The sequence below is a fragment of the Hyla sarda genome, chromosome 1, assembly GCF_029499605.1.
Source record: "Hyla sarda isolate aHylSar1 chromosome 1, aHylSar1.hap1, whole genome shotgun sequence".
In the NCBI taxonomy this organism is placed as follows: Eukaryota; Metazoa; Chordata; class Amphibia; order Anura; family Hylidae; genus Hyla; species Hyla sarda.
This window is the reverse complement of record NC_079189.1, coordinates 84,192,597-84,315,781: the sequence shown is the minus strand read 5'-3', so window position 1 is coordinate 84,315,781 and position 123,185 is coordinate 84,192,597. Positions and strand designations below refer to the sequence as shown.

General features: G+C 43.9%; 2 protein-coding genes across 5 annotated transcripts in view; one reads left to right on the top strand and one right to left on the bottom strand.

The window, feature by feature from the left end:
- Nucleotides 1–3,982: 3,982 nt before the first annotated feature.
- On the bottom strand, nt 3,983–72,051 carry N4BP2 (NEDD4 binding protein 2). 2 transcript variants are annotated; one of them, XM_056557060.1, is made up of 17 exons: nt 71,920–72,051; nt 54,791–55,052; nt 53,538–54,540; nt 51,856–51,980; nt 44,588–44,676; nt 37,934–38,010; nt 37,056–37,205; nt 27,524–29,520; nt 26,853–26,938; nt 24,687–24,732; nt 20,672–20,850; nt 19,607–19,719; nt 17,393–17,516; nt 13,874–14,056; nt 13,604–13,772; nt 10,354–10,477; nt 3,983–9,295 (listed from the first exon to the last, which is right to left on the bottom strand). In XM_056557060.1, the coding sequence occupies exons 2-17, from the start codon at nt 54,996–54,998 to the stop codon at nt 9,232–9,234; spliced, it is 4,737 nt and encodes a 1,578-aa protein (XP_056413035.1). In that variant the 5' UTR covers nt 54,999–55,052; nt 71,920–72,051; the 3' UTR covers nt 3,983–9,231. The 2 variants fall into 2 exon arrangements, with proteins under 2 accessions (XP_056413035.1, XP_056413044.1); XM_056557069.1 differs by lacking the exon at nt 71,920–72,051 and adding an exon at nt 57,426–57,835.
- A 26,550-nt stretch (nt 72,052–98,601) lies between these two features.
- PDS5A (PDS5 cohesin associated factor A) overlaps nt 98,602–123,185 on the top strand; it is a 146,364-nt gene continuing 121,780 nt past the window's right edge. For 2 of the 3 annotated variants that reach the window (XM_056557048.1, XM_056557032.1), the window contains exons 1-2: nt 98,764–98,987; nt 99,471–99,630. In XM_056557048.1, coding sequence (XP_056413023.1) covers nt 99,517–99,630 — 114 coding nt within the window. In that variant the 5' untranslated portion in view covers nt 98,764–98,987; nt 99,471–99,516. The other variant, XM_056557039.1, reaches the window with a different exon arrangement.

Sequence of the window (123,185 nt, the reverse complement as noted above, 5' to 3'; positions counted from 1 at the left end):
AGTAATATCTGTACCCTTGTTCATGATATTTAGAGATTCTCTGGTGTCTGGTATTGTGCCAAGGGACTGGCGCAAGGCTAATGTGGTACCAATCTTCAAGAAGGGCTCTAGGTCTTCGCCAGGCAATTATAGACCGGTAAGTCTAACGTGCATTGTGGGTAAATTGTTTGAAGGACTTATAAGGGATTACATACAGGAATACATAGGGGATAATAGTATTATAAGTGATAGCCAGCATGGGTTTACTAAGGATAGAAGTTGTCAAACCAATCTAATTTGCTTTTATGAAGAGGTGAGTAGAAGCCTTGACAGAGGAATGGCTGTGGATATAGTGTTTCTGGATTTTGCCAAAGCGTTTGATACTGTCCCTCATAGACGTCTGACAGGTAAGTTAAGGTCCTTGGGCTTGGAAACTTTAGTTTGTAACTGGATTGAACACTGGCTCATGGATCGTACCCAGAGAGTGGTGGTAAATGATTCGTACTCTGATTGGTCCCCGGTTATTAGTGGTGTACCCCAAGGTTCAGTACTGGGCCCGCTGCTGTTTAATTTATTTATCAATGATATAGAGAATGGTATTAACAGCTCTGTTTCTATCTTTGCAGATGACACCAAGCTTTGTAGCACGGTACAGTCTATAGAGGATGTGTATAGGTTACAAGATGACTTGGATAGACTAAGTGTCTGGGCATCCACTTGGCAAATGAGGTTCAATGTGGATAAATGTAAAGTTATGCATCTGGGTACTAATAACCTGCATGCGTCGTATGTCTTAGGGGGGATTAAACTGGCAGAGTCACTGGTAGAGAAGGATCTGGGTGTACTTGTAGATCACAGACTACAAAATAGCATGCAATGTCAGGCTGCTGCTTCCAAAGCCGGCAGGATATTGTCATGTATAAAAAGAGGCATGGACTCGAGGGACAGGGACATAATACTCCCCCTTTATAAAGCATTGGTACGGCCTCACCTGGAATATGCTGTTCAGTTTTGGTCGCCTGTTCATAAAAGGGACACTGCGGAGTTGGAAAGGGTGCAGAGACGCGTGACTAAACTAATATGGGGCATGGAACATCTTAGCTATGAGGAGCGATTAAAGGAGTTACAATTGTTTAGTCTTGAGAAGAGACGTTTAAGGGGGGATATGATAAACGTATATAAGTATATAAATGGCCCATACAAAAAATATGGAGAAAAACTGTTCCAGGTTAAACCCCCCCCAAAGGACGAGGGGGCACTCCCTCCGTCTGGAGAAGAAAAGGTTTAGTCTAAAGGGGCGGCACGCCTTCTTTACCGTGAGGACTGTGAATTTATGGAACGGTCTACCTCAGGAACTGGTCACAGCAGGAACAATTAACAGCTTTAAAGCAGGGTTAGATACATTCCTGGAACAAAATAACATTAATGCTTATGCAGAATTATAAAACTACATCCCTTTCCCTTATCCCCTTACATCCTTCCCTTCAATCCCCTGGTTGGACTTGATGGACGTATGTCTTTTTTCAACCATACTAACTATGTAACTATGTAACTATGAAAGTTAACCCCCCGCCTCCTATCTGCTATTAGTCATTGCTTCTTGACGACCATTAGCAGGGATAGGAGGGGTGGCACCCCTGCCACCTCGCTCCTATTCCTTAAGGGGGATCGTGGGTGTCTTGGACAACCCCCATCCCCCTTATTTTCCGGGTCACCATAGACCCGTATGACCCGGAATCGCGCAAATCGCAAGTGTGAATTCACTTGCGATTTGTGGCGATCGTCGACATGGGGAGGTCTGATGAACCCTCCGGGCATTTGCACGGGATGCCTGCTGAATGATTTCAGCAGGCATTCCAGTCCGATCCCCGCCCGGCAGGGACCGGAATTCTCCATGACGTTCGCGTACGTCATGGGTCCTTAAGTACCAGGGTGTCATGATGTACGCGTACGTCAAGGGTCCTTAAGGCGTTAATGTAAACTGGACAGAACTTGAAATCCTGCGCATCAAATCTGTGCAGAATACTGTTGGTGTGAATAGACCCTAAAACTTCATTGTCCTAAAACTAAATACATAAACTAAATGCTTTACCTTGATAGAATAATTTTATTTATTAAAGTCCCTTTAAAGTCTGTATTTGTTTTGTATTTTTTGAATGGAAGAAAGAAGTAGGCAATGCATTCAACAAGTTTTGTAAGACATAAGCCTTTTAATGGAGGCCTGCATTGCAACATACAGGACCTATCAGATCTGCAGCTAACATGTTGATGCCAGATACCACAAGACACCTTGCTTAACCTGTTCAAAAAAATTTATAAAAACCATCAAAAAGTCCCATCAAAACAAAAATGTTACTGATAAAAACTACAGACCACGGGGCAAAAAAAATTAGCCCACATATAGCCCGATATGCAGAAAAATAAAAAGTTATAGGGGTCAGAAGATGACAATTTTAAACATACTAATTTTGGTGCATAAAGTTATATTTTTTGTTCAGTAGTAAAATAAAATGAAGCCAACATAAATTGCGTATACTTGTAACCCTATGGACGTACAGTATAATAAAAATAAGGCGTAATTTTTATGGAACAGTGCACTGCACGAAAACAGAAGCCCCCAAAAGTTTCAAAATGGCTTTTTTTTTTATTTCATCCCAAAAATAATTATTTTTTTGTTTCATCGCCGATTTTGTTATAAAATAAGTGATGTCATTACAAAGTACAATTGGTGACGCAAAAAACAAGCCCTCTCATGGGTTTGTAGGTGCAAAATTGAAAGCGTTATGATTTTTAGAGGGGGAGGAGGAAGAAACTAAAATGCGTAAAACGAAAACTGGCTGGGTCCTTAAAGGAGTACTCCGACGCAACCTGTTTATGGGGGAAATGAAGCATTAATAAAGGTTATATCACATTGTAATATACTCACATTGTCCATGTCTGTTTCTTCCCGGACTTCTCCTCGCTTTTCCATCTGGCCGGAAGCTGGGTCCTTTGATGACGCTCGACCGCGTCTTCTTCACGATCCGGCGCCATCTTCGCCCGGTGACTCATCGCTCCCATGAGTCACTGCGGGCTGTGCCGGCCTCCCAGCCCGGAGTCGGCTACTCCCCCAAAGTTAATTTATTCTGCGCATGCGCAGTACTACGCAAATAGCGTAGGGCTAACGCTAGGCTCCTATCGCTGCCTACGTTAGCCCTACGCTATTTGCGTAGTGCTGCGGCATTCTTGTGACACCGCTAGTGCAGTGTTTCCCAACCAGGGTGCCTCCAGCTGTTGGGAAACTACAACTCCCAGACATGCCCGGACAGCCTTCAGCCATTTTTAAATAGAAGTAATTTCCAATTCTGTTTAACTTTCTGGCACCAGTTGATTAAAAAGAAATGTCTGCCAGGAAAGTTCCCTTTTAAGACCAAAATGGGCTGAGTCCTTAAAGGGGTAGTCCAGTGGTGAAAAACTTATCCCCTATCCTAAGGATAGGGGATAAGTTTGAGATTGCGGGGGGTCCGACCGCTGGGGCCCCCTGCGATCTCTCTGTACGGGGCCCCGGCTCTCCGCCGAGATAGCGGGTGTCGACCCCCGCACGAGGCGGCGGCCGACACGCCCCCTCAATACATTTCTATGGCAGAGCCGGAGATTGCCGAAGGCAGCGCTTCGGCTCTGCCATAGAGTTGTATTGAGGGGGCGTGTCGGCCGCCGCCTCGTGCGGAGGTCGACACGCCCCCTTCCAGCGGGCTGTCGGGGCTCCGTACAGGAGATCGCGGGGGGCCCCAGGGGTCGGACCCCCCGCGATCTGCATCTTATCCCCTATCCTTAGGATAGGGGATAAGTTGCTCACCACTGAATCACCACTGGACTACTCCTTTAAGGGGTTAAGAGAAAATACATTGATGGGTCAAAGCTGCTGCTACATATTATTAAGCTTGTGATTTTAATGTTCACATACATATAGGTTCATGCAGGAAAAAAAAAAAACGCAAATAACTTATTATTTATTATTCTTTATTTTTTCTTGTTCTAAAATGTCCATAAAACAGTGTACATTCCAAAAAAAACAAAAAAAAAAAACACAACATCATACATGCCATAAAAGTTCATTTAAACAAATTATAAAAATAGAATACAGAATTTACCTCTAAGCAGTGGTCCACACATCCAGCATATGGCAGATAAAGTATTAGGTACATTTTTTTTTTTTTTTTTTTTGAGCATGGAACCAATGACAGGAATAATGCCCCCTTGTATAAAGTGTTAGAAGACAATAAAAAATATGTACATTCCAGATAAAAAAATATTTAGTATGTACACAACATATAATACTCTGTACATTTGTTCACATCTCAGAAAAAAATAAAAAATTTACTCCAAAGAGCAGCACGTTTCTGGTCTTAAGGCTTTGTTCACATGCCAAGATTACCAGAAGACTGACAGAACCTATTAAGGTCTGCATGGATGAAAGGGAAACCAATCAATTCTCCATTATAACCAATAGCCTTGACACTCTGCGTGAACAGAGTCTAAAACTGGCCATACACAGATTTAGGTTGGCCAAACGCAACTAATTCAGCAGGATCGGACAACTATCTTCTGTTTATGAAGGTTTTCTACATTGCTCTCCCCATTCAGAATACATGCACATCTGGCCAAGCCATACTAGCGCATGTATTGGGGGATCAGAAGAGGCAGCCGACAGCTATCTGAATTGTATGGCCAGCTTAAGACTTCCTTTTGTCAGTACATTATAGTCATCTTGCTTGATTCTCTTTTCCTTATATAAATTAGCAGTAAACACCTGAGCTGAAATTACCATTTTTTTTTTTTTTTTTTACAACCTGTAAGGTAAAAATTTATTTACACAGCTTCTAAGTGGTGCGATAAAAATAAATTTGTGTTGCTTGTAGCGTACAATAAAAATTAGTCATTGAAAAGTGTTAAGAAGAAAGGAAAGTCAAAGAAATATGAGAGATATATAACAAAATAATTTGAAGAGTTGACGATCAGGGGAAAAAAAATTAAAACCCTCATGCCAAATAAAGGAACTGCATCAGATATAAAAGCTTTTACAAGTAATCTTGAGATTCAGTAAAATCAGTGTTCTGCTTTTGACTGAAAATAAAACCTAACAGTGACTTAAAAATGAAAACTTGTGATATGACAAATTGTGTTAGAAGAAAAAAAAAATAAAAATGAACCAAAATGACTGAGGTGTTAAGACAAAGACATAGACCATCAACTACTGTGCTGGACACAGCCCTATAGAGAACAGGCTTATTTATCACGGCTATGCATGTGCCCGCTGCTTTTTCATAGTAGAGGTTGGCATTTACTGATCTATAAAGGTTTATGAACCTAAGACATCAGAAACATCTATTTTTCATCACAATTCCCTATATATCTGACAGGCTGGATATGTTGAACAATAGCTACATCCACTGTGTGGGAAATTGGAAAATTCAATATGGTGCTTTAGTCTCTTGACTAAATTACACAAGTTTTACCATCCCGTTCCACATCTCTCCACAGCTGGCATGAGGCATAGCAGCTCAGCACCATTCACTTCAATGAACTGCAATGTGAGGTAAAGTTCATATACAGGTGTTGTCCTGTTCATAGAAGAAAGTAGCAATGGGTTTCTATTGGACAAGGTCTTTAATTATTTTACAATGAACAGCTCTGCAAATTTCCAATTCTCTTGCATTTTCTTTTTATTGTCAGTGAAAAGGAACAGTGACACCTAGAAGCAAAAATTAAAATTGTACGGAATCAGTCCTACTCACAGAGTTCACAACAATTGTATTCCGTCTAAGCAATGCTTATATTTTTAATAAACTTTGCATAAATCAATAGAAGAGACTTTATAATGCATCTTATTAGAGAAAAATGCCTCTTTCTCCACTTATCGGGCTACTTTTCTCCTCCCTCCCTACCTTCTAAACTCATCATTCACTTCTGGAATCAGATCAGCTTACTGAAATATCAAATTACAGCTGCCCAAAAAAGTCTATGGAAAGGGGAGAAGGAGTTTCCAGAGAGACAGAAAGAAATCTAGTTCTTTTTCAACCCTGTTATGGACTAACAGCTTGTACTCCTTAGTATGGCTCTATAATGTCCTCCATGCTGCTTCTTGTGTGCTATAGAGATATAGGACCAGGGCCCAGTCGTGTGTGTGTCTACAGTGTGTAGGACCTTTAACTGCTGCAAGTTTCTACCCACTAGCTTAAAGGACAACTAAAATTAGAGAGGGAGCCAGCAATGGGGAAAACTGGTGAAAATGCCCTATAATGGCCAAAAATAGAGCTCTTATCCTAAAGACTTTGTTGATTAGTAAGTGACCATTCAGAAGCATGGACTCCTTATCACATTTACGAAGACTAACACATTTTAGGATTTTAAGGCCTGAGTAGGGATAATCTACTAATGTATTTAGCTGACAGAGGACTAAAAAGGTAATTGTTGAAAACCCCTAGATAGGAGACATGGTCCCGAAATTTTCCTAGCCTTTGGATGTAAAAGAAGAATGTTCCCATTCACTGACAACAAATATCGATCTGGCAATTGGCAATAGACTGAAACATCAATACTAGAAATATCCATTATTCCGATAATAAAGATTTATTCCCATCTTATTACGTAATTGTATATTGATAGGTTAAACTATTATTATTATTCTTCTTGAAGAATAAAGGGGCTGCAGTCCCTTTATAGTTTATGCCAGCACAGCAGGGCCTGGCCACCTGCTGCACCGTGAACTCTGACAAAGTTCCATTGAAGTGAATGGGGCAAGGTACAGTTCTCAGCAAAGCTGGGAAGTTGAAAGCACCACTGTAAATGAAAAAAACTGTGAAAGGCCTACAGAGCTGAATCAAAAGAGGTCATCATGCCATCAATTTATTAGATGGAAAAAATGCAAGCATTATATAAAATAAGGAACCACTTATGGTGTATTTAAAACATGACCTGGATAGTTGATCTCAGGAAAAAATCCTGCATAAAGCATGATCCTTACATAATTACATTCCAATAATAGAGAGGCAAGTCTGAGGCAAACATACAACTCACAATGCATTTTGTGCACTGAATCTATTATAGTCAATAGGACTACTGCACAAAACTCACTGGGCGTCAGAAGGATGCATTGGCAGTCCTTCCACCTAGAGTAGGTTGCATCTCTCTACATCCGGTCTCAAGATCAAGTGGGAGAGCTCATACATCAAAATGATCTTCAAGAAAGTGACCTTGCTGTCCTTAGCAATCACAGTCCATGTTTTAACATCTTGACATCTGCTAAACCGTGAATCTAGATTTATTAAGATTGTACAATCAATTATTTTTAAACTGTCTGTATGTAGGAAATCAGCAAAACAAGGTATGCCGGGTCCCACCTCCATTGCGCAAAGCCGGCTATTTACATATTAGCAATGGAGGCTATTACAACGGTATCTCAAGAACCGAACTGCGGATTCAGGTAAGTAATCACCCTGCTTAATGGGATTAGTGCAGGTAAACCCGCTTTCAGTTTCCCTTTAATTTACTTTTACAGGCTTATCTAAAGAAAAGTATATACTTGGACAAAAGAAAAGTAGGGCAACCAACCATATTCCCTCTTTAATTTTATTTGAGACCAGATAACCTGTCATCAAACTAAACTATTTATGTACTGTTCCTTATGTAATTATAAGACACTTTGCTATCTACTTGCTGTTAAAATTCTCAACCTTTATATGTTTTTAATGTGTTTAATTCTGGAGGCACAGCTCTCGCAGGCTTCAGTGATGTTGTGCCTGCTGGGGAACACCCACTTTCTCCTGCCGGGAGCTTACACAATGTGAGCAAGGGAAAAGGTATGATATAGAGCTTTGTAAAGCTCGTATTTATTTTTATTTTTTTTAAAGGGCAGGAGGGGGGTGTTAGGAGTAGATAGAGAATATTATGAGTCAGTTTAAAAAATATGGTTTGATGTCAGGTACTCTCGGCACACCATATTAAAATCAAGTCAACAAAAATCAGAGCGTTTTCCTAACAATACTGCAACACAATCTTAGCTAAACCCTCTAATAATGACAGCTCAGCACGATGTTCAGAGTAAATAGATATTTTTTTTACATAAAGGGAATCTGCTAAGTGAACAACGCTGAGATCCGCTGTGATCAGCAATTAAAAGACAGCACTGCGCTCCACTTCCTGGCCGGACTATCCACATTTACAGTAATCCTTAATTTGCATTATAGGAACCTCTTTAATAGGCACCTATGATGCAACTTGATCCCTAAAAAAAAAAAGGGTTACACAAAGATTAAAAGTTAACCCCAATGAACAGAATAGAGGATTAATTAGCTGACAGCTGGGACCCCACCATTAACAGGAATGGAGATCAACTGTCCACATGCTTGGCCACTGCTTCATTCACTGCCTATGGGACTTTCAAACAGAGTTCACTGATCAGAAATATTAGGAAATCATATAGAAAATGAACAGAGTAGTGCCTGAGCACGTATGCGACCCAATCAATTGACTCTGTTCTCATTTTCCATGGGGTCCCAGTAGTCAGTCCCCACCTTTTAGCTAGTTATCGCTCTTTAATAACCAAGAACTAATTTTGTGATAGCAGAGCAAGAAATGCTGTTTTCTAAGGAGAATATGGTCATCATTTACTGCAGTCTATATTCTGTTACGGGAAGAGCAGAGAAGCTGTTACAATGTGCACATCCACCTCAAGAATATAGACTGCAGTAAATACCATTTGTGTTCTGCCCAGCCATTACCAAAATTGTTACTGTCGATATGGTGGGTCAAGCAGTGTAAAAATGACTTATGCACACATAAAAATGCTTCCAAATGGTAAATAACTTGGCTCAGTGTCGATCATATACTATTGGGAACAATATCAGAACTACCTAAAATCAAAAAGAATAGTAAGCTCAGCCTGTATGCATAATATAGATACTGTACATGTAGCGGAATACTTGCTTTGGAAACATAAAAGATCACAATAAAATTTGTATTGAGCAAGTCAGACAGAAAGGTCCAACCATAAGCACCATTTTTTTCTTAAAAACAAGTGCCCAAAGAGATACACTTCCCATGGTTACAAACAAGGTAAAACCTCCTTTAAAATAAACAAGTACTTCTATATTATTAGCAGTCATCTCGCAACATAGTACTGTCAGGTAAAAAGAAGAAAAAAAAAACACCATTATTTCCCTTGGTTGTATGATGCTGGTGTACTAGTCTGAGGACATGAATGCTGTTCCCTTTTCAAATCCTAGCAACTGCGTTATTCAATGCTACACGGAGAACGCCAGGGGTCTTTTCTTGAAATCTAATTGAAGAGAAAAAGTGTTTAAAATACTTCTGTATTCAATTCTAGAACAAGAAAAAAAAATTAAAAAAAACAAAAAAAAAATTTCTTTCCAAAAACAATCAACTTTCTCTCATCTCCCCATTCAGAACACATGCACATTCAGGTGAGCAGTACAGGCAAGTGTATGGAGAATCGGGAGAGATAGCTGTTTGTTGAATACTCAGCCTGCTTTACATGTAAAATAAAAACCAATTTAAAGCATAACTCCAGTCACGCTCCAGCAGCAGGATATTTGTTAAAAATTTTCTACAGCGATCAGGGCACTGATTAGATGGAGGTCCCCTAGACTTGCATGGGACTTCTGCCAAATCCGTATCCTGATCGCCGTAGTCTCTGGCTTTGAAGATGCCGTGAAATTTTAAGGGTACGTTTACACATTCAGGATCCTGCGCAGATTTGATGTGAAGGATTTGAAGCTGTGCTCAGTCACACTGAAATCTCTAAAAAATTCAGTTTTATTGTTATCTAAGTATCATAAGAATAAGGTTTTTTTCTATAAATGTAAGGCAGTGGTCTACAACCTACGGACCTCCAGATGTTGCAAAACTACAACTCCCAGCATGCCCGGACAGCCAACGGCTGTCCGGGCATGCTGGGAGTTGTAGTTTTGCAACATCTGGAGGTCCGCAGGTTGGAGATCACTGATGTAAGGAACAGAAAAGTTGCTATACAGTGCTTGTGGTGCTACTGATTTAAAAATCACCATTATAATCTGTATCTCTTTAGAATAAGGCTGGAGTTAAAATGCTATACATGTTTACTGTTACAAACAAGACTGAAGATACAATCACGTTGATCTAAGTGACACCTTTAACAAGTGATTATTCAGTAATTTCAGAAAGTTTAAATAAAACATTTAGGATGACAAAACAGCGTATTTTAGGGAATGGTTATGATCATCTGATAAATTACTTCTATCTTGCAATATATTAATTGTTTTATTTTAGAGATACTTCAAGTAGGCAACAATGATCTAATATTTACACATCATATGGAATTTGTATGGTTAGGATTACCTGTAGTCGTGATTTGTGAGGAAATCTATAACAGCAGGTTTAATGCGGGGAACTCCTCCTTGGCTATGGTTTCCCCTTCCCGTGATCACAAGGATATAGGACTTGCCACCATTACGCTTGAAATCTTGTACAAGTAAGAATTATTGTTACCATACAAATAAGGAAAATGGCATTGCCTTGTGTTTTGCTTTAGGCTCGAGTATAAGCCGACCCGAATATAAGCCGAGGCCCCAAATTTTACCCAAAAACCCAGGAAAAGTTATTTACTCGACTAGGGTGGGAAATTCATCATCCCCCTATGTAATCATCCAGACCTCCGTCGCCTCCGTCACCATCCCCCCCCCCCCTTCATCATCACCGCCTGTCAATCCCTTCATCAGTGGTCCTCAACCTGCGGACCTCCAAATGTTGCAAAACTACAACTCCCAGGGCGTTCTGGGTGTTGTAGTTTTGAAACCTCTGGAGGTCCGCAGGTTGAAGACCACTGCGGCCTTCGTCATCATCCAGCCCCCCCCCCCCTTTTGTTTTGTACTCCCCTCGGCGGGAAATTAGGGTGAGCTGGTTCGGGCCATCTATGCTGCAGGGACCGTCCGGTGGGGATGGTTAGTCGTTCCGGGCTGCCCATTTTCACAAGGGGGACCTCTTCTCCACGCTTCGGGGCCGGCCCCGGACTAGTGATGTTGCCTTGACAATGACGCACAGGGACGTTCATGCGCAAAGTCCCTGTGCGTCGTTGTCAAGGCAACGTCACTATTCCGGGCCTGAAGCGTGAAGATGGCCCCCCGGTGAAGATGGACAGCCCAGAACGGGGGGGCTGGATGATGACGATGGCCGCAGTGGTCTTCAACCTGCGGACCTCCAGAGGTTTCAAAACTACAACACCCCGCATGCTTGGAGTTGTAGTTTTGCAACATCTGGAGGTCCGCAGGTTGAAGACCACTGATGAAGCGATTGACAGACGGAGAGTTCAAAAATCATGCTGAAAAACTCAGCTTATACTCGAGTATATATACGGTAAGTTAAACAAGGGTTCCTATGGCATAACAAAAACACATACAATACGGTCATCATTGAACACTGCAAATACAGAATATCTCAGTGGAGCATGTAAAGCAGTTATCATCATACTCTGAGCCCTTAAAAGGGATACACCGCTGGAAAACATTTTATTTATTTTTTTAAATCAACTTGTACCAAAAAGTTTAACTGATTTGTAAATTTAGCTTAAAGCGTGTATCCCGACAATAGTATTACTGCCAGATGAGTACTAATGTGAAAAAGGTTGTGTATCCTATACAACCTGCGGACAATGTATAAAGTGGGGGTACACTTTCCTCAAGTCTGGGCTTGACTGTCACCAATAAATGGGTGTATATAAAATATATGTAAAAAATGATGTAGATCCAGTGAATTAATTTAAAACAATTTATTATTACAATGATCGTGCTTGTGGGGTCCTTTGTAGGGCCCTTACATCGGAGTCACCACGATAAGCAAGGTAGTGAATGTATAAAATATTCATACAATGAAATAAAATAAGACATATAATATACAGGGTAAATAGACATATAATATACAGGATAAAAAAGTGCTGGTATCCCAGTGTGGCAAATAGTCTGTATCGCTTATAGGTGTATGCACGGAGATCATGCCTTGTATGGATGATTACAAATAGTCTGAGTAGTAATGTCTGTGTATAGCTCGTATCTGGTCAGGATACTGCATGCGGCAGCGTGTTGGTAAGGGGTTAAAATCAATGCGCTCTGCGGCGCTGGGGTTTCCTTGTGTGTATCCCACTCTACCCTGGCGGCACTCTATCCTGTGGGTGCATGAGGCTGCTCTCTGCAGCGCTGGAGGCCCCTCAAATGTGGACCACTCTTCCGGCACAGGGAAAGTTTTGAGTGGATTTGGGGATTTGGCACACTGCCTCTTACCAGCAATGTCCTGGAGCCTGGTTGCCGCAAAAAGGTTTTCGCCGAGGAGACGTCTGCTGGCAGACGGGATGCGTACAACCACAGAAGCGTGCTCCGTTAAATTTCTTGCGATCCGGTGAATGATGGTAAAATCGTCGGATTTGCCAATACTGGAGTACTGATGATAGAGGCTAGACGCGTTTCGAGGAACTCCTCTACCTCTTTTTCAATTGCTATTGAAAAAGAGGTAGATGAGTACCTCGAAACGCGTCTACTGTACCCCACTATTGGCAAACCCGACGATCTTTACCATCATTCACCAGGTCGCAAGAAATTTACCGGAGCAGGCTTCCGGGGTTGTACGCAGAGACAATTTGTAATCATCCATACAAGGCACGATCTCCGTGCATACATCTATAGGCGCTACAGACTATTTGCCACACTGGGATACCCATTATATTATATGTCTATTGGCAACTTTATCAGCCAACTTAGGTGGGGCTTGTAGTCTGTCTCCCTCCTCCCATTGTATGTGTGCTCAGCCACACTGGAGGGTATCTGGGAGGAGGCTGTAAGTCGGGCTTAATGCTGCCGTAATTGCCCACTGGCCCCTGGTTTTGATTATCAAGCACAGGAAGGTTTAGTATTAGGTCCCGTGCCACTTGAGAAACCTTGGTGTTGGTGTGCGGGCTCAGGTATGTCCTTCATACAAGGATATACTGGCTAAAGTCTCAATTTTAACATCAGTGTTGAGGGTTAGCCAATGTCATTGTTTACATCTACCACAGTAGTGCACCTAAATTCTTGTATTTTGCCACATTGGGATACCAGCACTTTTTTACCCTGTATATTATATGTCTTTTATTTTATTTCATTGTATGAATATTTTATACATTAACTACCTTGCTTATCGTGGTGAATCCGATGTAAGGGCCCTACAAAGGACACCACAAGCACCATCATTGTAATAATACATTTTTTTAAATTAATTCACTGGATCTACATGATTTTTTACATATATTTTATATACATCCTTCCTACTTTATACTGTAGCTCTGCTTACTCACATTGACTGCTGTGTAGAGGCGTTTTACAGCAATTAGAGCAAAAAATTTGATAAAACTGTAATGTTTGAACCCACTAACAATCAATACCTGCTCAACTGTAAGTTACAGGCCTGGCAGCAATTTTTAATATTAGTTTTACCAGAAAACAGATATGAATATTCTTGATTTTACAATACGGTTGTATTGCTGTAATTATGCACATATTTCTTTCTAAGAATTATCTTTGATAATTACATGAAAGAAGACTTAGAGGAGTGCTAATATACCTACCATCTGTCTTATCCTGCAGCACCTTGCGGAAGTGTTTCATTGCTTCATCCACATGGAGTCCATGTAAATCTAATATATTCTCTGGCAATAGATACTCATTAGCCCTCTCAAAGATCTGTACAGCTGCTCTATGATTCTCCTCTTTCATCTTCTGTCCATACAGATAGCCCTATTGTAAAGCAATGACCATAACAAAGCAGTCAATTACCTGTATAATGCACAGTGGATAAAGTTAATTGTAATTTATGTCCTGCAATTGCTAGAACAAACCTGCTGAGCATAATAAGCCGCCACTTGCTTCATGCCCCTGTTATGAGCTTCTGCTGCTTTCCTGTAGCTCTCCTGCTGTTTCTGATGATAGAGAAAGGCCTCAGCTCTGAAGTCATCATAATTTGGGTACTCCATGTCCTGGAAATATCGCTCATTGAGGACTTCTTTATCTGGCTTCAATTTCTTCTCCGATAAATCATAAAACAGGATAAACACATTCTGTTAGTGAGCATGGGTAGATTGAAGAAGAATACAAAGAATGACAAAAATATATTTTATGTGCTTCGTTTTATAATGGCAAGGTCAAAATATTTGCAAATGTTATAAATCCAGATGACAACTGGTGACTAGGTCTACAGATGCGTCTTATAAAAAAAATTAAAAAAAAATTAAAATAAAAAAAGGAGAACCACTAACAAAACATGTAGTCAGATCCTATGGTCACAATCCTTTTCAATTTACCCCATACTTCTTGCTAAGCTACTAAATGTAGATTAGGAGCTGTAGACACAAAACAGTGCTTATCAAAGCGGTTGTTTTGCCAGAGCAAGCACACAACTTTACAAGTATAATCACAAATGAGGTCTTTAAAGGGGTTCTCCGGTGCTTAGACATCTTATCCAAAGGATAGGGGATAAGATGCCTGATCGCGGGAGTCCCGCCGCTGGGGACCCCCGGGATCTTGCACGCGGCACCCCGTTTGTAATCAGTCCCCGGAGCGTGTTCGCTCCGGGTCTGATTACCAACAACCACAAGGTCGGCGGCGTGTGACGTCACGCCTCCGCCGCCATGTGACCTCATGCTCCGCCCCTCAATGCAAGTCTACGGGAGGGGGCGTGACAGCTATCATGCCCCCTCCCGTAGGCTTGCATTGAGGGGCAGAGAAGATTTTTTTCTAAGGACAAGGCCAATTTTATTTTTGCATTTACATTTTTTCCTCCTCGCCTCCAAAAATCATAATATTTTCATCCACAGACTAGTATGAGGGCTTGTTTGGGGAAATTAAAAAGAAAACTGCAATTTTGCTAATTTTGGAAGGTTTTGTTTTTACGCTGTACAATTTATGGTAAAAATGACGTGTGTTCTTTATTCTGAGGGTAAACACGATTAAAATGATACCCATGATTACATACTTTTCTATTATTGTTGTGATAAATAAAATTTGAAAACTTTTTAAGCAAATTAGTACTTTCAAAATCCCTCTATTTTGACGAGCTATAACTTTTTCATTTTTCTGTATATAACGGCCGTATGAGGGCTCATTTTTTGCACTGTGATCTGTACTTTTTATTGATACCACATTTGTGTATATAAAACTTTTATTAAAATATTTTTACATAAAATGTGACGAAAAAGTCCAGCAATTTTGGACTTTCTTTTTCAGGTTCATGCCGTTCACCGTATGGGATCATTGACATATTTTAATAGTTCGGACATTTACACACGCAGCGATACCAAATATGTTTATTAAATTTTTTTTTTATTAATTTTTTTTTTTACACTTTTTGGGGGTAAAATGGGAAAAAGGGAAATGTTACATTTTTATTGGGGGAAGGGATTTTTCTAATTTTGTAAAACTTTTTTTACTTTTTTATTTTTTTTACACTTTATGTCCTCATAGGGGACTATTTATAGCAATAACTTAATTGCTAAAACTGTTCAGTGCTATGCATAGGGCATAGCACTGATCAGTATTATCGGCAAACTGCTCTGGTCTGCTGAAAGGCAGATCAGAGCAGAAGAAGCTGGGAAGGCGGCAGAGGCAGGTGAGGGGACCTCCGTCCGCCATGTTAGCTGATCTGATCCTTGCAGCCGTGCCGTGGGCAATCAGATCAGCATAAAATGTAGCCACACTGCCGCAGATGCCGTGATCTGTATTGATCACGGAATCTGAGGGGTTAATGTCAGACATCCGCGCGATGGCGGATGTCGGCCATTACCAGCGGGTCCCTGGCTGCTATCAGCAGCCGGACCTGCCACGCATGACCTGAGCATCGCTCGGTCATGTAAAGGACGTAAATGTATGTCCTGGTTCACGAAGTACCGCCACATCAGGACGTACATTTACGTCCTTGGTCGTTAAGGGGTTAATTAAATGTCCACATAAAGCATGTTAGTCATTAAGTGGTTAAAAAAAATGTCAGACATGGTTTCTTTCCACACTGAGAAATGTCAGACCACTCTTAAGTATTTGACCCACTTACAAAAAACTAAATAGAGAACCTGCACACCGAGCAATATTTGCTACAACATCAAAATGTTGCACAATGCTGCATGCAGTAAAAATACAAAACACAACCCTTACATTTTTAGATACTTAAGTAGCTTTGATGTTGTATTCAGAATAGACAATATTTGATCTATTGGCATCAGACTCCCTTCACTTGTACCTTCCTTCATTGTTTATGTACAGCCCCAAATATACAACTGTGGTTGTGCCTTGGGACTGAGCTGTACCTCCAGGCACTGCCACAATCGTATCTATTGCGTATCTACCGCATGTAGGACCTAAAAATGTATTCACCTGACTGGCGGTGGTCCCACATCCATACTTCAACTGTTTAAATATTGATCTATTTGACCCATGGAAAGTTATTTCACTTATAGGTTACTAGTGTATGTATATGAGATGGAAAACTGGATTATAAGCCTTAGTGGTATTAGGGACCAATGTCATTCTAAACGCCCATCACACTGGTATATCTATACCGTTATGTGCAGGACTAAAAAGTATGGTCTGCTGTGCTTTGGAGTTCTGCACAGCTCCAGATCTGGACTAAATTCCAGAGCCTGTTCTGATGGAATCTTTTGTGACTTAGAAAGGCTTTCTGCTGCCTTATCTTATGGGGTCATAAATCTAATGATAAGTAATATCAGCTTCACATCACTGGTCTCATCCCAAGCAGGCAGGAGGGGAGCAGGGATGGGAGCTCAGCATTCAGAGAGAGTGATGACCCAGCTACAAGCTAGACAGCTCAGCTTATATGGAAGATCTGTGCACTATGGCTGACAATATCACCTTAGTAAATTGCTTTATTATACTTTTTGAAACCATACACAGGTTGTTTTTTTGCTGGAGAACCCCTTTAAAATGGTCCACCCAGGTATATGCCCCGGTATACCTTTTTGCCAAAATATCACCAAAACATGAAGTAAAAGGGCTCTGATATGTGTACGGTGCTGGAGAGTATGTTGGGAATCTAACATTTTATGTAAATCTTAATAACAGTACAACATTTCACCTTAGCCAGTTATAACCAGGTGAATAGCATGACTGCCAAATCCAACTGTTGTGCTCCGTAGACTATAAGGAACACAACAATCGGATGTGGAAGGTGGCCAAGAAGTGAACTATGCTACCGAGTGCTTCACATGGTTATAAACCACGATAACAGTGGGTCTCAGGACTGAGATCCAATGCATTCTAAACGTATGACATGTCAAAAGTTTATATAAATTATATATACATTATTTATATAAAAATTAAACTAACGCGTTAGACGATAAATAAACAAATACCTTGTCCTTGTTTTTTTCAGATGCTGTGGACACTGCTTGCTTGAAGCCTTGTGCTATCACATTCTGCACAGGGTCAGCCTCCAGAACAGAGCTCATGAACTGCTCAGTCTGCTCTAATGAATAGCTGTGGACAAAAGGAAACCAGATAATCTTAATACATCTAGCCCATCAAATTTCATAAGTAATCTTAAAGGAGATCTCCAGTATTAAAAAAAAAATGTATCCTCTATCCTAAGGATAGGGGATAAATTTCTGATCGCTGGGGATCCTACCTCTGGGACCCCCCCCCCACAAATCTCCTGTACGGGGCCCCAGCAGTTCACGGTAAGGGGGCGTGTCAAACATCGCATGAAGCAGCGGCCAACACACCCCCTCAATACAAGTCTATGGGAGAGCTGGAGGGCTGCCTTCAGAAATCTCCGGCTCTGCTATAGCCCTGTATTGAGGGGGCTTTATCGGCCGCCGCTTCCTGCGGTGGTTGACACATGCTAGCTGGCCGGAGAGCAGGGGCCCTGTATGGGAGATCACGGGGGTCCCAGCGGTCAGACCCCCTGTGACCGGAAATGATCCCCTATCTTCAGGATAGGTGATAAGTTTTACAATACTGAACTACTTATTCAACAGCAAACCAACATTACATATCAATAAGTAGTTTAACTCTTAAGGGGTTTTCTAATTTCATAATAAATTATATGTATCTCTCTCTCCCAAAAGAAGTAAATACCCTATTACACTGTCCGATTTTCGGACCATTACTTTCCTGCTTAAAAGTCCCAACAATCAGCCGACAAATAAGCAATAGCTCATTCTGCAAATTTTGACCTTTTTTACGCAGTCTGAAAGTTGTTACACATTGCCCTGTGTAAATAGGGAATGTACAGCAAACAGCAGAAAATTATGGAAGTAAAGTGCTGCACAAACGATCCAGTGAACTCCTGATTGCTGCAGGCAAAAACCACTAAGGGAACAGCTGCAGCAGGTTACATGTCAAGAAATTGGACAATCCCTTTAAAAGATTAAAACTTTTTGGTCTCAAGAACAAGGTGCAACTTTTCCTGTTCCAGTTGTGACAAGCAGAAAAAAACGGGCACAGCGTTCAGCTGAGCACTTCTGCTTATTTGTTTTAGTCAGTGGTGAGGGTCTCAGCACCTGGAGAATCGTAGCACGATACGGTCAGATGCAAAAAGTATCTCCTGGGAGTTTGCTCCCCCTTGAAGATGTACCCACAAATGGAATAAAGACATTCCCTGGCTCAAGACATACTGGTTAGTGCTCCGTTCTTTGTTACTTCTGTGTAGTTAATGTTTTAGGTTGACTTTGATACAAGCTACTCACTTTTTATTGTTGTTTTAAATACATAAGATTAAATTGACTGTTACTGCCCATATGGACTTGTCCATGTCAAACTGTTTCTGTCTGTTTCTTGTCTGCCTTGCTACAAGTGCATTTTTGTATGCTTATTGACATTACCTATTGTGCATACAAATGGAAATTGTTTAATAAAACTGTTAAAAATGATGCTATGACCCGTCAGAAGTCTTTTAAAGCTTTAGGTTTCCTTAATAAGAATCATCTGTTTTAGACAAACCCCTTTTTATGCCTTACTACATAATATCGAGTGTGGAACTTTCTATCTTTATTATCTATAATGGAAAGCCACTGAAAAAACTCTTTTAAAAGGTGTATAGGGGATAAGATTTATGCTCGCGGGGTTCCAGCCGCTGGGGACCCCCGCAATCTGTCATTGCACACCCACCTTTGTGCTCTCCGCAGTGCTGGAGGCTTCCTCAATGCAAGTCTATGGGAGGAAGCGTGACGGCCATCACACTCCCTCCCATAGACTTGCATTGAGGGGACGGGGCATGTCGTCACACAGGAGAGGAGCCATGACTTCACGATACTCCAGCCCGTGGTCGTCAAACTACACACTTGGAGCCTCCAGCACTCACAAAGGTGGGTGCGCAATGATAGATTGCGGGGGTCCCCAGCGATCATACATGTTACCCCAATCCTTTGGATAGGGGATAAGATGTTTTAGGGCTGGAGTACCCCTTTAAGATATAAAAACCTAACAGCCACTTTTCGGTGATAACAGCTGAAGAGACAGCAAGAGGAAAACGCCTTTAACTGCGGAGTTGTGAAAAATTTGGAAACAAACTATGAGCATACAAACATACCATTATCAATTACTAAAAGAATACAGTGATTCCTTACTTGTTTTCCTTAAAGATATCCAGTAGTAATTGTTGCTCAACTTGAGGAAACAGTTCCAAGAGTTGCTTTTCCTTCATTTTTACAGCACAGTTTTTACTTGATAAAGACTTTTTCTACAAAAGGACAACATCCATTTTATTAGAAAGGCTTAAATTGGCACTGTTAGATGCCAAAACTTGAAAATCCCACCTCTAGGTGTCCCCATATCTACTGGGACATTAACCAGTCCTGCAGCAGCATCAGGCTTGTCCATGAGTCATGGACAAGAGATGACTTACGGACATCACACAACAAACCAATCACCTCCTACCACCACAAGGGAGGGACACGCTCACTTCCCCTGAGAGGATTTCAAACACTGTGAGCTAATGAAAAGAGGTATTTTTATAATAAATATATGCGATAGAGGCATACAAATTAGATGTACATGGTTTAGGTACTTAAACTGAAACAGCCGTCTTCTTCACTGAATATATTACTATACAGCCAAAAGTATGTGGACACCTGACCATCACACCTATATGAAATATTAGATAAGCCATTCCTAAACCATGAATATAAATGGAGCCAGGCTTTTTTACTCAAGATTTTGTAGATGTCTGTGGGGATTTGGGCCCATTTAGCTAAAGGAATACTTATCATTGATGAAAAGATCTGACTTGCTTTTAGTTCATTACAAATGTTTTTAATAATTGTGTTGTGGAGGAATTTGGGTGTCCTGTACATAACCTTGACCTAATTCTAACCAAGCTATGGCTTTATGGACATTGCTTTGTGCACTGGGGCACAGTGAGCACCAGAAAAGGATCAAACTCAAACTGTTCCTACAAAGTTGGAAACACACAATAATCTAAAACGTCTTTGTATGATGTAGTTCTTGTTTGTAATCGATCTAGCTAAAACCCGACCTATATAAAAGGAGGCGTGTCTACATACTTTTGGCCATTTAGTATTTCTGATATCCTGGGAATAGTTCACTTTTCTATGCTGTCTAATTTATGTTTCCATAAACCTGTAAAAGCTGCTTTTTGTGCAATATATACTTAAACACAAGATAGTCCATACCGAGTCTTCATGGGCCTGTAATGCCATTTCCTCTGCAATGATCTCACGCAATGACACCTTCTTTGTTCTTGTATTCCACTGATCCATGAATGGTAATAGGTCTGTATCTCTTGGTGACACACCAGACTCGGATGTTTGTGGAACTGTAACCAGGTCAACAGGGTCATCTGGTAAGCTGTCTGCAGAAAAATAAAAGTAGTATAAGGGTATATTCATAATGCATAAGTATGTATTGCTGCTGATTCTTCCAACTCATAGAAGCAACAATGGCCCTTATTTACTAAGGCAAACCCTACAGTTTTTATCGTTTTTTGTGGACTAAATTTAGGCACACGCCTGTGCGACACTTTCTGTGACATGTTTGGACAAAAAATTGTCTACATTCTCACACATCACTCGGAGAGTTTCAGAAAACCCTACAAAGGGGCGTGGCTTAAAAATGGGCGTAACCCGACAGTTTAAAAAAAATCACTCAGTTTTTGAAAAAAAAAAAAACAGTGATTACTGAACAGACTGCCAGAGGCTGGTGCAAAAACTGCTAAAATGGTCTGTTTTTCACAAAGCATGGTAATTTTGGGCAATATGCCTAAACTATGTAAACCAAAATTAAAAAGACTGGTTCACTTAACTCGCCGTTCATCGGGACTTCTATTCCTGACTTCATATTATATATGGCCTTTTTTATTACCTTCCATGTGTTGAGATTTAAAATAAATGTATTTTTATAATACAGTTTACTTTGATGTTTGCATTGTTTCATCCTATTACTTTTTTAATGTTATCTTTGATTTATTCAATATCTATTGCCCAACTTTATTAGTTGCATTGCCAACATAATCGACGTTCATCCTTTTCTTTCATCTGATACCTAGAATATTGTTGCTATGGATAGCAGCCTCAGTGTCCAAAAATATTTATTGATTAAATGTGTTAATTCATTCATTAAATGAATATGTTTTGTCGACAAAAAATTTCTGCAAAATTTTAAAGTTGTACTCCGGTTGAGCACAATTTTTTTTAAGATAAACTGGCTCCATATATTTAAATAGATTTAAAAATTACTTCTATTTACAAATCTTTAGACATCCAGGACTTATCAGCTGTTAAATCCTACAGAGCAAGATTAGTTCTTATTTTTGTCTGACCACAGTGCTCTCTGCTGACAACTCTGTCTGTGTTCGGAAATGTCAAGATCACGATTAAATCCCCAAAGCAAAGCTCTCCTGCTCCAGACAGTTCCTGACATGGACAGTGGTGTCAGCACAGAGCACTGTGGTCAGACAGAAAAGAAAAACTCAACTCACTTGGAGCATACAGCAGCTGATAAGGAAGGATTTAGATTTTTTTTTTATAAAAGTAATTTATCAATCTCTAACTTTTTTCAACAGGTGATTAGCTCAAAAATTGTTTCCGACCGGAGTACAACTTTAATTATTTTTTTTATCTGAAAAGTATTATCATTTGCCAAAATTGGAGCTATGCCTTAAGTGTACCCAAATTAGTTTTACAATTATTTACCAAAACTACGGATTTGTACTATAAAATATAATGCTTGCCTGTTCCTTACGCATGGCTGGTTTGGGTGGTGTGGTCTCTTTCCTCTGTTGTTCACAGATCGGAAGAGCCACTGCTTTTTATTCACTTGGTTTTTTGTCCCTTCTAGTGTGAAAAAAAAAACAAGAAACTTGTGCGCCAAAATAAATCCACCGCGTGCAACAAATAGTAAATAAGCATAGGAACACAGCAGAGGACAAAAAAAATTATTTAAAAAAAACAAACTAATAATCTACAATCTTAGTAAATGAGGGCCAATGTGTGAGCACGCTACGAAAGAAACTCAGTTATTCAATGATACATTACAATAACCTCAAAGTGATTTATTTATACAGGAGCTGTCAATTTTCCATACCTGTGCATTTTAACAAATGCTTACATTGCCCATAAATTAATCTCCACATTGTGCTTATCCTCTGTAACACCAACTGGAAATCTAAGAATACACTGACAAATGGGTGTTACTATTGCTCTAGTTAATATGGATGGTTTCTACACAATCTAGACATGATCCATACTGTGCTGGGTGTATAAAGGGACACACTACTTACTCGGAGAATGGTAATTCCAAGTAAAGATGTCCAGAACTTTTATTTTGTGGAAAATGTACATATTTACTTAAAGGGGTACTCCACCCCTAGACATCTTATCCCCTATCCAAGGATAGGGGATAAGATGTCTGATCGTGGGGATCCCTAGCAGCCCCCCCTCATCAGCTATCCGGAGCTGATGGCTCACTATACCGGGACCGGCGGTTTGTGACATCATGGCTCCGCCCCCTCATGATGTCACACCACGCCCCCTTAATGCAAGTCTATGGGAGCGGGTGTGACTGTTGAAGGGGGCGGGACGTGACATCATGAGGGGCAGAGCCATGACGTCACGAACCGCCGGCCCAGTCATCAGCCACGGACCAAACTTAGCACCCCGAGAGCTGATGACTTGGGTGCTGCAGTAGAGGTCAAGGGGGTCCCCAGGAGCGGGACCCCTGAGATCAGACATCTTATGCCCTATCCTTGGATAGGGGATAAGATTTCTAAGGGCGGAGTACCCCTTTAAACAGGTCAGGAGAGATGACATATCCTCTATAAAAAGTGTATTTCATGAGGTTTAGACAAATATTGCAGCAGGAGTTGTGAAGAATTAGGAAAACATGGTGGCCACTCATGTCAAGGGGCCGTGTCTGGTATCATGGCTTTACTTTATTTAAGTGAACGGAAAAGAGTGAAAAAATCTCATAGATCCTGTGTACAGATGTGGTGATGTTTCTGGAATAAAGCAGAAAAGCTGAAAGTTATATTGATTTATACTGAAACCAATAAGCAGAACAAGCTACAGAGGTTACTTCCTCATAACACTCAATCACACTTCTCAGCATTAAGACTTAAGATTTCTAGCACGTAGAGGCATCAAATCTCATGCTTGCTATATGCATGTCTAGAACTTCTTTAGATGATGGAATAAAAGGCGGAATGGAAGAAAGGTGATGTGGAGGTGGATTTCATAGCAGTGAGGTCGTTCTATTCTGGCCCAGGAATTAGTAACAGTAAAAGCTGTCAGATAGCAGTCTTCTATCCTAGAGGAATCTGGAGCAAAGACTCTGCAGCTAATGTATGTTCAACAAAATCATTGTCGAGGTGAATCACAAGATTTAATCTAGTAGTGCGAAGTAGAGACTCTCTGGCAACGCAAGTCTCTTATTGAGCACATATTAACTCCAATGTGTCTGGCATAAATGGAAATTACATTTACATAATTTCACAAATAGACAGACTGTACAATCGTTGCAAAAGTTAAGATAATAGAGCATTCACCACAGAAAGTCTTCGATTTATTGTCTTTTATTCACGGCATGTTAAGACAAACTTATTAGGAAAGATTTGTGCAGGGGAACATGATGTGAGTGAGGTGGTGGGGGGGGGTTCATGTTCACAATTGTTTCACGCCAAATGGGGCTTCCTTAGGCCTATGAAAGCACCAGTTGGCGTGAAACAATTGTAGCCCAAGTAAATACTCATCCACCCCTACCTCACTCACATAATGCTTCCCTGCACGAATGTTCCTTATTGTGTTTGTCTAAAAAAAAAAAAAAAACGAACACTTTTTGTGGCGAAATCTCCATTTTATTTTTTATTTAGCAACGAGCATATTAAGAAATTCTTCATGAACTTAAACAGAATGCCATAGTGGTCGGACCCCCCCCCCCCCCCCCCCCCTGCGATCTGACATTTACTCCTTATCCGGTGGATAGGGGAAAAGTTACTTTTCGCTGCACAACCCCTTTAATTCTGTCAGGCTCCACTTCATAGATCAAAACATCCTCTAAGAGCAATGAAGAGAAATTTCATCCAGTACATATATATACTTAATTTTGCATGTTCGATACACTGGAACAACGCAATGTGCATAATGTTTAAAAGTTGTACATTGTAAGAAAAGTTGTGTTAATTCACTACAATACCTTGGAAAATGAGCTGATACGATAACGCTTCTTGTCTCTGTCTTTCCTAAGGAATTAAAAAGTTATAATAAAATGAAAAACAGTTTTTTAGATCTATACTTCAGACTAGGGATCGACCGATATCGGTTTTTTAGGGCCGATACCGATAATCGGTGCAGGTTAGGGCCGATAGCCGATAACTTATACCGATATTCCGGTATAAGTTATCGGCTATTTAACCCCCTGCGACACCGCTGCAGATCATTGATTTAAAGCGGGCGCTTTAAATCAATGATCTGCAGTGGCTTTTGCGGGGCCATAGACCACCACCGCCGGCACCACCAGCTTCTCTCCCCTACCTGCCAGGGTGCTCCAGGCCATCCATCCATCGTTCATGTAGTGTCCGGGGGCGTTCCGGGTGGAGGGTGGTCCGGTCCGGGCTGTCCTTCTTCTCCGGCGGTCATCTTCTCCACTCCGGGCAGGCTCCGGCCTAGTACGCTGCATAGACGTCGCTGCGCAGTGACGCCCGTGCGCAGCGACACACCTGACGTCACGGCGTCTATGCAGCGGCGGGTCGAGGGGGTGGCGGTCGCGGTGCGGTGGGGGGCTGGGCATTATCGGCAAGATAATTGCCGATACCGATAATGCCCAAAATCGTGATTATCGGCCGATAATATCGGCCATACCGATAATCGGTCGATCCCTACTTCAGACATTGCACTATTCGTAATGCACAGCAAGCTGGATTTCCAGGACAGTGGCAGGAAGGATCAGAAGATGTGGCACCACCAAGGAAAGTTCAGTTCACAATGCTCTTATGCTGTTATTAAGCCTAACCTGCCACCCCCCAATGTTATTAGGGGCCATGAAGCATGTGACTTTTACCAGTACAGTACGGCCCAGCATGTTCAAATTTCTTAAAGGGGTATTCCAGGAAAAAAATTATTTTTTTATATACGGTATATATCAACTAGTTCCAGAATGCTAAACAGATTTGTAAATTACTTTACTATTAAAAAATCTTAATCCTTCCAGTAGTTATCAGCTGCAGAAGATGAGTTGTTCTTTTCTGTCTGACAACAGTGCTTTCTGTTGACACCTCTGTCTGTCTCAGGAACTGTCCAAAGTAGGAGCAAATCCCCATAGGAAACCACTTCTGCTCTAGACAGTTCCCGAGACAGACAGAGGTGTCAGTAGAGAGCACTGTTGTCAGACAGAAAAGAACAACTCAACTTCAGCAGCTGATAACTACTGGAATGATTAATATTTTTTTAATATTAGTAATTTACAAATTTGTTTAACTTTCTGGAGCCAGTTGATATAAAAAAAAACATTTTTTTTCCCTGGAATATCCCTTTAAATATATTTATTGAGGTAGCTCTTCAGAGACATCCATATTATTCTAGCCAAATCAAAAAGCCTTGTTCACAGATTTGTCTGCTGTTAGCTAAAGGGATTATTCAGGATTAAATTTTTTGGGGTCAGTAAGTGCCATATTCAATAGAAAATGAAAATTATATTTATTAAACATTATCCCTTAGGCACATCCACCCTGATTGTCCTAAAAGTCAGAGAAAGATCTTTATTTATACAGTATGGTCATAAGAGGGACTGTTAAAATAAAGTATGACATTCATGATTTACGTATAATTTACAGGTTTCTTTGTCGCCAAAATGACCAGTAAAGATATACAGAGGCATTGCCTAACAGCTGTAGATGCAGAACATACAATATAGTGACAGGTAAGGCCAGGCATACACCACAGTTATGCCTTTCATGGGACTTACTGTATATGTTGGCAACTCATCAATATGGGATATGGGGAGAGAAGCAGCGCTCGTGGGTGACATATGATTAGTTCCCCGATGTGGGGGACAGCACAGAGGTGAGATGATAATTCATTGGGGGGGGGGGGGGAAAGAGAAGCAGAACAGCGCCCGTGGGTCACATATGATTAGTTCCTCGATGTGGGTACAGCTGATAATTCATTCGAGGGGGGGGGGGCAAAGGGGCCCAACCAGTATTGCGGTATGGGAAAAATTAATATCGTGCAGGAAAAAAATTTCGGTATTCGCTATGAACCGGTATACCGCCGAGCACTAAAGGGTACATATACAGATTGCTGTTTATTTGAGAACAAATCACACAGTTTGCATTTCCACACCAAGGACGTCCCTTATACTAACCATAATGGATTCTTTCCACTTCTTATGGATAGATTCAGCCAATTTCAGGTCTATTGGCACTACACAATCTTCAATAGTTAATGAACCTAAGCAGAAAACAGATTAAATACACAGAAAATAAAGCATCACTACCATTTCTAACATATTTTGACAAGATGCCCAGACGTGAAAAGTTTGGAACACAGAGAAACTCAGCCCTGAGGCACACTGCAATTGTGAGTTACAGCCAGTGAATTTAATGGAGTCATATTTTTGGGCCAGCGAATCATTGAAGCATGCTGTCACACAATGCACCAGCTTTTAACTCGTGATTGCAGCAGGTCTCAGTACCTAGACTTTTGGCATTTCTGGTCAAAAGTAGTTTCAATGCTTTTATAATCAATTAAACATTACTTCGAGCCATTCTTATAAAGGTAGCACTCTATTTACAGCAAAACGTCTTCGCTGGAACCTCCACTAAATACAAGGATGAAGAGACCCTAATAAATCAGCTTTTTTTTTATATTAGTATAGCTGGTTGATATATATTATATATACCTAGATAATATAGATTTATCAATAACTGTGCAAAGGAAAAGTTGACCAGTTGCCCATAGCAACCAGATTGCTTCTTTCATTTATAGGGCTTGATAAATCTCACCAACTATGTTTAACACCTCTGTAATAATTACCTGGATCAACCCCAACTGGGCCAAACAACTCGGTGAGCTGAAAGGCAAATTCTGGAGGCAAAGTCAACTCCAAATAATCAAACTTCATGGATTCCTTAGATTGTGACTTGGAGTTGTTTTTATTTTGTATTTTCTTTTCCTCTTCAGCAACCGCTGTGTTTTCTATGAAGCCTTGCTCTTCATTATTCTCAATCACTAATATTTCAGGACAAGGATTATCTAATTTTTCAAACAAATCTACATGACTAAAATTCAAGTCTCCTTTACTTCCTTTATCAATGGTTTTGAATGGGTTACTGCTTTGTAAGTTATTGAAGGATAAATCCTGTGTATTAGTAAGTTCTGTCTCTACATCCGAAGACCATATGAAATCAGAAGCAATGGCATCGGTTATGGCTTCATGGCTTGGAAAAATTTCTTTCACTTCTGAAGAAATTCTAGACCGATGACTGAGATTTATTTCATTAGAAGACAAGACATTGCCCTTTTTTAACTCTTCTGCAACAACAAGAGGCAAATTGTTTACAAATGGAGAATATTCTGAAGCATTTAAGCTGAGGTTGGCAAAATCAGATTCCACGTTTTCAGATTTTTCTTCTTCCATTGCATCAGCATTTTCCTCAATTATTACAGGACTGTTATCCTGAAGACTATCAATATCCGAATGGGAACATGATACTAAGTCTTCACATTCCTCATCCTTATACATTTTTTCTCCAGAATCAAGAAGCAAGTTTGTTGTCCATATTAGATCTTTATTGCACCTTTCAAACAAATCTTCTAGTATGTCAAATGAAAGGGATCTAAAGAGTTTGCAAAGAATATCCAAACTATCCTGATCTTCTAAGCTGATGATATCATCCTCCTCCACAAAGGTACTTTTATGTTGCATCACTCTGTATGGAATATTCTCCTGAGAATCTAAAGACTTCGATGTAAACCTGCTACTTTTTCCGATCATAATTTTTGCAGAATCTAAAACGTCTGCATTTCTTCTCTCTACTCTCCATGCCAATGCAAAATCTTGAGGCTCAGTTTGTGAAAATTTACCCAGGTCAACACTAGATTCCTCATCATTGGATGAGATGGTGCAATTGTTTGGGAAGTTTAGTGCCAATTTACATTGTCTACAGTTACGTCTGGGATGCCTTGGCTTTACTTTAACATCTTTACTAACACTAGTTACACACTGAACAACCCCACCGTCCGTACTTTCAGCTACCTGCTCTTTAAGATCAGAAATGTTATCAACAAATATGTCCTCAGATCTGCCTTCTTCTCTGGCACAATCTTCCTTATCATTTAGTATTAATGAGGTGCAGACATTTTCCAATAAATGTTCTTCATTATCACAGTCCACAGTCGAGGAGTCAATATGATGTTCCATGATCCCAGAAGTAGATTTTTTCAGCTGATCTTGTTCTCTAGATTTATTATCTATTTGTTCATGTTCAGTGGCCTGATCTATTTGTTCATGTTCAGTAGCCTGATCTATTTGTTCTTTAACCGGGTCTGTGGCTTTTTCATTTTCATCCTTTTTTGGAACAGAAGTATTGCTTTTCTCATGTTTCTTTCTGGGTTTTCTACTTCGCGGGGACCTCTGACTCATGGTTTTCTCCACTGGCCAGTCTCCTACAAAGCTTAGGAATTCTGGCCTTTCGTTCCGCAGGGATGACCCACTCTCTATATCTAGACCCTGCTTATCTCCAGAAGAATCATCAGAGGAACAGTCTTCATTACTTTGCACCTTATTATCAGTATTAATATTTTGTATAGGCTGAATTACATCCACAGAGCCGTCACCCTCAGTAGCCATTAGATTTTCTAGCTCCGATTTTGCAACATCAGGAAAGAATTCTTCATCTACTTTAGATACTTCTAAGCTCTTCTGTATGGCTGGAGCTGCACTTCCTATATCTACCATGCTTTCGGATTCAAGTGTAACAGAAAGAACAGCTTCTTCTTCCTTCAAAGACTGTGGCAAGGTATTAATGTCCCTACAAAACCAACAACAAAGAAAATTAAACATTTGTAAAAATTTCAATAAAATAAAAAGACAAATAACACAAGATCACTGTCTGTAGGAATTAATAAAGGATGGTTGCACTTTGAAAATACCCACCAATTACCCAGGAAGGAAATCACCTACAAAAGAGTCTGTCTATAGAGAAGTCCTCAAACCCAGTGCTCAAGGCCCACCAACATTTTGCATTATCTTTTTCAGTTACTTCATGGGATACAACAGAGAAAACTTAAAATCCTGGACTGTTGATGGGCCTTGATGACTGGGTTGGGGATTAGCATTTTTTGAGTTAGTCAGCATTTGTTTTGCTAGAAAAAAAGGCCACTTTCATCCAGAAATTATTTTTTATTTTTCATTAGAAAAAAACAAGGAATTAAATGTGAACAGAGAATATATAATGGAAAGATATGCATCTCACCCATGTTTTGGACCCACCCCGGGTTTTGGCTTACAATTACTGATACACTTATATGTATATTGGTCTGTATTTTGTAAAAGATGCCTTAAAGGAGTACTCTGCCCCTAGACATCTTATCCCCTATCCAAAGGATAGGGGATAAGATGTCTGATCGCAGGGGGTCCTGGCCCTCACGCCCCCTCTCACAGACTTGCATTGAGGGGGTGACGTCACAAGCCTAAGGCGCTGCACCTGATGCTCTAAACGAACGCCGGGTGCTGCAGGGAGATTGCTGGGGGACCCCCGCAATCAGACATCAGACATCTTAGAGTACCCCTTTAATGCTATACTTTATTTGGTTTTGTATAACTTTTACAATAATCATGATAGACTTCAATTTATCAAAATAAATAATCTTTATTAACCCATTCAGGACGCAGGGCGTATAGGTACGTCCTTGCATCCTGGTACTTAAGAATGCAGGGCGTACCTGTATACCCTGCGGTTTTCCAGTCACCGCTGCTGGCCAGGCTTTGATCAGAACGGGATGCCTGCTAAAATTGTTCAGCAGGCATTCTGTGTCATCGCCAAGGGAGATCCTGAGACCTGTCCCCCATGTCGGCGATTGCAGCATTTCCGGGTCATTCTTGTCTCCAGTGATCCAATGACCCGGAAACGGAGGGTGATCAGTGGTGTATGACACACCACCAATCACCCTACATACAAAGCTGGGAGGTGGCAGTGATGCCACCCCCAGGACAGCCATGATTGGCTGTCGCAACGACCGGACCAATCACGGCAGTCAGGAGCAGAGAGGGGAGGGTTAACTGCACGTTGCCCTGCTCTGCCCACCCCACACTACGTGTGCTGGCGAGCAGAATGGATGCCCCGTGCAGCCATCTCCAATCCTGTGTGTTAAAGAATCCAGTGTCATCCTCAGCAGTCCTGTGGCATCCGGCACTTTAGCTGATTTTAGGTTAGGTAGGGATTTTTTTTTTTTTTTTGCAGCGTTTCCCCCACAGTAGGTGTCTGAGGGTCCAGGCCACAAAGTTTGCGGAAAAAAAATCTGCACCCCAAAAAGACTGAGGACAGATCGCGGCACCCATGTGGGGCCCGGGTCACACAGTGGAAGGTGCTGCAGTCTGCCCTCAGTCTTTTTTGGGGCGCAGATTTTTTACTTTCACTAACTTTGTGGCCTGGGCCCTCTTCTCGCCGACCCTACTGCTTATCAGTGCAGTAACACTGATCAGCTTTTTTTGGGGGGTGCAATCGCTTTTTTGGGGATAAGAGGTTTTTGTTTTTTTAGCACCTTTTTTGGGGCTTAGCGGTCCATGCCACCAACAGCAGTCCAGTGCTGTGTGGACAGACTGTTACCCTGTAAGCGGCCTGCCCTGAACGCAATACTTTTTAGACACATGCTTTTTTTCCCCCAAGGTTTATATTTTGTGGGGCTGTGTTCATGCCACACGCCACTGTTATGGGCTGAGTGGCCGGACCCCCACTGACTTCTGTGCCCCCTGCCGCCACCGAGCGCTAATCAGTAACTTTTTTGGCGCAGGGCTTTTTGCAGTAGAAGTCACACAAAAAATTTTCTTCAAAACGTTTTTTACATTTTTATTTAGTGTGTATATATATATATATATATATATATATATATATATATATATTTATAGTAGTCCGACCCCCCCCCCCCCCCCCCTCAGTCAAGTACACCTGTCCCAGAGCCCATGATTCCAGAGTTTGTTGGAGATTGACATTGTCGGATTCACTGAAATTAACTTTTCTAGTTATTTTTTCAGTGACTACTTTGTAAATCTGATGGTTGAGCAGACAAACCTGTACACCCAGGCTCCTTCTTGGCTAGGCCCAATGGATGTACCCCCATCAGTGAAGCCAAAATGAGGATGCATTGGGGTCTTGCGCTGCACATGGGCCTAGTCAAAAAAACCAGCGTCAGGCAATACTGGAATAGGGACATCCACTACCAGACCTCACTCTACCAAAGACCCCCCCCCCCCCCCCCCCCAAAAAAAAAAGAGAGCCTGCTTATGACCACCAGTACAAAAATGGGCCGGTCATCAATCACTTTGGGGCCAAATTTTGGGATGCCTATGTCCCTGGAAGGGAGGTCTCTGTTGATGAGTATCTCGTAAGCTTTAAGGGGAGACTCCTCTTCCGCCAATATATTCCCACTAAGCGGGCGAGGTATGACGTGTAACTCTATAAACTTTGTGAGAGTACCTCAGAGTACACTTGCAGGTATAAAGTGTACGAGGGACAGGATTCCCGAATTGAACCCCCAAGAATGCCCCCCCCCCACTCTGGGTGTTAGTGGGAAACTTGGGTGGGACCGTGTGCACACTCTGCTGGATAAAGGTTACCACCTTTACATGGTTACCTTTTATACCAGTATCCCTCTTTTCACATCCCTCGCCGTCAGATCCCCAGTTGCCTGTGGGACGGTAGGCAAGAATCAAAAAGGCCACCTGACCTATCCCCTCCAGACACCTATACCCAGGGGTGAGAGCAGGGCCCTTCCCAGTGAAAAGCTGTGGCTGGTCAGGTATAAGGACAAGAGGGATGTCATTATGCTGACCACAATTCATGGTAACGGCAGCACCCCTGTCCTTGTGCAAGTTACCATGACACTGGTCCTCAAGCCTGATTGTATCATGGACTACAATCAGTATATGGGGAGTTGATCTCTCTGATCAAGCCATGCGGAAAACCTGGGTATGGTACACAAAAAGTTGCGGTCTACATGGTCCAGGTTGTAAAGTACAACTCTTTTGTACTGTCCCAGTACGTTGGCAACACAGGGAAATTCCTTCAGTTCCAGGACGAAGTCCCCAAGGCCCTGATCTTTGGCGACCGGGAAAGAGCGGGCCAGAGTACCCCTGGTACCCTGTAGGTGTCTGGAAGTCCCAGGCCAACACTTTCCATGTGAGGTCCCTGCACTTTTATGGAGTACTAAATTTATACTCCTATTCCCCCCATTTTAAATTTTCCATTATTTTAACTCAATGTACCTGTCTACAGTACAGACTTCCAAATGTTAAACCCAACACTCCCCCCCTAAAAACCCTTCACATAATACCCCTGATAACACCTCATGATTTTTTTTTCCAAAAATGGGTCATCGGTTACAGAGTCACTGGCATCGGGGGTTTGCCTGTTGCCTCAAACGCGCAGTGTTCTCTCCCCATCTGAGCAATGTGTGCATTTGCAGGCAACAGTTTATGGAATGCTGAAGCAGAGCATAGGGTTTGGGGTGGCCACCATTTTTACTTTGGGCTATGCTCTGGGTCATCATTCTGGTAACATAATTGGCCTAACAGCAGGAAAATTGCAATTTTCCTTTTTCAAAAACTATACTTCATAAATTTAGGGAACACCTGTCTGTTCCAAATGTCCACTTCACTCATATACACCTTCCTTAGGGGGTGTACTTTCTGTAAAGGTGTCACATGTGGGTGTTCCTTTCTTTTATATTCCTCTGTACGTAACTGTCAGCTACTGATGTCATAGGCCTCAAAATCAAACAGACCCCTATGACTCCTGAGCCTTGTTGTGTGCCTGTACAGCATGTGACCCCATATGTGGATGTATTTCCATATAATAATAATTAAGTAACCAGCATTTTAGGCTAAAAAATCTAATTTTTCATTTTTACGGCCCACTGTTAAAAAAAAAAAAACAGTGTCACCCCACAGCCCCCACATCAGGGAATGAATTGTCAGTAGAGGAACGGATCTTATGTGATCCGCGGGCGCTGCTCTCCCCCCTCGCCAACCCCCCACCCCAATGAATTGTCAGCCACAGCGCTGTCCCCACATTAGGGAACTAAGCATATATGACCCACGGGCGCTGCTCTGCTTCCTGCCCTTCCACCACCCTCTCACCCCCCAAAAGCGATGTCCCCGCAAGGGTTAGAAGACATCTGTACTGCTCAATTTTCCATATTTCTGTGCCTGGCTGCAAAAATAAACAAAATAAACTATGACTCACCTTCCAGCATTCCCCCGTTGCTACGGTAACGGTCTCACGGTCACGGGAAAGTCACACAGCCGTCAGCCTATCACCGGCCGCAGCGATGTCCCGCCTCCGCCGGTTATAGGCTGAGCGCACTGTCATGTAAGGAGCCGGGAAGAGAGCGGCGCCCGCGGGTCACATATCATTAGTTCCCTAATGTGGGGACAGCGCGCTGTGGCTGACCATTCATTTCCTGATGTGGGGACTGCGGGTGAGAAGTTGACAGTGCGCCAGTGGGGGGAATCATGATAGCCGATACGCCTGATTCCCCCCGCGGGCGCACGGTCCTCATGGCGGGGAAGGGGTTACGTACATTGTGAGCCGGGCGCAGGGCAGGCTGACAGCGGGAGGAGACATCCATTCTCCCCAACAATTCAATGAATATTCATTACAGGGGTGTGGAAAAGGGGCAAAACCATTGCAGAAGACAAAACAGCAATGCCTGCAGCACTGACGTCTTGTCCACAACAGTGAACAAACATGGCCGCAGGTGTGGTCAACAGTCAAAAGCAACCAGAAAAACTACTGAACTTCCATCACAGAAAAGAGGACAGTAAAAATCATATATGCTGTGGAGAGATGTATAACATGTGAATTACAAAAGTGCTAAACTCGCTACAAACACGCTAGATAACCATAAAACTGTGGTACCGAAGTACCCCTTTAAGGGGTTAAATACACAAACAGCAAAAAACTTTAGATGGTGTACACAAGAGATGACAAATCCCACCCAGTAATAAACAGCCCCTATATTCCTGAGATTCACATGCGTTCTGGCATATTTGGCGCTGGGTTTGGCTTTTAAACTCATGAGCAATTGCTCGGTAGCGGTATTAAAATGTTATTTTTGGCAAGGGGAATATGCAATTACTTATGACTAGAAGTCTTAGGATGATTGTACAATAGTGTGCAGAGGTGTGGAAATTTTATAAAAAACTACTTGTCCACGGGACTAAAATGGAGCAAAATCTACTTGTCCCTCATGATGATCCACTTGTCCGGGCCAATTTTCGCTTTTACGCTCTGATTTTTTCCTCCTCGCCCTACAATAGCCCTAACTACCTACTATAAGGATACCTTTTAATTTTTCAATAACATATTCTCTGAACCAAAAAAAAAATAATAATATATATATATATATATATTAAGGGAAGTGAAATTGAAATAGTAAAAAGATAATTTTGCAGATTTGGTGGTTTTCTTTTCTGCGCCATTTACCTTGTGGTTGAGGTAACATGTTAGTTTTATACTTTAGGCGCCTGGTTACAGCAATACCAGATTTGTATCGTTTACGTCATGTTTTACTAATTCTGAACTTTTTCTAATTTTTTTAATTGCCCATTTTTAACCCCTGTAGCTTTATTTTTTTTCCGCATACCAGGCTGTATGAGGGCTCATTTTTTGCGCCATAATCTGTTTTTTTGTATCGGTACCATTTTGGTATTGATCTGAATTTTTAATCGCTTTTTAACGTTTTTTTTTCTGGGATATTATAAAAATTGCAAATCTGTGGTTTGGTATTTTTTTTACATTTACCGTACGGGATACATAATGTTATATTTTAATAGGTTGTACAATTACGCACAAAGCGATACCAAATATGTTTATTTTTATTATGTTTGCATGTTTTTATATAGGAAAAGGGGGTGATTTGAACTTTTAACATGGAAGGGGTTAATGCAGCGGTCTTCAAACTATGGCCCTCCAGATGTTGCAAAACTACAACTCCCAGCATGCCCGGACAGCCAACGGCTGTCCTGGCATGCTGGGAATTGTAGTTTTGTAACAACTGGAGGGGCACAGTTTGAATTCCACTGGGTTAATGTGTGTCTTTCAAACTTTTATTAAAACTTTTTTTTTTTTTTTTTAACACTTTATTACACTTATAGAAGGAATCATTAGATTCCTCATAAGACAGATGAATAGAGTTCTATTGAACTCTATTAATCTGTGTGCTCTGTGATCCATTGATAGAGCCTGGTCCAGCCAGGATCTATCAATGACAGAGTGGGACAGCAGGGAACAGAGGTAAGCCCTCCGGCTACCTCCATAGTGGATCGCCCCCCTGCGATCGCGCTGCGGGGGGGGGGGGGGGCGATCCACCCCACTAGCCCACCAGGGAGCATTCACATCTCCCTTTAGACGCCGCTGTCAGCTTTGACAGCGGCGATCTAAAGGGTTAATAGCCAGCCGCGGCGATCGCCGCATGCTGGCTATTAGCGGCGGCCCCTGGCTACTAAGAACAGCCGAGGGCTGCAGAGTATGGAGCGGGTAGGAATCCCGAGCCCGCTCCATACTCCCCTGTGAGCGCCGCAAGCATCTCCCCGTGCAGACGTGCGGGGAGCGAAGACAGAGGACGCAGGTCTGCACGGGGAGAAATAAGCCACGCCCCCTCATCTCCCCCCACACGTCTGCAGAGCAGGGGAGAGAAGACAAATACACAGCTTCTCATCTCCCCTGCTCTGCTTCGGAGGACACAGGGTGCAGAGTATGGAGCGGGCAGGAGTCGGGAGCCCGCTCCATACAGACTGCAGATCGTCGCCGCACTTGTCAGGTCCGGCCCTGCTTGCCCGAAGCCGGGCTAAGGGCCGGACAAATTCACCTGTCCAGCGCCCAAAACTGCTAGTCCCGGGCGTCGGGCGATAGGAATTCCACATCCCTGGTGTGGTATGGTTGTTATGTTTTGTTACTTTGCTCTTTCTCTGACAGTCTTTTTGCACAGGCGCTTTTTACGCTGAACATCTCTTGTACAATGAGGAATATTTAACCCCTGCCCCCAATATTATTTTTAGGAGCAAAGAACTTTTTTGCTTTACACCAGCATCATCTCTTTTTACTGGGTGGGATTTATTTGTCATCTCCTGTGCACACCATTTAAGTGTTTTTATGTCATTTTGTTGTTTAGGTGTACTTTATAAAGATTACGTATATTTTGATAAATTGAAATATACCGCGATTATTGTAGGAATTATTGTTTGCTTTGGGTAGCATATGGTTTGGGTGGAATCGTTGTAGGATTTATATTTTATTTAGTAATGGCAGAGACATTTTTTTCAAACATAAACAAGATGTAGACTCACCTTATTCCTTCGTCCGTTTTTCTTTGAGAATTATCAGCATTTTTTGATGATTTTGGGTGAGAGAGGTTTAATATAGAATTCACAGTCACACGCTCAAAATATTCTAACATTTTTATAATCTTTTCTTTTTTTACACCATGACGGTTACGCCTGGAGGTAAATAAAAAATAAATAAAAATACAAATAAATAAAACAATCACACTGACACCATTCCAAAAGTGACATTTTACATATTTGGGGTTCACATTGTAGATCAAAGAAAGTAATATATTTATAGACTAATAAGCGCGCTCAAATACTGCAATAGGTGCACATTTTCCCACTGGTATTATTGCTGCAAACCCGATGTTACTGAACCAATCTTAGATAGGTGATCAGAGCTCCAGGAAGTCTGAGGGGAAGATTTATCAAAACCTGTGCAAAGGAAACGTTGCCCAGTTGCCCATAGCAACCAATTAGATTGCTTCTTTCATTTTGTAGAGGCCTTGTTAAAATTTAAAGAAGTGAGCGGATTGGTTGCTATGGGCAACTTTTCCTCTGGACAGGTTTTGATAAATCTTCCCCAAAACCCTCCAGCCAAAATATTGGCACATAAAATGGACATATTACAGCTCTCTGTGAGCAAACTTTTACCAAAAGATAGCAAAAAAACTTGAACACAAAGTTAAAAGAGTTTACAAAAACTACAGAGGTATTTTTACCCTCCTTCATATTTCCTAGAAACATGTTTAAGTTCCAGCTTTAAAAAAAAATAAAGAAAATGTGCCAGTTTCTGGTTGCCAGGTTGATGGCAGACGGGTCATTGCGCATGATCATATATTACCTAATAGTGTCAGGAACAAAGGGTGACCACAAAAAACATACAATTGGTATATTACCTTTCAAGCTCTTTTGGTTTATATTTCCACCAAGTATCAGGTTCTCGAAATGTTACCTTATATTTATGTTTCATAGCCTAGTAATAAAGAAAGAACATTGTCATTATATGCATCATTTTTACATTTCACTACATGATATATTCCTACAAACAAGACAAAATATTTAAATATCAAACACCTAAAATATTAATATATAACAACCCTTCATATCGCTATACCCCTAGCAGAAAATCCTACACCTGTGTTCACATTGAGGGTTTTTTCACGAAAAACTTCATGTGGATTAGGTCACTGATTCTGAATAAAAAATCAGCATGAAACACATAACACAATAAAAATGTATTTTTTATATGGTGTTCCCATTGAAGTCAATGAGTCTTTGAAAAGCTGCATTAGAATCCTTCAACTTCCAACTTGAATTTAGACAGAGATTTTCTTTAAATTTTATGCTGTGAACATACCCCCCTCTGGGAGTAGAGGGGGCTTATAAACCAGTCAGGTATTAGACACAGCAAAAAACGGAGCCTACATTAAGATAGATAACTAGAGGCAAAGTTGGAGGTTAAAGCATAAAATAATGACCATCTTATCTAATAACTATATTCTGGGTATTCAAACATTATGCTATAACATAAGCAGGTTATACTGGAGCTAACAACCACCAAACCACTACAGTGGTCCCTCAAGTTACAATATTAATTGGCTCCAGGACATTGTATGTAGAAACCATTGTATGTTGAGACCATAACTCTATGGAAACCTGGTAATTGGTTCTGAAGCTCCCAAAATGTCATCCAAAAATAGGAAAAAGTGAGGATTAAAGAAAAATAAGTAGATAACTAATATAGATAAAGCAAATCCTTACATATAAAAGTAAGAAAGATCTGCTGGGAGCTGTAATCACTGTCTATGTACACACAGTGTCCCAGGAAAAGTAAAATGGAGCTGCCCCCACCTAGAGCAGCTATCCCTGGTACAGGTAAAGAGTAGTACATAAAATGTAGTACTTCCCTGTACTGTAGGGGGCACTACCAGACAGCCAGTCAGTGCATGCACTTTCGGAATACAGTGGTTTTACCATTGAAATGCCCATTCCGATTGGTCGGTTCTTCCAGCCAGTGACATGTTTCGCAGGTCTGGATTGTCTGTAGCATTGTATGTGGAGTCTGGTTTCAAGTGACAATGGTCCAGAAAAGACCATTGTATGTTGGAAATATTGTATGTTGAGGCCATTGTAAGTTGAGGGATCACTGTAGATACTTCGATTCCCTTCTAATAAGATGGTTCCTCAAAGTACAGGACCAATGAGGAAGGAAAACGTCATAAGGTTCTCAGAACCACAGGTAAGCCTTTTTCATCAAAGTTTAGTAGGTTGTGCTGGGTGCCTTCACTGCACAAGACAGTTTGCCTAAGTGCTGATGCTGCTGTGATCACAGGACTTTAATAGCTATCAATTTCCTTCAAATAACACATAGAAAGCTTGACCTCTCATATTTTCTCTATATTGTAATATAAATGTATAGGAAATTAAGTTAAGGCTCCTCCTACTCTGCCCTATATTAAAAAAAGAGAACAGAGTGTGCAACCTACCCAATAGAGAATAGAACACATTTTCTATTACTAGTTACTAGTGCGCCAGACACAGCTGGTAGGCATTTATCATGATGCTTGTGCCATTTGACAAATGCTGGCTAATGTTTAGGTGTGATTTTTAAATGCCTGGGGTCACACAGACATGACCTACTAAATTCGCCAGGCATGGTTAAATGTGGAGTGCACTTGTTATTGATCCAGAGCAGCTGCCTGCGCCTAGTCCTGGATGGAGTGGCTGTTGTTCAAAACTGTGCTTCTTGTGCAAGTCATCAATCAGTGCATAAACGTTGGGCATAGAAAACTATTTAAACTATTTACCGTGCCAAAGCAGGAACATCAAAATTTGATAGTTCAGACAATTATGCATACGGCGATATCAAATAGGTTTATTTTTTTTATTCAACAGTGTTTTATTTGAAAATGGGAAAAAGGGGTGATTTGAATTTTTGATAGGAGGGGGATTTATTTATTTATTTTTACATTTTTTAACTTTTTTTTCACACATTTTTTGGCCTTACTCAGTAGATGGCTTTAATAGATCAATGTCATACTATTGCATTACAATTATATAGGTTATCTGTGCTCAAATGCTTAGGGCCGCCTATGATGGTCCAAGCCAGTTCCAATGTCTGTCATTGCCGGCAGATGTCAGCTGCTGATAGCAGTCGGCATCTGATGGTTATGTTACGGGCCCATGACATATTCGGCTCACCTGACCCGTGACATACCGGTACGTCATAGGTCGTAAAGTGGTTAAAGAAAAAGATTCAGAAGAACTTGTCAATCTCATTTGCTTATCCTTAAAGGGGTACTCCGTCCCTAGACATTTTATCCCCTATCCAAAGGGTAGGGGATAAGATGTCTGATCATGGGGATCCCACAGCTGGGGACCCCACACAATCTCTGTGCAGCACTCTGCATCAGTCTGTAGCGGCAGGGGTCATGACATCAGACCACACCCCCTCAATGCAAGTCTATGGGAGGGGGTGTGGTTACACCACACCCCCTCCCATAGACTTGCATTGAGGGGGCGTGGTCTGATGTCACAAGGGGCGTGGTTGTGGCATCACGACCCCCCACCGCCCACCCAAACGTTTGGAACCAACTGTTCTGAACGATTGGGCAGAAGAGTACCCCTTTAAATTAGGAGACCAGTAGGCAATCCTACTAAGTGATTGACAGCCTTCCTGTAGAGATATCTTTCAGTCACTGATCAGGATCCCCCACAGCCCAAAATAAGCAGAATAAATTACACATTCTACTGAATCTTTTTTCACAAAAATATATATCAATTTGTTCAGCTTTTTTCTTCCCTATACCATACTACATACAGATCTGAGCGCATTTTCAATATGACGGGTTACCTGTAAATAAAATCAGTAACCATTATGTTTTAAGCTGTTGTAACAAGAGCAAATCCAGGCAAACCCGCCCTTCCCCCTGCCAGGTGATATCAGAGGAAAATCAATAACCTATCCTTTTATTTGCAAGGAAGATAAGATGCTGCCAACTTTATACCCTTTCCTCATTGAAAACACACACACCTGCCCAAACTGTGTGTGTGTGTGTGTGTATATGTATATGGGGAGGAGAGGAGGAACGCAATTATTGAAGAGGTCTTGCCCTCTATTGTCCTATTGTTTCACTGTGATATTGATTTTTCGATTTCAGTTGGACTGAATCTATATTTCTGTGGTTATTATAATATTTATTTTACAGATAATGGCACAGTACTTAAAAATAGTGGACGAAAGACAGATTCATAGAAATAATCTGATCCCTACCTAAAAATATGACAACTTTTCAATTAATGTCAATACTGAAAGATAAAAATAACATAAAAAATGATTACAATCGTGTTAAAAGGTTAAAACAGTAGTCTAGAGCACAGAAAGCTATAACAAATACAATCACAGCTAATGGTATACTGCCCTCTACTGCAATGATCCTCACTTCCCAATCTCACAACACGGCTACTGATCATATTGAAAAGGAGAAAGTCATACGTAACAGGGGAAAGCTGAAAAAAACTTTAAATGAGGCACAGGAAAGATAGAAGAAGGCAAAACCATAACAAAATGTTTTAGAACATTACGACTCATGTAGAGTTTCCTTTGGTGAACATACAATACTAGATTTCAGAAATATCAGTTCCCTAATATATTACCTCCATTTACAAGCAGAAGCTTTGGAATAATAATAAATGAGTAGACAAGTCGGGAATTCTATTTGCCTACAGCTTCCCTGCAGCAGACACAAACGCTTGCCTTCTACAGGGATTTCCCAGAGACCAACAGGGGAAGAGTTTCTTGCAGCTCCGCATGTGTATTGTTGGAATTTGATCACTTTATATGCAGATGATTGAGATAATTAACTAATCATTGAATTCCCTGATATATCCCTATTGGTTCATAAACAATGTTTAATGCTCTGCAATGCTAATGCTACACGGCAGGTCAGCCTATTACTAAATATAACATCAACTTTATCTGTCAGAGCTTTCGATGTTATGGCTGGTCAGGAGATTATATATATATACACACACATATATATATATATATATATATATATATATATATATATAGATTGAAGTACTGTGTTTCTCCGAAAATAAGACCAGGTCTTATATTAATTTTAGTCCCAAAAAACACACTAGGGCTTATTTTCAGGGTAGGGATTATTTATTTATGGGGGGCTGCAGTGTGGAGGATGGGGGGCTGTGGGAGGATGGGGGGCTGTAGCAGTGTGGAGGATGGGGGGCTGTAGCAGTGTGGAGGATGGGGGGGGGCTGCAGCAGTGAGGAGCACCCCCCCCCCCAATCCTCCACACCGCTACAGCCCCCCCCATCCTCCGCACCGCTACAGCCCCCCCCCATCCTCCGCACCGCTACAGCCCCCCCCCATCCTCCGCACCGCTACAGCCCCCCCCCCCTCCGCACCGCTACAGCCCCCCCCATCCTCCGCACCGCTACAGCCCCCCCCATCCTCGGCACCGCTACAGCCCCCCCATCCTCCGCACCGCTACAGCCCCCCCATCCTCCACACCGCTACAGCCCCCCCATCCTCCACACCGCTACAGCCCCCCCCATCCTCCACACCGCTACAGCCCCCCCCATCCTCCACACCGCTACAGCCCCCCCCATCCTCCACACCGCTACAGCCCCCCCCATCCTCCACACCGCTACAGCCCCCCCCATCCTCCACACCGCTACAGCCCCCCCCATCCTCCACACCGCTACAGCCCCCCCCATCCTCCACACCGCTACAGCCCCCCCCCATCCTCCACACCGCTACAGCCCCCCCCATCCTCCACACCGCTACAGCCCCCCCCATCCTCCACACCGCTACAGCCCCCCCCATCCTCCACACCGCTACAGCCCCCCCCATCCTCCACACCGCTACAGCCCCCCCCCCATCCTCCACACCGCTACAGCCCCCCCCCCATCCTCCACACCGCTACAGCCCCCCCCCCATCCTCCACACTGCTACAGCCCCCCCCCATCCTCCACACTGCTACAGCCCCCCTTCCTCCACACTGCTACAGCCCCCCATCCTCCACACTGCTACAGCCCCCCCCCCATCCTTCACACTGCTACAGCCCCCCCACCCCATCCTTCACACTGCTACAGCCCCCCCATCCTCCACACTGCTACAGCCCCCCCATCCTCCACACTGCTACAGCCCCCCCATCCTCCACACTGCTACAGCAGTGCAAATGTGCACAAAATAGTAAAAACTTGTTCACAGCACAGCAGAATCCTATTAAAATCTATGGGACTCTGCTGCTGCAGAATGTGTGTGTGTTTACATGAGGAATTCCATCATGTGAACATAACCTTACAGTAATTTTGGTCATTCAAGGCAGAAACGCATGTGGTCATTATCTGTAGTACCACTATTTAGCTGCAACGTGTAAACAAAGCCTAAAAATGCAGTAAAAAAAAAATTTCATTTTAAAAATAAAAAGTAAAAATTCTGTGAACACAGCCTAGATGTCAAATCTTCATAAAACACCTTAATTGGGATAGTAATCACTTTCTCTCAAGACAATAATTCTCAAAAAAACACACACTTTAATAGTTAGAAAAAGCTTTAAAAACTGCATAGTGTGAACAGACACCAACCTAATGGAGTCTTGATGGAGCCGGAAGAAGCCGCCGGTGAAACACTGTGTCGCTCTATCCTCTGGACTACTCCAGCTGTCTGTTTATGATCGTCCATTAAAATGACCCTGCACAGTACAGTGAGTTGCCACTACTGTTCTTTCTTTATATTTTGCATGTCAGTGACTTTCCTTGCGAGCACCGCTGACAGGGGTGTTTGGAGATCATCTTCATAGTACTTTATATGTGCCACTGTGGCTACCGGGTTTGACTGTCTGGACTTTGAGTGGTGCTCCTCATCTTCCGTCCCCTTTCTCTGTTCAACCGAATGAGTCTAATGACTTCATCTGGGTGATCTCCAGCACTAGCAGCTTTTATGAGATGACCAGCTGCAATGATGAAACTAGCCAGCCAAAGGATTCATGGGAAATGTAGGCTGCATCAAAGAACCTCCATCATTGTGCTTTTGTAAACCAATATGGAGCCTATCCCATGCAGGCCACATCAGCAAAGAGGTAAGACCAAAGGCATATACGGGAAACTACATTAATTTTCTCATAGCCTATGTTTAACTATATAAGCAAAAAAAAATATTCTTCTCGAAATGCTTCTTTAACACTTAGACCCTGCATGGTTCTACTGCGTTAAACATCAGACACTAGGGTGAACTAATATACTGATTCCAGAGAACCTAAAAGTAAAGTGAAACTACCCTAGTACAGAATATATTAGCATTTCCATATGTAAGCATTCAGAATAGAAATATCTGCATTGTTGGCGGATCTGTTGGGTGCCACAAATACCAGGGAAATCATCACACCATGCTGCACTATTTTGTCCTGTGCCATAATGGACACCTGATGAACCCCACTCAAGTCAGGTGTGAACCCAGCTTAATCTGATATGATAATAAAATGCAGACATATTTCATAAATACAGAAATAATAAATAATTCTGACCAAGGAAACATATGGCTTCATTTCCCATCCTTGTAAGTTGGTATTGTCTATTATGATAGGTGAGACATTCTTCTCAAAGGCATCTTTGGCTGAAAAACAAAGAACAAACAATATAGTAAAGTTCTGATGACCTGTTAGACTACGAGTGCCTTATAAAATAGTCATGTATCTGTCCTCAAGGCTACACTATACACCTAATTAGCAAAAGGTAATTAAAATCTCCATTAAAGGACATCTGTAGAGCAATATAACTTCTCCCCTATCCAAAGGATAGGGCATAAGTTATAGATCGCGGGGGTTCCGAGCGCTGGGGCCCCCCGGGATCTCCTGGACGGGGCCGTAGCAGTATGCTGGAAAGGGGGCGTTCCTTCCCCGCATGAGGCGGCGGCCAACACGCACCCTCCATGTACCCCATATAGATACATGGAGGGGGAGTGTCTGCCGCGACCCTGTCCAGGAGATCCCGGGGGGGCCCCAGCACTCGGACCCCCCCCCCCCCCCCCCCCCCCCCCCGCGATCTATAACTTATCCCCTATCCTTTCGATAGGGGATAAGTTATCTTGCGCTGGAATACTCCTTTAATGATAAAGCCAATAACTTATGACAGTAATAGATATTAAAATTGCATACAACAAGATCATGAAAAATAATGGTAATTTAACTACCCACAGGACCCTTGTAGCTATACTGACTAAAAGACAATGGATTCTACATACATAAAATCTCTAAGATGCGTTGATCTTATAATTTAAGGATCATTTAACATTTACTACTTCAAATATTCAATAAAACAACCTATTATGAATCTATCAAAGCAGGGATGTAACCTTCATGTGAAATTGACTACAATACCAAAAATATTTACGCTGAGACTATTGTACTTTGACTACTTCAGATCTGAACCTATACTCACAGCACACATGCTATTTAGACCATTTATTTCTATTTTATACTAGCCAATACCATCATGATTTTTATGTTTTGTATATAGATTTTACTCTTGTCTAAATTATAAAAATCATGTTTGTATATGGTATTTTTGATTGTGTGATTATTTTTGGTATTCTGCAAATATTTTATGTCAATAAAATCGATTAATAATAATTAGAACATTATTAATTCATATACATCAGGCTGCCAGCCATATTTTATTGCTGTGATTTAATATGCGTCACCAGAATTGAATAGATGCAGGCTTCTTGGATATACAGTCATGGCTGTAAATGAAAATGAAGAAAATGAAGTATTTCTTACAGAAAAGGATTGCAGTAACATATGTTTATTCCCTTTGTGTGTATTGGAACCAAACCAAAAAAGGGAGGAAAAAAGCAAATTGGACATAATGTCACACCAAACTCCAAAAATGGGCTGGACAAAATTATTGGCACCCTTTCAAAAATGTGGAAAAATAAGATTGTTTCAAGCATGTGATGCTCCTTTAAACTCACCTGGGGCAAGTAACAGGTGTGGGCAATAAAAATAAAAAATAAAAAAAAATCACACCTGAAAGCAGATAAAAAGGAGAGAAGTTCACTTAGTCTTTGCATTGTGTGTGCCACACTAAGGATGGACAACAAGAAGAGGAGAAGTGAACTGTCTGAGGACTTGAGAACCAAAATGGTGGAAAAATATCAACAATCTCAAGGTTACAAGTCCATCTCCAGAGATCTAAATTTGCCTTTGTCCACAGTGTGCAACATTATCATGAAGTTTGCAACCCATGGCACTGTAGCTAATCTTCCAGGGCGTCGACAGAAGGGAAAAACTGATGAAAGGTGTCAACGCAGGATAGTCCGGATAATGGATAAGCAGCCACAAACAAGTTCCAAAGATATTCAAGCTGTCCTGCAGGCTCAGGGAGCATCAGTGTCAGCACGAACTATCCGTCAACATTTAAATTAAATGAAACTCTATGGCAGGAGACCCAGGAAGACCCCACTGCTGACACAGAGACATAAAAATGCAAGACTACATTTTGCCAAAATGAACTTGAGTAAGCCAAAATCTTTCTGGGAAAACGTCTTGTGGACAGATGAGACCAAGATAGAGCTTTCTGGTAAAGCACATCATTCTACTGTTTACCGAAAACGGAAGGAGGCCTACAAAGAACAGAACACAGTACCTACAGTGAAATAAGGTGGAGGTTCAATGATGTTTTGGGGCTGTTTTTCTGCCTCTGGCACTGGGTGCCTTGAATGTGTGCAAGGCATCATAATATCTTAGGATTACCAATGGATTTTGGGTCGTACTGTACAGCCCAGTGTCAGAAAGCTGGGTTTGCGTCCGAGATCTCAGGTCTTCCAGCAATACAATGACCCCAAACATACGTCAAAAAGCACCTAGAAATGGATGGCAACATAGCGCTGGAAGGTTCTGAAGTGGCTGGCAATGAGTCCAGATCTAAATCCCATGAGAGTGATCTAAAAATTGCTGTTGGGAAAGGTGCCCTTCCAATAGGAGACCTGGAGCAGTTTGCAAAGGAAGAGTGGCTGAGAGGTGTAAGAAGCATATTGATGGTTATAAGAAACGACTGATTTCAGTTATTTTTTCCAAAGGGTGTGCAACCAAATATTAAGTTAAGGGTGCCAATTTTGTTCAGCCCATTTTTGGAGTTTGGTGTGACATTATGTCCAATTTACTTTTTTTCCTCTCTTTTTTGGTTTAGTTCCAACACACACCAAGGGAAAAAAACATGTGTATAGCAAAACATGTGTTACTGCAATCTTTTTCTGTCAAAAATACTTAATTTTCTTGAAAAATGTCAGGGGTGCCACACAACTACTGTCAGGAGGAAGAGAAAACTACTGTAGCCAGCATTAGATATCACATTATGGTTATGTTGTAACACATATGAAATCTAGCTATCCATCAAGAAAACAAGATAAAAACAGCATCTTTCATATGTATGATGTTCCTTTCTTTTTGTGTGATTGATTGATAGATAGACAGATAGATAGATAGGATAGGCTGTTTGTATGTCTGTAGAGTGAACTGACATGTGCTAATAATGTCTGGTTATCACAGCAGCCTCTGCATTTATTTTAGCAGTGTACAAAGCACAAGTAACTACAGCAGTTTAAAGGGGTACTCTGGTGCTTACACATCTTATCCCCTATCCAAAGGATAGGGGATAAGATGCCTGATCGCGGGAATTCCCGCAGCTGGGGACGCCCGTGATCATGCACGCGGCACCCCGTTTGTAATCAGTCCCCGAAGCGTGTTCACTCCGGGTCTGGTTACGGTCAACCGCAGGGTCGGCGGCTTGTGACGTCACGCCCACGCCCCCGTGTAACGTCACGCTCCGCCCCTCAATGCAAGCCTACGGGAGGGGGCGTGATACCTATCACGCCCCTCCCGTAGGCTTGCATTGAGGGGCGGAGCGTGACGTCACACGGGGGCGGAGGCGTGACTTCACACGCCGCCGGCCCTGCGGTCGACCGTAACCAGACCCGGAGTGAACACGTTTCGGGGACTGATTACAAATGGGGTGCCGCATGCATGATCACGGGCATCCCCAGCTGAGGGACTCCCGCGATCAGGAATCTTATCCCCTTATCCTTTGGATAAGGGATAAGATGTGTAAGCACCGGAGTACCCCTTTAAAAGGGTACTCCGGGGGAATTTTTTTTATTTTTTTTTTAAATCAACAGGTGCCAGAAAGTTAAACAGATTTGTAAATTACTTCTATATAAAAATCTTAATCCTTACAGTACTTATCAGCTGCTGTATACTACAGAGCAAGTTCTTTTCTTTTTGGATTTCTTTTCTGTCTGTCTGCTGACACCTCTGTCCATGTCAGGAACTGTCCAGAGCAGGAGCAAATCCCCATAGCAAACCGATCCTGCTCTGGACAGTTCCTGACACGGACAGAAGTGTCAGCAGAGAGCACTGTGTCAGACAGAAAATAAATTCCTGTGGAGCATACAGCAGCTGATAAGTACTGGAAGGATTAAGATTTTTAAATAGAAGTCATTTACAAATCTATTTAACTTTCTGGCACCAGTTGATATAAAAAATTGGTAGGCTTGTAAATAGATGTTCATGACCGATAGCTCCAATCCGTGTGAGGGGCTTCAATGTTATAAAAGTCAGATCGAAAGCCAAATTTTTTGCCACTTGAAACCTCAAAAATCAAATAAAGTCAATACAGTATGATTGCGTGATGGCTTCTGTTCTTTGACGGTTTGCCAGTTTTTGCTACTTAATAGCAAACAGAGTGACAGAATTCTTGAACTGAGAGACCTTGGTTTATTACTCCTACATGCATGGGTCAAGATGTCAGCACTGTTCAATGTTGCTTGTTCCAGTAGTTGGGAGACCAAGGAATGACTAGAATGGCAGCAAGAGGTGATGATGGATCATCAGATTAAAAGAATGGTGCATAGTGATCCATTCTGTACTTCAGGTGAATTGGACAATGAACATTGTTTACACAAACCATCAAAGTACTTACATAACATTGGGATGAAAGACAGACATCCAGCTGCATGATTTCCATTGACCTCATGCCACTGCTCTCAAAGGCTATCATGGTGCAGAGCAAGACAGCAATGGAGATTGGAATTAATGTCTATCTCTTCAGCGATGAGTCCTGCTTTTGTCTCAGACACAATCATACCTGGATGTTGGGCTGGAGACGCTGTGGGCAAGCCATAAAAAGCCTTCACAAGGGATTTTCACACCGGTGGTATAACGTACGGTTGCTGGATCCATTTATTCTTCATTCCAGGTACACTAATCGCTTGTTATATTTTTTTTGTTGTGGAATTAGTGGTACAACCATTTTACCAAAGTGTCCTAGGAGCTGTTCTTCAATGGCCTATACACACTACCATGGCCTGCAGAGTCTCTAGACTTGTCTGCTATCAAGTCAATCTGGGACGTCATTGGTTGTCAATTGAAAAGGGAGCTGCCAGCAGCGGAGCTTGATTTGCATTCCTAAGTGTACTCAGTGTACAATAACATTCCTCAGAAAGATATCAACCCCTTAAGGATTCAAGGTCTTCCATTATTGCACTTTCGTTTTTTCCTTCTCACCTTTTAAAAATTATAACCTTTTCAATTTTGCACCTGTAGACCTTGCATGGCTTGTTTTTTGCGGCACCAATTGTGCGTTGTAACTTTTGGTGGCTTCCGTTTCTATGCAGTGTATTTTTCGGTACAATGACACCTTATCTTTATTCTGTAGGTCCATACGATCAAAATGATACCTTACTTAAATTAGATTAGTACGTTTAAAAATGTCCTCTTCTGACCCCTATAACTTTAAAATTTTTCCGCATACAGGGCTTATTATATGTGCTGTAATCTGAAGTTTTTATCAGTACCATTTTTATTCTGATGGGACTTTTTGATCACTTTTCATACATTTTTTATGGTATACAAAGTGACCAAAAATATGCAATTTTTTTTACGAGTACACCATTGACCGTGCAGTTTAATTAACAATTTTTTTTTTTTTTTTTTTTTTATAGTTCGGACATTTGCGCACACCGCAATACCAATTAGGTTTGTTTATTTTTGTTTACATTTATTTTATTTTTTTTAATGGGAAAAGGGGTGGGGGATTCAAACTTTTATTAGGGAAAGGATTAAATCATATTTATTAACTTGTTTTTCTTTTTTTTTTTTTTTTACACTTGTAGAGCCCCCTGATTGCATACACTGATCAATGCTATCCCTTAGCCTGGATATCAGGCATGTAGCTGTAGATCACCAATCGGACGCCGAGGAGAAAGGTAGGGACCCTGATCGTGACACCGCAGTTTTACCACGGTGGTCCCAATCAGCTTCACTGACCTGCCAGGAAGCATTTTTATACATCTTAGATGCAGCAATCTACTTTGATCGACGTGTCTAGGGGGTTAATACCGGGTATCAATGCGATCGGTGATGTCCGCTATTAGCAACGCTTTCCGGCCATTGCTAGGTGCCGGGACCGACCAGCTATGATGCGGGGTCAGCGCGTGACCCTGCGTTATAGCATGGGAACGGGTGCAGGGCGTACAGGTACGCCCTGAATCCTTAAGAGGTAAATGATGTCACTTACATGCATGAAAATGCCTGTATTTCTGTGCGTGGGGTGCTCATACTCGACACTAAATAAATCAAGATGTTTTCAATATGGTTTCAATTTTTTTTTTTTTTTAGAATTTAGATATCTATTGATCCTGCGATTTCCATAATTTCACAACTTTTGCTACTTGGTGTTGCAATTTCAATGTTGATGAGTGCATGTAAACTTCAGACAGCCTCAAGTACAACTGTAGACTAGATGACTAGAATTTAAGGGCAAAAATAAACCATACTCCAGTTATAACATATTAGTCAAGATTAAACATCATAGGGATGTCTTGATACCATTTTTTTAAGACCGAGTACGGGTGCCGATACATTAATTCTAGTACTCGCCGATACCAAGTACGAGTACTTTTATTTTAAAAGGGAATCTGACATCAGGGTGACCCGGTTTCTGGTGCTGCTTACCGTATGATATGTAGGTTCCTTGTTGTGTACAATGGAGGCGGCTGCTGTAGTATGAGCCAAGATTTCTCTCTTCTCCATTGGGCAGAACAGGGAATTTGCATTGGTGGCGAGACCGATATCTCCGGAGAGCAGCGGTAGAAACCGGGTCACCTGCACTATCTACCTATTGTTAGTGCAGGTGACTCTGCTGTAAGATTGCATTTAATAGTAGGTACTATCCCCTTGTAGGTAGTATAGATAGCTGCAGACATTAGACAGCAGGGCCCTCCCTTGTAGCCAGCAGCCCCCCCCCCCCCCCCGTATCCAACAGGACCCCCTTTGTAGCCAGCAGTCCCCCTTTGTAGCCAACAGGACCCCCTGTAGATAGCAGCCCCCCCCCCCCCCCCTTGTAGTTGCTCACTGTCCGGTGTTGCCGCTCCGCAGCCCCGTTCTCATCACTGCCGCTGCCCTGTTCTGCCGTCCGCATTATGGCGTCTTATGGAGGAGTATGTGACCTACACGTCCCTCTGCTTTCTCCGTAGCGTTACGTTGGGCTCAGTGGAGTGATGTGTATGTCACATGCGGACGGCAGAACGGGGCAGCGGCAGTGATGAGAATGGGGCTGCGGCAGTGATGCGGACCGGAGGACAGGGCAGCGAAGCACTACACCAGGTATCGGATTTGGTATTGGGGCCATTAGACGAATCACAGAAACCATGCAGATACCTGGTATCGGCCCCAATACCGATACTAGTATCGGTATCGGGGCATCCCTAGTACATCACATATCAAGTTTTTCCTACCTCGCTTATAATTCCACTCATGAGCTTCCCCGAGAAGGTTTACATCATACTTGTATTCCCCGTTTTGGATAAAGTAATCATCAGTGCTCAGAATAACTCCTAAAGGATTTTGCTCTAGTAATAACCTGGAAGACAAAGATGTTGTGTTTTAAAGAAGTTCAATATCAAAAAATTATCGTCTAGCCATAGGATAGGATGACTAGCCAAATCAGTGTGGGTCTGACCAATGGGACCCCATTCAATCACAAGAAATAAAGCAGGAGCATACATGTATGGATACTGTTCCACTCTCTCTCTATAAATATTGCAGAGTGTTAATTTATAAAGAAAGAATGGAGCAATAGTCACATATGTGCACTGTTCTTAGGATCAATGTTAGTCCCAGTGTTCAATCCTCCACCGATCGGCTAGTTATCCTCCTATTCTGTGAAAAGGGGAAAACCTCTTTAAGGAAAAAAGTGCATAAATAACAGAAAGAAATCAAAAATGTAAATAATGCATGTTAACCTGCATCCCTTTTGGCTTAAAGAAGAACTCCAGAATATAAAAATTGTCCCCCATACTGCCGGCAGTAAAAAAATAAAGATGTACATACCTTCCTCCGCTCCCCCGGGGCCTCTGGAAACCGTCTCCGGTCTCCGCCGTGATCCTCTTCCTGGTTGCCGGTGGTCGGAGAGTCTTACTGCGCTCAGTCAATCACCAGCCGCAGCGAAGTCCGACTCGGCCGGCGATAGGCTGAGCCGCAGTGTGACGTTTTCGGCCCCGGCAGCAGGTGTAGTGAAGAATTTTGTGTCCTGAAGCGTTCTCACACTGCCGCTCAGCCTATCGCCGGCCGAGTCGGGACTTCACTGCGGCTGGGGTATGGCTGAGCGCAGTAAGACTCTCTGACCACCGGCAACCAGAAAGAGGATCACGGCGGAGGCTGGAGCCAGTTACCGGAGGCCCCGGGGGAGCGGAGGAAGGTATGTACATCTTTTTACTGCCAGCAGTATCGGGAACAATTTTTATATTCTGGAGTTCTCCTTTAATATATAAAGCACCAAAAGTCAGTATGAAAATGTTGCCGGGATAACAGTCTTAACATATAAATTAATTAATTGCAGATTAGATGGAGACTAACTCACAATAGACCGATACTAACTGTTCTGTAGAGATCACTTCTCAGAAATCATGCTTTAAAGGGGTACTCCGCCCCTAGACATCTTATCCCCTATCCAAAAGTATAGGGGATAAGATGTCTGATCGCAGGGGTCCCGCCGCTGGGGACCCCGAGGATCTTGGCTGCAGCACCCCGTTGTCATTACTGCACAGAGCAAACTCGCTCTGTGCATAATGACTGGCGATACTGGGGCTAGAGCATTGTGACATCATGGCTCCGCCCCTCATGATGGGACCCCCGTGATCTTCTGAACAAGGCCCCGGCAGTCTGCTGAAAGGGGGTGTGCCGACCCCCGCAAAAAGTGTCCACCACCGCTTCCAGCAGGGGTCAGAACGGCCGCTTCTTGCAAACTGCTGGGCCCAGATCAGGAGATCACAGGGGGTCCCAGCAGTCAGACCCCCAGCGATCTATAACATCCTTTGCATAGGGGATAAGTTATGTTTCACTGCACTACTCCTTTAGAAAACAGAACAATAATGGTTGAACATAAATAACAGCAACCTTTAATAATGAAGTGCATTACCTTGCTAATGTAGATTTCCCTGAGCCTGGGGCACCCCTCAGAAGAACAAGCACTTTTCCCACAAACAGTGCCAGTTTTTTGGAGATTTGAGGTGAACTCTGAGCCATATTTATGGGTTTTATATTCTCAGTATTCCAGTGGGTTTGGGGAAAATTGTTCATATTCCAGACAAAAGATGGAGGAGGAGGAGGATTATAGCAAACGCCTATTACAGGTTCTCTTCTCCCAGGTATACATGGCCATGGTGAAGGACTAAGAGCTACTGGTGCAATGAAGGAAGGATTTACATTGGATGTTGGGTAAAAGGAAGACGCCATAGGATTCCACTTTGTTTGAAACTTTGGAGATGCACTTGGAGGTTTCACATGTGATGTTGGCAATATTGGCTCAGGACACTGCTGGTCCACTTCCGTAGGCTTCTCAACACATCTAATATTTTCTTGGGAACATGTGGCTTGATAACCAGAACAATTTAGAGGATCGATCATATCTGGAGCTGTGTTACAATCAGATTCTACATCTACCAAGTTAGCTGTTTCAACGACATGTAAAGATATATCCCTTTCATCTTTGATAGCTGCAACATCTGAACATGAGGCCCATGTGTAATCTGATTTGGACTGATCAATTAATATTGTATGATCTGTGGGGAATGAGGTATTCTGAACGCAGGTTAGATCCAGCTCCGGCTTTACTATATCATGAAGCAATGATCTGTCCTCGCATTGCTCTGTGCTGGGAAGGGATTCTGCAATGTTTAATCCATACCTATCAAGTGCCTCATCTAACAGCGCATCCAAGTCATTGCACATAGTCTCATCCACATATGAGGTGTCTTGCTGTTCTTCTACTCGATTAGGCACATCTTCAAAACTTTCTTGACCTTGTGATTCAATCTGAAAGTCATCCAGAAGTGATGCAATCTTATCAAAACCTGCTGACTCCTGAGCATTCCCTTTAGTAGCTGTCGATAGCTCCAAGAGATAGTCCATCACTAGCTCAACTAGGCATAAAAACAGAAACAAGTGAGTAGAAATAAAACATTCCTTTCTCAATCTTAAGGCCAGGGCTACAACATGACTTTATGTAGTGCTAAAAGATTGATCTTATCCATTGAGTGAGGGCTGCAGTCCAGAGACTGCATGCCTTTCAATGTGTTGCTTTGGACTGCAGCTGTCACTAAAAAAAAGTTGCAGAGTAGCCCTGACCAAAAGACTCAAGGTTACACGATCACCAGTAGCGGTATTTCTTACCTTCTTTATATTCGCTAAGCACCATCTCAATCAAGGAGGCATCAAGGTTGGGGAACATTTCACACATACTGCTAAAAACTTCTTCTCTGTTATTGCTCATTGCTGGTGGAAGGGGTAGGCCAGCAGAGGACGATGGGACGGATGAACAGTTGCTGATAGAAACCCTTCTTTGAGGACTTGCAGATAAACTCTTTCTTTTTCTAGGCATTTCCAACTTTTTCTTCCGCTTTATTTAATTTCCATTATTATATGCTAAATATACCTGGTAAAGTAAGAGACTTGTTAGCAGGCAAGGCTGTATCAGAACAATACTACATTTCACACAAATTACTAATGTGCAACACTGTGCAAAATCATGTGTGTAAACATAATCCCTTTTAAAATCAGTGCCTATATGGCCAAATGGGGAGCTTCTGGCTGTTTCAACTGTATATTGCTGTGCCATTTGAGATGAGCTTCCTACTGCGTTTCCATAGGAGATTATATATATATACATATATATACATATACATACACACACACGTGCCAGTCCCCCATCCTTAGAATTTCACTGTCCATGAATAAGACAGTATTGGCAAAGGTACAGCAGTGTATTTAGGATCCTGCCTCTGTGCTTATGTAATAGCTATCAGTTGCAAACCTCCAAACTAGGGCTGGGCGGTATGACCAAATGTGTGTATCACGGTATTTTTAAAACTTTTGGAGGTTCCACTGTATATAACGGTATTTCCTAGCCCCCACCCCCCCATATTAATTATCAGCCCACATCCCCATGGGAGTACTACTCACATATGTCACCCGCATGCGCTGCCCTCCTCGTCCTGTATGTTGCGGCCACCGGCGCTGGCACTCTATACTGTGCAGTATCCCTATGCCCGGGCTGCAGAAGGTAAACAAAATAAACTTTAACGCACCTACGACGGCCTTACGATGGGGACGGGAACGTTGGACAGCTGTCAGCCTATCACCAGCCGCAGCGATGTTCCGCCTCGGCCGGTGATAGGCTGAGCCCATTGTCATGTAAGAAGCCGGCTTCTTACATGACAGTGGGCTCAGCCTATCACCGGCCAAGGCGGAACATCGCTGCGGCTGGTCATAGGCTGACGGCTGTCCAACGTTCCCGTCCATGGGAAACAAGTGAGGCCGGTACCGGACCAACGGGGAGGTGAGTTAAAGTTTATTTCGTTTATTTTTTTGCAGCTCGGGCATAGCGTACAGTATAGAGCAGTGTTCTCCAACCTGCGGACCTCCAGATGTTGCAAAACTACAACTCTCAGCATGCCCGGACAGCCAACGGCTGTCCGGGCATGCTGGGAGTTGTAGTTTTGCACCATCTGGAAGTACACAGGTTGGAGACCACTGGTATAGTGTCAGTGCCGGCGGCCGCAACAAACAGGACGAGGAGGGCAGCGCATGCGGGTGATATGTGAGTAGTACCCTGATGGGGACAGCGCTGAGCTAATAATTAATTGGGGGGAGAGGGCAGAACAGCGCTCACAGGTCACATAGGATTAGTTCCCCGATGTGGGGACAGCGCAGTGCTGGGCTGATAATTCATTCATTCCCGAGGGGAGGGGCCAAACCGGTATTGCGGTATGGGTTAAAATTCATATCGTGCAGCAAAAAAAATTCGATATTCGGTATGAACCGGTACACCGCCCAGCCCTCAAGGTCAATTTCGTTTAGAAAGCAATACATCTAGCTCACTTTCGCCCTGGTTCTGTCTCATAGACTTAGATGGATGTGATCCACTCATGTATACACTATACTGAACATCAAGGAGAATCCTTCCTCTGACATCCTGAGGGTGAACAGCAGAGTCTTGTCCTGTTATTTCTGTAACTCCCATTCTCTTCTACAGGAGTTATGGATACAGTGTACTTGCAATTTACCACAGATGTCCAGCACTCAGGTCAAAAAATAAAAATCATATTTACCTTTATTAGTTCAGATTTTAACTAAAAAGAGGAGGGTATACAAACAAGTGGTATAGCGTGCGAGGCATTTCAAGTCTACATGACTCGATCACAGCGACATCGCGCAGACTCAAAATTTGTTAGAGGACACCATACCAGATGTTTGTACGCCCCCCACCCCCCACCATTTCTATTTTTTTTTTATTATTATTATTATTGCACTAACAAAAGGTAAAGATGATTATTTTTGTAAATGAAGTACTGGGCATCCTTTAATCATCTATATTTTGTTTAACTGCTTAAGTTAGGATCTAGTCCGTGAAGCTGGATCTGCTAGATGTGGACATGCCATTCAAGCTGCAGATCCGGGTTCCACCTGGCAATTATCGATCATACTGTGAACGGCTGGAATGGAAGAGCACTCTCGGGTAGCTCATATACATGTGAATAAAAAATTTAATTAAAAAAGTGTTTCTTCACAAGTTGATACAGTTTTCAGCTACAAAACCCATGAGCTTTGCCAAAAAACACACTTCAGCATTTTGTAGCAAAATCTGCTACATGTACAGACACCCCTCACTTCTCTGGTTATTTGTGCGTATTACACAGCCATGTCATTGAGCAGTGCCATATGACAGTGTCATGGCAGCCTATCAAACACAATCTAACAAAATAATCACCCCGCTAAAATAATACCGATGTGTATGTGGAGCAGTTACCTTACAGCCGCGAGCAGCTCTCCTGCAAATTGTCTCTGTGGACAGAAACATTTGTCTGGCAGTTCTTATCAGGTCACAACTGGCCTCCAAGGTCTTCTGTGCAGACTATGAATATCCAGCATTCACCCTTTACTGTTCACAGTATACTATCTGTATTCATGTGCCTACACTGTAAAACACTTCTCACCACAGCCAATGTAAGCACAGGCACAAGGAATAATAGTTGTGTCACATGCAAGGAAAAGTGCTACAGTTATAATGGTCGGAACATCTCATAGATAAGGAAAGGGCCAGGTGGGGTCTATACTATTCCATGCAGACATAAAGGACAACAATCCAGATTCCCAGATTGTTTTGAACTAAGGTTTGTCATATCTGGTTGTAATGGGGGAGTCTTTGCGTGTAACTCCTCACAATCACCCTTTAGAGTAGGTTCACACATAGGGGAGATTTATCAAAAAACCCATCCAGTGGAAAATGTGCTGAGTTGCCCATAGCAACCAATTGGAATTCTTTTTTTTCAGAGGCCCTTTCAAAAATGAAAGAAGCAATCTGATTGGTTGCTATGGGCAACTCAGCAACTTTTCTTCTGGACAGGTTTTGATAAATTTCCCCCATAGTGTATACGCTGTTCTGGCTTGGCTGGTGAGAGGCCAGCAAAGCCAGAACACCCTGCTCTGTACTGACGAGGGGCAATCACCCCGAAACAGCTGTCTGCAGATGGGTCCTCTTCCCTTCTGTGAAGAATTCTGGCTTGGCATAAAATCCCTATCAGTTTCTGAGACTCCATAATTGGAGCTAAAGCTGACTTTAGGGAATGCTACCTGTGAAGGTGGTGTGATGAGCTGCTTTGCATATTCCTTTTCCCAGAAAGCTGATGGAGTGCTAATGGCCTTTTTTTTTTTAATTTCCATACACCAGAAGTGGTGCTCCCTAAGGAGAATACTTATAAAAAAAAAAAAAAGTTCAAAGCCAAAATGCTACCTGGATATGTTCCCTGTAAATGGCTCCTACCTGATATGAATGGCTCCTGTGGCCCCTGTTGTCTTCCCTGGCTGCTTGATATTCTTAGTCATCTTTCAGCATGAATACAACATTTCCCAGCAGCAATTGTAGCTCTGCTCTCACTGTCAGCAAGCTCCCTCTCTGCCCTCCGACCCTCCTGCACTGTGAGTAGATAGATTAGGTGTGTGATTGGCTAAAGCTGCACACACCTCCCAGCACTTAGGGAAGCATGACTCTTCAGAGCAGAAACCATGTGGTCTCTGTCTCTCTGGAGGGTGAGGGTTGCTTTCAGAAAGGGACTTGGACAGAGACACAGTGGATGGCTCGATGATTTATTTTTCTCACTCCTGCACTTTCCTGAACTCCAGCGTGGTACTGTATGGCACATGCACACTACAGAAATTTTGAACAAAATTCCTTTTGCAGCAGAATTCAATTGATCTCAATGAGATTCTGCTGTATTGTGCACACTATGGAAGTTCCATAGTGGATACAGATTCTGAAAATGAACAGGAATTGGGTGGCTACACACTATGAGAATGAACGCTGTTACACAGAGGTAGTGAGTTACACCCTATTCTGGATCCAGATTCTCCAGATCCACTTCCGTCCGAAACAGTGCTAGGGGTGGATGTCTCCTGGCTTCATTTTAGCTTTCTACATGTGGGTATCCGTTTTTGCACCATAGCAGGGCTTTGTACAGTCTTTTAGAACATTTATATGCACTTGCGATTTATATGTAATGCTTAGTGTAACCTACGGATACCTGCCTTATGCTCTACCTGTATTTGTGCCATGAATTTTATGCCCATATGGGATTTGCACCATTGATTATTACTTATTGCCCAGGAGACTCCCTATTTTTCAGCTGCCATTCCTGATTTTATAAACATAATTTTATACATGTGTTTGTGTTTTAAACAATAAAGATTGTTACTTTTTTTTGCACAACCTGTGTCTGCTTACAGCTTTTTTGTTGGTATAGGTTTTGTGGATTCAGATTCTTCCAAAAAAAACAAAAAACATATTCATTCTTACTGCAAAAACCCACCTGGAACTGCACTGCAGTCAATGGGAAACTGTTGTAAGTGAAGATGAATGTCTGTCATGGGTAAAGGATCCTAATAGGATGTCAGTTTTAGAGATGAGTGAAGTTACAGTGATTCGATTCATCTCGAACTTCTCGGTTTGGCAGTTGCTGACTTTAAACAAAGAGAAGTGATCCAGCGTGGGTAAGTAGAAATCCAGACTTTATTAGAACTCATGGTAAAAGCAGTACAAGCAACCAGCAGATCAGACGCGTTTCAGGCGCATGCGCCTGAAACACATCTGATCTGCTGGTTGCTTGTACTGCTTTTACCGTGAGTTCTAATAAAGTCTGGATTTCTACTTACCCACGCTGGATCACTTCTCTTTGTTTGAATCTGTGTGCACCGGGCTGGGTGCGGATCCGTGTCGGGGGTGTATCGGTGGAGCGAGCTGGATCTTCGTGAACTACACTTGCCAAGTTGCTGACTTTAGCCTGCATAAATTAGTTCAGCTTTCAGGTGCTCCGGTGGGCTGGAGACTCTCTCCTAGGACTGTATCCACCTTTTCCAGCCCACCAGAGCACCTGAAAGCTGAACTAATTTATGCTGGATAAGTCATCAACTGCCGAGCCGAATCGAATCACTGTAACTTCGCTTATCTCTAGCCAGTTTCTAACTTTTTTTTCCCTAATCAATTGTGAGGGATATAACTAAAAAGTTGAAGGGACAATACATCTAGTAGTAGAATATGGCACTCTTGATCAAGTAAATTGGTGCTCAAGTAGGATCCCACCCCTTAAATCACAGAACAAAAGACTCGGCACTCGGATATTGCTAATGTGAGTCTTATTGTGGTGCATTGCCGCTGCGAGCAGGACATATGGGGGGGGGGGGGCGCATCATTAGGGTACGTTCACACATGCAGATTTTTGCTGCAGACCTTGAGGTATCGATCTGTTCACTGGAATCATAAGAATTACATAGTATTACAGTAATAGGCACTGTGTTGTCAGATATCAGGGCTAGAGATGAGTGAATTGTTTTTTTACAAACTGACTTTGCTCAAAAGTTTTGGCATGTACCTCGCCGCTCAGTGCGTGCAGTTAAATGGCAATGATGGATTACACAGTACATTTGTTGGGTTGGGAACTGTGGTGAGGCATACAGTGTATACTTTGCTTTTAAGTAAGTGTACAGGAACAGGAAATCCAGCTATTTCACTGGAGTCCCTGCTCCAATAAATCCTTTCCAGCATACATCCAGGAACAGAGCCTCCGCTCACAAGGCAGGAGTCCCTGCTTCTGTAGGTACTTAGCCCCCTTAATGGGGTACACCGCTCCTAGACATCTTATCCCCTAAGATGTCAGATCGCCACGGTCCCGCTGCTGGGGAGCCCTGGGATCCCCGTGCTATCATTACAGCACAGAGCGAGTTCGCTCTGTGCGTAATGACGGGCGATACGGGGGACGGAGCATCGTGACGTCATGGCGCCGCCCCTCGTGACATCACGGCCCGTCCCCTTAATGCAAGTCTATGGGAGGGGGCATTACGACCGCCACGCCCCCTCCCATAGACTTGTATTGGAAGGGGCGGGCCGTGACATCACGAGGGGCGGGGCCGTGATGTAACGATGCTCCGGCCCCTGTACCACCCATCATTACGTGCAGAGTGATCTCGCTCTGCGCAGTAATGATAGCGGGGTGCTGCAGCAGCGATCCCCGGGGTCCCCAGCAGCGGGACCGCGGCGATCTGACATCTTATCCCCTATCCTTTGGATAGGGGATAAGATGTCTAGTGGCGGAATACCACTTTAAGGCTGCATTCACACCACATTTTTGCAATACAGTTCCCGTATCAGGTTTTTGATGAAAAACTGATTCCTCAAATCCGGACTAAATTAAATTAAAACGTGTGTACAAATTTTAACCTGTATATGGTTAAAAACCGTATACGGTTTTAAAAATGATGTCCGGTTGCATCCGGTTTTAAGAAAAAAGACGTATACGTTTTTAACTTTTCACTCCATTATGAATAAAGCTTCACTTGTTTGATAAAAATTCCAAGAAAAAAAACTGTGCAAAGTCAAAAACCGTATGGTGAAAACCAGATGGAACCGTACGCACATATGGTTCTGTACGGTTCCCATTGACTCGCATGTAAAAAAAAAAAAAGAACATATACGGTTTAATACGGTTTTTCACCCGGACCAAAAACCGTGGTAAGCTACGGTTTTGGGCACGGGAAAATAAACTGACAAAACCGTACAGGATGCAAAACGGAAACAACCTGATGCATCTTTTGGCATACGGTTTTCAATGGAGAGTCAAAGCATACGGTTCTCAATATGGTTCCATACGGTTTTCACATTGAAAACTTATACGGGAACTGTATTGCAAAAACGTGGTGTGAATGCAGCCTAAGCAAGGCAAACCTTGTATACATGGCCAACCTGGCTGCTCAGTATCTTATCACAGGAGTCCCTGCTCCTGAACAAATCTTACTCGACCGTCAAAGCCTTAATAAACCTTACATTTTAAAGGTTTGCTAATTTCTAAACAGGGATATTTAACGGGGTTATAAAAGATAAAAATATAAAAAAAATTAAAAAGTTACCCTGAATCCACAGGTTAGGAGATACCAAGTTGATAAGTCATGGCCCAAGTATTGGGATCACAGGTGCGGAAAACAGTTGTTTCCCAAGTGGAGCGGCAATAATCATGCTTGGCCTCAACACCACTGGAACCAGTTTTATTTGTTTATTTTTACTCTTGCATGCAGTGCAAACAAAATATTACTAGAGATTTAGTAATAGCCAAGAGGAAATCCAACCATAGGAATCCCCTGATATGTCAAAGGATAATATTGGTGAAGCTGGTATATCACAGCCAGGGCTGAATTAGTTTGGTGAAACCTGGTGGCGCAACAACAAGACATACCTAGGTCGTATTACCAATCATTTGTTTATTAGGGTGCATTCCCACAGGGCATATACGCAGCGTATTTGACGCTGCGCAAAATTTACGGCAGCAGCGGGAAATACGTTGCGTATTCCTTGCTCACTATACACACAGGGCTTTCCGGCGGCAGCTCTATGTGTGCAGTGAGTTTTGGAGGCGGAGCCGCGCGTCACAGACACGCCGGAACACGGCCCCGCCTCAAACTCACTACACACATAGGGCTGTCGCCGGAAAGCCCTGTGTGTATAGTGAGCAAAAAATACACAGCGTATTTCCCGCTGCTGCCGTAAATTTTGCGCAGCGTCAAATACGCTGCGTATATGCCCTGTGGGAACGCACCCTTACAGTTAAGATTTTTCTGCAAAAAAACACCCCCAATGCTACAAACAGGTCACAGTTTATGCATACAATATGCAATGAGGTCAATGGTGGCAAAGTCGCATGCGACCAAAAATCCATGAGTCCATTAACCCCTTAGGGACCAAGGGCGTACAGCCCGTGGGAATTCCGGTCCCTGCCCGGTGAAATAATTCAGCAGGCACCCCGTGCAAACCCCCGGGAGGGTCCCAGCATGCCCTTCGGCGATTAGTACATACTGGGAGTTGTAGTTTTGCAACAGCTGGAGGCACACTGTTAGGAAAATACTGAGTTAGGTAACAGAACCGAAATTAAGGTTTTTCCAACCTGTGTGCCTCCAGCTGTTGCAAAAGTACAACTCCCAGCATTTCACCCCCCCCCCCCCCCAGATGTGAATGTACAAGGTTACATTCACATGGGCGGGTTTACAGTGAGTTTCCTACTTCAAGGTTGAGCCGCAGCGCAAATTCCTAGCGGGAAACTCGCCGTAAACCCCCGCCTGTGTGAATGTACCTTAAAAACAAAAAACACTACACTAACACATAATAAAGGGTAAAACACTACATATACACTAGGGATCGACCGATTATCGGTATGGCCGTTATTATCGGCCGATAATCACGATTTTGGGCATTATCGGTATCGGCAATTACCTTGCCGATAAGCCGATAATGCTCCGCCCCACCGATATCGGTCGATCCCTAATATACACCCCCTTACACTGTCCCCCCCCCCCCAATAAAAATGAAAAACGTATCGTACGGCAGTGTTTCCAAAACGGAGCCTCCAGCTGTTGCAAAACAACAACTCCCAGCATTTCTGGACAGCCACTGACTCTCCAGGCATGCTAGGAGTTTAGCAGCAGCTGGAGGCACCCTGTTTGGGAATCACTGGAGTAGAATACCCCTATGTCCACCCCTATGCAATCACTAATTTAGTCCTCAAATGCGCATGGCGCTCTCTCACTTCGGAGCCCTGTCGTATTTCAAGGGAACAGTTTAGGGCCACATATGGGGTATTTCCGTACTTGGGAGCAATTGCACTACAAATTTTGGGGCCTTTTTCTCCTTTTATCCCTTATGAAAAGGAAAAATTGGGGTCTACACCAGCCTGAGGTAAAAGGAAAAAAAAGAGCCCCAAAATTTGTAGCACAATTTCTGAGTACAGAACTACCCCACATGTGGGCGTAAAATGCTCTGTGGACGCACAACAAGGCTCAGGAGTGAGAGTGCACCATGTACATCTGAGGCCTAAATTGTCGATTTGCACAGGGGTGGCTGATTTTACAGCGGTTCTGACATAAACGCAACCCCCCCCATAGCGAGATCAGGGGGTTCTGACGAGTTAAAATGGAAGATGGAGGTCCGATTGCCACCCTTCTAAAACAGTCAGCTTCAGGAAGACTGTACTAGAAGAGGACAGATAGCACTGAACAATAAAAAACAATTATTGCTATTAATAGTCTCCTATTGGTACTTAGAAAGTTAAAATAAACATAAAAAAAGTTTAGAAATGTTTTTCAAGAAGTGGAAGACCTTTATAGTAAACTTATTCTCAGATGTCAAGATAGGTGGTGGGACCCTTTAAAGACACTATCTGGTACCCTGACTGCCTACCATACTTTGTTTGGTATATCTATTGCCCTGGTTAAGGTGTGGACCTCATAGAAGACAAAATGCTCCCCCCTTCCTTCATTTGACTGTCCACTTGTTCTGCATCTATTATAATGTATCTCTGTGTGCCATAGTGTTAAGATATGCTATATTGCTCAACTTTGGGGGTGGTTGGGAATGTCTTTACCTATTCTTTGCCTTTTTGGGTGGTTTTGCTCACTGCTGCATCGCCATCATTTGTTGGTTGTTTTATTCCACTTCCACACAAAGTATGTTATGCGCTGTTATATTGTTTTTACTTTAATAACAATATATTTAAAACATAGTATAGGGGTCAGAATAGGATGCTTTTAAAGGGGTATTCCAGGCCAAAAAATTTTTTTTATATATCAACTGGCTCCGGAAAGTTAAACAGATTTGTAAATTACTTCTATTAAAAAATCTTAATCCTTCCAATAGTTATTAGCTTCTGAAGTTGAGTTGTTGTTCTCTGTCTAACTGCTCTCTGATGACTCAAGTCCTAGGAGCTGTGCAGTTGCTATGGGGATATTCTCCCATCATGCAAGGGATATTCTCCCATCATGCACCGCTCCCGGGATGTGACATCATCATTGACCAGTTCGACAGAAAACTTCAGAAGCTAATAACTATTGGAAGGATTAAGATTTTTTTAATAGAAGTAATTTACAAATCTGTTTAACTTTCCGGAGCCAGTTGATCATATATATATAAGGTTTTGCCTGGAATACCCCTTTAAGCATATTTATTTTGGTAAAAACAAAAAATACAAAAACTATGTATCGTTGTAATCGTGTTGACCCCCTAAATAAAGAGAACATAAATAAATAATAATAAATAAATAAATAATAAAGTCCACTGGGTAAAAAAATCAGCCCCTAAGGCTATGTTCACAGAATTTCGGCAGAAGAATTTTCTGTGCCAGATGTTTCATACATGGAACCTGTTCATTCCTTCTGCAGACTCCGCACGGAATGCATAGCCGTCTATGAGATGGCGCATTCCCGTGCCTTCCTAATGCCAGCACCCAAAATCTCCAAAATCACACAGAGATTTTCCTTGCGGACATTCTGAGGTCTGAACATGGCCTAAAAGTTATAACTAGGGGTTACAGGTTCAGTTTATGTTTCATGGCCTATGACTGGTCCTTCTTTCATTATGCTGAAAGTAATAACAATGCGGATTGGTGCGCATGAAGCATATGAGTGGGGTTCCAGACCCGGTGTTAGCCAAACCCCCTGACAAAGCTCAGGAGCGAAACACGTGTTTTGCTATACCCATGTTTATTCCCTTTGTGTGTATTGGATCTAAACCAAAAAAAGGGAGGAAAGAAAGCAAATTGGACATAATGTCACTCCAAAAATGGTCTGGACAAAATTATTGCCACCCTTAAATAAAAACTGTCAGCTTGCTCCCCCCCCCTCGACACTAACCAGAGGTTCTGGTTGATGCGGGGGACACTGATCAGTTTGATGCTTACTGTGCCCGGATCTGCCTGGCCGATATCTTCATTTTTCCATATATGCTAATTAAGTGCTAACTGGCACAGGCGGGGTAACTGGCACTCTGACGTCAGCGGCCACAGCGCCGCCCAGCTCATCAATATTAATCCCCTCCTTCCGCCTCTCCCTCTTCATTACAGAGTGGGGAGAAGAGGGAGAGGCGGAGAGAGGGGAGGAATATTGATGTGCTGGGCGGCGCTGTGGCCGGCGGCGGTGACGTCAGAGTCCCAGTTACCCCGCCTGTGCCAGTTAGCACTCAATTAGCATATAGGGAAAAACGAAGATATCGTCCGAACAGCCGGACTGATCAGTGTCCCCCGCGCCAGTACCTCTGGTTAGTGTGGGGGGAGCAAGCTGACAGTTTTCCTTTAACTTAATATTTTGTTGCACACCCTTAGGGAAAAAAAGTGAAATCAGTCGCTTCCTATAACCATCAATAAGCTTCTTACACCTCTCAGCCGGAATGTTGGACCACTCTTCCTTTACAAACTGCTTCAGGTCTCTCTTAGGCTAGGTTCACACTACGGAATTTCCGTCTGCAATTCCGCTTTGAAATTGCAGGCAGAAATTCCGCTTACTAAAATGTATAGTGTAGTGAATGGTTTTCTGTTCATAAATTCACACTTCGGAATTTGTGAAGCGGAATTTGTGAACAGAAAATCTGCTTGGAAATTTCCGCGTTGCTCATTCTTCAGGCGGAAATACTCGCGGAACACATTTCAGTCTATTGGAGACTGCAGTGTCCGCGTGGTCCTAGCGCCGACTGATTCAGCCAGCACTGGCCGCACTTAGAATCTCCGGGCGGAAATTTTCTGCCCGGAGATTCTGTAGTGTCAACCTAGCCTTATTGGAAGGGCGACTTTTCCCAACAGCAATTTTGAGATCTCTCCACAGATGTTCAATGGGATTTAGATCTGGACTCATTGCTGGCCACTTCAGAACTTTCCAGCACTTTGTTGCCATCCATTTCTGGGGGCTTTTTGACATATGTTTGGGGTCATTGTCCTGCTGGAAGACCCAAGATCTTGGAAGCAAACCCAGCTTTCTGACACTGGGCTGTGCAGTGCGACCTAAAATCCGTTGGTAATCCTCAGATTTCGTGATGCGGTGCACACATTCAAGGCACCCAGTGCCAGAGGCAGCAAAACAGCCCCAAAACATCATTGAACCTCCACCATATTTCACTGTAGGTACTGTGTTCTTTTCTTTGTAGGCCTCCTTCCGTTTTCGGTAAACAGTAGAATGATGTGCTTTACCCAAAAGCTCTATCTTGGTTTCATCTGTCCACAAGATGTTTTCCCAGAAGGATTTTGGCTTACTCAAGTTCATTTTGGCAAAATGTAGTCTTGCTTTTTTATGTCTCTGTTTCACCAGTGGGGTCCTCCTGGGTCTCCTGCCATAGTGTGTAATTTCATTTAAATGCCGACTGATAGTTCACGCTGACAATGATGCTCCCAGAGTCTGCAGGACAGCTTGAATATCTTTGGAACTTGTTTGGGGCTGCTTATCCACCATCCGGACTATCCTGCGTTGACACCTTTCATAAATTTTTCTCTTCTGTCCACGCCCAGGGAGATTAGCTATAGTGCCGTGGGTTGCAAACTTCTTGATAATGTTGCGCACTGTGGACAAAGGCAAATCTAGATCTCTGGAGATGGACTTGTAAGCGTGAGATTGTTGATATTTCCACAATTTTGGTTCTCAAGTCCTCAGACAGTTCTCTTCTCCTCTTTATGTTGTCCATCCTTAGTGTGGCACACACAGACACACAATGCAAAGACTAAGTGAACTTCTCTCCTTTTTATCTGCTTTCAGGTGTGATTTTTATATTGCCCACACCTGTTACTTGCCCCAGGTGAGTTTAAAGGAGCATCACATGCTTGAAACAATCTTATTTATCCACAATTTTGAAAGGGTGCCAATAATTTTGTCCAGCCCATTTTTTGGAGTTTGGTGTGAAATTATGTTCAATTTGCTTTTTTTCTTCCTTTTTTGGTTATGTTCCAATACACAATGGGAATCATCATGTGCATAGCAAAACATGTGTTACTGCAGTCCTTTTCTGTGAGAAATACTTTATTTTCTCGAAAAATTTCAGGGGTGCCAACATTTACGGCCATGACTGTAGTTATGCTAGTTTTACATGGGCCCACTTGCATGTGTTTTCCTCCCTTTCTACCCATGAGTAGCTTAGGCTCTACTAATAATATTAGGATAATATTATTTTCTTCGCTTCTCGGCATTTTGGCTAAGATCAAGTGTAGTACCTTTCCTGTTAGTTGGCGGTGTGGAAGACCACCAAGGCAGGATGGGGAACCACACAGTAGGACGGGTGTACCAGGGATGGCTGTATAGCACCGCAGTCATCCCCGATGTGACCTGTTCCCTGCTGGATCTGGCCTTAAGGTCCGGGTAGAGTGAAGGCCGAGGTGCACAAGTGCCCTGGGAGTGGTGACCCCAGGGTGCCGGAATTCACTTGGGAATGGCAACCCCACTTGAATGAAAGCACGTAGCATGCACTTTTTCTCTCACTCTTCTGGGCACTCACCCTTAGTATCCCGGCTAGGATCGGGGAATTTTTATAGATCCGGTCTGAAGTATGGGCAGTATTACACACTGCGCACATCCACTTATTTATTTATTATTTATTTTGTCACTGTGTCCACTTTTTGTGTTTGTTTTGTCCACTAGGATTTGGTAGGGTGTGGTAGCCCTTCTGGGTGTCCCTCCTGCTGATCTAGGGGAGGTGTGTGTGGCCATTAGGTTCCTCATCTCCCTGCTATACCTCGTGACATCCTGTTTCGGCAGGATGCCAAACCGGTTTTACTGGTTCCTTGGTGACAACCTAGTTGTCCGCCGGGAATACTTTCGGTCCCTCAGTAGCTTCAGCAAAAGGGGACATTGTACCTGGAACCTTGCAGGTGCCTTTTGGCCCAGAGGCGAAGGGTTTGGTTTGTTGGGGGGCCTGCGATAGACCGCATCCTCGTGCATGGTATTTTGTGTGAACACTTGCACTTTTTACTTGCACTTGGGTGATTTGAGAGCACGTACCTCAGCTTTCAAAATATATATATATTCTTTTCCTCCTTGCCGCAGGTGTACATGTGTTTGTGGGGGTTGTTTGGGATGCTGCTTTTTTTTTTTTTTTTTTTTATATTTTCAATAAAAGATTATTTTTTTGATACACGACTTGTGCATTGTGCTTTTCTTTCTATTTGGTGTATTCCATATGTTGCTCTAGCATGGCACTTTTTATTTAAAGGAATAGTCCAGTCCTGCAAAACTTATCCCCTATCCTAAGGATAGGGGTTAAAGAGGCACTGTCGTTGTTAAAAACTTTTCAAATATTGCAGGACTCATAATAGAACATTTCACAATATACACCTGTTAAAAAAAAATTTACATTTTCACCTGAAATTCAAGCTCAAAATAGCCACCACTAGGGGTCGCCTGTCTTTTAGCTAGACAGACTAGTCTAGATTTTACAGCATACTGGATACCGGCCGTAAAGCATACCGGTATCCAGTATAGGAGATTTCCATTGTGTATGCAAAACTACAGATAAAGGAAGTGTGGACATGCTATGAGCTGTAGTTTTAACCCCTTATGGACCGGGGTTTTTTCCGTTTTTGCATTTTCGTTTTTTGCTCCTTGCCTTTAAAAAGTCATAACTCTTTCAATTTTGCACCTAAAAATCCATATGATGGCTTATTTTTTGCGCCACCAATTCTACTTTGTAATGACGTCAGTCATTTTGCCCAAAAATCTACGGTGAAACGGAAAAAATATTATTGTGCGACAAAATTGAAAACAAAACACCGTTTTGTAACTTTTGGGGGCTTCCGTTTCTACGTAGTAAATTTTTCGGTAAAAATGACACCTTATCTTTATTCTGTAGGTCCATACCAATAAAATGATACCCTACTTTTTTTTGTGATTTTGAGTTTGATTTTGTCGGACTTCTGGAAAAAAATCATAACTACATGCAGGAAAATTAATACGTTTAAAATTGTCATCTTCTGACCCCTATAACTTTTTTATTTTTCCGTGTATGGGGCGGTATGAGGGCTAATTTTTTGCGCCGTGATCTGAAGTTTTTAACGGTACCATTTTTGCATTGATAGGACTTATTGATCGCTTTTTATTCATTTTTAAACTATTTTGGACTTTGGAATTTTTTTGCGCGCACGCCATTGACCGAGCGGTTTAATTAATGATATATTTTTATAATTCGGACATTTCCGCATGCGGTGATACCATATATGTTTATTTTTATTTACACTGTTTTTTTTTTTATTGGAAAAGGGGGGTGATTCAAACTTTTAATAGGGGAGGAGTTAAATGATCTTTATTCACTTTTTTTTTGCAGTTTTATAGGTCCCATAGGGACCTATAACACTGCACACACTGATCATCATTGATCACTGGTTTCTCATAGGAAACCAGTGATCGACGATTCTGCCGCTTGACTGCTCATGCCTGGATCTCAGACACTGAGCAGTCATTCGGCGATCGGACAGCGAGGAGGCAGGTAGAGGCCCTCCCGCTGTCCTGTAAGCTGTTCGGGATGCCGCGATTAGCCGCGGCTATCCCGAACAGCCCGACTGAGCTAGCTGGCAACTTTCACTTTCGCTTTTAGCGATCGGCGCTGCGTGCTATTAGAGGCGGGTCCCGGCTTCACTATGACGCCGGGCCCGCCGTGATATGACGCGGGGTTACTGTGTAACCCCGTGTTATATCAGGAGAGCAGGACCAAGGACGTCCGGTACGTCCTTGGTCCTCAAGGGGTTAAAGACACCGCCATTTCTCATTTCTTTGTTTTTTTGTGTTTATTTGTTTTTTTAATCCTCCCCTTTATAAGCCAGAACTCTATTATTCCATCCTTCGAGCCACGCGAGTATTTATTTTATTTTTATTTTTTATTTATTTTTTATTTAATTTTTTTATTTTCTGATTTAGTTATATTAATTTTAGTTAATTTAGTCATTAATTAAACCGCTCGGTCAATGGCGTGCGCGCAAAAAAATTCCAAAGTCCAAAATAGTGCATTTTTGGTCACTTTTTATATAATTTAAAAATGAATAAAGATCAATAAGTCCTATCAATGCAAAAATGGTACCGTTAAAAACTTCAGATCACGGCGCAAAAAATGAGCCCTCATACTGGCCCATACACGGAAAAATAAAAAAGTTATAGGGGTCAGAATATGACAATTTTAAACGTATTAATTTTCCTGCATGTAGTTATGATTTTTTCCAGAAGTCCGACAAAATCAAACCTATATAAGTAGGGTATCATTTTAATCGTATGGACCTACAGAATAAAGGGAAGGTGTCATTTTTACCGAAAAATTTACTACGTAGAAACTGAAGCCCCCAAAAGTTACAAAACAGCGTTTTGTTTTCAATTTTGTCGCACAATGATTTTTTTTCCGTTTCACCGTAGATTTTTGGGCAAAATGACTGACGTCATTGCAAAGTAGAATTGGTGGCACAAAAAATAAGCCATCATATGGATTTTTAGGTGCAAAATTGAAAGAGTTATGATTTTTTTAAAGGCAAGGAGCAAAAAACGAAAATGCAAAAACGGAAAAAACCCCACGGTCCTTAAGGGGTTAAGCCGGAGCGCCACTTTACCAGATGGAGCGCAACAAATTTTTAGAGGGTGAAAACTGTGACACCTGTCCCCCCCAAAGGTGTTTGTTTATACAATAAGCAGCTCTTCTATTTCACACCTAGTATTAGCGGAAGCCATAGTCTGGATGGATCAGTAAACAAGTAGAACAGGATGGACCTGCTGTCTACTCCATGTTAGGGATGGAGACTGCAAAACATCCCCCTGTAAACTTCAACATAATGGGGGGAAAGGAACAGCTCTCCCCTAAGTGTTTACATAGCACAACTAGTAGTCAGCTGTCTTGTGGACTACAATTCCCATAATCCCATACAGCGCGGCTCTACCTACAGCCTTCTCCCATAACCACACACACACTATCCTGATCCGTATTTATTTACCTCGTATACCGGACTCTCCGCCCCCTCACACCCCGCGGCTTCCACCTCCCGACATGAATACCGAACGCCGTAAACGGAGCTAACCAACACACCGAGCACATCACGTGACGCAGCCCTCACGTCGGACAAGGTGAGAAAAACGTGCTGTGCCAAACACTGTCCGCTCGTCGGAGCTCCTTACTGCCGAGCGCCCCCGTGAGGCATGGAGGACTTCACTCAGCAGTAGTATTGCAACGTTCAATGAGTAGAACAGTGTTTCCCAACCAAGGTACCTCCAGCTGTTTCAAAACTACAACTCCCAGCATGCCCGGACAGCCAAAGGCTGTCCGGGCATGCTGGGAGTTGTAGTTTTGCAACAGCAGGAGACACCCAGGTTGGGAAAAACGATAAAATAGAACCCTGTAGAATACATCCGCCTGTTAGGACTTGTAACCAGTTCTGCCCTAGTCATGGTCTAAATACAACCCCATGAGGGCCAGAGAATAAGATTATATTCACACTATGTTATTGCAAGGTGGAATATCCCCAAGAAATGTCCGCCAGGGATTCCACACAGATTGCGCCTTGCATCACAATCCTATTGACTTTCATGGGATGTCCGTTGCTGTGCACACAATGGAAGCTCCGCTAGGGAACTTCAATGCGGAACTAAGTTCCATAAGGAGAGGGAAGATTAGGAGTCAAATCCGCTTAAGGACACAGACAATTTTATATTTGCATTTTCGTTTTTTCCTCCTCACCTTCTAAAAATCATAACTCTTTTATATTTCCATCCACAGACCCATAGGAAGGTTTGTTTTATGGGCGACCAATTGTCCTTCGTAATGAGACGGGCGATCCGCTCATTCATTCAAATGACCGCAATGCTGCAGATGCCGTGATATGTACGATCGCTGATGTCCGCCATTACCGGCAGGTCCCTGGCTGCTGATAGCAGCCGGGACCTGCCAAGCACGATGCGAGCAGCGGTCCGGTGCTCGCGTCATGTAAAGGACTTGGGTTATCCAGGAAAAAAACTTTTTTATACATATCAACTGGCTCCAGAAAGTTAAACAGATTTGTAAATTACGTCTATTAAAAAATCTTAATCCTTTCAGTACTTTTGAGCTTCTGAAGTTAAGGTTGTTCTTTTCTGTCTAAGTGCTCTCTGATGACACATGTCTCGGGAACCGCCCAGTTTAGAAGCAAATCCCCATAGAAAACCTCTTCTAAACTGGGCGGTTCCCGAGACACGTGTCATCAGAGAGCACTTAGACAGAAAAGAACAACCTTAACTTCAGAAGCTCATAAGTACTGAAAGGATTAAGATTTTTTTAATAGAAGTAATTTACAAATCTGTTTAACATTCTGGAGCCAGTTGATATATAAAAAGGTGATTTTTAACACTTACCGTAAAATCTCTTTCTCGAAGGATCCATTGGGGGACACAGACCGTGGGTGTATCTGGCTGTCTCTAGGAGGTGTGACAGTATGGAAATAAAAAAAGTCAGCTCCTCCCAGCAGGAGATACCCGCCTTAGGATATACCCGCAATAGGAGGAGGGCAATGAAAAACCCAAAACTGTCCGAGAACCAAAAGAAAAAACACAACTGAACACACCCTCGGACAGAGAACCAAAGGAAAAACCCAAAAAGGGCGGGAGCTGTGTCCCCCAATGGGTCCTTCGAGAAAGAGATTTTACGGTAAGTGTTAAAAAATCTCCTTTTCTCTATCGCCACGCCAACAAATGCAAATGTAAATTGGGGTGGCAAGAGGACCCCAAGAGAGTAGGGCGGAGCGGAAGGCGCAGAGGAGCGTCGTCCAGGAGCTGATTACGTCGGCGTACCACGACCTTCGGGGCCAATCTGGAGCTACCAGAAAGGCGAGGACGTCCTTTGCCTTGAGCTTCCTCAGCACCCTAGGAAGGAGCGGAAGAGGAGGGAACAGATAAGGTAGGGCGAACCCCGCCCAAGGAATCACTAGGGCGTCCACGACCAGAGCCTGAGGGTCCCGGAACTTGGACACAAATGGAAGGATCTTCCAATTGTGTCGGAACGCGAAGAGGTCCACGTCCGGAAAGCCCCAGAGGTCGCAGAGCTGCGCGAAGACCTCCGGATGAAGAGACCACTTGCCAGGGTCGGGTGAGGACCGACTGAGGAAGTCCGCTTCCCAGTTGAACACTCCCGGAATGTGAAACGCTGAAATGGCCGGAACCTTACTCTCCGCCCAGGTGAGAATCTTGGTCACCTCGGCCATGGCTGCCGAGCTGCGAGCGCCGTCCGGTCGATTACGTACGCCACGGTCGTGGCATTGTCCGGCTGAACGCGGACAGGAGGAGACTGAAGACGGGATTCCCAATGAAGAAGACCAAGAAGAATCGCCCGTAATTCCAATATGTCTATCGGAAAAAGGGTTTCCAGGGGAGACCAGAGTCCCTGGACCGTCCAATCCCTGAACACGCCGCCCCAGCCCGACAGGCTGGCAACCGTTGTAACAACCTGCCAGAGAAGGGGAAGAAATGACCGCTCTTGGAGAAGAAGGGGGGAGCGGAACCACCAGAGCAGAGACTGACGGACCCTGCGAGGGAGAACAATCTGACGATCGAGGGACAGAGGAGACCTGTTCCATCGAGAGAGAATCGCCAGTTGAAGGGGGTGGTAATGAAACTGGGCAAAGGGTACGGCCTCCATAGTTGCCACCACCCGACCCAGGACGTCCATGCTGTGCAGATGGAGACTGATACCTGGGTCCGAAGGGAGAGGGCCCCCGACCAGAGCGCCAGACGTTTGTCCGGCGGAAGACAAATGTGGGCAGAGGCCGTCGAATCGAAGTCCCAGGAAGGTCAGAGACTGGGTAGGACAGAAGACTGACTTGTCCCGGTTGACCATCCACCCGAAGTGAGTCAGAGAGTGGAGAGTGACGTCCAGATACTCCAGAGTCTGGGCTCTGGTCGGAGCCTTGATGAAAGGGTCGTCCAGATAGGATATCATCGAGATTCCCCTCGACCAAACAGGCCCAACACTGGCGCAAGGATCTTTGTAAGGACCCGAGGAGCCGTGGCCATACCAAAGGGGAGGCCTACGAATTGAAAGTGCCCCTCCGGAACCGCAAGCGGAGGTACCGATGATGGCCCGGAAATATTGGCACATGGAGGTAGGCATCCTTGATGTCCACCGATGAAGGGAACTCCCCTTTTTCAAGGGACGCCACCAACGAACGGAGAGATTCCATTCTGAAATGGTGGATGAGAAGGTGACGGTTGGATTGGTTGCACAGAACCGTCCATCTTGGGGACCACAAATAAATTTGAATAGAAACCCCGAAAACGTTCCCCTGGAGGAACGGGGATGATAACCCCCTGGAGAATCAGAGACTGGAGAGCCCCTTGAAATTGCTTCGCCAGAGGAGGAGACCGGGGGGCCCGGGATCGAAAAATGCGATCCCTCGGAAGGGAGGCAAATTCGATCCAGTAACCGTTGGACACCACATCCCTGACCCCAGAGTCCTGAATGTGTGAAGTCCAGATGTCTCGGAAAACAAGAGACCTCCCACCCGAAAGAAACCGCGGGTGGGGGCCTCACTTCATGCAGAAGTGGGCTTGCGGTTGCCCGATTTGGGCGCAAAACGGCCAGACCAGTTGGAGTCCGACTTCCAAGCTGGGCGTGCCAGCACGAGGGAGCCTTCTTGCGCCTGCCCTGACCCTTAGCTGGAACCAGAGGTCCGAAATGACCGAAAGGAAAAAGGACTTCCTTTGGGAAGAAGGGCGAGCCTTATTTTGAGGTAAGAAGGAACTCTTACCTCCTGTTGCCTCGGAGATAATCTCATTGAGGCGTTCGGCAAAAAAGACGGCCACCCGTAAAGGGAAGCTCAGTGAGAGACCTTTTGGAAGCGGCATCCGCATTCCAAGCTTTAAGCCACATAAAGGTGACCCACAGCAAAGGCAGAACAACGGGCTGACTGCATGGAAGCTGTGCACAGAAAGTCCCCAGCTTTAGAGCATTGGAGAGCCAGAGCAGATTGATCCTCTGAGGGGGATCCCGCTAAGACATCCTGATGGTGCTTTTGGCACCACTCCGACAGGGCCTAGGACACCCATGTCGAGGCGAAGATGGGAAGAAGAGAAGAGCCAGCTGCTTCAGAAGATGACTTCGCTAAGGATTCTACCTTCTTGTCCGTGGGATCCTTGAAGGCAGCAGCAACTGCCAGAGGCAGTGTAGTCGCCCTAGAGATCCGGGAGATTGGTGGATCCACTGAGGGAGGGGAAACCACCTTAGCGACAAAGTCCTTGACAAATGGATAACGTTCTTGGATTGTCTTGATTCCAGGGAACCTCTTGTCTGGATGTTTCCATGCAGATTCCAGAATGTCGTCAAAGTCAGCATGAGAGCTGAACCTTTGAGGTGCTGGCTTAGCACGATGAAAGGATACTTCTGGATAGATATCCGAAGATCCTCTAGGTGAAAGGTGTGTCTTATGGCTGTCACCAATGAGTTCACCGTTGCAATTGAGTCCGAGCGGTCCTCTGAGTCAGATGCCGGCTCGGAAGCCTTGTCCACCAGTTCACCAGGGGAAGTGAATGAGTAGAGGCAGTCCTTGAGGGGGGCGACCCTGACCGGGTACGCAGCACTGGCGTGGCAGAGCGGCGATTCCGAGAACGTCCTCTGGAGGAGCGACGTGCGTGCCCAGATGACAGGGGGGGGCGGGACCCGGGGGGTGGGACCCACGAGGGGAACGCTCACGTCTATCTGAAGACTCAATGGAAGAGTCAGACAAGGCACCCCTAGTATGCTTGTGAGAGCGTGAAGCATGAGGAGACGAGGAGCGGGCCCTCTCAGAGGTCCTGCGCAGGGAAGACCCCTGCAGGGCGGACACCACTACCCGGGAGGCCTCAGCCACCGAACGGGAGACTTGGGTCAAGTCAGCCATATACTGGGCCAGGGAAAAACCCAGGGTGGTGGAGCGGCTGAACCCACCGGTACCGAAAGGGCATCAGGGGGTACCAGGGGGTCTGGAGGAGCAGTGGAGCTGGCAGGGCAAGTGGGCTCATCAGAGCCAGACATCTTGGTATTAAAGTGTTTACAGCAGCAGTGAGGAGAACACACTCCGTGCAGCTAAGGAGACTAAAAAAGACCAGCCAATAGAAAAGGAGGGGCGTGCCCGAAGTAAGGCACCCAGTAACAGTCCCCAACATTGTGAAAATCGCGCCCACGGCGCTGATTGGAGGCTGCTGCGTGCCCCTGGAAGCTCCCAGCCCTGTGGGCGGAGGTAAGACCGGCCGAGAAGGACTGTCATGGCGCCCGCTCCTTGTCCCAAGTGCCATGTCCAGTCCGCATAGCGCTTGGGGGAATAGACCGAAACGGCCGGCGAAAGTGAAAGTAAGCTGGCGCCGAAGCGCCCGGCTCGAAACGGCGCCGCGGCTATAAGCCGCGGATAAGGCGCTGCAGTAAAGCGATAGTAAGCCGGCGCTGGAAGCGCCCGTCCGAACAGCGCCGCGGCAGACAGCCGCATATAAGGCGCTGAAGTAGTTGCACCAAGCACACACACACATAATAAAATAAAGTGCCCCCAGAAGTAAAGTGCCCTATAATATATGCCCCCTTAGTTGCCACTGCTCCCCCAACAAAAAGATGCAGCCCCTGTAAAATGCAGCCCCATAAAACTGAAGCTGGGCCAAAAACAGGGGGTCTCCAGAGGTTGCGAGTCCATACCTATGGAGAAAAAAGGGGGGAAAGTACTTAACTACAGAAGAAATTACCTAATGGAGTCTTCAGTGAAGTCTTCAGCCAGCTTATGGTCCCTGCATCACGCCTAGCTGCTATGCGCGAGCGAGGCGAGCAGAGACATAGGGGGACCCGGACCCATGAGGTACCACCCAGGCGCTGACTGTTGGCGAGGGGGGGTTAACAGCGCATATACGCAATATCTGTGCCCCCTTACTCGCAATGGGGAAACAGTGAACCGCAGTTCCTAAGTCCCCACCTGAAAACGGAAAAGAAAGGGAATAAAAAACTAACACGTCCCTATACTAGGAAAATAAAAAAACAGAAGACCTGGACTGGAGAATCCAGCCCATGTCCACCTCCTTTAGACACTAAGCTTAAACTGATTAGCTCAGAGCCTGGAGGCGGGTATATCGTGCTTGGAGGAGCTGACTTCTTTTTTATTACTATAGTGTCACACCTCCTAGAGACAGCAGCATACACCCACGGTCTGTGTCCCCCCAATGGAGCCGATAGAGAAAAAAAGTTTTTTCCTGGATAACCCCTTTAAGTAACAGGGCATCAGGACGTACATTTACGTTCTATGTCGTTAAGGGGTTAAAACAGGGTTGGTTGCGCTTTCGAAATAGTGCATACGTCTCAAAAGGAGTCACTGGGTGACTCTGTTCGGCCTTAGAAGTGAATGGGGTCTGCTGCTCCCGTTAACAGTATACGTTGGTATCTAGTTTTCGGTAGGATGCCGACAGATACGATTAATGCCACGACATTAGAGCAGATTCTAGAATAGTTCTGCTCCACTTACTACAGATCCACAGAGTAATTTAGTGAGGGCATTTTTCTTGCTGAATTTCCTCAGTGTGAACATAACATTAGGGCTTATGCATTCTTTGTAATTCTGGGTGGAGATTTCATGTGCAGCAGGTGCCATCAGAATCAGCGCTAAAGTCCATTGACAGCAACATGTTTATATTTTCCGAGGGAACTGAAATTTCTGTTGCGGAAAGAGTGTGCCCAGAATAGAAGAATCCCATTAAAACAATGGAAGGCTGCTGCAAGCAGAATTCTGTTCATATTAATTCCATTAATTTTGGGCCATAATACATGTCAGAGTACATGCCAAAAAGTTACTTGTGAAGGTTCCTTGAGAGAGAAGTGAAATAGGCAAATATCTAGGGTGGGACCGAGGTTTGCACAATTTTTTGGCTAAACAAGTGGGAAGCCTATCGGCTGAATTTGTGGGAGGGGCCAGGGGTATTTAACGCCCGGCCTCTCTGCAGCCGGGGCGTTCGTCGTACAGCGTTGGTGGACGTCGGAGGAAGGTGACGTCATCAATCAGGGACTTCCGGTTCTGACAGCGGTGCACAGTGAGCGGGCGGTGTACGTCTCCAGACTCTAACTAGAAGATCGGGTAAGTGCCGGGTCCCGGCGCCTGTCAAAGTTACAGTCGATAATCAGACACGTAGTCCGCTGCGAGGGCAGTCATCTGCCGACCGAGAGCTTAATTCACGTATGCGGTGCGAGGCCGGTCCTTGGTGGATTCATGGGATCCTTATGTACACTAGAGTTGGGTGATGAATAGCGATCATGATACAGGGGGAGGGGGGCGGTGGGTTCGGCAGTGCCGCAGGGGTCTTACACCACAAATGTTACGAGGTGGCATTCTGTAATAGGCGCAGCATTTGCACCAGGATTCTGTTAGATCATTGAGCCGCAGTTGTCACAATGTTATAGGGGTAATATCAATTGGCAAAGGGTTGTCATGTCATGTATTTGTACTTCACAGGTACAAGAGTACTTGGTACAAGTCCTGTCGTCATTCTAGACTGGTAGGTATGTTTTAAGAGTATTTAGCAGCACTTGGGGTTAGAGGTTGTTATAATTGATGCAAGGTTGTTGACTATTCTGACGCACACGGACGGATCGGGCAGTGCGCGTGCTGTGGTTGCTCTGGAGACATGGCTATGGCAGGACCGCACAGCTAGGCCGTGGTCATGTTTCCAGAGCAGCCGTCGACCGCGTCTTCTTCGAGCAAACGTCAGTGTTGTCATAAACATTGTATGGATCGGACTCCGATGCAAATTGCTGGGTTGGAGACCGATGTATAAAAAAAAAAAAAAATGTTGTTCACTTTACCACGACTGGTCTCACGACGTACATTCAGGACACGTTAGATGCCACTTAGGAGCAGGTGATTCTGGCACTCCTGACACCTTTTTACATACGTCTATGACTACTGACACGGAGTCACAAGTTATCAATGAGTAGGCATTTAACCCGTTGTCCTGACACGCTTTTCAGGGGGGTAACCTACCTGGTTTGCGGTTGACACGTTTTCAGAGCTTACCTTACAGCACATTGTTAAGTAGGCGTTAGCCCGTGTTCCTGACACGCCTTCAGGGGGGCAACCTACACTTGGTTGCTGCTGACACGTCGTTCAGAGCATACCACACGTAACACATGCAGGTAGACATTAACCCATTACCCTGACACGCTTTCAGGGGGTAGCTTCGGCTGGTTTGCTGCTGACACGTCTTCAGAGCTTACTTTACGGCATACTTTTGTAGTAGGCGTTCGCCCGTGTTCCTGACACGCTTTCAGGGGGGCAACCTACGATTGGTTGCTGCTGACACGTCTTCAGAGCATACCACACGTTAATTATAAGCACATATTCTACCATTGTCCTGACACACTCAGGGGGCGGGTAACAACGATCAGGTTGCTGCTGACACGTCTTCAGAGCAACACTCCACTGTATTGGTGTACGCGACTGTCTCCTGATACATCTGAAAGGAGGGGGCCACAACAAGGTGGCTATTGACGCGGTTGTCAGAGCAATGGCATGATTCTTAGGCACGGTGTAACACATTCATTACCACATCTTACACGGGCCGGCGCCAACGTCAAGCGCTCGGATCCTCACTCGCGCATGGTGTTATGATAGGATCAGGGTGATGGTTGCATAAATAAGGGTACCACTGCAGTTGGGACGGTTCACAGTTTTCTCGGATCATCGACTAGGATAGCCGCTTTGGTACACAATGAGGTGGTAGGCACTTGAGTTCAAAGTTGTTACATGGTAGCATGCTAATATATAATGTTGTTTTAGGTCCTTGCCAAGACGATTGGCGCTGGTTGTTTGCAGGACAGTAATTAGGGGGTGTGTTTAGGTGGAGTTGATAGTCGTATGTGGTTCTCATGTCTCATTAATCTTTCCCCGGCACCCGCTACGGCCCGGACAGGTGGTAGCATCATGTCAAACGCATCAGACATTGAAGAGACCTTGTCTGTCCCAGAGACCCCTGCCAGGAGCTCCGAGCAGGGAGTGGGTACTGCTTATAGGTCATGGACAATTCCCAGATTGATGGAGGAACTCCGCAAGAAGGGAATTCCATTTCCGGCTTCAGCCAGGAAAGCGGAATTGTACAAGCTGCTAATGTCAGGAGAGGAAGCTAGCGGAAGTCAACGGGACATGTCAGGGCAGACCGTGGCCACGTCTTTGGCACAACTACACAACATGATGAACAGCATGATGTCCTCTTTGTCCAGCCTGCAATCCAGAATGGACACAATGGAGAGGGGTGGTGCATCCCAAGCATCAGTCCCTCCTGCGGTAGTTGCATCGGCAGCCCCAGCTACTTCTGCGGTGGCAGTGCCTGTATGTAGGGGAACTATGCCTCCAAAGATTACGCCATCCCACTTCATTCCTGCTGCCATCCGCAGAGATATCCTCGATGGCAAGGACGTTAACCTGGCATCCTTGCTTATCAGTACTCAGGACGTCACTGAGACCAAGACAGTAGCGTGTGGGGAGGTCTCGGTTGTCTTCAAGAGTAAGGATGCCAGGTTAAACCGCAAGCTTACAATAGTTGAATTTGTCATTGCTTTCAGTTTATACAGAGATGTGGTTTGCACAGAAAAACCAGAAAGAAGGGAGGAGCTATATCTGTACTTATACAAGTTGTCTGAGTTTGCATACAAGTATGGTGGGTCCTATTTTTATGAGTACCACAAGTCCTTTGCGGCAAAGGCAGCGGCAGGGGTCAGTCAGTTTGCTTACGAGACAGACTGGAGTGTCGTGGACACCGAGCTGTATTGTAAGCACTTCGCTGGGTTGAAGGCACCTACCTGCACGATCTGCCAATCCATTTCCCACACTGCCCCGTGGTGTTCCAGCGTTAGCCAAGAACCAGAGCCAAGCACCAGCAGGGGTATCATGGCGTCACCTGCTCCCGGTCATAAGTTCTCGTCTGCAGTAGACAAACTGGGGCGCCCCGTGAGATTCCTGGGCAAGAGCCAGGTGTGCAACAACTACAATTTGTCGAGTTGTAATTTCAGTAACTGTAGGTTGTTGCATGTCTGCTTACTTTGCTTCCGGGCCCATCCCAGCTCGTTGTGCTCCCAGAGGTCTCAGCAGTCTTGACTAGACGGGGTTCAGGTGGATGCGTTGGCTTGTGTGTTGGCTAGTCACCCGGAACAAGACTGGGTACAATGGTTACTCACATGTTTCAGGACGGGTTTTCACACAGGGTTAGTGGCGTTACCTCAATCCACTTTTGAGTGTGAGAATCTAGCGTCAGCCACGAAACAGCCCCAGGTGGTCACGGAATTGATACAGCAGGAATTGGCGAAGGGCTATATCATCGGGCCATTCCAGTCCTCACCATTTGAAGTTTGGAGGGTCAGCCCGGTGGGGGTGGTGACGGGAAAATTCTCAAATAAAAACCGTCTAATTTACGATTTATCTGCCCCGTATTCCTCTGTGGTACCCAGTTTAAACGCCCTGATCCCATCTGAGGAATTTTCTATGAAATACGCTTCCATAGACCAGGCTATACAGGTCATTCTTCAGTTGGGACCAGGCACATGGTTGGCGAAGGCGGACATTACCGATGCCTTTAAGTTGTTACCAGTGGCCGAAGAGTTGTGGAAGTGGTATGGCATAAAATGGCAGGGCATGTACTATTTCGCGTCAAAATTAACGTTCGGCTCAAAAAGCAGCCCTTGGTTGTTCGAACAGCTGGCACGAGCTTTACACTGGGCGTTGGTCAATGTGACAGCTTGCAGACACGTGATACATTATCTGGATGATTTCCTCTTGTTAGATTCCCCAGGGTGCGATCCCGACAGCCTGCCCACATTGAGGTCATTGTTCCATACCCTTGGTGTACCTGTGTCTCCCAAAAAAAAACAGAAGGTCCAGCGGTCACTATCACGTTCCTTGGCGTGGTATTAGACACGGAGAAAATGCAGGCTAGCCTGCCAGCAGACAAGTTAAGCAGGATCAAGGAGACCATCCAGAAATTTGTGAGAACCAGGGTGACATCAAGGGTGGAACTCCAGAGCTTGTTAGGTATGTTGGCCTTCGCTATGCGGATAATTCCACAAGGTAGATCTTTTGTTTCTAGGTTGTTAGCACTACTGTCTTCAGCAACCAAGCCAAGTAGTCAGGTCAAGTTGGGTCCCGAGGCACTGGCTGATTTACACATGTGGCACAACCACATCAGCCAGTGGAATGGGGTGTCCATGTTTTTGCCAGCAGTCACGGGCGATTCTCCTAAGGTGCACACGGATGCTACGGGTACGTTGGGTTTTGCAGCAATACACGGCGGTCAGTGGATGGCTGGCCCGTGGCCACCAGAGGTTCTGGAGGTCCCGGGGTTTGGTCGCACTTCCGCTTTGTTTGAGGTATATCCCATCGTGGCTGCGGCAGTGGTTTGGGGGCCCTTATGGTCGAACTCCACGGTCACGTTCTTCTGTGATAATTTGGCCACAGTACAGGCAGTAAATAAGGGCAGATCCAAGTCGTTACAGGTTATGAGTTACTTGCGCAGACTGGTATGGGTAGCACTACAGCACAATTTCAATTTCACAGCGCGTCACATAGCGGGCACTTGCAACACAGCGGCTGACGCCTTATCCAGGGGTAACTATGATCTCTTTTTTCAGGTCACACCAGGTGCGGACCGAGTAGCAACCCCAGTGCCTCCACATCGGGTGCTGACGCTGAATTAAGGCGTTACTCCTTGTTAGCAGAAACCTTAGTGAGAAGTTCCCTAGCCCCGAGGACAAGGAAGGCTTATGCAGCGGCCATCAGGCTGTACAGCTCATTCCTGGACAGACACGCTCTACCATGGGGCTTCAACATTCCCACCATACTACAGTTCTTGGTCTTTTGCCACTCTGACTTAGGCTTGTCATACAACACCATTAAATTACATTTATCAACATTTATCAACACTACCACGCTTTACAGTTTCCCGGCGAGCCTTCCATATGCTCCACACATGTTATCAAAGCCGCTTTGAAGGGGGTCAATTCCAGCAGCATCCCGTGTGTGAGTCCAAGGCAGCCTATCACAGGGCAAATGTTTAGGGACATGTCGGCTCTACTCTACTCCGCTCCATTCGGATGGTTTCACAGCAAGGTCATCAAGGTCAGCATATACTTAGCTCTCTCTGGGTTTCTGAGGCCCGGGGAGTTCACTTGTGCATCACGAGCAGCACCGTTTGTAGAGAAAACGCAACTTAGCATCAGACAAGATTATGCAGAGCTGACATTACGGGGTACCAAAACTTGCAGGAAGGCTACTGTGATACGGTACTATCCCTCCAGCAATCCCTGGTGTCCGCTAGTGGTACTTTCCGAGTGGGCAAGCATCATGAACAATCGATCAGAGGTAAGGCCGTTGCTGCCGTTTGATTCTGCACCTCTCACTACTTCGCAATTTGTCAGTCACGTGCGCACATTGGTTAGGCTGTTGGGTCTTGACCCACGCTGCTACTCGGGACATTCATTCCGCATAGGGGCAGCCTCAGCAGCCTCCAAGCACGGAGTACCGGTACACGTACTAAAAAAGTTAGGTAGATGGAACTCTAATGCCTACACTACGTACATTCCGAACCCCCAGCTGGAAATGGCGGATGTATTCAGATTCTTGGTTTTGTAAGGAATAAAAATTAATTGCTTGCATCATTGAACCTATCTGTGTCATTTTTGCCCTCTATAGGCGTGCCCTCGTTCGCGGTTTGGGCACAATTCAACCGCTGTTAGAAGCAGTGATAGGGTCAGTTAGAACCAACCTAGGTTATGACACATGTATTTAGTGGTAGGATGTGTTTTTCAGGTGGACGAGCTGAATAGCAGATCGGGACGGAGGGTTGGTAAGTACGTACATTCCTATACATGGGCCACGACCACAAGTGGGAAGCCTATCGGCTGAATTTGTGGGAGGGGCCAGGGGTATTTAACGCCCGGCCTCTCTGCAGCCGGGGCGTTCGTCGTACAGCGTTGCCCACCCTCCCAAACCCCTTCTTTTCTCTATTCTTTATTATAGGGTATGCCCTCTATAGGCGTGCCCTCGTTCGCGGTTTGGGCACAATTCAACCGCTGTTAGAAGCAGTGATAGGGTCAGTTAGAACCAACCTAGGTTATGACACATGTATTTAGTGGTAGGATGTGTTTTTCAGGTGGACGAGCTGAATAGCAGATCGGGACGGAGGGTTGGTAAGTACGTACATTCCTATACATGGGCCACGACCACAAATGCTATTTATATCTTATTCTCATGCATAGACAGCACAAACATAACCATGTCTCTAAAGGGGTAGTCCCTGGAAAACTTTTTTTTTTTTTAAATCAACTGGTGCCAGAAAGGTAAACAGATTTGTAAATTACTTCTATTAAAAAATCTTAATCCTGCCAGTACTTATTAGCAGCTTTATACTACAGAGGAAAGGCTTTTCTTTTTGGATTTCTCTTCTGTCACGACCACCGTGCTCTCTGCTGACCTCTGCTGTCCATTTTAGGAACTGTCCAGAGCAGGAGAAAATCCCCATAGCAAACATATGCTGCTCTGCACAGTTCCTAAAATTGACAGCAGAGATCAGCAGAGAGCCCTGTGGTCGTGACAGAAGAGAAACCCAAAAAAAAAAGCATTTCCTCTGTAGTATACAGCCCCTAAAATGTACTGGAAGGATTAATATTTTTTTAATAGAAGTAATTTACAAATCTACATAAAGAAAAGAAAAAAGAAAAATAGCCAGCATAACTACCTAATACACGGGTGCACGCTGCTGTGGCAAATACAGAGTATACAAAAAAAGGTAGCAGCACTCTTGGTAAAAAAAATGGAGGCTCTTAGCGCACTTTTTGATAAAAAGGTGTTCCCCCATCCACCACGCAGAGGTGGCCTCATTTTGGATGGGACCCTAACACACATTCTGAGCCTAACACTCATAACACTCACTTCTGCTCTACTAATTTACAAATCTGTTTAACTTTCTAGCACCAGTTGATTTAAAAAAATTTTTTTTTTCCACGGGAGTACCCCTTTAAGGGGTTGTCCCACCTTGTCAAATTGCTTTTTCGTCCACTTCCAGCCTGTTTGTGGCTGCTGGTAGTGGTTGGGAAAGATGAAAGCAGGCGAAGTGGGAAAGTTACAAAATTTGCATAACTCCCATTGAGTTTAAATGGTCAATCTCATTAAATCAAATTTTTGCTATTGCACCCCTTATGGTAAATAAAAAAAATCTTTCCAATGTACTTTGTTTAAAAAAAAAAAAATTTGTTCTATTCGTGTTTAAAAAAGCTGCCACTAGGTGTCTCCCTACTTGTCCAGGGCACATTATCTCCACCTCCCCCCCCCCCCCCCCCCGGTCTCTTGCACAGACTTTGGCCTGGCAGAAGTCCAAAATCAGGAAATTCAGTCTGGAGTGCTAGGGGACAGCCTAATCCAATCATAGAACATCTCACACTGAACTGCTCTGGGCTGTGTGTAGCAGAGTGAGGGAGGAAGTTCTCTCCTGTATGGCTTCAGATGATGTCACTCCTGCTGGGTAACGCCCCTTCCCAGTCTGTGAATTTAACTGAGACTGAGCAGAAAATACAGAGCAATGTCAAGGTAGAAAACTAAAAAATAATAAAAAATAAAGGCAAGGAGTGGTTTATCATGATGGGGGCAGTGAACTGGGAGGATTATAAAATTTAACAAGATCATGAGAGGTACTCCTTAATAGGCGTTACATAATTGGTGTAGCCCTGCGGGCTACTCTGTTTATGTAACTCTGGGAGATAAGTAAATAGCCTATCTCTCACGCTATGCCATTTGTGTAACTCCTGTTAAAGGGGTACTCTGGTGGAAAACTTTTTTTTAAATCAACTGGTGCCAGTAAGTTAAACAGATTTGTAAATTACTTCTATTAAAAAATCTTAATCCTTCCAGTACTTATTAGTGGCTGTATACTACAGAGGAAATTCTTTTCTTTTTGGATTTCTTTTCTGTCACGACCACAATGCACTCTGCTGACACCTCTGTTCATGTCAGGAACTGTCCAGAGCGGGAAAAAATCCCCATAGCAAACATATGCTAATTCCGACAGTTCCTAAAATGGATAGAGGTGTCAGCAAAGAGCACTGTGGTCGTGACAGAAAAGAAATCCAAAAGGAAGAGAATTTCCTCTGTAGTATTCAGCAGCTCATAAGTACTGGAAGGATTAAGATTTTTTAATAGAAGTAACTTACAAATGTGTTTAACTTTCTGGCACCAGTTGATTTAAAAAAAAAAAAAAAAAGGTTTCCAGTACCCCTTTAACCCCCTGGGCTTTAAGGACCCAGAACATCCTGTGACGTCCTGGCGTATTCCGGTCCCTGCCACTCGCCGGGCAGAGATCGGAACCGGATGCCTGCTGAAATGCTTCAGCAGGCATCCAGGGCAAACGCCGATGGGGGCCATGTAGGCCCCCCATGTCGGCGATCATCGCAAATCGCGAGGGAAATCGCCCCTGCGATCTGCGGCGATACCGGGCTGATCGGGTCTCTGGGACCTGACCGCCCGGTAATTTTGTATGATCCCGGTTGTCACAGATAGCCAGGACCATGCTGTAGGCTAGGAGCGAGGTGGCAAGCCTGTTACCTCCTCCTATCCCCTGCGATCCGTCGGTCAGCTAACCGACCAATCGCAGGGGGGGGGAGGTTACTTCCTCCCGCCCTGCCCGGCCCCTGGAAGTCCGGAGAGGACGGGAGGAAGACCGGAGGACGTGACGGGGGACGGGGGAGTGCTGGGGCTCGGCCCCGGTACTTACCTTGTCCCTGAAGACCCGGATCGCGGCGATGAAGACGGCGACGGCGACAGGTGAGTTCCTCTTCAGCCGCGGTCGGGCCCTTTACAGCAATGCACGTCGCCGTAAAGCGACATGCATTGCTCTATTGGGACCCTGTATACTACAACTCCCAGCATGCCCAGACAGCCCTTGGCGTCTGAGCATGCTGGGAGTTGCAGTTTTGCAACATCTGGAGGTCCACAGTTTTGGGACCACTGTGCCCTTCCAGATGTTGCAAAACTACACATCCTCAGCATGCCCTTACTGTCCAGGCATGCTGGGAGTTGTAGTTCTGTAAAAAGCCAAATATGACTCCTTCTCTTCTGAGCATTGTAGTTCGCCCGTAGTGCACTTCAGGTCAACTTATGGGGTACCTCCATACTCAGAAGAGATGGGGTTACACATTTTTGGGGGTATTTTCTGCTATTAACCCTTGCAAAAATGGGAAATTTGGGGGGAAACACACATTTTAGTGAAATTTAAGAAATTTTTTTTTACATATGCAAAAGTCGTGAAACACCTGTGGGGTATTAAGGCTCACTTTATTCCTTGTTACGTTCCTCAAGGGGTCTAGTTTCCAAAATAGTATGCCATGTGTTCTTTTTTTTTTTTTGCTGTTCTGGCACCATAGGGGCTTCCTAAATGTCCCCCAAAAACCATTTCAGAAAAACGTACTCTCCAAAATCCCCTTGTCGCTCCTTCCCTTCTGAGCCCTCTACTGCGCCCGCCGAACACTTTACATAGACATATGAGGTATGTGCTTACTCGAGAGAAATTGGGCTACAAATATAAGTATACATTTTCTCCTTTTACCCCTTGTAAAATTCAAAAATTGGGTCTACAAGAACATGCGAGTGTAAAAAATGAAGATTGTGAATTTTCTCCTTCACTTTGCTGCTATTCCTGTGAAACACCTAGAGGGTTAAAACGCTGACTGAATGTCATTTTGAATACTTTGGGGGATGCAGTTTTTATAATGGGGTCATTTGTGGAGTATTTCTAATATGAAGACCCTTCAAATCCACTTCAAACCTGAACTTGTCCCTGAAAAATTGTGATTTTGGAAATTTTGTGAAAAATTGGAAAATTGCTGCTGAACTTTGAAGCCCTCTGGTGTCTTCCAAAAGTAAAAACTCGTCAATTTTATGATGCAAACATAAAGTGAACATATTGTATATGTGAATGAAAAAAAAAATTATTTGGAATATCCATTTTCCTTACAAGCAGAGAGCTTCAAAGTTAGAAAAATGCTAAATTTTCAAATTTTTCATAAAATTTTGGGATTTTTCACCAAGAAAGGATGCAAGTTACCACAAAATGTTACCACTATGTTAAAGTAGAATATGTCACGAAAAAACTATCTCGAAATCAGAATGATAACTAAAAGCATTCCAGAGTTATTAATGTTTAAAGTGACAGTGGTCAGATGTGCAAAAAATGGCCGGGTCCTAAGGTGTAAAATGGCTTGGTCCTTAAGGGGTTAAGGTTAATGGGAATTACCTAAATTGTGCAACTTCTCCACTTCGGCTTCTTACTACCTTTTTCAAAATCAAACTTGTATTTTCAATTATTGCTTTCATGGTTCGGAATAATGTTATATTTGTATAGTTCGAACATTCCTGTATCCTGTCATATCTAGCTCTTACCCCCTATCAAGATATTCGAGAGTAACCTGAAAACCTATCTTTTCAGTGAAACCTACAATAACCCTGCTGCCATTGTATTGTCTTATGAACGCTTGCTTCTTACCTGCTCACAGATGACAGCTGTCTTCCTCGCCTACTGTTTCCCTCCCTTTCCCCTGTAGATTGTAAGCCTTTGCGGGCAGGGCCCTCATCCCTCCCTCTATATCAGTTTATCCAACGGTGAACGGTCTAGTGAAGACGTATGCAGTTAACAGGAGCAACGGACCCAATTGACTGTAAAACAAGTTAACCACAGACAATGAGGGGCCTTTATCAACCCTTTTACCGGAGTTTTTCTGTGTAAATTTGTTGCAAAAAAGTCGCTACTGCGACACCGTGACTTTTCGTGCGACAATCATCTATGGGAGCAAGAAGAGCAATTTTAGTTTTTTTTTACTACGGTACGTGGGTTTGAAAACTTTACTTGGTTTAGTCAGCTATTTATTAACTGCGACAGTCGCAGCTGCGCAATAAAATTTCGCAACGGCCGTAAAAATTGACTAAATTTACTCCATCTCTAACATGGAGCAGGAAAAGCTACTGCCGCCCGGGCTCCGACATACTTTCTTCCCGCTACCCTCACTTCGCTACAGGGACACTGCAGTGATTTACATCCCACCCCTCTCACCTGCCAGCGCCACACAACTCCCATCTGTCTGCTAACTGTGGCAAGACTACAAGTCCCAGCATGCCCTTACACGCTGGGAGTTGTAGTCTTTTAGCAGCGGGAGCTGAGCGGCGCGGGCGGGAGACAAGGGGGTGGGGGATATCAGTGTCCCCATCATTATTAAGTGAGGGTAGCGGGAAGGCCTTATAACATATACCGGCGCCGCAGACTCCAAAATCCCCTGCTGTCATTTCACATTTCCCGCTGGGTCCTGTGATTGGCCAGGACCAGCAGCCAATAACAGGACCCGACCGGAACAGTGACATAACATTAGGGGATATAGGAGTCTGTCAGGGGGGGGTCCGTCAGCAGACCCCCCCACCGGCCTTCAACTGCGCTGTGCCCATCCGTATCCCCCCCCCCCGGCCTTCACCTTCACTGTTCCCGGCCTCCGCCCACACCAGCACCCCTCTACTCCCCCCAGCCCCCCGGCCTTCACCTGCACTGTGTCGGCCTCCGCTCCCACGTCTTTGGTTGCACCGGCCTCCGCTCCCACGTCTTCGGTTGCGCCGGCCTGACATCCCTCCGTCAGTGACGTCACTGGCAAGGCGCCCGGAGAGAAGGATCGCTGCGCTGGATGGGTGAGTGTGTGTGTCTGTCTCTCTGTCTGTCTGTCTCTGTCTGTCTGTGTGTGACTCTGTGTGTGTTTGTGTGTGCCTCTCTGTGTGTGTGTGCCCGGGCTCCCTTTGCATGACTACAACTCCCAGCATGCCCTTACTGTAAGGACATGCTCGGAGTTGTAGTTGTGCAGTGCAGGCGAATGACAAGCTTGTCCATTGCCCCCAGCTGCAGGACTACAACTCCCAGCATGTCCTTACTGTAAGGGCATGCTGGGAGTTGTAGTCCTGCAGCTAGGGGTAGGGGACAAGATTGTCACTTGCCCACACATCTCCTGCACCACACAACTACAACTCCCAGCATGTCCTTACTGTAAGGGCATGCTGGGAGTTGTAGTCGTGCGGGGCGGGAGATGTGCGAGCAGGTGATAATAAATGTACTAACCCATTTTTTTTCTTTTCATTTCAGATCCGTGTATCATGTGGACTCCTTCGGATTCGGTGGACTACTTCGATGACCAGCGTTTTTCTTTGTTTGATTTTAATAAAATGGTTAACAAGGGCTTGTGGGGGAGTGTTTTTTGTAATAAAGTTTTTTATAAACCTGTTGTGTTTTTTCCTTACTTTACTTGACAGGCTTAGTAGTGGAAGCTGTCTTATAGACGGAGTCCATTACTAAGCTGGGCTTAGCGTTAGCCACAAAAACAGCTAGCGCTAACCCCCAATTATTACCCTGGTACCCAACGCCACAGGGGTGCCAGGAAGAGCCGGTACCAACAGGCCCGGAGCATCAAAAATGGTGCTCCTGGGCCTAGGCGGTAACAGGCTGGCATTATTTAGGCTGGGGAGGGCCAGTAACTATGGTCCTCGCCCACCCTGGTAACGTCAGGCTGTTACTGTTTGGTTGGTATTTGGCTGAGAATAAAAATAGGGGGGACTCTATGCGTTTTTTTTAAATAAATAATATATATTTTTTTTAAACACATAGGGTCCCCCCTATTTTTATTGTCAGCCAAATACCAACCAAACAGTAACAGCCTGACGTTACCAGGATGGGCGAGGACCATTGTTACTGGCCCTCCCCAGCCTAAATAACGCCAGGCTGTTACCGCCTAGGCCCAGGAGCGCCATTTTTGATGCTCCAGGCCTATTGGTATGGCTCTTCCCCTGTGATGTTGGGTAACGGGGTAATAATTGGGGGTTAGCGCTAGCTGTTTTTGTGGCTAACGCTAAGCCCGGCTTAGTAATGGACTCCGTCTGTAAGACAGCTTCCACTACTAAGCCTGTCCAGTAAGTAAAAAAAAAAAAAAAAACACAACAGGTTTAAAAAAAATTTATTACAAAAAAACACTCCCCCACAAGCCCTCATTAACCATTTTATTAACATCAAGCAAAGAAAAACGCTGGTCGTCGAAGTAGTCCACGGAATCCGAAGGAGTCCACAGGATACACGGATCTGTAGAAGTAACAAAAAAAAATGAGTAAGTACATTTAGGGAGAAAAAACAGCGTTAAAAAATGTCATAAACACACACACACATTATATATACATGCACATTTTTTTTCAAAGCTGCAAAGTGGTGTTCTGTAGTCATTATTTGGTTTTTGCTTATGTGTGCTAAAAAAATTGTATTAAAAAGGGATTTCTTGGTTTTTGCTCTTGTAAGCCAAATTTATCAACCCCCTGTGATAGTATAATAAATATGTCATACATAAGCAAAAAAATTGCAAGAAAAAAATGACTACAGAACTTGCTTACCAAAGCAACGATGATAAATGTCCCCGAATATTGATAAATTGTGGGGGGGAAGAAACAATAAGGAAATCATCATTACCAGAAGACAAAGGTAGTGCAACAGTCAAAGCAAATATTAAGGAAGTGCACGGTCTACTAACAATCGAAGTCTGACCCTATATATGTACCTAGAAAATCCCAGGTAACTTCACCTGCGCTGCACCAAATGTGATCTACTCAAAGGGGTACTCCGGTGAAGACCTTTTTACTTTTAAATCAACTGGTGCCAGAAAGTTAAACATATTTCTAAATTCCTTCTATTAAAAAATCTTAATCCTTCCAGTACTTATTAGCGGCTGAATGCTACAGAGGAAATTCCTTTCTTTTTGGAACACTGATGACATCACAAGCACAATGCTTTCTGCTGACATCTCTGTCCATTTTAGCAACCGTGCATAGCAGATCTATGCTAAGGGCAGCATGGTGGCTTAGTGGTTAGCACTGCTGCCTTGCAGTGCTGGCAGCCTTGGGTTAAAATCCCACTAAGGACAACAATAAATAAATAAAGACTTATTATTATTATTATAATAACATCAGCAGAGAGCACTGTGCTCGTGATGTCATCATCATCAGAGAGCATTCCAAAAAGAAAAGAATTTCCTCTGTAGTATTCAGCAGCTAATAAGTACAGGAAGGATTAAGATTTTTTAATAGAAGTCATTTACAAATCTGTTTAACTTTGCGGAGCCAGTTGATTTAAAAGAAAAAAGGTTTTCACCGGAGTACCCCTTTAAAAGGGAACCTGTCACTAGATTTTACCCTATATAACTGGCATTGTATAGAGTAAAACAAAGTTTCTCATTATGCCGGGATGTCCTCCTGAGTATCCAAGATACTGTAGAAAAAAAGTGTCCTGCACGTATGCTAAGTAGTCACGGGATCCCGGGTTGTAATCACGCCTACTCAGATGTGATTGACAGCTCGGGCATGGCCAACCTTACGATGCTCTGCTCGGTGAAGGCTTGCAGTAGCCCAGAGGGCCTGTGAAAAATTTCAGTGAAGAGCTGTGACATCGGCCATTTGCATAAAAGCCTGGCAGGCTTTTAATCCATCGTGGTGTGGAATATTGGAATATGAAGTTTCCATATCCTTGGTGGCTAGGATGGTTCCTTATGGTGAGGGACCTAATTATGCTTATTTAAAGGGATATCTATGGCATATCCACAGGGTAGGACCTGTGCTTTTGTTGAATTTGAGAGCTCTCTGGCTGCCTGAGGTGGTCGGGGAGTCAAAAACAGCCGAAGCTGAGGACTGATAATTTATCTAAACCCCACACATAGAATAAATTCCAGGTGGGGGTGCAAGACCCCTTTAAATGTGCACCCTCCCTAAAAAACTTAAAGGGGTACTCTTTTTTTAAATCAACTGGTGCCAGAAAGTTAAACAGATTTGTAAATTACTTCTAAAAATTTAAATTATTTTCTTTTTGGAACGTAGTGCTCTAGGCTGAATCATGAGCACAGTGCTCTCTGCTGACATCTCTGTCCATTTTAGGAACTGACTAGAGCAGCATATGTTTGCTATGGGGATTTTCTCCTACTCCGGACAGTTCTTAAAATGGACAGAGATGTCAGCAGAGAGCACTGTGCTCGTGATGTCAGCAGAGAGCTCTGTGTTCCAAAAAGAAAATAATTTCCTCTGTAGTATTCAGCAGCTAATAAATACTGGAAGGATTAAGATTTTTTAATAGAAGTCATTTACAAATCTGGAGTAACCAAAGTCTCTGTGTAGACTGTGTAGACGCCCAAGTGTGGATATTCTCCACCTCCACAGTAGAATCATATATAAAAAGACATGGGCTGTATGCTTTTAGAATAAATTCCAGCACTCACATTTAGACGGTTCATCTTTTTCTTGTTTATTCAGAAATTTCTGCAGTTTTAATCAGCTTTTCAGATGGGATGTCGGCACACATCCAGTCTAGCAGAGGTCTTATCTCTGCTAGACTGGATGTGTGCTGACATCCTATCTGAAAAGGTGATTAAAACTGCAGAAATATCTGAATAAACAAGAAAAAGATGAACCGTCTAAACGTGAGTGCTGGAATTTATTCTAAAATCATACAGCCCATGCCTTTTTATATATAATTTACAAATCTGTTTAACTTTCTGGCACCAATTGATAAAAAAAAAAAAAGCTTTTCACCGCAGTACCACTTTAACTTTTAAAAGGTACCTCTCATCAAATAAACTTTTTTGATATATTTTAGATTAATGAATGTTGAATAACTTTCCAATAGCATGTTAATGAAAAATATGCTTCTTTCTATTGTATTTTTCCCGATCAGTCCTGTCAGCAAGCATTTCTGACTCATGCTGGAGTCCTAAACACTCAGAGCTGCCAGCCTGCTTTGTTCACAGCCAAACAGGCTGTGAACAAAGCAGGCTGGCAGCTCTGAGTGTTCTCCTTTGTGAACAAAGCAGACTGGCAGCTCGTAGTGTTTAGGACTCCAGCATGAGTCTGAAATGCTTGCTGCCAGGACTGGTAGGGAGACCCCTAGTGGTCATTTCTTCAAAGTGGAAAATTAAATAGAAAGAAGCATATTTTTAATAACATGCAATTGTAAAGTTATTCTGCATACATTAATCTATAATATATCAAAAGTTTTTTTTGATGAGAGGTACCCTTGAATGTAAACTTAAAATGTTACTTATAAGGAACCTATTAGTTAAAAACCCAGCAATATCACCACTGTAAATGTAGACAAACTCTCATTCAAGAGTATATCACTGCCCTGTGCCCAGGGCTATGGAGTCGGTATATAAATGTTCCGACTTCGACTCCTTTGTATTAATATGTAAATGTATTTATAAATACTTACAGTTGAATCCAAGAAGCTGTTCCACCAAGCTCTTCTAGCAGAGAGAGGTAGTTGGGCAGAAGCTGCTGCCTTCTCCTTTTTGTGTGCTGATCTGCTGCTGAAGATAGGGCAGTGGGAGGATCCAGGAAGGGGCATTTATTATAAAACATGATTTCCCTAGTAGAATCCCATAGTCATGTTTAAAGTTTAAGCTAACAATCAGAGTTTACAAGCTTTTATAGCCTTAGCTGAATGGCAGCAGTTTTTCCAATGGTTTACAGCTTCAGTCTTGAACTATTGACCCTCCATTCCCTTCACTTATACAAGTGTCTCTAGTCCTGCCAAAAAACATATTTACTTAATCCCTTATCAGCGAGAGGCTAGGTTACCCATGGGTTCCCTGTAACAGCAGAACACAACACTATGGAAAGTAAAAGTATTGCCGCTCCTAATTGTGCGTTGTGCGCCAAATAGTGAAGCACATTAAAAGCATGCTTCTTCACTGTCACTTAACGTGCTCGTTTTGCGGTTACGTGAGGCAATGCATGCATTGGTCTTTATTCTTACAGTAGAGAAGTCATTAATTGTAACTTTTTGTGAATTGGGACATTTAAACTTGCTTTTTTTTTTATTTCAATCTAAATTTAGTCGGAGTCAGTGCATTGTTTGCCGACTCCAGGTACCCAAAATTTCGTCCGACTTCGACTCCTCGACTCTGACTCCACAGCACTGCCTGTGCCTGCAGAGTTACAGGGACTCATTGGTGATTATATTTCTGTTATTAAAACTGTAATTGCACTGCCTCCCCTACATGTTTCGTGACAGCAGTCACGTCAGAATAGTTTTCTCTTTTGCAAATTCTACGTTAAATAATACAGTCAAAAGTGCCATTTTTAACAACTGGTATTTGTTGCAGGGAGATGAGGATTTAAAATAAGTGACGGAATTAAAACCCATTAAAACATATAAAAAGAACATTACTATTAGAGATTACATAAAATAATGGAAGCAGAAAAAAGAGAAACAAGATTGGCAATTATTGCTGCGGTTCCTGCTCATTTTGCCATCTGAACTCTAAGGGCACGTTCCCACTTGTATTTCACGCTGCGCAAAATCTGCAGAAGCAGGGGGAAATACGCTGCGTTTCCCTCACTCACCATTCACACAAGGGTTTTCCGGCGGCAGCCCTATGTCACAGTCACGCCTGCAAGACTCACTGCACACATAGGGCTGCCGCCGGAAAGCCCTGTGTGAATGGTGAGCGAGGGAAACGCAGCGTATTTCACGCTGCTTCTGCAGATTTTGCGCAGCGTGAAATATGCTGTGTATACGCCAAGTGGGAAAACCAGAGTAGGAACAGCTCGATTTATTCAACATATAAATGAAAAACACAAAGGAGAAAAAAATGCTTTCCAATTCACTGGCATTGAAAGGGTTGTGCGTGCACACGGAGGCAGGACAAAGGAAGAAATTCTGGACAAAAAAGAAGTAAGGTGGATTTTACGGCTAGAGCCTATGGGTACGACCGGTTTAAATGATAGAATGGAAGTAAATGTACTTTTATGAGTCTCTCTAGTGTTTTTAGATATGTTTTTATGATCACTTACCTGTCCGATGTTGTTTACATGTAACCATGGATAATATAACGTGTCTCGGAACACAATGTTGTATGGGCCCTACGAGACACCCCTGCACCGATTCTTGTTTGCACAGCACTTGCTGTTATGAAGATCTGCAAATAAACCCTTCACTGAAGCATCCAATCGTGTGGTGAGTGCCCTGTTTTTCTGTTCTTATGGATTATCCTTGTGTAATATATTTGGTTAGTAGCATATCAGAGGTAATGTGCACTCATGTTTTGGACCTGTCTGCAAGGGAGCTATATTCAACTTTGGGGTTGCACTTGCTGGAACACCTTTTTGGTTTTGCACATCCTTATCAATTTATATCAGAAATACAGATAGCATACTGAAAAAAAGTGATGACATATTGATTTAATTTGATCCATAATATATCCCTAATTCTGATTGGTATTACAGATGTTTACCAATAGGATTGTGTGGAACATTGACAGGCTGAACCTCCCCACCCCCACTCCTTCATCCTTTGCAGAAATGCTGGCAGCACTTATACATCTACTTCTCAAGGCATCCTCTGGATATAACGCTGAGCACGTGCACGCAGCTTCTTTGGTCGAAAATGGCAAGGCCTGTTCTGAGCGTTGTGCAGCTCAGTTTCAGCGTCTTGGCAATCTTCTTATAGCCTAAGCCATCATAATGTAGAGCAACAATTATTTTTGATATGCCATGTTGAACTTCCAGTAAACCAGTATTAGAGAGTGTGAGAGCGATAACACCAAATTTAAGACACCTGCTCCTAGGGCTGGGCGCAATACCGGTTCATACCAAATTTTTTGGGATGCACGATATGAATTTTCCCCCATACCGCCATACCCGGCAGTTGGACGGGCCATAAGCTGCTAAGTTAATTTTCGTCAGTTATCTCCTTTAAGGGCTTTCTTCTTGGCGGGAGGCTGAATGACACTGAAGAACAGAGTTGATACAGATAATATATAATGACATATTGATGGAAGATCATATACAGATACATTAGTGCTTTAATTTGTCTCCATACATTTCGATGGGCGTTTTGCATCCAAATGCTGTCCGGGCATGGTGGGAGTTGTAGTTTGGCCACAGCTGTAGGCACCCTGGTTTGGAAACAATGATCTAGCCAATGGACCTGGGCATGCTGGGAGTTGTAGTTTTGCAACAGCTGGAAGTCCAAAGTTTGGAGACCACTAACAAAGGGGGTAGATCAGTGTTTCCCAACAAGTATTGCAAAACTACACCTCCCACCATATCCGGACAGTCTTTCCTGCTCGGAGTTGTAGTTTTACAACAGCTGGAGGCACCCCACTTGGGAAATACTGCACTAGGGACTCAGGACTGTCTTGTGAGAATGCCAACAGCTGTCCGGGCATGCTGGGAGTTGTAGTTTTGCAACAGCTGAAGGCACCCTGGTTGGGAAACACTGCACTAGGGCACATGACTGTCATGTCTTTTTCCAGAAGGGCAAACCTTTATTCACTGTGAATAGTTAAAAATGAACTGCTGGGGGTTGTAGTCCAACTTCCTACATGTAGGTTACGGCAATATGCACACTTATCCCAGCGTCCTCTAACCTGTTGCTCTCTTCCTGTTAAAACTACAACTCCCAGAATGCCCTGACCGCCAAAGGCCATAAGGGCATTCTGGGAGTTGTAGTTTTGTAACAGCTGTAGAGCCAAAGGTTAGAGAAGAGGGCATAATCCTTCCTCGGCTGTACTAATAATCAGTGACATGACAGCTTTTTGCTCTGGGGCTCGGGGTCACCCTCCCGCCGTGAGGTCAGAGGTCACACGGGATTTTTCTTCAGTTTCCTAGATTCGTCTCCAGGGTTTTGGCGCCAACCGCTAGGTGTCGCTGTGCGCTGGTGAGCGCCCCGGTTTCGGCACCAGAAGCAGCGGCGTGTGAGGAGGGAGTGTGGCGGCTGTGGTGGTGAGCACGAGCGTGTGTCCGCGGTAACCGAGCCCCGCACCGGGGGTCACTTGTCCGCGCTTTGATCCGCGTGTGTTTGAGGGAGGGAGAGAGCGAGCTAGGGCACTCGGGACAGGAAGCGAGGTGCACGCCGAGAGGCCTTCCCCTCACACACTCCTCCTCCTCTCCGAGAGCCGCCCCAACTCACCGGGCGCCGGATACATGCGGGGGGAGCTCGCCCTCCTGTGGAGGTAAGGCTGGGGCAGCCGTATACGGTGTGGGGCCCCGGTATACACATACAGCACACTCGGGGGGCCCCGGGGTTGTAGTGCTGACAGAAGAGTCAGAGCCGGAGTTTGCTGTAAAGTGTGAGGCCGCACTCCGGGCCTAGCCGCCCCTCACTGCAGCCTCCGCCTGGTTCCCCTCCGGCTCATAAGCGACGATTGCGGGGACCTCCCAGGGCGTGACCCCCCTCATTCTCCCCCGACCTTCCATTCAATGCTTACCGGGAAAAAGTAACTACTACACCCCACCATCCTCCTGTCCCGGTTACACCCCGCGGCTGCCCTCCAATCTGCTTACGTCTCCCGGTTCGCCCCTCGCCCTGATGTGGTTTTAGTCCCGGGTACCGGCAAAGTTGGGCTTTATTGGGATTATTTTTTATTTATATATATTTTTTTGTTTTGTCTCATGTTTCTGTCCACGGAGGTGACGTTTTGTTTTCTGACCGATAGAGGCCGCTAGAGGACCGTGAGAGGAGAAGGAGAGTCATAAGGCATAATGGAGTTCCCTCCCCAGCAGAAGCCCTCCGATCCCAAAACCATCATCTACCCTCCAGGGGTGAAGGAGATCACTGATAAAATCAGCAACGATGAGGTGGTCAAACGTCTCAAGGTGAGTGTCCCCTGGGGTCATAGTCACTTGGGTATGGGAAGGTTAGCAGCGCTGGTCACCAGATGTTTAGGCGATAGGGTGTAAAGTTCAATTTGTGCATCTACCCCAGTGTTTTCTCCAAACTGTTTGAATCCAGTTCCAACTTTGGCTGTCTGGGCATGCTGGGAGTTGTAGTTGTGGGCCAACATGGGTGCATGTGTTGGATACAATATGTCAATGGCTATGTCTAGAGCAGTGTTTGCCTACAAGGTTGCCACCAGCTGTTGCAGAACTACAACTCCCAGCATGCTTGGACAGCCATTGGCTGTCTTGGCATGCTGGGATTTGTAGTTTTGGGCCAAAATGTGTGCATGTGTTGGATACAATTTGTCAATGGCTCATTGTTGTCTAGATCCGTGTTTCCCAACAAGGTTTTCTCCAGATGTTGTAGCAAAACTAGGACTCTCAGCATGACCGGGTGCATAGTCAGGATAGGTCATAAATTTTAGATTGTTGGGGGTCTCACTCCCAGAACCCCCTTCATTCATCTGTTTAAATGGGCTGTTAATCTCAATATCATGACTAAAACCTGGGCACACTGTGAGTTGTAGATTTGCAACAGCTGAAGGCGCACTGGTTGGAAAATGCTGATCTACCCCTTAGCAACCTCTTTAGTGTTTACTTGTATCTGCATCACTATACTTAATTTTCAGTGGTGCAAGGCACTGCAATGTAGCAGAGTTTACAACACTGCAGTTCCTTACACTGCTACTAATGAAAGAGCATAGATGTGGCTGAGATCAGTGGTACACATAGAAGAGTCCGTGGCACGCAGCACGTATGAGCATCTTCAAACTGCTGTTCTGACTCCCTATCTAATATTAATGGTCTATTCTGAGGCTATGCCATTGGTTCCATAAGGCTGTGTTCACACGTTGCATTGCTGTTTCATTGCAGTACTTGTGGTGCTGCTGCATTTTGTGTGATTATACCTTACCATAACAGGACTGCAATAAAACTAAAATGCAACTGCAACGTGTAAACACAACCTAAGATTGTAGAGTTGAAACACATGTCGTGGTGTGGTGCATTTGCACAACCTGCAGAATGTCTCTAAAAGGTAAATTATGGATAATTCTGACAAATAGTGCAATATTGATGCTTTTTTAAACATAAATTATATTTTCTGACACCTGCATAGGAGTGATGATTGTGATGCTGTTGGGATTTATGTGGATTCCCATGTTCTTTGGGCATTTTAAGGACTGGTATATTTAATGTGGAAGTATCTCTCTGTATTGTGGCAACTGCATGTAGCTGTTCTTTGAATTTAGAAATTGTGACCTTGGTATCAACATTAGTGTCAGTGGTTCGTTGGTTAACGTCGTACGCGTTTGTGGGTGGGGGCGATGGCCGTATGGGATACATAATGTTATATTTTACCGTACGGGATACATAATGTTATATTTTAATAGGTTGTACAATTACGCACAAAGCGATACCAAATATGTTTATTTTTATGTTTACATGTTTTTATATAGGAAAAGGGGGTGATTTGAACTTTTAAAATGGAAGGGGTTAATGCAGCGGTCTTCAAACTGTGGCCCTCCAGATGTTGCAAAACTACAACTCTCAGCATGCCCGGACAGCCAACTGCTGTCCTGGCATGCTGGGAATTGTAGTTTTGTAACATCTGGGGGGCCACAGTTTGAAGACTACTGGGTTAATGTGTCTTTCAAACTTTTATTAACTTTTTTTTTTTTTTTAACACTTTATTACACTTATAGGAGGAATCATCAGATTCCTCAGACAGATGAATAGAGTTCTATTGAACTCTATTAATCTGTGTGCTCTGTGATCCATTGATAGAGCCTGGTCCAGCCAGGATCTATCAATGACAGAGTGGGACAGCAGGGAACAGAGGTAAGTCCTCCGGCTACCTCCATAGTGGATCTCCCCCTGCAATCGCGCGGTGTGGTGGTGGGGGGGGGGGGCGGCGGCGATCCACCCCACTAGCCCACCAGGGAGCATTCACATCTCCCTTTAGACGCTGCTGTCAGCTTTGACAGCGGCGATCTAAAGGGTTAATAGCCAGCTGCGGCGATCACCACATGCTGGCTATTAGCGGTGGCTCCCGGCTACTGAGAACAGCCAGGAGCTGCAGAGTATGGAGCTGGCAGGAGTCCGGAGCCCGCTCCATACTCCCCTGTGAGCGCCGCAAGCATCTCCCCGTGCAGACGCGCCTCCTCCCCTCAGCTCTCCAAAGCTACAGCTGGGGGGAGCGAAGGCAGAGGACGCAGGTCTGCACGGGGAGAAATAAGCCACGCCCCCTCATCTCCCACCCCACCCTCGCACGTCTGCAGAGCAGGGGAGAGAAGACAAATACTGTACACAGCTTCTCATCTCCCCTGCTCTGCTTCGGAGGACACAGGCTGCAGAGTATGGAGCGGGCAGGAGTCGGGTGCCCGCTCCATACAGACTGCAGATCGCCGCCGCACTTGTCAGGTCCGGCCCTGCTTGCCCGAAGCCGTGCTAAGGGCCGGACAAATTCACCTGCCCGGCGCCCAAAACGGCTAGTCCCGGGCGTCAGGCGATAGGAATTCCACATCCCTGTGTTTTCCTGCGGATTTTGCTACCCGTTGACTCGTTCGGTTGATAAATCTGCAGCAGAATACGCATGTGAGAACGTACCCTAAAATTTGCAAGGAATACCGGGCAATTGTCGCCCAAATGGTGCACAGGAGTAAAAAAAATATGGCAGAAAGCCTATGACTCCCATCTAGTGAGGTCCTAATTAGGGGGATGTAGGAAGCAGTGAGGAACAAATATATACACAAATTCCTGAGTGACCTGTATCTGCACCTCACAAGGAGATGGGGGCCTATAGTGCTATGCTCTACGACTAGTGTAATTCAGTAGCAAAGTGCCTATACTTGGAATTTAGTGTTTTAAAATTGGAAGCTTAGACCGGAGTCATTAGACTATAAAAACAGAGCTGTTCTCTCACTTGTTAGAGATTTAAATAATAATAATTTTTCATAGCGTACACAGATTCTGCAGTGCTGTACACTCAAGTTGGTCCCTGTCCCCATTGGGGCTCACAATCTAAACCTATCAGTATGCTTACTTATTGCTTACAGATTTGAACCACAAACTGAATGGAAATATGCAGTGCATAATGTAAGCCAAGCAAAATGTTATCACATTTTACTCATACCTTAAAGCAGCGGTCTTCAAACTGTGGCCCTCCAGATGTTGCAAAACTACAACTCCCAGCATGCCCGGACAGCCGTTGGCTTTCCGGGCATGCTGGGAATTGTAGTTTTGCAACATCTGGAGGGCCACAGTTTGAAGACCACTGCCTTAAAGCTTTCTTAGAGAAAAGTACTGGCTAGGAGGAGTCATAGAATAGGCTAAATATGTGCTTTATTGCTGCAGATTACTGGTATACCAGGCCTAGAAAACTGTACCAGTATAATATGCCATGTACAGGAGACTATTAGTTTGTCAACAGATAGTAAATGTACATCCTGATGCATTAAGAATCAGGTCTCCAGGACATTTACTTTCAATGTAAGGAATAGCAAAATACTGGCTGTATTAACCCCTTCCCTCTTTAGCGATTTTTCATTTTTGCACTTTTGTTTTTTCCTTCTCGCCTTCTAAAAATCATAACATGTTAAAATTTTCCAACTAAAAATCCATATGAGGGCTTGTTCTTTGCGCCAACAATTTTACTTTGTAAAACCATTCATAATTTCACCACAAAATCTACTGCGAAACCAGAAAAAAATGATTTGTGAAGCAAAATTGATAAAAAAAATTTTTTTGTAATTTTTAGTGGCTTCCGTTTGTCCGCAGTGCAGTTTTCAGTAAAAATTGCACCTCATATTTATTCTGTAGGTCCATACGGTCGCAACAATACCCAATTTTTATAGGTTTGATTTTATTTTACTACAAAAAAAAAATTAGAACTACATGCACCAAAATTAATGTTGAAAAATTTTCTCTTCTGGCCCCTTTTAACTTTTATTTTTCCGTATATGGGGCGGTATGTGCTGTGATCTGAAGTTTTTATCGGTACCTTTTTTGTTTTGATCTGCCTTTTTGATCACTTGATTTTATTTTTTTTAACTTTTATTAGGGGAGGGGTTAAATGATCCTTTAACTATTTTATTTTTTTTTTTTACACTTTTTGTTTTGCAATGTTATAGCTCCCGTAGGAGGCTATAACATTGCACACACTGAATACACTGATCACTGCCATGAAATAGCATAACACTGATCAATGATATTGCTCCTGCCTGGATATCAGGCGATCGGACTCGCAGTAGGCAGATAGGGATATTCCTCGCGTCCTGCAAGCTGTTCAGGAGGCCGTGATTTCACCGCCGCAGTCCCGAACAGCACAGCTGAGCTAACCGGCATTATTTACTTTAGTTTTAGATGTAGCGATCAAGTTTGGTAGCCGCATATAAAGGGTTAATGTCCGGCAATAGCCGTGGGTCCTGATTGCTTATAGCAACCTGGACCCACGGGGCATGATGCGTGCTCTCCTGCTGAGCGCGCGCCATACTTGGGAGCCAAAAATGGACGTGAATGTATGTCCATTTGTGTTAAGGGGTTAACAACAACAATTCGGTCACCAGCATTACTAATTTGCAAAACTTTGTTAGCACCTTTTCAGCTTTTAAATCACTGGAGTTATTTTGGCAGATTCCTGACCTGATAACTTGGGCTAATGATTCTTTATAATTTATCCTTAAAGCTGAAATCATAGCCTTATTAACCTAATCAGACTCCTGGTTGACCTATTAGTATACTATTTATTCGGTATGAATAACTAAGGGCACTTAACCCCTTAAGGACTCTGAGAATTTTATTTTTGCCTTTTCGTTTTTTCCTCCTTGCTTTCTAAAAATCATAACTTTTTTTTTAATATTTTTATCCACAGACAAGTTTGAGGGCTTGTTTCTTGCATGACCAGTTGTCCTTTGAAATTAAATCACTCATTTTACCATAAAATGTATGGCCCAGCCAAAAAATTGGAAGGTTTCGTTTTCACGTTGTACAATTTACTGTAAAAATGACATGTTTTCTTTATTCTGGGGGTCAGTACAGTTAAAATGATACCCATGATTACATACTCTTCCAGGGGTGTGGAAATTTTATAAAAAAAATAACTACTTGTCCACAGGACTAAAACGGAGCAAAATCTACTTGTCCCTCATGACTATCCACTTGTCCGGACCAATTTTCGCTTTTACACTCATTTTTTCCTCCTCGCCCTATAGTAGCCATAACTACCTACTCTAATGATACCTTTTCATTTTTCAATAACATCAGGGGTGTGGAAATTTGAAAAAAAAAAAAAAAAAAACTACTTCTCCAAGGGACTAAAGCGGAAGAAAATCCACTTGTCCTGGTAGATAAAATAATTTCAACCAAAATAGTACGATCCACCTCACTAACCACCAGGGATGGATGTAAGATCCCTTTAGACACTGCTGTCAACTTAGACAGCGGTGATCTAATGGTTTAATAGCGGCCACGGTGATCGCAGCATGCCAGGCTATTAACGGCGGGAGAGCTGTAGCTAACTCCTTTTACACCCGAGGCAAGCCCAGAAAATTGCGCCGTGTGCCGTGATCTGTAGTTTTTATCGGAACCATTTATTATCAGAACTTTTATTAGGAAAGGGGCTTATTCACATATATACGCACTTAAAATATTTTAATCACAATTTTTCAGTCTTCATAGGGACTTATATATGGAGTCTTTTGCTTGGAAAACACTGAACATCGCTGTGTTACTGGTGCATTTTATTTACTCTAATTTGTGTCAGAAAATGCTGGAAGTTGCATTTAGTTACTAGATAACTACAACCCCCAGCATGCCCTGATACAGCCTATGGTTGTGTGGGTGTTGCAGCAAGTTGCACTGTATAGTACGACAGTTAAGGTTATTGTGTAACATGCTGGGAGTTGTAGTTTTGGTTTGTGTCACTTGCAGAGCCATAGGATGTGTCAAGGAATACTGGGAATTGCAGTTAGTAACTACAACACCCAGCATGCCCTGATGCAGCCTATGGCTCTGCAGCTGACCCGAACCAAAACTACAACTCCCAGCATGTTGCACTTTATAGTTCTACCTTTTAAGTTATGGCGCAACATGCTGGAAGTTGTAGTTTTGGTTCGGGCGTGTTTGCGTGCATCCGTGGGGCTCTTGGTCGTTGGGCAAGTATGAAGGGGGTGGGATTCTGGTGGTGCAATTTAGTGTGGGTGGCCAGAAGCCACTAAAAATAAATAAATAAAAAATTTGCACAACTGGCAGCAGCCCATATCATACATTGCATACAGACACATCATACATACACCCGCCGCTGCCCTCACCACATCATACATTACATACATACATACACACACACATCACACATACACCATACACACATCACACATACACCATAAACACATCATATATACACATCACACATGCACCATTCACACATCACACATACACATGCACCATTCACACATGCACCATTCACACATTCACCCGCTGCTGCCCCCCCTCATCATACATTACATACAGACATCATACACACATCATACATATACCTGCCGCTGCCCCCTACATCATACATTACATACACACATCACACAATACATATGCACACATCATACATACACCCGCCGCTGCCCCCCTCATCATACATTGCATACAGACATCATACACATACACACATCATACATACACCTGCCCCTGCCCCCCTACATCATACATTGCATACGGACATCACACCATACATATGCACACATCACACATACGCACATCATACGCATACACACATCCACACATCATACACACATACATACATCATACACACATCATATGTACACAGACATCATACACGTACACAGACATCATACACACATACACATCATACATACACCCGCCGCTGATCATCCCCCGCCCCCCCAAATTCATACATTACATTCTTATACAACCACCCTTCCCGGCGCAACAGTGTCGGGGGCGGCGCTCCGCCACTTGCAGTTAGGCCGCATGAACTCTTTTCACCCCCATAAAGGTCCGTTCGGCCGGCACCTCAGGGGCTAAAAGCAGTGGCCCCCGGCTACTGAAATCGGCTGGGGGCCGCTGCCCCCTCCATACACCAGGGGTGCCGGTGTGAGGTGCAGATATGCATCAACTTCTGTGCCTCACACCGGCTTTAAAGAAAAATAAGGGGGAGTCGGTCTGTCCCTGCTAGCCCGATACAGGACTAAATCTACGAAAAATTCACCTGCCCGGCGCCCGGAACTACTTGTCCCGGGTGTCGGGCGAGAGGATTTCCACATCCCTGAACATATTCTCCGAACCCAAAAATAATAAATATATATCCATCTATTGGTGAAGTGAAATTGAAATAATTTTGCAAACTTAGTGGATCTTTTTCGACACCATTTACCTTGGAGTTGAGCTATCATGTTGTTTTGATACTTTAGGCTGGCCTGATTATAACAATACCAGATTTGTATAGTTTCCTCATGTTTTACTAATTAAAAAAAATTCTGAACTTTTTAGATTTTTTTTAATAGCCTTTTTTTTTGATCCCTGTAGCTTTTTTTTTTCGCATGAGGGATCATTTTTTGCACCATAATCTAGTTTTGCACCCCACTAACCCACCAGGGAGCATTCACATGTCCCTTTAGATGCTGCTTTGACAGCAGCAATCTAAAGGGTTAATAGTCAGACGCGGCGATCGCCACATGCTGGCTATTAGCGGTGGCCCCTGGCTGCTGAAATCAGCCGGGGGCTGCAGAGTATGGAGCGGGCACAAGTTCAGAGCCTGCTCCATACAGACTGCTGAAAGCTGTCTGGTCCAGCCCTGCTAGCCCAAAGCAGTGCTAAGTGCCTGAAAAAGTCACCTGCCCGGTGCCCCGAACTGCATGTCCCGTGTGTCTGTCAATAGGAATTCCACATCCCTATCTGCACTCCTTGCAAATGGGTCCGGAGACCACCCTCATGTCGGCGATCGCCACAAATCACCGATCAATTCAGATCAGTGATTCCGGGCTGATCGGGTCTCTGATGCCCCGATAGCCTGGAAAATAGATATGATCGAAGCTGTCTGACACAGCTCCGACCATCCTGAAGGATAGGAGTGAGGTGGCAAGGGGGGGGGGGGGTGAAAGTTAATTTCCCCCGCTCTGCCCGCCCCTGGATGTCGGGACAGAGCGAGGGAAGATGGCGGCGATGGCGCAGGGGCTGTGGAATGCGGCAGTAACCTGCGGGGACCAGCTGCAGGCAAGTGCGGCGATGTCAGATGCAGCAGTGAAGATTGCCCTAAAGCTATTTTCACTGCTGCTTCTAGGAGTTTCAGAACTTCAACTCCCAGCATGCCCTGCTGGGAGCTGTAGTTCTGCTACATCTGGAGGGCCACAGTTTGGAGACCACTATACAGTGTTGTCCAGACTGTAGCGCTCCAGATGTCAATTCAAAGCCTGCCGAGACTGTCCAGGCATGCTGGGAGTTGTAGTTCGGCAACATTTGGCCCTTCATATGTTGCCGAACTACAACTCCCAGCATCCCTGAGCATGCTTGGAGTTGAAGTTTTGAAACATCTGGAGGGCTACAGTTTGGAGACCACTACACAGGAGTCTCCTAACTGTTCTCCAGTTGTTGCATAACTATAACTCCCAACATGCTCTTCGGCTGTCCGGACATGCTGGAAGTTGTAGTATTGCAACAACTGGTGGCACGTGGATTTGGAAACATTGTTTCCTAACTCTGTGTTTCCCAACCCGTGTGTCTCCTGCTGTTACAAAATAGAACTACCAGCATGCACTGACAGACTATGCATGCTGGGAGTTGTAGTTATGCAATAGCTAGACAGAGGCACATGGGTTGGGAAACCCTGAGTTAGGAAACACAGTGGAGTGGAAACTGCGGTAGTCGGTTACCTAACTCAGTGTTTCCCAATCCCAACCAGTGTGCCTTCAGCTGTTGCATAACTACAACTCCCAGCATGCACGATCTACAGGGTACATTCACATGGGCGGGGGTTTACAGCAAGTTTCCCCCTTCAAGTTTGAGATGCGGCAAATTTCCCGCTGCAGCGGGAAACTCACTGTAAACCCCGCCTGTGTGAATGTACCCTAAAAAGCTACATTACACTACACTAACCCTAAATAAAGAGTAAAACACTACATATACACTACACCCTAACCCTGTTTCCCGCCCTATAAAAATTAAAAACGTCTTGTACGTCAGTTTTTCCAAAACCGAGCCTCCAGTTGTTGGAAACAACTCCCAGTATTGCCGGACAGCCATTGACTGTTCAGGCATGTTGGGAGTTTTGCAACAGCTGGAGGCACCTTTTTTGGGGAAAACTGACATACTACAGTATTTGTGGTGGCGGAGGCTAGTGTAACGCTTGCATCTGGGTACACCCCTTTGAAAACCCCTAATTTAGGCCTCAAGAGCCCATGGCGCTCTCTCACTTCGGAGCCCTTTCGTATTTAAAGGCAACAGTTTACGGCCACATATGGGGTATGTCCATACTCGGGAGAAATTGCGCTACAAATTTTGGGTGGCTTTTCTCCTTTTACACCTTATGAAAAGGTAAAGTTGGGGTCTACACCAGCATGTTAGTGTAAAAATTTCTTTTTTTTTTTACACTAACATGCTGGTGTTGCCCCATACTTTTCTTTTTCATAAGAGGTAAAAGGGGAAAAAACTAAATTTTTAACATAATTTGTTCCAAGTACAGAAATCCCCTGTATGTGGGCGTAAAATGCTCTGCAGACGCACAACAAGGCTCAGGAGGGAGAGCGCACTATGTACATTTGAGACCTAAACTGATGATTTGCACAGTGGTGGCTGCTGGTTATAGCGGTTCTTACATAAACACAAATAAATAAATACCCACGTGTGACCCCATTTCGGAAACTACACCCCTCACGGAACGTAACAAGGGGTGAAGTGAGCCTTAACACTCCACAGGTGACAATGTAATGTAATTTTTCATTTGCACAGCCCACTGTTACAAAGATCTGCCAAATGCCAGTGGGGTGTAAATGCTCACTGCACCCCTTGTTACGTTCATTGAGGGGTGTAGTTTCTCAAATAGTATGCCAAGTGGGGTGTTTTTCGCTGTTCTGGCACCATGGGGGCTTCCTAAATGAGATGCCCCGCAAAAACCATTTCAGCAAAATTTGCTTTCCAAAAGTCCGATGTTGCTCGTTCCCTTCTGAGCCCTCTAGTGCTCCTGCAGATCACTTTACATGCACATATGATATATTTCCTTGTGAAATGAAATGAAAATTTTTGGGTAACAGCATTTTAGTGAAAAAAAAAAAAAAAAAAAAAAATATATATATATATATATATATATATATATATATATATATATATATATTTTCACGTCCAACTTTATTGAAAATTTGTCAAACACCTGTGGGGTGTTAAGGCTCACTGTACCACTTGTTACATTCCTTGAGGGGTGTAGTTTCCCAAATAGTGTGCCATGTGGGGTGTTTTTCGCTGTTCTGGCACCATAGGGGCTTCCTAAATGTGACATGCCCTGCAAAAACCAGTTCAACCAAAATCCCATTGTTGCTCCTTCCCTTCTGAGCCCTCTAGTGCACCCACAAAGCACTTTACATCCACGTATGATGTATTTCCTTACTCAAGAGAAATTGGGTTACAAATTTTGGGGGGCTTTTTTCTCCTTTTACCCCTTGTAAAAATAAGATATGGGTTTATAAGAATATGTTAGTGTAAAAATAGATTTAGAATTTTCGCCTCCACTTTGCTGCTATTCCTGTGAAACACCTAAAGGGTTAACACACTTGCTGAATGTCATTTTGAATACGTTGATGGGTGCAGTTTTTATAATGGGGTCCATTATGGGGTATTTCTAACATAAAGACCCTCAAATTCACTTCAAAACTGAACTGGTCCCTGAAAAATTCAGATTTAGAAATTTACTTGAAAAATTGGAAAATTGCTGCTAAACTTTGAAGCCCTCTGATGTCTTCCAAAAGTAAAAATGTAAACTTTATGAGGTCAACATAAAGTAGACATATTGTATATGTGAATCAATATATAATTTATTTGGTATATCTTTTTTCCTTACAAGCGGAGAGCTTCAAAGTCATAAAAATGCAAAATTTTCAAATTTTTCAAGAAATTTTTGAATTTTTCACCAAGAAATGATGCAAGTATCGACAAAAATTTACCATTCACATAAGGTAGAATATGTCACAAAAACACAACCTCTGAATCAAATTACAAGCATCCCAGAGTTATTAAAGGGGTATTCCAGGCAAAACCTTTTTTTTTATATATATTAACTGGCTCCGGAAAGTTAAACAGATTTGTATTTTACTTCTATTAAAAAATCTTAATCCTTCCAATAGTTATTAGCTTCTGAAGTTTTCTGTCTAACTGCTCAATGATGATGTCATGTCCCGGGAGCTGTGCAGCTCCTATGGGGATATTCTCCCATCATGCACAGCTCCCGGGACGTGACATCATCATTGAGCAGTTAGACAGAAAACTTCAAAAGCTAATAACTATTGGAAGGATTAAGATTTTTTAATAGAATTAAGTTACAAATCTGTTTAACTTTCCGGAGCCAGTTGATATATAAAAATTTTTTTTTGCCTGAAATACCCCTTTAATGCTTAAAGTGACAGTGGTCAGAATTGCTCTGGTCCTTAAGGTCAAAATGGGCTCCGTCCCCAAGGGGTTAAAGGAAATCTGTCACCAGTGTCACTTACACTACTAACCTGTCGGATTAGTGCAGGTGGCACTGATGACAACGGTACTCACCTTGTCCCATTCTGTGGCAGGGATCTTCGGTAATCTTTTCCATTAGCTCCGCTCTGGGCACCCTGCTTGGGGTACAGGTGGAGCTTACTGATGTCACCGCTGCTGTTCTCTCACACCGACACTCAGGGGCACTGATCAGTATTATCGGCTATCTTCTGCTCTGGGCGATCCGATTGTCCATTTTAGTGACCGCTTTGCCGCAGATGCCATGATCTGTATTGATCACGGCATCTGAGGGGTTAAAGGGATTATCCAGGATAGAAATTTTTTTCCCATTCTGTCTAGAATTCTTACCCAGTGGAGCCCACGGCTAATGCTAATTTTCTTACCAAAGGTTATAACTGTTTATAAAGTTTTATGATAAAACAAAACTCGTATAATTTGGGTATGGACCTACAGAATAAAGAGATAATGCCATTTTTACTGAAATTTGCTTGGAAATGAACATTTCCCCCCCAATAGTTGCAAAATGGTTTTGTTTTTTGTTTCACTGTAGATTTTGTGGTAATCTGAGTGATGTCATTACAAAGTGCAATTGCTGGGACAAAAAGATGACCTCATATGGGTCTTTTGGAAAAGTGAGAGTTATGGCTATTAGAAGGCACTAAAATGAAAAATCACTGTGTCCATTACTGTTGTATGCCATCTTTGGATTGCATACACTGTTCATTGCTGTGCCATAGCACAGCATTGATCAGTGTTATTGGTGCTTTATTGCTCCAGGCTGAGATCAGATTACTTTAAATGACACAATCAGCTTTCAATGAAAAAAAAAGTACTTTCTTATTGGGTTTACAATTGTGTCCTGTAGGCTAGACAATTGGTAACACTCAGGTGTCCACGTTTCCGGATGTTAAATACCAGCTTAGGCTGGGTTCACACTACGTTTTCTCCCATACGGGAGCGCATACGGCAGGGGGGAGCTAAAACCTCGCGCTCCCGTATGCCTTCGGATGCGCTCCCGTATGTCATTCATTTCAATAAGCCGGCCGCAGTGAAACGTTCGGTCCGGTCGGCTCATTTTTGCGCCGTATGCGCTTTTACAACCGGACCTCAAACCGTGGTTGACCACAGTTTTAGGTCCGGTTGTAAAAGCGCATACGGCGCAAAAATGAGCCGACCGGACCGAACGTTTCACTCCGGCCGGCTCATTGAAATGAATGACATACGGGAGCGCATACGAAGGCATACGGGAGCGCGAGGTTTTAGCTCCCCCCTGCCGTATGCGCTCCCGTATGGGAGAAAACGTAGTGTGAACCCAGCCTTAGAGAAAAATTTCTAAATGTTGATCTTACATGGTTAAAATGAAATTCAGATGGCTTTGCATGAGAAGGTTTTCACTTGACACATTTGTCTGAAGGCTCTCCGTATTGTGATACACCCTGATCATTCTCTTGATTATTGCTTCATTTTGCCCTTAATTTTTCCTTTTATATGTAAATATAATTAGATATTATAAATGATTCTGGTATAGGGGAACGTGACTGAAGTGAATTTAGCAGGTGTAGACAGAAAACACTTCTGACTTCAAAAACTGTTTGAATTCGGTCTATCTGTTATGCCCAATATTTTGAATACTATGAAGTCCCTGGCCTGATCTTAAAGGAAGGATATCCTTTTGTCTGTCCCATGTATGCTTAAACCCCTTCATTGTATTTGTAGCTAACACTTCTGCAGGAAGGCAATTCCATGCATCCACTACTCTCTCAGCAAAGTAAAATCACCTGATATTACTGCATGAACCTTTGCCCCTCTAATTTAAAGGGGTACTCTGGTGAAAAAGTCTTTAAATCAACTGGTGCCTGGAAGCTAAACAGATTTGTAAATTCTATTTAAAAATCTAAATTCTCTCAGTACTTATCAGCTGCTGTATACTTCAGAGGAAGTTGTGTTTGTTTTTTCCAGTGTTCTCTGCTTACATTTGTCTGTGTCAAGAACTGTCCAGAGTAGGAGAAGTTTGCTATGGGGATTTGCTTCTATTCTGGACAGTTCCTGACACGGACAGGGTGTAAGCAGAGAGCACTGGGGTCAGACTGGAAAGAACACAACTTTATCTGTAGTATACAGCAGCTGATAAGTAGAAGAAAGCATACGATTTTTCAATAAAAGTAATTTAGAAATCTGTAAAACTTTCTGGCACCAGTTGATTTGAAAAACACTTTTTTTCACCAGAGTACCCCTTTAAAACTGTCCCCTTGTGGTAGTTTTTCCTTTTAAATTTGCTCTACTCTTTTACCGTGTTGATTCCGTTTATGTATATAAAAGTCTCTACCATATCCCCTCTGTCTCTTCTTCCCTCCAAGCTATACATGTTAAGGTCCTTTAACCTTTCCTGGTAAGTTTTATCCTGCAATCCATGTACTAGTTTAGTAGCTCTTCTCTGAACTCTCTCTAGAGTATCTATATCCTTCTGGAGATACGGCCTCCAGTACTGCGCACAATACTCCAAGTGAGGTCTCACCAATGCTCTTTACCGCAGCAATGAGCACTTCTCTCCCTACTGCTTTTACCTCTCCCTATACACCAAAGCATTCTGCTAGCATTTCCTGCAGCTCACATTGTCTTCCTACCTTAAGTCTTCTGAAATAATTACTCCTAAATCCCTTTCCTCAGATAATGTAGTTAGGACTGTATCAAATATTATATATTCGGCCCCTAAGTTTTTACGCCCAAGGTACATTCTCTTGTTCTTAGCCACATTAACTTTTAGTTGCAAGCATTCTGACCATTCTAGTTTACAACCCAACTCTGGTTTTTGGAACTTGAAGACTTTTTTCTTCAAATATTGGGGGAAATTTTTCAAAACCAGTACAGAAGAAGTTTCCCAGTTGCCCATAGCAACTGGGAAACCAATCAGATCACTTTTCATTTTTCAGAGGCCTTTTCAGAAATGGGGGGAAAAAAAAGCAATCTGGTTGCTATGGGCAATTTTTCCTCTGGACAGGTTTTGATAAATCTCCCCCATTGTGCTTAGAACAGGTTGGCCGACATGCTCCTCCATACATCTCTACAGGAGAGCCGAAGATACACAAACGCTGTATCTGTGGCTCTCCCATAGAGATGCATGGAGGGGGTCGTGTCAGCCAGTGCTTCGTGCCATGGTGGACACACTTCATTCATGCAGAGAGCCAGGGCATTGGGCGGGAGATCTGACTCTTATCTGATCCCCTCTTGCGCATACTTTATTTATTTATTTATTTTAATACTAGACTACTGCTTTAATGTTTTTCTGGAATAACCCTTCAATAGTTGAGTTCCTAAATACGGAGACTGAGTTCTAGTCATAATGGACAGATGATGGCTATGCAGGACTCATTCTCAAATGTAATGTCATTAAAGATGGTTAATTGTAGAAGAACATTAGCTGGTCGTCTTGTCCACTCACACTGTCTGTCTGGTTTTAGTTATGCTTGCTCAGAAATGAGTGAATAGCCTCTTTCATTGTCCATTGTGAACAAGTCTTTAGAAAACACATTCAGAAAATGGTGAGGACAACATCTGGACCAAAATTTGACCATTCCAGAGAATGTGAGAAAAAATCCATACACATTTTATGGCTTGGTGCGAAAAAGAAACTTCTCTTGGCTTGTTGGAGTTCTACACAAAAAAGGATACTCTTAACACCTTGGCGCTATGGAAAAAATGATGTGCCCCACAGCAGCTTGTATTGACGATCTAATGGATCCCTGTATAACCATTAGAATAATAGATACAAAAGTTATTTGACCGGCAGTAGCGCTAGTAGAGGTCTTAAAAATTGTTCTGCTGTCTGAAATACGTATGTGCGCACAGTAGTGTGTGCACACCTGCACCTCTGTTACAGAGCGAGATGTACTTGTCACACCTTAACCAAGTTTTTGAATATATATAGGAAGATATTTTACTTTTATCAATGTGTATTTCTGGTCCGATCCTATTCCTCCAGTAACCGCGATGTTTCTGCTGATGATACTGGACTGTATAGTAATCCGTGCAGTTTGCAGGGAGATCTGCCCCGGCCGGCGGCGTGTCTACCTGCGTGCTGCAGAGTGAAGATGATAGTAAGTCACGTAGCTTTGAGTGATGTCACTACAAAGAGACAGTTGGGCCAAAAAAATCCAACAGTGTTTCAGAGAATATCGTTCTCCTTCCTCAGAGAGTCTGACTCCTGACTAGGGCTGGGCGGTATACCGGTTCATACCAGATAGTTTTTTTTTCGTCGCACGATATCAATTTATGCCCATACCGGTCGGAACCCTCCCCACCCCCGAATGAATTACTTGTGACGGAGTCGCGGGATGTGCGGGAGCCGCTGAGCTCACGTGCGGTGCACATCCCTGCTTCCCCTGCAGCTGCCGCTTGTTCTCAGTGATCAGAGCCAGGGGATAGCGCAGAAACTTCATCCCCTGGCTCTGATGTTTCACTTAGCCCCGAGCCTGCTCCCTGCTCAGCCCCCCTCTCCCCTTCCCACAGGCTATTTGTTTATCATACCTGTCCCCAGGCGCGGGCTCTGCAGGATCTCCTTGCCCCTGCAAGCACTAAATGTGACAGGCAGGCACAGGACCTCTTATCTTCATCCCCCCTCTGTTCTCTGATCCCCCGAGCAGGGACGGGGATCAGAAGCTCTACCGCGCCCGTACTTTCAGCACTTGCAGGAGGAGAAGGTTCTGCTGATTCTTGCATTCCCATCCCTGCTCGGGGATCAGAGAACAGAGCAGGGATAAAGATAAGATGTCCTGTCCAGGGGGGAAGGCTCTGCAGCGGCTGGCGATGGGGATTATAAACTGCAGCGGCGGACAATGTATGTAAATAGCTGACAGTGTGCCCATGGGGGGAATCACGATAGCGCTGCGGCTGACAGTTAACCCCTTCCCCGCTATAGGGGCCGTGCACACGGTCCCCATGGTGGGGAAGGGGTTAACTGTCAGCCGCTGCACTTCTGCACTGTTTCCCACATGGTACCACGGTAATACTGTGATACTGCCATAACCTGAAAAAATACCGTGATATAAGTTTTAGGTCATACCGCCCAGCACTACTCCTGGCACAGCATGTAGTAGGGGAAAGGAAGGATCAGACTTGTCCTGTCCTCTTTATTTGGCAGAGCTCATTAACCCATGGTCTGGATATGGAGTCACACTCAAAATCAAAGTGGAAAACCACACTACAGGCTGATCCAACTTTGATGTAATGTCCTTAAGACAAGTAAAAATGAGGCTCAGTTTGTGTGTGTGTGTGTGTGTGTGTGTGTGTGTGTGTGTCCGTCCTCCCTAGACATGATGTCCTCTTGCAGGAAATGCTGACACACTCCAGCCACATGAGGTCTAGCATTGTCTTGCATTAGGAGGAACCCAGGGCCAACCGCACCAGCATATGGTCTCACAAGGGGTCTGAGGATCGCATCTCTGTACCTAATGGCAGTGCGGCCCCTCAAAGTGCCACCCCACACCATTACTGACCCACCCCCAAACCGGTCATAATGGAGGATGTTGCAGGCAGCAGAACGTTCTCCACGGCGTCTCCAGACTCTGTCACGTTTGTCCCATGTGCTCAGTGTGAACCTGCTTTCATCTGTGAAGAGCACAGGGCACCAGTGTCAAATTTGCCAATCTTGGTGTTCTCTGGCAAATGCCAAATGTCCTGCACAGTGTTGGGCTGTAAGCACAACCCCCACCTGTGGATGTCTGGCCCTCATACCACCCTCATGGAGTCTGTTTCTGACCGTTTGAGTGGACACATGCACATTTGTGGCCTGCTGGAGGTGATTTTTGCAGGGCTTTGGCAGTGCTCCTCCTTCTCCACAAAGGCGGAGGCAGCGGTCCTGCTGCTGGGTTGTTGCTCTCCTACGGCCTCATCCACGTCTCCTGATGTACTGGCCTGTCTCTTGGTAGCGCCTCCATGCTCTGGACACTACGCTGACATACACAGCAAACCTTCTTGCCACAGCTTGCATTGATGTGCCATCCAGGATGAGCTGCACTACCTGAGCCACTTGTGTGGGTTGTAGAATCTGTCTCATTCTACCACTAGAGCGAAAGCACAGCCAGCATTCAAAAGTGACCAAAACATCAGCCAAGAAGCATAGGAACTGAGAAGTGGTCTATGGTCACCACCTGCAGAACCACTTCTTTATTGGGGGTGTCTTGCTAATTGCCTATAATTTCCTCCTGTTGTCTGTTCCATTTGCACAACAGCATGTGAAATTGATTGTCAATCAGTGTTGCTTCCTGAGTGGACAGTGTGATTTCACGGAAGTGGGATTGACTTGGAGTTACATTATGTTGTTTAAGTGTTCCCTTTATTTTTTGAGCAGTGTTTATTACTTCAGTGTTTGAATATTACATGTTATAAGGGCTTGTTTTTTGTGTGACCAATTGTACTTTGTAATGAAACCTTTAATTTTACCATAAAATATATAGCAACCCCCCCCACCCCCCGAATTTTTTTTTTAGGAAATTTAAATGAAAACCACAATTTTGCACATTTTGGAGGGTTTTGTTTTCACGCTATACACTTTACGGTAAAAATGACACGTGTTCTTTATTCTTTGGTTCAATACGATTAAAATTATACCCATGGCTAGATACTTTTATATTTTTGTACCACTTAAAAAAAAATCTAAAACTATAACTTTTTCATTTTTCCATATATAGGGCGGTACGAGAGCTAATTTTCTGCGCCGTCATCTGTACTTTTTATCGATGCTACATTTGCATATATAAAAATTTTAAATCCTTTTTTATAATTTTATTTTTTTATAAAATGTGACAAAAAAAAGCAGCATTTTTTTTTATTTTTAGGTTTAACCCCTTAACGACGCAGGATGTATATTTACGTCCTGCACCGGCTCCTGCGATATGAAGCGGGATCGCGCCGCGATCCCGCATCATATCGCGTCGGTCCCGGCGCTCATCAACGGCCGGGACTCGCGGCTAATACCACACATCGCCGATCGCGGCGAAGTGTGGTATTAACCCTTTAGAAGCGGCGGTCAAAGCTGACCGCCGCTTCCAAAGCCAAACTGAAAGTGACCCGGCTGTTCGGGACGTCCCGAACAGCTGACCGGACACCGGGAGGGCCCTTATCTGCCTCCTCAGTGTCCGATCGGCGAATGACTGCTCCGTGCCTGAGATCCAGGCAGGAGCAGTCAAGCGCCGATAACACTGATCACAGGCGTGTTAATACACGCCTGTGATCTGTGTAAAAGATCAGTGTGTGCAGTGTTATAGGTCCCTATGGGACCTATAACACTGCAAAAAAAAAGTGTTAATAAAGGTCATTTAACCCCTTCCCTAATAAAAGTTTGAATCACCCCCCTTTTCCCATAAAAAAAATAAAACGGTAAAAAAAAATTAAAATAAACATATGTGGTATCGCGCGTGCGTAAATGTCCGAACTATAAAAATATATAATTAATTAAACCGCACGGTCAATGGCGTGCGCGCAAAAAAATCCAAAGTCCAAAAAAGTGTATTTTGGTCACTTTTTATACCATTAAAAAATGAATAAAAAGTGATCAAAAAGTCCGATCAAAACAAATATCATACCGATAAAAACTTCAGATCACGGCGCAAAAAATGAGTCCTCATACCGCCCTGTACGTGGAAAAATAAAAAAGTTATAGGGGTCAGAAGATGACATTTTTAAACGTATACATTTTCCTGCATGTAGTTATGATTTTTTCCAGAAGTGCGACAAAATCAAACCTATATAGGTAGGGTATCATTTTAACCGTATGGACCTACAGAATAAACATAAGGTGTAATTTTTACCGAAATATGCACTGCGTAGAAACGGAAGCCCCCAAAAGTAACAAAATGGCGTTTTTTCTTCGATTTTGTCGCACAATGATTTTTTTTTCCGTTTCGCTGTGCATTTTTCGGTAAAATGACTGTCACTGCAAAGTAGAATTGGCGACGCAAAAAATAAGCCATAATATGGATTTTTAGGTGGAAAATTTAAAGGGTTATGATTTTTAAAAGGTAAGGAGGAAAAAACGAAAGTGCAAAAACTGAAAAACCCTGAGTCCTTAAGGGGTTAAGCCATTCACCGTACGGGATAAGTAACATTATTTTTTTGATAGTACGAACATTTACGCATGCGGTGATACCAAATATGTTTAAAAAAATGTATGCTTTTTGGGGTAAAATTTTTATTGGGGGAAAGGATTTACATTTTTACATTTTTCAACTTTTATTTTACACTTTTTATGTCCCCATAGGGGGACTATCTATAGCAATCCTTTGATTGCTAATACTGTTCAGTGCTATGTATAGGACATAGCACTGATCAGTATTATCGGTGATCTTCTGCTCGATCTAAGACCAGAGCAAGAGACGCCGGGAGATGGCCGGAGCCAGGTGAGGGGACCTCCGGCCGCCATGCTGGATGATTGGATCACCGCGGCAGCGGTGCGGCATGTGGCACCCCGTTTATAATGAGTCCCCGGAGCGTGTTCGCTCCGGGTCTGATTACTGGCGACCACAGGGCCGACGGTGTGTAACATCACGCCTCCGCCCACGTGTGACATCATGCTCCGCCCCTCAATGCAAGCCTATGGGAGGGGGTGTGATAGCTGTCACGCCCCCTCCCATAGACTTGCATTGTGGGGCAGAGCGTGATGTCACACGGGGGGCGGAGGCGTGACGTCACATGCGAACACGCTTCGGGGACTGATTATAAACGGGGTGCCGCGTGCAAGATCACGGGGGTCCCCAGCGGCGGGACTCCCGCGATCAGGCAACTTATCCCCTATCCTTTTGGATAGGGGATAAGGTGTCTAAGCACCGTAGAACCCCTTTAAAGCGTACCTGTCAGATCACTCAAAAAAAACTATTATATGTTGCTCAGTATCTCATCATGATCGTGTAGATGTACTTTGTATGTGTCTATGACCTACATTTCTCTCAGAATTAGCTTTATTTCTGACATACCTTAATTTTATCTACCAGAAGCAGGGGGGCGGGTACTTACTGTGATAACCACTCCCCCTCCTCCCTTTCCCTCTCCTCAGTCCAGTGCTTCCCAACCAGGGTGCCTCCAGCTGTTGCAAAACTACAGCTCCCAGCATGCCCACATGCTGCACATTTGGCTGTGCAGGCATGCTGGGAGTTTTAGTTTTGAAACAGCTGGAGGATATGATTGTAGTCCCCCTTTATTACACACACACACACACACACACACACACACACACACAGGGTTCATATATTCTTACACATTAGAGAAACACACTGATCTACACACACACACACACACACACGCACGCTTGGACACTTACTTTTTCATCTGCGATGCATGTTTCTGCCTCTCTCATTGATGTCTGCTGTGTGAGAGCCGGCACAGAGTCTCTGCAGTGTGTACAGCCCCTTCCCCCCTCCAAAATGTCCCGGAGTCCAGGACGGAGCAGTGTTCACAGAAGCACTGAATGCATTCCATGAGGCGGCGGGGGGGGGGGGGGGGGCAGTTCTTTGACTGGCTTTTTCTGTATGAAATACTGAAAATTTTCTAATGAAAGCAATTGCAAAACCTTCTGTTTTTGCATGCTTTACAACATATCAAAAGTTTTTATATCGGACAGTGCCCATTTAAAGCTTCACTTTGCTTAAACTCTTCCAGTTTGAGGCCTGCAGCTCCTGTATTTCTATATCCCCATGTCAACACATGTTCTCATATGTGATCTTACTGTTCACTGTTGTCATGAAGCTTATATAATACCCTGTGCACCATAATGCACCTGTTTACTGGTGATTCTGCTTATAAAATAATGGAAATTGCTGTTTTTGCCATTGCTGGTAAATTATAGTTGTTGAAATCCAATAAATAACTATGTAATGCCGCAAGAAAAGAGAGGACTGTTAAGAAACTGTTCTGGTAGAAATTCTTGAAATCTCCCCATACTGTGGACCTGTACTAATTGAAAATGTTTTTCCACGTTTTCTTTTTCCTGTCATTTCGCTAGAAACAATATTTATGTACATTTCCATTTTGCAGTGTATTTTTTGTATATGTTAATAGCTTTTTACAAAGTGAGCCCATCTGTGTATCAAGGATGGAAAGAGAAAAGTTCACTTGACATGAGACTTCCAAACATTGGTCAACTTACAGCTGTACAATTTAGAGTACCTGTCATATTCCACAAAAAGGTTGTTACTCAGTACCTATTCATGTTCACTTGGTTTTTCATTCATTGCTTTGGAGTAGGGTGTCCTCACTCCACATGATTCATCTTACTCCCGGAGTCTGTTGTGTTGGGTCTCTTCATCCAATCACTGCAGGCTGCTGTTACCCCTCCTCTCTGTTTTCATGCTTCAGTCGATAGGACAGGAGTGAGCACAGATGAGGGCTTGTCCCAACCTCACTTACTGGACTTTGTTCCAGTCTAAGCTTCAGCTGGATGTACAACATAAACATTTTTTTTTCCAAATCTGACAGTGCCCATTTAACCTCTTAACCCCTTAACAACGCAGGACGTAAATGTATGTCCTGGTGAGGTGGTACTTAACGCATCAGGACGTACATTTACGTCCTTTACATAACCGCGAGCATCGGAGCGATGCTCGGGTAATGCGCAGCAGGTCCCAGCTGCTGATAGCAGCCAGGGACCCGCCGGTAATGGCCGACATCCGTGATTGCGCGGATGTATAACATTAATCCCTCAGATGCCGTGATCTGCAACGCTGCAGTCACTAAAATGGATGATCGAATCGCCGCGATCTGGTCATCCAGAACGGCAGACGGATAACACTGATCAGTGCCATGCTCTATGCATTGCACTGCACAGCATTAGCAATTCAATGATTGCTATAAATAGTCCCCTATGGGGACCATTAAAGTGTAAAAAATAAAAAATCCCCTCCCCCAATAAAAACTTTAATTGTCCCATTTTCCCCATTTCACCCCCAAAAAGTGTGATATGTGGTATCGCTGCGTGCGTAAATATTCGAGCTATTAAACTAAAATGCTAATGATACCATATGGTGAACGGGGAAAAATGTATTAAAGCGTACCCGTCGGATCACAAAAATACAAACTGTTATATGTTGCTCAGTATCTCATCCTGATCATGTACATGTACAGTGGTCCCTCAACATGCGATGGTAATTCGTTCCAAGCGACCCATCGTTTGTCGAATCCATCGTATGTAAAAAGTGCATTTAATACTCACCTGTCCCCGCCGCTCCGGACCACGTCTTCACCGCTCCCGATGCTGTCCCAGGGGTTCCCGATGCTGTCTCGCTGCTCGGTGTCTTCTTCGGGATCCTCTGGCTTCTTCCGCATCTTCTCCAGTGTCCGGGCCTCGCTTTCTTTTGACGTAATTACGTTGCTGCGCCGGGACGGGGTGCGCAGGACGTAATAACGACGCCGGAAACCGAGGCCAGGACCCCGGAGAAGATGCCGGAGGATCGCAAAGTTGACCCGTAGCAGCGGGGATAGGTAAGTGAACCTGTCCGGGATGCTTAAACTGCTATCCCACAGCAGCTTAAGCATTTTGCGCTGTCGGATAGCAGCTAATGCGATGGCCCTGACATACAAAAGCATCGTATGTCGATGCTGACATCGACATGCGATGGCCTCTGAGAGGCCATCGTATGTCGATTTGATCATATGTCGGGGCCATCGCATGTCGGGGGGGGGGGGGGGTGTCACTGTACTTTTTTGTGTGTCTATGACCTACATCTCTCTCAGAATTAGCTTTATTTCTGAAATACCTTAATTTTGTCCACCAGAAGCAGGGGGGCGGGTACTCACTGTGATAACCA

Coding starts and splice junctions, on each gene's coding strand:
- N4BP2 (XM_056557060.1), bottom strand. CDS start 54,998: ATGCCTAGAAAAAGAAAGAGTTTATCTGCAAGTCCTCAAAGAAGGGTT. Junction 38,011..44,587: donor TGAAGCCATATGTTTCCTTG/GTCAGAATTATT, acceptor CTTTATTACTAG/GCTATGAAACATAAATATAA. Junction 10,478..13,603: donor GCTGCAGGATAAGACAGATG/GTAGGTATATTA, acceptor TACTTGTACAAG/ATTTCAAGCGTAATGGTGGC.